General features: G+C 41.2%; 14 protein-coding genes across 34 annotated transcripts in view; 5 read left to right on the forward strand and 9 right to left on the reverse strand.

Annotated features, from left to right (window-relative positions):
• ppip5k1b (diphosphoinositol pentakisphosphate kinase 1b) overlaps positions 1–1,108 on the forward strand; it is a 25,717-nt gene extending 24,609 nt beyond the window's left edge. For 10 of the 15 annotated variants that reach the window (XM_077021493.1, XM_077021501.1, XM_077021497.1 and 7 more), the window contains one exon: positions 1–1,108. This exon is cut by the window's left edge and continues 29 nt beyond it. In XM_077021493.1, coding sequence (XP_076877608.1) covers positions 1–63 — 63 coding nt within the window. In that variant the 3' untranslated portion in view covers positions 64–1,108. The other 5 variants (XM_077021505.1, XM_077021502.1, XM_077021503.1 and 2 more) reach the window with 2 other exon arrangements.
• A 910-nt stretch (positions 1,109–2,018) lies between these two features.
• Positions 2,019–25,451, reverse strand: map1ab (microtubule-associated protein 1Ab). The gene is made up of 6 exons (XM_077021508.1): positions 25,334–25,451; positions 17,904–17,986; positions 17,560–17,697; positions 6,354–17,403; positions 6,031–6,260; positions 2,019–5,834 (listed from the first exon to the last, which is right to left on the reverse strand). The coding sequence occupies exons 4-6, from the start codon at positions 17,254–17,256 to the stop codon at positions 5,679–5,681; spliced, it is 11,289 nt and encodes a 3,762-aa protein (XP_076877623.1). The 5' UTR covers positions 17,257–17,403; positions 17,560–17,697; positions 17,904–17,986; positions 25,334–25,451; the 3' UTR covers positions 2,019–5,678.
• A 2,268-nt stretch (positions 25,452–27,719) lies between these two features.
• Positions 27,720–36,020, reverse strand: LOC143527602 (electromotor neuron-associated protein 1-like). The gene is made up of 3 exons (XM_077022910.1): positions 35,783–36,020; positions 32,946–33,047; positions 27,720–28,708 (listed from the first exon to the last, which is right to left on the reverse strand). The coding sequence occupies exons 1-3, from the start codon at positions 36,018–36,020 to the stop codon at positions 28,701–28,703; spliced, it is 348 nt and encodes a 115-aa protein (XP_076879025.1). The 3' UTR covers positions 27,720–28,700.
• A 2,492-nt stretch (positions 36,021–38,512) lies between these two features.
• On the reverse strand, positions 38,513–39,652 carry cart2 (cocaine- and amphetamine-regulated transcript 2). Its single transcript, XM_077022939.1, has 3 exons — positions 39,368–39,652; positions 39,097–39,180; positions 38,513–38,862 (listed from the first exon to the last, which is right to left on the reverse strand). The coding sequence occupies exons 1-3, from the start codon at positions 39,530–39,532 to the stop codon at positions 38,755–38,757; spliced, it is 357 nt and encodes a 118-aa protein (XP_076879054.1). The 5' UTR covers positions 39,533–39,652; the 3' UTR covers positions 38,513–38,754.
• Positions 39,653–46,094: 6,442 nt separating this feature from the next.
• On the reverse strand, positions 46,095–48,230 carry c11h15orf40 (chromosome 11 C15orf40 homolog). Its single transcript, XM_077021511.1, has 4 exons — positions 47,918–48,230; positions 47,656–47,773; positions 47,281–47,408; positions 46,095–47,109 (listed from the first exon to the last, which is right to left on the reverse strand). The coding sequence occupies exons 1-4, from the start codon at positions 48,062–48,064 to the stop codon at positions 47,011–47,013; spliced, it is 492 nt and encodes a 163-aa protein (XP_076877626.1). The 5' UTR covers positions 48,065–48,230; the 3' UTR covers positions 46,095–47,010.
• Positions 48,231–48,552: 322 nt separating this feature from the next.
• glsl (glutaminase like) lies at positions 48,553–58,574 on the forward strand. 3 transcript variants are annotated; one of them, XM_077021510.1, is made up of 21 exons: positions 48,555–48,787; positions 49,175–49,275; positions 50,654–50,721; positions 51,529–51,634; positions 53,098–53,230; positions 53,365–53,431; positions 53,525–53,637; positions 53,733–53,862; positions 54,025–54,092; positions 54,332–54,495; positions 54,732–54,790; positions 54,877–54,921; positions 55,066–55,124; positions 55,202–55,268; positions 55,388–55,438; positions 55,536–55,712; positions 56,129–56,260; positions 56,858–56,950; positions 57,040–57,101; positions 57,931–58,071; positions 58,240–58,574. In XM_077021510.1, exons 1-21 carry the CDS (start codon positions 48,741–48,743, stop codon positions 58,334–58,336), a joined length of 1,980 nt encoding a protein of 659 aa, XP_076877625.1. In that variant the 5' UTR covers positions 48,555–48,740; the 3' UTR covers positions 58,337–58,574. The 3 variants fall into 3 exon arrangements, 2 of the variants coding, with proteins under 2 accessions (XP_076877625.1, XP_076877624.1); XM_077021509.1 differs by having other exon boundaries at positions 48,556–48,787; positions 54,874–54,921; positions 58,240–58,567; XR_013133963.1 differs by lacking the exon at positions 58,240–58,574 and having other exon boundaries at positions 48,553–48,787; positions 54,874–54,921; positions 56,911–56,950; positions 57,931–58,006.
• A 371-nt stretch (positions 58,575–58,945) lies between these two features.
• On the forward strand, positions 58,946–63,652 carry sh3gl3b (SH3-domain GRB2-like 3b). Of its 2 annotated transcripts, none has more exons than XM_077021516.1 (11): positions 58,946–59,192; positions 60,687–60,760; positions 60,864–60,936; positions 61,050–61,193; positions 61,442–61,575; positions 61,772–61,930; positions 62,014–62,117; positions 62,207–62,322; positions 62,471–62,503; positions 62,620–62,694; positions 62,997–63,652. In XM_077021516.1, the coding sequence occupies exons 1-11, from the start codon at positions 59,138–59,140 to the stop codon at positions 63,194–63,196; spliced, it is 1,167 nt and encodes a 388-aa protein (XP_076877631.1). In that variant the 5' UTR covers positions 58,946–59,137; the 3' UTR covers positions 63,197–63,652. The 2 variants fall into 2 exon arrangements, with proteins under 2 accessions (XP_076877631.1, XP_076877632.1); XM_077021517.1 differs by having other exon boundaries at positions 59,148–59,192; positions 60,692–60,760.
• Positions 63,653–63,786: 134 nt separating this feature from the next.
• On the forward strand, positions 63,787–69,528 carry nedd1 (NEDD1 gamma-tubulin ring complex targeting factor). Of its 3 annotated transcripts, none has more exons than XM_077021514.1 (17): positions 63,787–63,960; positions 64,303–64,536; positions 64,699–64,793; positions 64,887–65,003; positions 65,157–65,297; positions 65,413–65,642; positions 65,754–65,955; positions 66,045–66,222; positions 66,316–66,435; positions 66,571–66,618; positions 66,791–66,895; positions 67,537–67,581; positions 67,743–67,921; positions 68,104–68,281; positions 68,358–68,454; positions 68,619–68,685; positions 68,776–69,528. In XM_077021514.1, the coding sequence occupies exons 2-17, from the start codon at positions 64,401–64,403 to the stop codon at positions 68,878–68,880; spliced, it is 2,043 nt and encodes a 680-aa protein (XP_076877629.1). In that variant the 5' UTR covers positions 63,787–63,960; positions 64,303–64,400; the 3' UTR covers positions 68,881–69,528. The 3 variants fall into 3 exon arrangements, with proteins under 3 accessions (XP_076877629.1, XP_076877627.1, XP_076877628.1); XM_077021512.1 differs by having other exon boundaries at positions 63,788–63,960; positions 64,394–64,536; XM_077021513.1 differs by lacking the exon at positions 63,787–63,960 and having other exon boundaries at positions 63,972–64,536.
• Positions 69,529–70,408: 880 nt separating this feature from the next.
• LOC143526827 (uncharacterized) lies at positions 70,409–73,909 on the reverse strand. The gene is made up of 11 exons (XM_077021515.1): positions 73,762–73,909; positions 73,338–73,559; positions 72,904–72,958; positions 72,359–72,815; positions 72,084–72,241; positions 71,662–71,748; positions 71,420–71,543; positions 71,200–71,297; positions 70,979–71,100; positions 70,767–70,866; positions 70,409–70,675 (listed from the first exon to the last, which is right to left on the reverse strand). Exons 2-11 carry the CDS (start codon positions 73,511–73,513, stop codon positions 70,625–70,627), a joined length of 1,428 nt encoding a protein of 475 aa, XP_076877630.1. The 5' UTR covers positions 73,514–73,559; positions 73,762–73,909; the 3' UTR covers positions 70,409–70,624.
• Positions 73,910–83,639: 9,730 nt separating this feature from the next.
• On the reverse strand, positions 83,640–86,622 carry sycp3 (synaptonemal complex protein 3). 2 transcript variants are annotated; one of them, XM_077021521.1, is made up of 9 exons: positions 86,497–86,622; positions 86,135–86,270; positions 85,608–85,686; positions 85,478–85,512; positions 85,228–85,345; positions 85,039–85,138; positions 84,868–84,966; positions 84,475–84,579; positions 83,641–83,898 (listed from the first exon to the last, which is right to left on the reverse strand). In XM_077021521.1, exons 2-9 carry the CDS (start codon positions 86,265–86,267, stop codon positions 83,839–83,841), a joined length of 729 nt encoding a protein of 242 aa, XP_076877636.1. In that variant the 5' UTR covers positions 86,268–86,270; positions 86,497–86,622; the 3' UTR covers positions 83,641–83,838. The 2 variants fall into 2 exon arrangements, with proteins under 2 accessions (XP_076877637.1, XP_076877636.1); XM_077021522.1 differs by lacking the exon at positions 86,497–86,622 and having other exon boundaries at positions 83,640–83,898.
• A 525-nt stretch (positions 86,623–87,147) lies between these two features.
• Positions 87,148–90,382, reverse strand: actr6 (actin related protein 6). The gene is made up of 11 exons (XM_077021520.1): positions 90,126–90,382; positions 89,926–90,043; positions 89,767–89,835; positions 89,512–89,635; positions 89,257–89,392; positions 89,100–89,156; positions 88,808–88,906; positions 88,595–88,673; positions 88,224–88,395; positions 87,980–88,118; positions 87,148–87,883 (listed from the first exon to the last, which is right to left on the reverse strand). The coding sequence occupies exons 1-11, from the start codon at positions 90,191–90,193 to the stop codon at positions 87,754–87,756; spliced, it is 1,191 nt and encodes a 396-aa protein (XP_076877635.1). The 5' UTR covers positions 90,194–90,382; the 3' UTR covers positions 87,148–87,753.
• Positions 90,383–90,554: 172 nt separating this feature from the next.
• gtse1 (G-2 and S-phase expressed 1) lies at positions 90,555–95,735 on the reverse strand. The gene is made up of 12 exons (XM_077021519.1): positions 95,583–95,735; positions 95,050–95,094; positions 94,788–94,845; positions 93,762–94,386; positions 93,497–93,658; positions 93,154–93,295; positions 92,434–92,832; positions 92,257–92,326; positions 91,923–92,156; positions 91,404–91,692; positions 91,044–91,160; positions 90,555–90,895 (listed from the first exon to the last, which is right to left on the reverse strand). The coding sequence occupies exons 2-12, from the start codon at positions 95,069–95,071 to the stop codon at positions 90,800–90,802; spliced, it is 2,214 nt and encodes a 737-aa protein (XP_076877634.1). The 5' UTR covers positions 95,072–95,094; positions 95,583–95,735; the 3' UTR covers positions 90,555–90,799.
• A 711-nt stretch (positions 95,736–96,446) lies between these two features.
• Positions 96,447–113,273, reverse strand: atp2b1b (ATPase plasma membrane Ca2+ transporting 1b). Its single transcript, XM_077021518.1, has 21 exons — positions 113,143–113,273; positions 108,598–109,003; positions 105,717–105,914; positions 105,010–105,269; positions 104,666–104,786; positions 104,036–104,239; positions 103,375–103,407; positions 102,263–102,397; positions 101,904–102,118; positions 101,467–101,709; positions 101,039–101,280; positions 100,589–100,826; positions 100,239–100,418; positions 99,940–100,027; positions 99,721–99,827; positions 99,374–99,565; positions 99,010–99,223; positions 98,539–98,750; positions 98,282–98,389; positions 97,974–98,162; positions 96,447–97,871 (listed from the first exon to the last, which is right to left on the reverse strand). Exons 2-21 carry the CDS (start codon positions 108,785–108,787, stop codon positions 97,518–97,520), a joined length of 3,723 nt encoding a protein of 1,240 aa, XP_076877633.1. The 5' UTR covers positions 108,788–109,003; positions 113,143–113,273; the 3' UTR covers positions 96,447–97,517.
• A 3,083-nt stretch (positions 113,274–116,356) lies between these two features.
• On the forward strand, positions 116,357–118,138 carry LOC143527631 (uncharacterized). The gene is made up of 4 exons (XM_077022940.1): positions 116,357–116,582; positions 116,733–116,826; positions 116,901–116,988; positions 117,104–118,138. The coding sequence occupies exons 1-4, from the start codon at positions 116,555–116,557 to the stop codon at positions 117,797–117,799; spliced, it is 906 nt and encodes a 301-aa protein (XP_076879055.1). The 5' UTR covers positions 116,357–116,554; the 3' UTR covers positions 117,800–118,138.
• The last annotated feature ends 5,627 nt before the right edge of the window (positions 118,139–123,765 follow it).

Here is a 123,765-nt window from a genome sequence, read left to right on the forward strand (position 1 = left end):
ACTTCAGGACCTTCATCCCCATCCTCGGCTGAGCCTCCAGCCCTCAGCATCAGCAGCGAGTAGAACTCACGCTGCACATGTACTCATCTCGTCCCCGCCGACCGCTGATCCAAGATCAGTTTCTTTCTCTCTCCGTCATGCGGTGCTATGGGTAGCAGAAGTTAAGCCCAGATCAGTAAGCAGCTACTTCCTGACGCCCACAGCTGCCAACCTGCTCACCTTTTGCACTTCCTGTGGTAATGTAAAGGCCCTTTGTCTTCAGAGAAAGAGCATTACTTGGGCTGTCAGGCAACAGACAAGAGACCCGTGAATCCATTCATTAGCTGAACTTCTATACCTCTGTGCTGAGAGGGACTGAGATCTTAATTACAGTCCACGCTAAGCAGTATAAAGATAAGGAGACTGGAATACACACTGGTAATTGTCCCTTCTCACAGCTGAACGCAGCTGTCGCCGCTTCTTGCAGCCGAGCAATTTCATTGGACGGTGATGTCACTCCAAGCCCAGCAGCGGCTAAAAGATGCAGGCAGACCAATCAGCACGTAGGTTTGTTTATCTGGAGGGAGCCGAGCGGTCCCGCCTCCCGCACTCACACAGCTGAGTCACGGTGCCAGTAAATACACAAAAAGCAGTTCTGCTGTAGCCACTGATCAAGCACAGACTTTTTAATCACCTCCGATATTTTCTGAGGTAAATTTTTTTTTTATGTTGCCCATTTTAAACTAGTATTACATAATGCAAATCATATAAATGAGAGGAAGGTTTGAGTCAAACGGGAATTATTTGTATGGCTTAAAAATAATAGTATTGGGGAGTTTACTTTTGGTAACAACTGTGCCTTAGCCCTGCCATGGATTCCAAATTTGTGTTTTGCTTTTTAAAATGAACTTTCCGTCCAGTTCAGATTTATTACCTGTACCACTTTTGTGTATGCCTAAGTGCTCTGGAAATGTCAGGAATGGCTGACTGAGAATGTTTAAATGTTTAAATCTGCTGTTCTTGTCAGAATGTTATGTCGTCGAATTGATTGAATTTATTTAATTTTGAGATCTATGCAGATTATATTATTACATTAATAAAATAATGTGTGTAAAGATGAGTGCCTTTTTATATAAAGTGATGATTCATAATAATCATATTCATCATACGTTTTGTTTGTTCCCGACGTTCCCATTCTTTTAGACTTAATCTTGCAATTTTGAAACCACATTTAGAGTCTTAACATTTAATTTAATTCAGGACACTCAAATCCACTAATGATGACTCATGCCTTGCCCTCCGCTGTGCTGCATTGCTATGGTGACGGGATTCTGAACGCCATTGACTTCTGCTGTGAAAACCTGGCTGAACTGGTGAGTGTGTAGTGGAGAAGGAACGGGCGGGAGGCTGAGACAGCGGGACAAAGGGAGAGTTTATTCTGAATCGGTCACATCCAGACATTAACAGGAAGCCAAATGCTGATGTAATTGCCACCACTTTGCTGGTTTTCATGCACTTTGGGGTAGGCGGGAGTTTCCCACAGCCGTTCCATATGTATGCACTGTGGGCCAATGAGGACAAACTGCAGTGATTCTTTATCCAAACGTAATCGATTTGTTCTGCCACATTTGTGTGGTGTGGACTTTGCTAATATCCGATGCTGTGCTTCTCTCTACATAGAAGGTAGTTTGTCGTGTAGGGTATGTTGTCATAGCTTGTTGGAGAGCAGTATGTGGTTGAAGCTGTGTGAGCTGTTGTCTTTGTATCATGGACACCTAACAGCAGGCTGACCTCCAGACGGGTATGTCCCCCCAAGTTGCTGTTGGCTGTATCTGGCAACCCTGCCAACCCTGTTTGCCTGCTCAGTTGGCATGGCAGAGTTAGAATGACGGTCTCAGTCAGTGTACTGATAGCAGCCATGACCTTTCCTGTGCTTAAGCTTAACCTTGAAAAGGCAGCATTGTATCTGGCTTGAATTTAAAGAGCCTGACTAATGTGAGATGAGAAAAAAAACGAGAGAGAGTCTCAGAATTTTGGCATGAGGTTGTTGTTTTTTTATTGATGATCACCAGGATGGTTCCTTTTTACAATAAATCAGCAGAAATCTATTTTTGCATTTCGATTTGAAAGAGATCATATGGAATACTGCACTAAAGAAGAACAGAACAGTGTCATACAGCGGCAAAAAACAGGAACTATCACAGCGTCTTCTCAACAACATCTTAGGGCAAACAGAAGCAAAGCCCAATAATATGCATATTTCAGTACTATTAAGACAGTTAGCTTGTTCAAATATACCTTTTTGAAATGGTATTTGTATTTAATTTCGGTTATTAAATGAGTACATTCAGGAGTATAACTAATAAAATCGCATGCAGAAATTGATGCATTGGCATGACGCGTGCCAGGGGGTCCATTCTGTTTTGAGAATGGTTTTAGAAGGATGAAACTGACCTTATCCTTGATGTCACTTTGTTGTGTTTGTTGAGAAGTAGAATTACTTCTAGAATGCAAATTCTTTGTGTTCAAGCAGAATCCAGCAAAGCAACTTACAATACATTCAATAAAACTAAATTAGTGCATCCATTACTTGCAGTTCTGTGTATGGAAATCACAGCTAATCAACAAGACCAGATGGTACTTGTCGCTAAGGCCAAATATTAAGATATATTTAATATCTGTGGGCATACAGTACAGGATCCTATCTTACCATAGGTCTATCAAAAATACATTGTCCTTGGTGTATATTGTTGGGAGCAGAGAGCAATCTCAGTCACTGACCCTCTCAGTCACTGACCCTCTCAGTCACTGACCCTCTCTCTGTGGGCAAAGAGGTAACTCTGTCACTTTGGCCACTCAGCTATGATCTCCTCCAGCCGACCTTGTGCGTCCACAGCTAAGAGGAATACGGTAAAACCTTGTCACTGAAAGCATCTCAGAAGGAATCCTTTCAGAAGACAACTAGCCCATTTACACAGGGGGGGGGGGGGAACCTCTAAAAAACCAAAAATTTTAAAAGTTTTAAAATGCTGAATCGCACATCTTTGAAATAACCAACTAAGAAAATCTGAAAACGTAAAGAGGCTCACTGTTATCTTTCATCTGGCTTGGGATAATATTTAAACGCTTCTCAAATTACGAGATGACACAGCGCATTTCCCACAGAAAGACGTCATTCATAGGTGAGCAGCAGCCGGGTTTACAAGATTATTACTAAAATATGGCTGGTATGTAACTGAGGGGGGAACACAGCAACCACACTCCAGAATTGATTATTCAAACACACTCGCCATCTTGCTTTCAGGCCATTTTGCATGCAACAAATAACAGTGTGATGGTACGAAATTCTACACTAGCGCACTGTGTGTGTGTGTGTGTGTGTGTGTGTGTGTGTGTGTCTGTGTGTGTGTTTTAGGCAAATACTAAACTTAACAGACAGAAATAGTACTTTTAACATCTAGCCATGTTGTACTATTATAGAAAGTAATCAAAAATGAACAATGCTGGTTTAGACAAGCAAAAAAATAAAAGAGAAAGTAAATAAATGAATTAAATCATGCTATTAACAGCTTAACATTAATATTTTTTAGCGCTTTAAAAATGTTTGTAGTGAGTCCACAACCTCTGAATCACTCAAGGAAGGTACTTCTATGGTGGTCATTATAAATTAATTGCATGACAGGCAAACAATAACATTAGGTTTATACATTTGGGATGCCATTCTAGATTCAATCAACTACATTACATTCAAACTTCAGTAAATGTTATAAATACCTCAGTTCAATCAACAGACAGTTCTAATTCTTTACAATAAATTAACCATTTCAGATTATTTCTGTAATATTTACATGCAGTTTACCTACCTATAGCCCCTTTCATTTTTGGCCCCTCTATAAAATCTGCTATTATTCTTGATGCAAAATATAGTTTTTAGATGTTTTGGATAATGCTTTAGATCAGAGAACCTTTAATTCTGCATTACTGTACTTTTGTGTGTCTATTAATAAGGCTGCCAAGGACATATAATTAATCATAATTAAAATCTAGATGCTATTTCAGCATACATCAATTCTATTAATCCTTCCCCCATGCTGTTTAAAGTGCTTCTGCATTGTTCTGTAAACCATTATTTTGCCTTTTCTAGATATCGAATGCAGAAGGCACATGAGGCCTCTTTGCTCTTTGCTCATCCAGAATATGGATGCTACACACTCATGGACAAACCTCAGAACTGCTACTGCTACATAAACCTCTGGTGATCAGTGCCTCACCCAAGACGGAGTTACTATCTGAAAACTGTTTTTAAACTACGTCACTTGAAACTTTCATGTAAAACTTTACAAAAGGTGTCAATTATTTTTGTGTGTATTCCTGTTCAAATTCTTTAGGCATGTACCCATGATGTCATTATGAAAATGACTGCACCATGCTACTGACCTCCAACCTTATCAGGAAAAAACACATTTGGCAATAAGGTTTCATTTTCTCAATCTGTCAAATTGGTCAGCATGTGGATGACTCACTAAATGATATGAAAATATTAGTCTGCATGTAAAGATGGGGGAATACAAACTCTTTTAACCCTCGAAGCAGAACCCTCAGTCACTATAGCTCTTAAGATATGCCTGAGCTACACAAGCACCATGCTTTAGTTAAACAAATTAAAATATCAGTCGCTGCAAAATAAATCCTTTTCATTGCTAGCTTTTTTGTTTTTAGTTAGGTTTTTTTATACAGATTGCTACACACAAGCTGCACTGTTCTTGAACGTTTTGCATCAGCCAATGGACGTACAGAAGGGCCTGTTGATGTCATCTACTGTGCCATATTCTTAAAGACACATACATATACAGTCTCCAGTAACAACAAACTCATGTTGAGATTATGTATTTGCAGACTCTATTCTTTGAAAAGACATATTTGCATAACATTTTCAGAAAACCTCAAGAGGTTTTGTTCACCATCATAATGATTTTAGATCAGGACCCTAAACATGTTTTGAACAAGCTTGTTTGCTTCTTGACTGGTTGCTTGCTCCTTTGTTGCTGGTATGTGTACTGCATGCGTCTTTTCAGAATAGGGTGATTCAGGTCTCCAGTGCTGGGTCTTACAAATACAGCCATAATACTGTACCATCAGCCACAACACAGATATTTTGAAGATTTACTTTAAAGACTTGTTGTCTCTCACAGGCTGATTTTACATTTCTGAAGAATAAATGTTCCTATATTCACTGTATGACTTAATAATTAAGACAAAATTGTGTAGTGATTTGGTAACATGCCAACATGAATAAAGTAGGGAAAGGATGAGGTATATTATTACAAATTGCAGAGGGCATTTTTGTGCTACAAATTCATTTTTTACACAAATACTTGTTTCTTAAAGATATCACTCTAGCAAATATGAGTGATTTAAATGTACAATGAACTTCAGCCTATGCCACCAATTCTCAAACAGTATCTAATAAGTCAACACTGAATTCTTTGCCTAAGTTTTATAGACAATCAAATAACACATGGGTGTAAATGAAGACACTAAACCAAATCTTATAAGTAAGGCCTTGATTGACAGCACTAGGATTTGTGGCAGGCTAAGATTCAAACTAAATAAATGGAAAGCAAGACTATGGCCGGTACTGAATACACCATCTTAAGGAATCATGACAAATGAACGTATTTATAAATTGAAAGACCTGCCTAAAATTCGATTTTGCAGGCAGGAAAAGACTCGTCCTGCATGACCACCGTGCTGCTGCTGGCCAGGACCATGATATTCAGGTCCTGCTGCTTCTCGTGGGTCTGCTGATACCAGTCGCGGGTCACCTCCGTGTCGTGGGTAGGGATTAGGGTCACCTTTAGAAGGACAATGTGGTCAGTGACACTTGGGAAATGTGTACAACTCTATATACATATTTCAGTAGCTTCATATCAACCTAATGTCTTCCTACAAGATGTCTAAGACTAAGTGTCTGCAATTTTTTTTATCTAATAGTGATGATACAAGTATGTTGATACAAGATACAACGTTGACTTTTTGTGCACAAAATACCTGAAGGTTGGTTCCCCACTGTGCTTTGCCTTCAAGCAGAGCATCCAGAACCCCACGGCTGGGCTCTCCGCTTCCTGGGTCGTTCCCACTCACAACGTAGTACGTAGCGCGCACCCGCTTGAAAAATTCTTGGTCAACGTTTTTCGCACTGCAGTGATTTGGAATGTAGGCAAGGTCGACGTAGAAAGGTGGTCCAGGGGAAAGGCCAGAGCTGGACTTTTGGTTGGAACCTAAACATTCATAAAAGATTTTTTATGAATTGGTCAATTTGATTTATGCATTTTGAAGCATTCAGTGCAGTTGCAACCATTTAAAAAACATACCTATATTGCTCTTTACACCATTGACAAGCCCTTTTCCTGGATGGTTCTCACCCTTAGAGCCCTGTGAATCAGACGTTCGAGACAAATGGAGTGTCTTTTCAGAATCAATTTTTTTAAGAGGAGGACCATGAGGTGAGGAGTCTTTGGATGCCTGCTTTACAGGAGTTATGGACCGTCTGCTCCTCAATTCACTTTTACGTGCCGGCGATGCAGACTTGGGCTTCCCCAGGTTCTTCTTTAATCCTTTGTTGGTTTTAAGGTCTTTCTTGAGAGGTCGCTCCGTGTGAGTTTGGGGATTAACAAGAGCTTCTGGGTCTACCATGCACACATCGGGGTGGGGTGGTTGAGGAACAGGGTCTTTCATTGGAACTGGTGAAGGATCATGGCTCCTTGGAGAGTGATGACCTCCTCCACATCCACCACTGGCAGACATTTTGTCCACTGGTAGATGCTCTGTATCTTCATCTGAGTCTAGGTTGCCTTCAGCTGTGATGGATGGACACTCCTCAGTCTCAGGAGGCACGTCTGAGTCAGACTGAGAAGGAAGTGACTCACTTAGAGAGGTGGGAGGGGTTTCTTCTCCTGCAAGTGATACTCCATGTCCAGTTGCCATGCCACTAGTATGGGAGTGGGAGCCCTCCTTGCTGTCTCCATGGTGACTGTGAGCATGGTGACGCTGCTGCTTGTGAGATCTCCTTTTAACAGAATGCTGTTCACGTTCATCATCAAAGTCATCTTCCTTAGAGCAGTCACTTCCCACGTCCTCCTCTCCTTCCTCACTGGATAAATGATGTGGGCTCGGGTTAATGAATGAAGGTGAGAGTTCCCCTTTGTGATGTTTGTATAATGGAGGTGACTGAGATGAGCTGGTCTCCATGCAAAGATCAGAGGGTCGGGATAAATCATCGTCTGACTTTTTGGAGGGCTTGGAGTACGAGGTCTCTTCGTCTGCAGAACGAGATGCAAGCGGTGTTTGATCTTTCTGTTCTTTTGCGTCACGTTCCAGCATTTCCACTTTATCACCAGGTCCCGAACTCAAACATGTGACAGTTTCCTTCCTCATTTCAGAAGAAGACGTGCTTGTTTTGATCGATTCATCTGATTTCTCTGTATCTTTTCCTGACAACCCTTCTTTTGGTGGATCCTTACTCTCCTGTGTTTTTTCTTTGGACTCTGTATTTTCTTTCACTTTTTCCATCTGTTCTTTCTCTATGGATTCCTTCTTTATGTCCATTTTCACTTCTACAATTTCTATACACTCCTTTCCTTCCAGGGATTTATCTTTAAAATCTTCAGTTTTTACCTCTAGTCCTGTCATTTTTGCAGTCTTATCTTTTGGAAACTCTTCATCCCCCTTTCCTTCTTTATCATGTTCTATGCTCTCCTTCCCTGGGATGACTGCCTGTTTTCCTTCCATTTTGCACGTTTCCCTCTCCTCTTTTTGCTGGTCTGATTGATCTTCTCTCACTTTTTTAACATCATGTATCTCATATTCCATCTTAAACTCATCCTTCTTCTCCTCCTTATCTGTTTCTACCTGTTTTGTATCTGCTTGGCCCATGGTGCTTGCTATGAGTGTTTCACAAACCTTACTTGAAACATCTTGAGAACTTGTGCAAACATCTGATGGTCCTTTTGATGACCCTACCTCACACTGTTGTTGTGAGCGTATCTGCAGATTACACTCATGGTGGACTCCTGTAGTTGAGGCTTTAACATCAGCAGGAGGTTCAGACAATGACCTTCTACTTTCTTTTTGATCATGTTCTGCAGGTCTGTCACATTCAATTCTACAGGGTAAAGTTCCTTCCTCTGTGCTGCTTGCATGTTCCTCTGACTCCATGTCAGATGATTCTTCTTGGTAGTATTTGTCCGCTGTGTCAGCTTTCTTTAATGGAGCAATATCAAACATTACTGCTGTAGCAGAAACTACGTCAGCCTGTGACTGTGGAGGTTTGGGGGATGCAGGTGTTTCTGAGAACTGTGGATCAGTCACAGACATGGCTGTTTGGTTGAAGGACTGATCTTTGTCTGATTTGATACTTGTTGTATCATCCTCTGACTTCTCCTCTGCTGATGATGCTTGTTCTTGAAGGAACGATTTGCTCTCCTCTAGAGGACTGAGCGGAGAAAACCTTGCAAGGCTGGACATTGATTCAGCAGTTGTTGTTACAGGTGTGAGCCTTTCAGAGACTTCCATGTATTCATCTCTTGACTGCACCCCAGAGCTTAAATCCATTGTTAAAGATTCCTCTTCTTTGAGAGAAGAGAACTCATATGATATACTATCTGCATCTGTTCTCAAATGTGAACTGAACATAGTAATAGGGCTCTCCAACCCCTCTCTAAAGTGTTGCCCTGTTGAATAAGAGGCCGATGTTGATGAAGAATACGTAGAAGATGAGGATAAAGAATGAGCTGTATCAGACATAGCTGTCTGGACACTCATGAATTCTACTTCCTCTGGCTTTTTATCAGAGATCTGCATATCAGCTTTATCTGTTGTCTTGCTTAGTTCAGAAGGTTGTAAACTGCTGTCTTTTTCCACACGCTGATCAGTTCCCTTGCTGACATCATCCTGGTGGAAGCCTTGTCCAGATGCAGGGCCTGCTGTAATTGTCGCACCCTTTTCAGAGACATCTCGACAAGGAGAGGAAGAGGTGCTTCCTGTGGCTTTAGTAATTGATTCAGCTGTCTCCTCTTCCAAATGTTCTCCTGCAGCTGCTGATGCACTCTCCCGCTCCTGCCTCTCCTCTGATTTGTATGACTGCTTCTCCTTTTCCTCTTGTTTTTTCTCACTTAATGCATCACTAGCATCATCGGAGGTTGCTTTACATTCTTTCTCTGACATTTCCCGGGCTCCTTTTTCCATATCCACATCAACTTCATCTTCTTCACCTTCCTCATCCTCGTCCTCATAATCATCCTCTTCTTCGGCCAGTAACTTCTGACTTTTAGTTGGGTAAGCCTCCGTTTGTCCACTTGCAAGCGGCGATTTGCTAGTATGACTGCTTGTGCTGCTTACGCTGTCGGATGCAAGAACATTGTCATCGACATGATGTACGTCAGCACAAGAAGCAGCAGAAACCTGATTATCTAGATTCTCGGGGGATGACTGACCAAGCGTTTTCTCTGGTGGGGAGTGACGGCCAGAGGAAAATGGGTCGTCTTTGCTGACAGATGAATCTATCTTTAGTGGAGTAACTGACACCGTGTCTATTTTATCATCACTTTTCATGGCTTGGCTCTCTGGTACGCTTGCAGTATGGGATGAGGTTGATGGCACCGACGTCGTCTGAAAGTCAACCTGATCTTGTGACGGAGAAAGCACGCCTTGTTTATCACTTTCCACAGCCACAAATGCCTCAGCTTTAACAGAACCGTCGCTGGCCTCTGACCGAGGTGTGCATGTTGTCTCTGTCTTTCCGTCTTTCTTAGTTTCTGATTTATCAAGCTGTGAGAAAGTGGAGGCAGAGGAACAAGGCTTTTTCACTGACGGCTCAGAGTCTTCCTCTTCCTCTTCTTTTTCCTCTCTGTGGAAAGAGCTGCCCTCTTTGCTACACTGCTTTTCCTTCTCTTTCTCTTCCCTCACCAATTTCTCTGACCTCTCTTGGAAGTCACTGGTGGACAAGGAACTTGATCCAGATGTAGGGGTGATTCTGTTGTCATATGTCTCCACATATGTGAAACTCTTGTCCATGTACGGGGTGTCTAATCTCTCCCTATCTAACAATTCTTCTTGGTAACTCATCTTGTTATCTTGCTCGGAGCAGGTGCTGGGCCCACTCAAATCGCCCGTCCTCATCTCTGAGAAAGAGGCATGGTAGTCAACCTTGCTGAATGATAATGGTTCTTCATCACTCTGTTCATCTGTGTTGCATGCAGCCCCGACTGAAGATGACTGGCTAGACCTTCTATTGTCATCGTCATCTGTCTCAACATTAGGATATTTGTCTTTGTCCTCTGTGTCTTTGTCCAGGTCCTTTGAAATGGGTTTTTCATAGGGTTCATATTTAGATGGCTCATAGCTCCCTTTTTCCGGTTGGCAGGTAATGCCGTCATCCTTTTTCTCCGTCTCTGGTTTTGCTTCTTTTTCAGCGGTGCTTTTGGCATGCTTTTCATCGGCACTGTCTGTTTTATGAAGATCTAAAGAAGACATTTCTAACCCAGGAGAGGCCATCTCTCGCTCCCTTTCCTTTTCTTTCTCTACTTCCTTCTCAGGCTTCACCGCGCCCGCTGAAGGGAGCTGCGTTTCCTGCTTCTTAGAGTCCTCAACACTTGCCAGACCGAAGGCGTGGGTCGACAGTTCTGACCCTGACAGTGCGGTGGAGGGCGATGTGGTCTTCAGCTCCTCGCTCTCCTCCAACTGTGAAGGTCCAGTTGGTTCATCTAAATGAGTCGACATTCCCTCTTTTACAGTGCCTGTTATGGATGGAGTTTGATCAGTGCAACTCTCTTTTGTTTCGTCTGAGGCCCATGGCTCTACTGACAGTGGTCTTGAACCTGCACCTCCCATGCAGACGGCATCTCCTTCATCCTCCTCTGTACTTTCTTCATGATCTGAGTATTTTGTTGGAAATTCAGAGCCCACCGCTGTTTTCCCACCATTCTCTGTTTCTTCAGATGTGGACAGTGAAGCCTCAAATTTAATTGCCTCAAGGCACTTCTCTTTATATTCTAAATTCAACTTGGCACTAATGTCCATTTTTTCTGATACTGATGGTAAAGTCTCATACACTGACAGCATATGTTTATGACTGTCTTCTTGCAGTTGTGATCTGGATACAAAGTCTGTATCTTCCAGATCTTCTGCTTCAGAGCTTGACAATGACATTTGCTTTGGAGATTCCTCTAGAGCTGATTTCTCAGGATCTTCATGCAGCTTTGCTGGGATTATTGCTTTTACAATATCCTCAAGTTCTTTCTTAGATTCTAAATCAAGTTTAGAATCCTCAGGTGAATCTGGTTCTTCAGGTAAATATTTAAAGGGACTCTCTTTTAAATTTGTCTCTTTGGATGCCGACTCAAGTTTTGAAGTGAATGTTTCATCAGCTACAGAGGATATACTTTCTTTTTGCCTCTCTTCAGGTTGGTCAGATTTAGAAATGATATCTATTCCTTCAGGCAATGATTCTGAAGACTGTGGTTTCCTCTCTTCTACAAATATTTGTTTAGTTTCTTCATCTTTGTCAGATGCAAGATCAGTCTTTTCTGAAACGGACTCGGATTTTTGAAAAAGAACCTCTTCTACTGGTTTCTCTTTAGATTCTTGATGCTCTTTATCTGCTGAATCAGTTTTCTCAGGTAAAGATTTGAAGACTTCAGGTTTGTCATCATCTATATCTTTATCCTTAGGTTCATGATCTACTTTTGGGTCAACATCTGTTTTTCTTGCCAGGCTGGATGTTTTACCAGCCGATTCTGGTAGTTGATACTTGATATCATCCATTATCTTATCTTTAGATTCCCCATCTGTTGTTGCTATAATCTCAGCAGTCTGGGGATGGCTTTGCTGTGCATGTTTGTCCTCAAAGGTTGTTTCTGTTATTTCTGAAGTTAACTGCTGTTTCTCTAATTTAATGTCTTCATTTTTTTTAGATTCTTGATCTGTTATGCAAATTGAATCCCTTTGTTCTAAAACTATGGATGTGTCAGATTTGCCCAGCATTTTAGCTTCATAATCTATATGTGAAGGTATGTATGACAGTTCTGAACCAAGATGCGCTATAGGTTGGACTTCTTCTTCATGCTTCTCTGCGGATTCTTTGTCGTGTTTCGACATTAAATCCGACTCCAGCTTGTAAGACACAGTTTCTTCTTTCTCCTTAGATACTTGTTTATCTTTCACAATTAAATCGGTGGCCTCTGACTCAGATTCTGGTTGGCTCTCTTTTATATGTTCATCTTTAGTTTCAAGGACAGATTTTAATGATGTATCCATTTGGAATTTGATTTCTTCTGGAACTGTATGTTTAAATTCTTGGTCAGATTTGTAGATTGATTCTGGGTCTTCTGAAGCGGATTTTGAGATTTCAGGGTGACTTGCTTTTTCAGTTAGCTTTTCTTTAGGTTCAGAATCAATTGGAGATGATATATGTGGTTTTTCTAAAGTTTGTGTAGTTGATAGAGTGTCACCTACAGTGTCCTTTAAACATTCTTCTTCACCTTTGGAGATTAAATGTGTCTCAGCTGACAGCATCAGAGTTTCTTCCTTTTGTTCTTCCCTAGACTCTTGAACCTGTTTGGCTATAACATCTGTTTTTAACTCACACTCCACTACATGCTCATCTTTTGATTCTAAGGTGGTCTGTTCAATTCTGTGTTCTACTTTATGTTCTACTGTTGCATCTTCACTTTGTTGATCTGTTCTGGCTACGAGATCTGTTTTTTCTGGCAATAATGCGATATGAGAATGGCTATCCTGCGCAGGTTCTTTAGAAATCAACTCTGTTTTTTCCAAAGATAAAACCTGAGATGATATTACTTTTGTTTCTTTTTCTTTAGCTTCTGGACCAGTTGTGTGGGATGCATGTGTGTCTTGTAATGCTGGCTGCAGAGTTACAGTTTTAGTAACTTCTAATTTCTTTTCGGTTACCTGATTCACTTTATCTACTATTTCTGATATTGTCGATGCATCAGGTTGTTCCTCCTTTGCTTGTTTTTTCGCAGATTCATCCACTGTGAGTGTTTGAGCTGTTACAGCTCCTAAAGGTAAATCTTTAATTTCTTTGCTGGCCACATCCTGCTCGGTGGTGTCCAACGTAAAGGACAAATCAACCTTTTCTGATTTAGTCTCCGATAAATGAGGCTTGGTTTCCTCAAAATGTTCTTCTTTAGATTCCTTATCCTCTTTAGGGACCACATCTGATTTTTCATGACTTATTTGAGACATCACAATTTGCGAATACTCTTTAGGGATTTCATATGTTTTCTCAAATCCTGAAATCACACCTTGCTGCTCTGATATTTCAGACTGCTTTTCTTTAGACTCTAAAAATGACACGGCTGCTTCCTTATCTGTCTCTACCATTGAGATCTTCTGATAAGCACCTTCTTGCTTCTCCTCTGCATCCTCTTTCTCATCTTCATAAAGTTCCTTTTCTTTCTCTCTTTTCTCCTGTTCTTCTACAGAGGTTGAGACATGATGGGATTCATCAACATGATCACGATCATCAAGGAACAGACCCTCCTTTTCCTCTGCCATTTTGGCTTTAGTATAAAAACTGAACCCTTCGTATTTGTCCTCATCCTCTTCAGTTATCTTCTCTGCTGGTAAATCTTTAAAATCATCTTTTTTTATTGATGGTTCCTCCTTTGTAGTCAGTACAGTTGTTACAGCAGCGGGCTCCTTTTTCTCTTGTGTTTGGGATAACTCCTCTTTCATTGAAGTCTCACCCTTCTCTTCTGCCTTCTGTGCTTCTTTTCCATCAGTTTTAACGACTGTGTCTGGTTCATGTTGTTCACCCTCATCAGTTTGTATTCTTGGTTTCTCACTCTCTTTTTCAAGTTTAAACTCCTTTTCTATGTCATGTTCCAGTTGTTCAGGGAATATCCTGTCTTTGTCTTCCACAGGTGATGCATGAAGTGGAGAATGCGTGGCACTAGGTGGTCCAGACTGTGTAGGAGATGCCATTTTAACAGTGCTGTCATCTGGGCTGAAGCATCGGTCATCTACCTCTGTAAAACCACTGGACTCTGAAACTAGTGGCTTTGAAGTCACAGGAGATGTAGTAGCTTTTTCAGTTACCTGAGAGGCTGCATCTTCTTTAAATGGTGACACTGCCATTTTTTCTGCCAGCTCAGGTGGGGACACTGATTTTTGATCCAGTGCAGACTCCAAAGATGAAGGCTTAGGACTTTTGGGCCTGCCAACATCTTTGGCTTCAATTTTATGAAAGTCAGTGTAACGTTCCTGTAACTTCTCAAGTGAAATGTCAACATTTGGTGTTTGATCTACATACTCATCCTCCTCCTCTTCGTCATAGTGAGGGGTGGTTTCAACTCCTTCTGTTTTTCCCTCTAAGGGAAGTGGTGGACATTCCTCTGAAGGAGGTGATTTGAAGCACTTGTCCTCTTCCAGGGAGGATGTTGGAGAGATGCTTCCTGCAGAGTGCAAGTAATCTTTTCCTTGAGTAGCTTCTGTTTGGGTTATAGGTTGTACACTATTTACTGTGTCCAGAAGAAGTGAGCTCTTTGGGGTGTCTTCAGACTGAGGTGCGGCTGACTGATCTTCAGTAACAGATGTAGGAAAAGAGGACAGTTTGTCATACTCTGTGATCGATGTAGCTGAAGAAACGTGTTCCTCCTCTGCCAATGGAGCTGCTATTATGCTAGTATACACTGAAATAGCAGGTTCTTGAATACCCATAAATGCTTTTGCTGCTCCATCACCCATTGCTTGCATTTCCTTCATGCCATGGATTGCATCAAAGGAACCTGTCTGATCTGGAACAGAGACATCGTATGTTCCAACTTCATACTGAAGATGAGGTATCCTGTCCTCAGATTCTTCATGAATCTCCTCATCTGAAATTGTCTGCTCAGTCTCAGAGTAACCGGGTATGGTCTCATCCTGAATATATGATAAGTTTTCTGCTGCAGCAACTCCTTGGACTGTGGAGGTAATGGCAGCTGTCACGCCACCCACATTGGACAGGTACGCATCCTCGTCCTCATTGGCCAGCTGGGTCTCCTTACCTGTTGTGCACGGCCATTCCTTTGTGACCTTGTCGTCTGCAACATCTTTGATTTCTTCATCTGCAATGGCATCTAAATCCTCTGCCTCCTCCAGCTCTGCTTTTTCAATGACACATTCTTCATCCATCTGCCCTTCTTCAACGTCGCTCTTTGCTATGCCTGTAATTTCCTTCTTGCCTTCATGCTTCTCCATTTCCTCGACTTCATGTTTTCTGTCCACTCCCTCCAGGTCTCTGCTGTCCTTTCCCACCCCTTCATCTTCCTCATCTCCTATACCCATGTCCTCCTCCTCCTCTACTGTTTTCTTTTCAACGGTAAGTACTTCCTCCTCCTCTTCCTCATCTTCATCCTCTATGGCAGTGCCTTCATCCTCAAATTTATCACCCTCCAGGGTCTGTTGCTGCTCTGCAACTTCCTCAGCTTTTCCCTTTGTTTCAACAGTAGTTACAGGCACATCTTCTTTTTCTGAAACTTGTGGTTTCTGGATATCAGGTGCAGTTTGAGACTCAATGGCCTCCTCTTCCTCATCAGCAGTGTCAGGCCTGGGGCCTAATTCTTCATCAGATGGTTTTGAAGATGGAATGGCACTTTCATCTTTCTCGGGTGGTTGTATCAGTTCAGTTGGTTTCTTTTCTTGCAACTCCACAAAATCCCTTGTCAAATCTTCTGGAGTTGAAGGGACAGATTTGACCTCTCCCGTTCCATTCTCTTGAATCTCAATCTTGGCTTTCTCGGTACTTGGTTCTGTAACAGTCTCTGAATGATCCACCTTTGCAGTCTTGCTCTTTATTGTTTTTGGTTTCCCTTGAGTTTTGGCTTTGTGAAGAGTCTTCCTGACCTCTGGCGTAAAGGGTTTTAGATCAGGCTTGGTAATTTTCCTTAGTTCTGGTTTTGAAACATCCTTGGCCTTTATTTTTTTCTCATCTTTTTTTACCAAGTCGTCTTTTTTTATTTCACGTTTTTCCTTCTTGAGATCTTTTTTTTCCCTGTCTTTTTTCTCATCCATTTTGGACACTCTTTCTTTAGTGTGTTTTTTCAGTGACTTCTCCTTTAGCAACTTTTTCTTTTCTGTTACCTCAGATTTTGGTTTCAGTGGTTTTGTGTGTTTTTTCTCCTCTTTCTTGTCAGACTTGTTATCCTTGACAGAATCACTCTTTGTCTCAAGAATGGATGTGTCCTCCTTTAAATCAGTTTCTTTCTTAATGGTCTTTGTAGGTGTGTGCATCTTGGGAGACTTAAGACTTTCTTTGCTGTCAGTCCTTTGCTTTAACTTTGTTTGTTTTACAGCAGATGTTGAGATTCCAGATGCCATATCCTTTTGTGTAGCTACAGGATATCTCAAAAAATCAAGGTGTTTAAGCTTTTCAAGCCCTTCAAGGATTTTGTTTTGTGGTGCATTGCCAGGGAATAGAACTCTGACAATCTTCTCTGTTGGGTTGGCAGGAAGCCACACCACAAGAGCTGTAATAGACGTTAAGTATGGCACAGATATTTCTCCCTCCTTTCCATTGGGGAGCACAATTCCAGTTTTAGCTTTGCTGTTACCAGCCCACTTCTGCATCAGAAACTGCATTTCCTTACTATCCTTCACGGGATTGAGGACAAACATGTCTAGCCTTCCTACACCCATTTTGTGAAAAAGTGTGATGGGTTCAATTGTATTACTAACCACTCTGAAAAGAGGTTCGGGCTTGACTCCAAGCTTATTAAGGTACTGCAGTGTCAGAGATGCCTCTTCAATACTACGTTTAACCTTTAAGTTTGACTCAGATGTGCGCAGCTTCTCCGGAACATTGAAGAACACAACTCCAAGCTCCGGTGAGATTAGGTTCTTCATCCAGTCACTGTAAGTAGTGGAGCCTTGTGACTGCTCTTCCTCCTGCTCCGCTATCTTCCTCTGAAGGAGCCCATTGATTCCAGGGAGGTTGTCAGCACCAATATGGGTGAGCAGGATGGAATCAATACGATCCAAGTGTCTGACAAGTTTCCAGAAACATGATCTTCTCTCAGAGCCACCATCAATCAAAATGTTGAAGCCATTGACTGCAAAAAGTGCAGAGTCCCCTCTCCCTCCGGGGAAGATGTAGCAGCAAGGTTTCGACAATTTGAGAAATCCTCCAGAAGTGGGTGGCTCTAGCAGGTCGAACGGGGACGGCACATCTACCGTCTCAGAAACGTACTCTGTGAACTCTGTGACGCCGTCCATTTTGGGGAGTATGGGCACAGGATTCAATTTATAGTCCAGAAACTTGCTTAAGTGCTGCCCCAGAGACGTCCACCCGGTCTCAAGTCGGCAGGACACAGTGAGTGTTGCCCTCTCCCTTGGGTCAACTTTTTCCTGCAGTTTAGTGACCTACATGTGGTGTAAGCAAGAAATACGCAAAATGAAAAACAGCAATCAAATTCATGTAAATATGAATATGAAAAAATATCTAATGTGAAATATTACATTAATCTACTTAATTTGTTGTGTAGTTAAATCTAAAAGTCAAAAAGGGTTCTAACTTACTCCAGGATCAGCAAAGACACGTAAAAAGGCTTGACAAGTAAATACTCCAGTTTGAAGAATCAGGTCACCTTGGTCCGAGTTCTGTCCACTCAGGACCAGTAGCTTGTGCACAGCTGGGTCAGACACGAGAGAATGGATCTAGGACAATGGCAAGAGACACAGAGGGTATTTAAAAGAGGCGTCACAGAATTGCTTTGCCTTTGTGTTTTAGCAGATCAAGTAAGTATATATCTGATAGTCCAATAACATATGTTTCAGCATATGTGTTCATAATTAAGTGAGAAAATAGTGAAACTCCAAAAAACTGTGCTTTCAATAGTGATTTTGTGGAATAAGAATCCTACCTCTGAAAGAACTGTATCCGCTGATGGATTGACTAAGACGACTGTCTCAAGTACATCACTTCTGTGGTGCAGAGTCCTTTGTCCTGGGAAAAAAAAACATTTTTTTTTGTAAAGAATTTACTGCTGAAGTTTTATTTATGTATTTATTGGTGTACAGAAATAAATTCTTATTTGATTGAAAGTTAATTCTGTAAAGCAACAGACTTTATTCCATCAAAAATACAAAACGACCTGCTCAATCTGTAGACAAATTAGTTCAAATACTACACACAGCATTGGTGATTTACAGAATTCCATCATCAAAGAGATACGGCTTACTGCTCTGTGCTATTCCTATCATTAAAAGATGACAGAAAACCCACATATTTTATAAAATACTCATAAAAATAAAAAAAATGTAGAAATATGCATTCCGTCACCAGAAACACTTCATTTCTCACTCAGACTCTGTGCAATTCAGATAAAGTTAACTGAAGACTGCACATAAAACATTCATCCAAATCTAATCAACAATGCATTAGTTCAGGACACATTTTAGCTGAATCATTGAATTTCAAGTGGGGCACTCATAAGCAAGTTACTGCAGTGCTCAGTGCAGCTTTATTGACTTTTAATCTTCGCACCCCTTAGGAACAGCACGGTGACTGGTCAGTCGCATTATTGTTACCAGCATCAACCTCATCTGTTGAAGTAAATGAGCAAACATCAGGCAGAATGAATACCATTGGGTAGTACTTCTCTTTTAATCTGCAATAAAGATATGTTAAAAAAATACAATTATTGTAATGCTTATAACTTAATGCTGCAGCATCCTTGAGCAAAGCGGAAAATAAGCAGGACTAAGAAATTCTCAAGACAATATCAGTTTCATCTGCTGTGAGATTCATTTAGATATATAATTCATTTAGATTACAATCATTCAGCTGGTAAGGATTAGTGGGTTTTATAACATCTGCAATGACTGCAAGTGAGTATTGATATAAAAATGATATTGGTTGGCGAGGAAACCCTACGTCACAACTACTAAAAAATATCCTTACTTTTACATCCTCTCAATGGACAGCATGAACAAGTTTGATCTTTGGCAGCACTAGAAAGTCCATTATCATAACAGGCTGTTATTATGGAATTAGTAAAGTAATTAGTAAAGTAATATGTGATGAACATAGAAATATAGTGAACACAGCAAGCCTAGAGCAAGGTTTCAAACTGGCCTTGGCCCAGAGAGGCCTTCATCTGCTGGATGGAAACTTATATTGGGGGCGTTTAAGTTTACATTTAGCATTTGCGATAAATGGTAAGGTATAATAACAGGTGTTTTTATAATATTCTATAATAATAACACAGTAAAACACCCTCAATAAATTTGTTTGAGTTGTAGTGTCAAACTTTCAGTGACGCAGCAGTTCTAAACAATAGGACATTGAGACTCCAAATGAGATTTTCTAAGTCAAAGTGTTGTCACCTGCCTCAGGAAATCAGACAAGAACATCAACTGTCTGCCAAGGTGACAGATGCCAAAATAACACTCCTGTTGCTACTTTGAAAACCTTACAAAGTTATCACCAAAAAGCTGTCAACCTGAACTCCTGCATGTCAAGGATTCCAGCTGGATTCTACTTTAAAGAACTTGAAGTGTTCAGTATTTCTTACATGCAGACAGTTAAAAAAAAAACATTTTGTGAGCAACTACAGGTATGTTAGTTACTAATCATTTGAATCGTCAAAGCTTAGATTCCTGAACAACTTCACCACTGTCTAAGTCAACATGTGCAATAAATCCTTTTCACAGCATCTCAAGACTTTTGTGTGACAGATCCCTATGCCATTATTTCACCGACAGAGAGGGAGGAAGTATAATATTGTGATGGCTGATGTAACTCCTTGTTTACACTTAAACAAAATTAATACAATCATCCCTCGATTCACCTCAAATACCTTCGTCTTATGTAGCCATCAGGAGGAAGAAACACACTCGAACTGTATTTTGATTCTGACTTCACACGCGTGAGTTTATACATTTTAATTGCAGCTTTCCTAAAGGAATGTGTTCCTCCGCGCTTACACAAAATAGCTGGTCATTTCTCAAGCATGTCTCGCAGTCTTGTTAGCAGTCCTACCAAGATTGACCTGTTTGCTATAAATATCTGCTCATGAACACCCAAAATGAGAGCGCCATGTTAAAATAAGCTCAAACAGAGAGCACTGACAGAACGCAGACCAAACCACTGCACTGCTCCAGATAGTTCGCTCCAGATATAATCACCCCAGAGGAAGAGGCCTATGGAAGCTGGGAACTAAAATCACTTCATCCGAGGTGAGGAAACTCTAGAGCACTTTTCCAGAGCAATGATGCTATTATATCATGTGAGCATTTTCTTTTGCCTGCATAACCTTGAGACCTTGCTGTGGTGTGTGTGTTTGTGTGTGTGTTTGTGTGTGTGTTTGTGTGTGTGTGTGTGTGTGTGTGTGTGTGTGTGTGTGTGTGTGTGTGTGTGTGTGTGTGTGTGTGTGTGTGTGTGTGTGTGTGTGTGTGTGTTTCAGCTGCTGACAAAGCCAAGCCTCCCGGTATATGTTTGATGACAGTGTCAGATTGAGGATGAGAGCTATCACTATAGCACTTTTGTCTTACACTTTAAAGCATACAATTAACGGGCAAAGACCTCTTGTTTTGGAACCCTGTGAGGTTAATCAGGGCACAGTACAATAACAGTGTTTGTAACTGACTCACTGTGATCTCATTTTGATGAATGTGATAATCCAGAGCAGTATGAAATGATGTGTCAATAATCAATTCACTGGATTATAATAAACATGTTATCATTAGCTATGCTTTGCTTCTTATACTGTCTGGTTTTGTGAAACTGTAAAACTTTTTTTCAGTCTAGACTTGACCTTCTGGGTCCCTTCTCCAGTACTGAATGTCCCAGTTTCTCCAAACCCCCTGACCTGTGACTTGGCAATGCTGAATGATTCTGCAGTGAAGACGGTTGGAGTTAATTGGAGTCTATGTTAATTACAGTTGTATCACTGAATCCGGAATCACTTCCTGGGTGGAGGCGTAGATACATCATTATGCCACTGAAGATCACACCTTCTACACATAACTGGCATATATAATAAACACTGTCATTCTCAGTTGAATGAAACAACACAAATACCCTATTTAGTGATTCACCAAACCTTTCATAATGAAGACATAACGACATGAGGCTTATAGCAACTGAGTCCAAGTTGAAAAGCTTATTATGAATATTAAAGACAGAAACAAAGCAGACCAGAATACAAACAGAGACAGGGAGGACAAATCAGGAAACAAATGACCAAAATGTTGACAAAACGAAGAAAGGGCAGAAGCACATGCTTGGTGCCCTACCACTGTTTCCTAGAGACTAAAACCCAAGGCTCAGTTTAAGCCAACTATGAGCTCAGAAACCCCACCCAACCTACTACTTCACATCTGTGGCCATGTCTCCCTTAGCTTCTCCAATATGACACATTTACTTTGGGTTAGGGTTAGCTGTTATCAGTTATATCATGCTATTTGCCATCTACACTGTAATATAACGAATCTATCCAAAAATGTTATAGTCTGAAACCAATTGTCCCCATTGTGGCACTATTCTTAAGGCGAGACAGAAGGGAGAGAGGAATGTATTTTGCTAGTGAACGTTGCACAAGTTGGTGAGGGCCTCTTCTACTCTAAATCAGTATTACAGTATTACCACTGAACCGAGACTGAAGTGCCAAAAGGATTTACAGAAGGCTTACGGTTGGATTTGAAACCTGGCATCATACGGATTGAGAAGCAATCTGGTTTACTTAGAAACAGTGGCTTACATGAAACAATAACTCTTTGAAAGCATCTTGAAAACCCAGTCGTGAATCACGGCATCTAGAAAGCTACTGTCCTGCATCAGCTGGAACTCTCTGTCTCAGTGCAACATGGAAATATGAACAATCAACTTCTTATTGGATTTAACAATAACTATTGTTCATTACATTAAATATCTAGCATATGTTCATCATTTCTATCTGAACACAATTTAATTACAGAAGGTCATGGATAAGCGACATGTAGAGAAGTAACATTTTAGAGTTGTTTAAGATGTTTAGGCATATTACAATGTTCATTTGTAATAGTTTCCTCTAGTTTCTTTGCAGTGCATAAGAGCTTTTAACGACAACCACGCAACATGAACGTATCTAGTCCTACACGGCCTGGTAGCACCCACATTTAGTCTAGCCTAACAATGCCTTTTTAAAGCCTTAGCAAGCCAAAACCAGGAACAAAACATTATCTTTCCTAATAGCATGCAGAAATTTTTTATGCTTTGTCTCTCATTCCAAAAACATTAATTGGTGCTTATTTCCAAATACATAAAAAGTTAATCTCTCTTTGGCACTACGATAAAATATATTCAGGTTATAGTATCCTCCACATTATTAACATCCCTTTGTTTAAAAAAAAAAAAAAAAAAAAGGTTGGATCCTATTAATGTACTAGTAATATTAGGTGAGTGACTGGGAGGCTTCACACTGTATGGTGCTGCAGTACTGGGGGCAGGAAAGGCACCAGCACAAACTGGTTTCAGCAATAGTGTCCGTTTGTGCAGTCTCCTGCATATCCACCAACACCGTCACCTAGCAGCAGTGGTGAAAGACAAAACCCTTTCACAGTTGAAATAGAGAAGAAAATGATGAAAACTGCATGAAAAAAAGGAGAATGCCATCAGATGGGAAGACAGAAGAGAGAGGGGAGAGACAAGAGGGGAGAGAGAAGAGAAAGGAGAGGGGAGAGACAAGAGGGGAGAGAGAAGAGAGAAGAGAGAGGGGAGAGACAAGAGGGGAGAGAGAAGAGAGAAGAGAGAGGGGAGAGACAAGAGGGGAGAGAGATGAGAGGGGAGAGAGAAGAGGGAGGAGAGGGGAGAGACAAGAGGGGAGAAGGAAGAGAGAGGAGAGGGGAGAGACAAGAGGGGAGAAGGAAGAGAGAGGAGAGATGAGAGGGGAGAGAGAAGAGAGAGGAGAGATGAGAGGGGAGAGAGAAGAGGGGAGAGGGGAGATTTTTACCTCACCGTGACTGAGTTCACAGCAGGGACTCATGACATCATGTCTCAATCATCACAGACTGGGTGCATCTCTGCACACGCGTGCTGCTCCATGAACCCTCTCCCCTCACGCAGTCTACTGCAGCACAGCTGAGCGCACCCAGCGTCCCAGTCCAGCGTCCCAGTCCAGCGTCCCAGTCCAGCGATCAGCACCGCGGCACACACCTTCAGTGCACTAGAAACGCTAGGCCGTTTGGCAGCAATTCATCTAAGCATCGTTGAAGCCATTACAACGCCTAAATATATTTGTCTGCGACCCATTGATTGCAGACACTGAAGGATGGCGTATGCCAAGGAAACACCTTGCATGTTCTATTCCAGCCCAGGAACTGGAAAATAATTCAAAATAAGTGTGCTTGCTTGTGTTTGCTGAGGATGGGAAAACTCGCTTTAACTCTCACTTTACGTCCTAGTAGCGCTTAGTGGTCCTGACCAGCACCTGCAGGCCGAGGCACCTTTCAACTCATTAATCCCTCACACCGTGGCTCTTTGTTGTGAGTAAACCCGAAAGGATTAGTCAAATGAGTCCAGTGTCACAGCTGCTCGTGTAATAAGCACCTAAGCATGAGGGTTTGTTAGGTTATCAGAAGTCCGAGCTAAGACACTGGGCTCTGTCCTTTGCTTCAGCGGGCAAGTGGACCAAATGAAAGGCACGAGTCAGTGGAGACTGGTTGGCTCTGGCTGTCCTTGTCCGCTGGAAACACTGAGCCAGACAGACGTGTCCTTCAGCCCTGTGTACGTTATCGCAAAGTCAAACGGGATGTGAAGCTCGTCGATTAGGCAAATGAGCAGGCAGACATGGTGCAGCGGAGGTGGCATGGCCGGATTTGAGTGCGGCAGGGGTTGGAGATCCGCCAGCAGGCAGGGTGACAGTGACAGAACCAAACCCAAACCCCGCAGCTAATGGGGCAAACTCACTGTGTGGAAATGATGCTACGATGGCCAAAGGCTGCATCTGAGCGGAAGATAAATCATTCCAGCATCGATTTCTTATAAACAGTGGATATGTTGAAGGTTTTTTTTTTATATGTTTAATCTGACATATGCAGTCTAACGTGCTCTAGTTCAGCCTCCTGTCTGTACTGCAGATGCTGCTGCATAACTAGTTTCCTCATCTTATGAACCTTATTACAACTCTAGTTGCAGGTCTGTGCCATCACTCAGACATTTTACCATCAGTGAGAACAGTGAATGACTAAACTGGTGCAGCACTGAGACTGCTAATAAATCCATCTTCCAGTACACGGGCTGCAAGCACGTACAGTATTTAGGTGGGAATGCATTCACTTGACACTTACATGACGTTATAAGGCCAAATGAGACACTTGCTGTTAAGAGACTTGACCAACTGCAACCTTAGGAAAGTGACCAAATGTGACAATTTGGTAATAAAAAAATAATAATATATATTATATTATCAGTGATGTAATGTGGCAGTACTTAAGCACAGCCACAGAGCGCCACCAGGTCTCAGAGACACTATTACTTCAGACTCTCAATTACTTCGGTCTATAGGAAAACAATGTCCACAACAATGTCATACTTTCCTTAATGTTGTGACAATGTCAGAGTCTGCGCTAAAGAAAATAAAAGGGTGCACCGTACCACTGACCAGCAAAATAAAATAATAGCACTGATTTTAGTCTATTTTTATTTTTCTACGAAAATGAGTATAACTCCTTAACGCGACATCAGTATGTACAAGAACCACAGCCGAATTTATGTTCTAATACAGTATTTTTCCATGTCTGCAGCGGGCCGACTGATAAATCATCTCATCGTCTACATAAGAAAGCTAAACTATTTAATCTCATCTAAACTCCTGTAGCATATTTTCCACAAACACAAAGAACGTATTAATGTGTATGCACAGCCTGCACACTAGCACTCACAATCAAACTACACGAAATACCTCAGATCACCAGAGCCTGTTTTCACGGTGCTGCAAAAGTGCGTCATTCGGAACATTTGAGTCGGTGTAGGCGAACCCTTTCTCCAGAACCTCAAATGACTTATAAACTCCTTCAGGTCTCAGACACACTCGCCCCTCAGTAGTTCGCGACACCTTCGACGAACATGTGAAAGCTGACCACGCAGTACGGGTGATATCAGCTGTCCGGCTCTACCGCCCTACATTAGTCCGGTTCGGATAAAGCGGAGGGTGATGTGTTCAGGTACGTCTGACACACCGAGTAACTCTTTACTTCATTCTCCCGTCTCTCCTCGTCAAATTGTCGAAAGACGCCGGTTAAAATGAGCCTCAACGCAAACAACACAACATCTTCAAGGCGCCTGTTATACGCCGCAGATGTATCTACGTACCGTTGCTGATGCCGGACACGTTAACGGGTCGTCTTGTGTAGCGACTGGCGGACGCCGAGCCGTAATGGTCGCTGTATGGGTCGGGCGAGCAAGGCGAGGGAGGGGCCGGAGTGTGGGGAGGGCTCTCTCCACAGACTCGGTTCCGGAGCTGGGCGTGCTGGGTGCAGCAGCGTAGGCTGCAGCCTGTCGCCAACGGTGCTACAGACGCAGCACTGATGAAGAGGAGCGGGAGGGGGTGGGAGAGGAGGAGGTGATGGAGAGGGGGAGGCGGGGGTGGGAGAGGAGGTGATGGCGAGGGACGCCAGGGGGAGGCGGATGGTGGTGTCAAGAGACTCACCCATGCACTAATGGTTAGTGATTCTTGCATCACGAAGGACCAATAGCTCGGATTAGTAAAAACATCAATGTACTTGAACAGTCCTACTTGTAAATCTGTAAAACATTTTCCAGTGTTCAAAAACTTGAATACAATGCGTGAAGAACTCAACAGCGACATATGGGAATGTGTGAATTATTTACAACTATAAAGAACCGCAGAATTGCTATTGGTTCAAATTGGTGTCAGAGTTCACAGAATAAGAATTCGGCCTATATCTGCAGTAATGGGAGCATTCATATCTACCGGCACATCAAAGGTTCACAAGACTATATATTTACCACACCTAAAGGGATATTTACCACAATTAAAAGGATATTAGAATGTTTTCCCATTTTTACTTCGTGTTAATGTTGATACTGCTGATCAGGCACCTGTAAAATATGTTGTGATTATGACACCCTGTTTTAACCCAGTGACTAAAGAACAGGAACAGACACTTTTTAAATTGGGATTCTGTTTACCTCTGTTGGATATCAGACCTGAGTGTATTTGTTCAGTGGTGGATTGCTCTGTGCTTGGGAGAAGGTGTGATGAGAGACCTACATTCAAGCAGATGTTTGGTGCAGAGGGTTTACAGTGCTGGGGCCGTTCCTCCAGACTAATCATTCTCCTGCCCTCTCCCACTCGACCAATCAGATGGTTTCTGACTCACTTTGATCTGATGCTGCTCAGCACCACTATAATGATGGAGGTGCTTGGCACAAATTATGTATTTACAGTCTTAAAAAAAATTATTGATAGCTACATTTATTTAGTAATGCATCACTTGTACCTCGAATATCTGTGGGAGCAGAAAACACACACTTTGGTTTATACAAAATGTACAGTATCTTGCATAAGAGAAACATTATTCTTGCCTCTTTTCCATAATGGTCAGTTTGGGGCAGAATCTGGACCACGGCTGTGCAGCTCATAGCTCCTCCTGTCTCAGCTGCACATGTGTCTCTTTCAGACCTTCTGTCTCTTGGTAGGTCTTCTAATTATTGTCCTCTTTAATCAGTGATTTATAGGCAGAATTGTGGTGGAGGTACATTCTGTTATTCTTAACATTTATTAATAATGTATTATTGCGTTATGTTCAAATATTCCTAGAACGGCACCCTGGTCGATACTTTTCTAGAACTCTGTCCCAGATTTGTTTTCATAGCTCCTTGGTGTTCTTGATGTGTGTATACCTATGTTTTCAAACTCTGATAATGCAGCACATGGTCTATATAATAATAATAATAATAATAATAATAATAATAATAATAATAATAATAATAATAATATCATTGGTTATTATATAGAAACCTAAAAAAACACTTAACTTTATTGAGCAGATCAGTTAAAGTACTGAAAAAAGTCTGAATTCTGAGAGAGATTGTTACTTGTTTCAGAGGACCTAAGTAATCAGGTATTCAGGTAAGTATTCAGAGGGCCTAAATATTCAGGTATTCAGGTTAGTATTCAGAGGGCCTAAGTATTCAAGTATTCAGGTAAGTATTCAGAGGGCCTAAGTATTCAGGTATTCAGGTAAGTATTCAGAGGGCCTAAGTATTCAGGTGCGGCAGCACAGGTGCAGGAGCTCGACTAACAGGTTGGTGCTGGGCCGTGTAGAGCTCCCTATGTTAGCAGGAAGAGGTGAAGGCATGAGCCAGAGTTTCACTGATTCTTGGAAATGCAATAAACAGATAAAAGATGGATAAAAGCTGTTTTGACCAGAGCCTTAATGTGGGGTTTGATGGAAAGTACAGAATCAGAAAGTATACCTAGGTAATTTGTGGACTACTGTTTTACAGTCACACCACCTAAACTGAGTGAGAAATCAGTAAAATCTGTCATCACAGACATTGGGCTAGTGAATAAAATTTAATCTTTATCAGTGTTTAGTTTCAGAGTGTTACTCATAAGTATCATACGTCCATTTTTATTTGAAAAATAAAGTGCAACATTAATTTCAAACATTTTTCCATAACTGATATCAATCTTTTTTCTCTCACATTGATTCCATCACTGACTCAGCAACCACTTGGTGACACTGACAGTCTCCGGCATCACCGATTCCCGGTTGCTCTTGCAACAAAAGAAAAGATTACACTTTATTGCAAGGAATGCCAGAGTTGGAGGAGAAATCAATGCATGAGGACCTTGACTGGTGATGCAGAGCTTGTGCTCAGAACCATTCTGCAGTGATATCAATATCCAAACCCTAAATTATTCAACACGCTCCATTATTTATGGCACACCTACCCTGCTGAGGAAGTCTGAACACCCCCTGAATGAACATCCTGGAAAAAACCCTCAGTTATGAGACCTGTTACATGATAACTGTCACAAATTTGTGACATACAACCTGCAGTTTTAAAAATCCAACATTGGCATTAAATTTGAATTCAAAAAGTCATGTCAGTAAAGAGACAATATATGTACAGTAGCTCTTCTTGGGTAGGCAGAACATTTGAATTTTCCATGTCAGTACTGACAAAATATAACTGTATTCCTTAAAGCCCAAATGACAGGAGGAAATATTTACAAAATCTTTGATTCAATAAAAATGAACAAACCACACAAAAGGAAATATTTTTTTTATCTCTTTAACTCTAAAATATTAAACTTTACTTTATCACATGTGAAAAGAAAATAAGAAATAGTTAGAGTTCTCTTGCAATTACTACAGGACTTCAAAGTCCACTGTAAACATCAACTTTCAGTATACATCAGTACCTATGCAAAAATCTGAATTGCCCATCCTAATACGCAAAAAGGCAGATGACACACTCCTCTGCATGGATAGGAGAATGTTACATTGAATTGGATTTCTCATATGATAAAGAATATTTGATTCATTGAGAGCATTATAGAGTCAAGATTAAAGACTCAGAACAAATAGCTTCTGTTCCCTTGACTGTAACATGTAGGCTACCTTTTCTGATCTCTTCAGATTATGTCATCCATTATGAACAGGTGCCATTCTTCTTGGTATCAATCCTGACCTAGGAGTGTTGGTCAGAATCCTATGGAACATCAATATGGTAATTATTTTGCCTCAGATGAACATTTAACAATTTCAAAATGGTCCAGTTATAACACGCTTTAAAAGTAAAAATCAGTACAACTTAAAGCCTCCCGTCCATAGTCCACATCAGCCTAGGAGGGCAAAAACAGGGGCATTTACTGTAAAGTCAGTCTGAGCAGAGCAGAATGACACAGCAGTGTTGCGCTCTTAGCAGTCCACGGTCTTTAGTGTCCTATTCACTACATAATTGGAACAGGACTCCGCTTATATATATATATATATATATATATATATATATATATATATAGAGAGAGAGAGAGAGAGAGAGAGAGAGTGTGTGAGAGAGAGAGAGAGAGAGAGAGTGTGTGTGTGTGTGTGTGTGAGAGAGAGAGAGAGAGAGAGAGAGAGAGTGTGTGTGTGAGAGAGAGAGAGAGAGAGAGAGAGAGAGAGAGAGAGAGAGAGAGAGAGAGAGAGACAAAGAAACATTTAGGGAGTAGACATTCATAGACCAAGGCAGAATGGTGATCATAGAATGGTCACCCTTGTTGTAAATGCATCAGCGTTTTTGCATTGTGCGTCTCTGTGGTTTGCTGTATTTGTGTCCATTAACAACATACTTTTGTGCAGCCCACACAGACATGAGGTGAGGCTGCAATATGGTGCCTGGAATTAAATGTTTCTGTGCTTATATAACACTTGACAAGCAGGCGTTAATAAACAGAGACCGTGCAGAGGCAACGCCTTAGGGCTTGTGAGAGGTCGCAGGTCAAGGCCAGGGCCTCCAGCTGCAAGGGCTAATGTGATAGCATTACACATGACAGCCCTGCTCCCTGGTGTAACTCAGCCCTGCTCCCTGGGGTAACTCAGCCCTGCTCCCTGGGGTAAGTCAGGACACTCGCATGCAGTGATGACTCACTGTAGCACCAGCAAACATCTTGTTCAGTTCCAACAACTTTGTTCAGAAGTCTAACATTTCTGCCCACATGTTACCCTTTAAGTGAGCTGAGCAGAAAACAAAGGCAGCAATGCTATAGTGAGCTATAGTGAGCTCATGAATCACTATGACTCAGCTATAGTGTGCTCATCAATCACTAAAACTTAGCAATAGTGAGCTCATTGATCACTATGACTCAGCTATAGTGAGCTCATCAATCACTATGACTCAGTTATAGTGAGCTCATCAATCACTATGACTCAGCTATAGTGAGCTCATCAATCACTATGACTCAGCTATAGTGAGCTCATCCAATCACTATGACTCAGCTATAGTGAGCTCATCAATCACTATGTCTCAGCTATAGTGAGCTCATCAATCACTATATCTCAGCTATAGTGAGCTCATTAATCACTATGCCACCTCATCCTCCTGTATTGCTCCTTTTCTCTCTGCACTCCTTTCCAGCTCCGAAGTAGTGACAGTTCACAGGAGCTCATGAAGTCAGATGTGCAGCTGATCTGGGTCAGCACCAGGGTTGGCCCGCATTTGTAGCCCTTTAATACTGCATTAGAGTTTTGTGTGTGTGTGTGTGTGTGTGTGTGTGTGTGTGTGTGTGTGTGTGTGTGTGTATTTGTGTGTGTGTGTGTCTGTGTGTGTGTTGTGTGTGCGCACACACACACACACACACACACACACTTCACTTGCCAATATAAAAACCGTGGGCAGTTCTCACATCTGTGGTCATTAAGGTAAAATGTTTCTGAAATGTTTGCAGAATTCTGTAGGCATAAAAAACAGGCCATACTTCAGAAAGGACAGACATCTCATATCTATCATTCAAAACCTATAAAATGGCCATGAGCTACAGAAATTATTTTATGTATTTATAATGTTAAGCACACAATTTTGAGGCAGCTAGATGTTGCAGATATATGTCCACCTATGCTACTGCCCTACAAGATTTACTTCTGATGTAGGGTTAAATTTGACCTGAGTACAAATCCGCCCTACACTAGTTATATCCACAAGAGGGCAGTACATCTCACTTTTTAAGCCTGCTGATTCATTGCCATGTCATTAGGTCCTTTATAGAATTACCTCTAATATAACAACTGCTTTCATGTTGTTGTTTTTTATTATTTTTAACCAAGTTGTCATTGCCTTTCATTTGTGAACTTAAATTTAAGTAATATATACTCACTCTTAGACTTTTTAAAGGATGTATTTTTCAGTGTTGATTTTTATGAGTAGTGGTGTGGTGGGATGTGATGTGGTGGGGTGTGATGTGATGTGGTGTGGTGTGGTGTGGTGTGGTGTGGTGTGGTGTGGTGTGGTGTGATGTGGTGTGGTGTGGTGTGGCGTGGTGTGGCGTGGTGTGATGTGGTGGGGTGTGGTGTGGTGTGGTGTGGTGTGATGTGGTGTGATGTGGTGGGGTGTGGTGTGGCGTGGCGTGGTGTGGTGTGGTGGGGTGTGGTGTGGTGTGTGGTGGGGTGAGGTGTGGTGTGGTGTGGCGTGGCGTGGCGTGACGTGGGGTGGCGTGGCGTGGCGTGGCGTGGCGTGGCATCGCGGGGTGTGGTGTGGTGTGGTGTGGTGTGGTGTAGTCAGAGGTATCATTGAAAGGTGTGTCCGTGTCCACTCAGACACCAACACACAAGCCAGTCGTCACAATCTGATAAATCAGCCAATTGTGTCCTTGAGCAGGGGATTCTGGGAATTGCTTTGCCCCTCCCACTTCAACAGTTCACCTAATGGTACTGCATCGGAAGCTTGCAGTCATGGAAACAGTGCAACACATCTAAGATAAAGGTGCTGCTTTAGAAATATCTAATTGAGCAGAAGCAGAAGTGGATGATTTCCAAAGCAAAACATTAATACTGCATTCAATTGCTCATTTACTAAACGGTTGTTATTGTATGGACAGAAATAAATTCAGCAGACACAGTGCAAATACTATATGCTGTGTGACAACAAATTGTGAAACTGTTTTTATTTGAACAAGAGTCTGGAAATTATCGATATTAACATCTCGCCCTGGTGGGCATATCGGATACCACTGCAGGTATTACGGACAAATAATAATAATTATAAAAAAAACCCTGAAATGCAGTCATTACATTATGTGCACTTCAGTAACTTAACACCACACAGAATCTCTCTTTATTACTGATCTCAGAGCAGGTCTTCCTAAGCAAACTAGAACATTACCCATTACAAAAAGATACTTAAAAACTGATATCAAAGTGGTGTAAAATGTGCACCATCAGAGGCACAACTCATAACTAGTTCATGTGATGATTCTGAACAAATCATGAAACATTCAAACCAATTAAACCCAATCCATAAACCATAAGAGTAATCCATAAGAGTCAGCATGTCTGAGTTAAATGGAATAATGTGAGTTAAATATACACTTTTCTGCAGATTGTTGCATGACTTTGTCACCAGAGAATTGAAAGCTGCTTGCCACTAGATGGGAATCTCATGAACCCCATAACCATGAGCTATCATGAACCCCATACCAATGTGGTGTAATGGCTCTCAATGCTGCAAAAACATGTAGAAGCCTCAGACAGCCTTGGCAAAATCCTGCACAGGAAGGAATGTGAATAGCACTACTTAGATACCAGTCCTGACTGGACTGAAGCAAACCTGAGCCTTTAAATCCTGCCTGGGAAACCTGTATTCAGCCACATTCTACACACTAAAATCCTATTCCAGCACATATACAAACACACACACACACACACCTACACACCTACACAAACACACTCACACAGATAAACACTAATATACAAATACCTACAGCTACACACACACACACACACACACACACACATCTACATACAGTCACCTACACAGACACACAAACACACCTACATACAGTCACCTACAAAACACACTAACACAGATAAACACTAATATACAAATAATGGCCATGAGCACCTACACACACACACACACACACACACACACTGCAGCAGTGGAGGCTGACCATGCAGTCGCCCCTCCCATCAGCACTGTGATGTCTCTAGCAGTGCAGTGAGCTGCCGTGTGTGGGAGGGGGCATGTACAATTCACTCACATTACACCCACTATATTACACCAGCAGATGATCCAACTGCATTGCTTTGTGTCCTGTGGTTGTAACATGTATCCTTGGAGCCCCGAGGTAAGCAATTATTTTTCTGACATCCATTTCTGATTTGCAAATAAGAAATCTGAATTTATTTATTCATGTTTTGCTTTTTGCTATGAAGCTTCATTCGATTCTTCATGTTTGCTTCAAAATGAGACTGACCTCTGACCTCTGCAGAGAACTGGGCGGAGTGTCGAGTTATGAAGAGCTGCAGCTCATGGTTCAGGTCACATGCTGCCGGGCTGGTGTCCCATGAGCGGATCCCTGCGATCAGAAAGCAGAGACCTTACTGCATGCATCCTGCACAGAGACACAAGCAGCTACACCACACACACCAGGCACACAGGAACATTCCACTTTACTTCAGCCACTTTACTTCAAAAAGTCAGATTTTGCTGACTTCACAATGTTTTAAATATTTCACTTTTGTGCTGCCTGATATAGCTAAACATTTGTAATATGATATGAAAGATTCACTTGTGACCATCCTTTAGACGATTGTGCCAACTTGGGCATTATGCATGCTGAGACCATCCTTGGAGCTACTGATACTCTGTGCCCACTCTAAACAGCTGGCATGACTTCTGTAGGATTTTTTCCTATGTTCTCTGACTATTTGTGGAATCTCATTAAGTGTTTCATAACAGTGAGCAAAAAAGCAGACGCTCACGTGATCACTCTGCGACAGATACGCTGAACGCAGCATTCTGGTAGGTATTCTTAACACAGCATTTTGGGAGGTATTCTGAACACGGTATAATGAGAGGATGAAATTAAATGCCCCTTTTCTTCATTATTTCGACTTTCCCTTAACACCATGCTTCAGAATGATTCATGGCTCTCATTTTCCTTAGATCTTGGTTCTTTAGGATTAAAAATAAACACACTGCAGTCTCTGTGCTCTGAAACGCTGTGTCACTTACCAGGTATATCAAATACAATTCTCTCCCCTCCCCCACACTCCCATAATCCCCCTCCCTCCACTGGCTATGTAAGAGATCCTTGGCTGCAGCCCACATGCACAAACACCCATGAGACTCTTGAATAATATTGATTCCCTTTCAGTTCTTAATCACATATTAAAAATATAGTCCTGGGGAAAGTACTTTGATTGTTTCTGGAATGCCAAAAGAGACTTTTGGGTTGAATGTTTTTGTGGCTGTTAAGTTTTAACACAGAGGCTTTGAAAACTTCATCTGAGGTGATATAAAAGGAGGAATGTTGTTACTGTAGCCATGTACACACTTGTTTTCTAATAAATATTTGATTGAAGCCCCCAGCACCTGCATTTCAGATCAGTACCTCAGATACTGAGAGAAGCCAGGTGAACATTGTGCTTCTACCATCCACACAAGTGCTTTACTTCCAGACTGCAAATGCTTTGTATTTTCTGTTCTGCTCTGTGTTTAAATTGGTCCTGAGGATCATTTTCCTGACACAAATGATACAACAGCGGACTGTGTGATACTTTCAAATTTGATCTTTGCAAGAGGGAAAGGATGCAAAACTGGAAAGCCATGAAACTTTAGTGTTTAAATGCCCTGTGGCTGCAACGCTGTCTGCAAACAAAGATTTAGTATGAAGGAAAGTGCAAACTGGATTTTACCTATGAAAAAAACTTTTGTACAAGATAAAATAATGGAAAAAATTAATCCATGATGGTGACAGAGCTACAAAGACTTTTGGTTTGATCATAAATTATATGTAAATCTTTATGAAGAACAATAATGTTTTGATTTATTAAGTAGTTGTTTGTGTTTTTAAATTAGTGTTTTAAGTTTATCCATAAACTTCATGTAGCTTCTGAATATTAAATAATTCTAATTAGATTGTCCCATGATCTGACATCACGAGACTGATACATAATCTATGCATTTTCCAATAAAATAATCATACACGCCCACAGGATAAATGAATCAAGTCTTTTTTGGAGTAGCGCCCTCTAAGGGTGCCAGTGAGGTAGTAAATACACATTCACATGAGAGACTAAGGGAGCTCTCATTAATATATTTATATTATCTTTGCCTGTACCTCTCCTTCTGAAAGTGTGTAGTATAACATGAGAACAGTATGCTTATGATCAAATTATTGGAATACAATTAAGTTTTTTTTAAACTGTAGTTTAAAGGTTCCAAGTTAAAACAATTCAAAACATATCTTATTATTTTATTAACAACACCAGTAGAACTAAATTGTAATCACATGGAAAGTTATGATAACTAAAAGTCGGTTTAATTATTTACACTGCCCTTGCATTACTTTGCTGAGACAGCTCGGTTCATACTGGCTAGTGAAGATAACTCATATTCGGCTGAATTAGAACGTCGTTTTATGTCGAGTATCTTCAACATGCAATGCCGAAACTTTTTCACATAAAGAATAATATCGTCAATTCAAATACTATTAAACTAATAACAATCTCCAGCTACCCAAAGCAGAAAACGCCATAATACCACTATCATGGCGCAGTGCTCAGTCCGGTCTCTCGACGTCGCCGCAGTATGCGCTATAAGCGATACCAAACAGCAGTGGTTTCTTCAGATCCAGTTTATTTTCAGATGAAGATGAAATACCATATGAATTTATTTAATGCTGCTAAATTTTATGCAGATCTACAATATTATGTACTTTGCACGAAGAGTAAAATATTGTATATATAACAGTTGTCACGCAGTTATGTTTCTCGCACAACTCAGACTAAGTGCTACATCAGCAAACACAAAATAAAACTTGATCGACACGAAATCCCCGCATCCATCATTTCTTCAACAATTTTCCCAAAGCTATGCGGTTATTTTAGCTGAACGGCAAGATGGATCTGACCTAAAGGAAATGTGTGCTGCTGTCTAAGTAGCATTGTGAGGCCAAAATATAAGCAAACCGAAAACCTACAAACTTATAATATCGTGTAGACTTCAAATGTCGTTTTCGGTATTTACAGGATGCAACAATATTCGTGTAGACGACGGTAATGATTACCAGTAGATAGCATCACTTACCACGCTCGATGTGCTGTTTGGCGATCTGAAGCTGGTGGTCTGTAGCTATCTCACCTATCACAATCAACATGTAAAAGTTTCCGCGGCTTGATGTTGGGCCACGGCGGTGGAGCTGTCCATGGTGCTGGAGCCGGTCCTCGCTGTCCTCGTCCTCCTCAACAGCCGAAAGCGCGCCTCGAAGACGAATCTCCATGGCAACAGCACCTGGAGCCGACGCTGGGCCCAAATCAATCTCCATGACAACTGCTTCTGCCAAAGGCTCAACGTGCAAAGTTAAGAGAGGGTGGGTCTAGTAGAGAGAAAGATCGCACACTCCGGGAGCAATTTACGCGTGCACGATTGGTCAAAAAGCCCGTGCATCTGAGTGATGTCACATCTGACCCCAAAACGTGGAGAATTAATGCAGTTGTGTAGAAAACGAACCAAAAACTCAAAGAGTGAAAACAAGTAGACAAATCGATTACGTTAAATGAAGCCTTTACTAAATGAGTTTGTTGAAAGGCTGATTTGTAAGATTAATCTTACACGTGTTCTAATTGCAAAATATTGGTAATGTATGTTCGTGGCACTGGACGAATCGCCAGAGCATATGAAGAAATGTAATCGACGAATTTCAGTGTCAAAACTCCACGTGCTTCAGAGCAAATGCTCATTTCATCTGGAATGAAATGAATAACAAAAACAGGAACACGTCTGTATCGGCCTCTTACTTGAGTAATAAACACATGTGCATCACACACCCGACGAGGGAAGAGGGGGTAGGATCTGCAGGGAAGAGGGGGTAGGATCTGCAGGGAAGAGGGGGTAGGATCTGCAGGGAAGAGGGGGTAGGATCTGCAGGGAAGAGGGGGTAGGATCTGCAGGGAAGAGGGGGTAGGATCTGCAGGGAAGAGGGGGTAGGATCTGCAGGGAAGAGGGGGTAGGATCTGCCTTGATAGTAAAACAATCCTCTATATAAAAGTAGAAAAATAAAGACGAAATCAGTGCAGCTAGTTGAAAGGTGAGCTAAAAAGGCGTGCACGTACGTCCCCCCGCTGCGTGGCGCGCTGCCGCAGTAACCTTGCTTAACCACGGACCCTCGTGCAGTGAGTCAGCAGGGCAAACGTTCTCCAAATTCATGAACACCTGCTGCCACCTCCTGGCTGCCTAGCTACACATTCGCTATTAGCCGGAGATGTTGACTGAATCCACGCTGAGCAAATGTTAGTGTGATTCATAATTTTATAGGCAATACGCAGATTGATGGCATGCGATTGTGGCAGAACCCCGCGCGCGGCTGGAGGACAGAGCCGTATGAGCGCTCGCGGTTCTGTCTTACTCTTTAATGGATGTCGGTATTTTTAGACGCTGTGAGGCTACAGTTTACTGACCAGCAGCCACGGTCAGGCAGTGAGATTAGTGTCTGTCTGTTCGTTTGCAATGTCATCTCTTATTCGCTAGGATGGTGATGGCTGTAAACATAATTGTACTTTCTTCTGTGTGCATTAAGATATTACGGACCTTGAATGAGATCACAATCTGGCCAGTGAAGTTAGCGAATGCTAGGCGCAGCTTTGCAGTACTTCTGGTAGTGGTTTTGGCATCAATAATGTTTAAAGGTGGCCTTTGTAACAAACACGGTGTTTTTGTATTCTCACTTCTACATCGTAACTCTAGGGGGCAATAAAACACCTCCCTTCACATAGACTATTAATTAACATCACATTGAAAAATAACGATCCAAAAGACACACTGAGCAGCTACTACATGTTCAGTCTAGGCACATGTAAACCATAATTAGTTATGATATAAACCAACCAATGTGTGTAATACAAAGTAATGATCTTTGCATATCAGAGGTGTCAGCATGAAGATATTGATGAAGAAATACCCTAGGAATTTTCACGAGACATGATATTTGTTTAAACAGTAATGCTAAACTCTTCTGTTATTTGAGAGGCTGAAGAGTCTATGACATCACGATATTGCGAGAAAAGTGAAACTATCGTCACTGAAGCGTTTTCTCCTGTTTAATATTAGCAACAAATAAATATTTCGATTGTTAGATCAACAAATGTGGAGAGCTGTGTGACAGCCTTAACTGAACCGAAATAACCCGAGTGTCCTAAGATTTTTACTCATAAGTCATTTGACGAAAAAACTGAAAATTCCTCTGAAGATTTAAAAGACTTCTGAAGTCATTTTAAACCAGTGCTTTTACTCAAAGTCTTTGGATATTTAATTGCTTGCTTTTTTTCTTTTACGAATAAATGTAACAACAACTAGAACATAAAAGTACATTTACTCAACCGGGTTTGAACTTAGAACCTGATGGCAAGTGAAAAACATTAAGTCGTAGTTCAGTGAGAAATCTTCAGCAATGAATTATGAGGTATTATTATGAGGTATTTGACAGATCTTTTGTTATTAAGCTTTCAGCCTACGTGTTCTTATTGTGCCTGCTGTTCAAAGACGGCAATAAAGAGAAAGGCTTTGATTAAATATATATGAACATTTCTTGTGTAGTTTTGGGCATTTGATATTTTTCAGAACATGTTTATCTAGTAAACACACACACACACACACACACACACACACACACACACACACACATATGCATGTTTATACTTTCTCGAAATATAACTTTTTGAGGACAGTAAGCAAGTGTAAATACACAGTCTCTTACAAATCTACTAACCCTTTTGATTTCTACTAACAATATATTAAAAGGACGGATACGCAAACTACTTACAAAAGAAGATATTGTGGACTTTAATACACAAAACAGTCAATGTTACATATTGACATAATTATATGCGTGCAGGATTTTAACAGAATAACAAAGTTCCACATTGCATTTAAGTGTTACTTCACTTAAAAAATATCTATATAAATAATTGCAATACTTTAATGGTACACATAAATACCCTCCTCTCCACGACCAGCAAAAACAAAAACACGAAACAAAAACAAAAAGAATCGGACGAAGTCCTTCACAAACACTTCAGCAGGAAAAAGTTACAAAACGCCCCACGCGGGCAGTCGCACATCTTGCCGATTCGTGATCCTTTTCGAATTGCGCACTGCTCTCCGACGTCGCACTGAAAGTTTGACATTGCACAGTACTGAAGTGAGTACAAAATCACGCGCCTCAAACTACAATTCAAATGCGTCAACATGCAATTACAAGTTATCAGGGAAAGCATTGCCAGAGTGTTAAAACTACGCGTCATTACTTGAGTGCGATAAAGCAACGGTCATAGATAATATTGTGTGCTATGCAGATTTGCGCAATACATCTTACAGTTACATAAATCCATTTAAGATCCAGTTACCATAGGAACTTGTCCAAATTTCTTCTCCCAAGTAGGGATTTTTTTTGTCTGCAGTTTTTCCAGAACTTCGTGAAGAGCCCCGAGCTGGTAGAATAGAATGTTGCAGAAAAATAAAATAAATCATTGCAGTCATTTGTTCATTGAAAGACTTGCCTGGATAGACTTATAGACTTTGTTGCCGATTCAGTCAGAATCGGTAAAAGATCTCTGTCAACCTGTAGTCAGTCTGTTTAAATATTGTGTCTGGCGTAGAGAACAACATATTACTCACAAGTTGTTTTTCACTGGTCAGGTTAGGGTCCTTTGGGTAGAAGTCTCGAATGGCTCTCGTATCCAAGTCCACCTCCATCTCCGAGTCATCCGCTCTCGCGCAAGTCATAAGGAAAAGCAGCAACGCGCATACTGCCGTTCTTGTCCACATGCTGGTGCTCTCCATGGTCCTGAACGAAGGGAGCTTTGGCACTCAGGTTCGTACCGCCGTTGTTGGTTTCTTGTCTGAGCGTCAGCTCAAATAACCATTCTCGTCCCCCGCCATCCTTTTATGTGTCCCACAGTATTTGCGTTTATCTGATCTGACATCGCTCCGCCTTGTGCATTGATTTCTTCTTCGTACGTAAGCGACACCACTCCTTGCGTAAAAGCGCCTGAGAGCTGACATCAAATGCGTTAATTTTGCTGTTTTGGAAACACTTGTTTGAAGATTATTTCAGTGCATCTAACTGGGGTCTCCATTATGACTTTTTATGAATATTTTGAAGAATAATGTAAAAGTAAAGAGAGTTAGAGGAGGTAATTAGAGTTGTTTATGTTTGCTTTGTGTCATTTGAATTTAAGAAACATGCATTTAAGAAACAACAGCCCCGGCATTCTTTCAATAATTTTTTAAACCACATATCTGAGTGTGAAACCTGCTTTTGAATAATTCTCTCTCACTCACTCTCTCTCTCTCTCTCTCTCTCTCTCTCTCTCTCTCTCTCTCTCTCTCCCCCCTCTCTCTCACACACACACGCACACACACACTCAATGTTTTCTTTTGGCTTTGATGGGTTCATAAATAAATTAAGTGACTCACTAAAGCTACAAGACTATTTTTTTGCTTTGTAGGAATTGTGACCTGTTATTTTGGATCTCAGCCAAATGTGTAAACAAATTTCTTTTCTCTATGAATGTGAAAGCCAAAGAAAAATTCCATTAAATGAGTCCTTGATATTTTTAGGTGATTATACACACTTAGAAACAGTTTGTGGATTCTTTAATCCCACATCACAAATGCAGATGCTTGCTGTGCCCACATTCATGACTCAGTCAGACAGCAGGGACATGATGGGGTTGCGGTCCTGGTGTTACCTTAATTAGGCTCGGAAGCTCTTCGTACTGTGCTCTCCGATGACTGATTTCTGAGTATTTGAATTGCTGCCTAAAAGACAAGACATGAATAATGTCTTATCAGTGCATTCATGTAGTACTTGCATTTATTAAGGATTTCCATCATCTAGAATGATAAGCATCAAAACTGATCGAGATTCATATTATACACATTTATTTTCATTTGGTGTGACAAAAAACATAAAAAAAACATTGTGGAGAGATAAATTTTCTTTTGAGCGTGACCACGTGATTACATATGTGCTCATTTGTTATCACATTGAGCAAAACCAATGCAGCCCCCCCCCCACTTTAAACATGTCTAGACAGGGTTAAGCCTTGTTAAAATTTGAACGAGGATTTATTCAATGTGAAAAATGACTTTCTAGATTTACGGCCCTTTATTTGTGGGTGAGAATAATAAGCTAATATCTTCACCCAGTGGTGACGTCACCTATGGAGGAAATTATTTTGAAGCTGGATTTGATCGGCTACTTGTGTGACAGCAGATCCAACCATTTCTGTCTAATAGCATTCACGCTCATGGCAATTCAGGGGAATTCTGTTTAGGTCTATTTACACTGGCAAACTCACTTCTAAGAAATTGATTTAAATTTAAAACTGAAATTCATTTTCTAATTCATTTTCATTTAAAACTGAGTGACATATAGTCCAATACATATGACTGAGAGCAAAACCTTTTTTCACATTCTGGTGTCTAGTCTGGTGTCTAGTAGCATGAATTGCTTATTGTCTCTTACCTGTCTGTTGAAAAAATGATATAACAAGTGACACAACAGGAAAACAACAGGATGTCATGCTATCTGATCCACTTGTTTTGGACTATAGTTCCAGCAAAGGACACTGTTACTGCTAAAAAGTTGGATGGTAGAGGTGAATAATAACTACCATCATGTGTGAACTCCTATTGCACATGTAAAATCTGTTGTATATCTTTGAAAGAAAGAACAAAGTACAGAGGCCTGCAATGTTTTTCTGACTACAAAACCTCATAGAATTCCCACAATGCATTGGGAACCACAGACATTCTTCTCACATTTGTTATAATATTCATTCAAATCCATGGAATATGGTCTAATGAGAGCTACAGACACAGTGACAGTCAATCACATGCTCAGCCATGCCAGGGAGGCGAAGTCAACCATAAACCACAGCTAGGTAAGCATCAAGTAGAGCCTGTCCCATACACCTAACTCCAAGGAAAAGAAGGCTTTCAAAGCCAAAGAACTGTTCATACCTCTTGCTATAAATAGCTCGTCAGTGAATGTTACGGGGTTTAAAGTCTTAAATCTCCCCCCTGTTGCCCTGCCACGTTCACTCCTGGTGAGAGGCATGACTTCTTCCTGTTTGCTTCCACAAGATCCGCTTATGTCTGCCCACATTTCGCAGCCTTTCAGAAATCACAGAGTAAACAGACACATGCGGGATCAGCCGGACCAGGACCGGGCAGCTTCTATAAATCATGCCAGTCTATTCCGAGTTTTCCTCCGAGTCCTGAAACAATGACAAACTACAACAGTGCCATTTTCTGTCAGCTTGACCCATCTGTATGCTGTTCCACGCTGTAACTGGTATGTACGCTGTTCAGCAGATTATAGGGCTGGAATCAATGACTCCATTGCTAGTTTTGCATATTAAGTCATTGTTTCCAAAAACAAAGGCAAAAAATTATATTAAGCTGTTATTTTTTCATGAAACTTCATGTTTTGGGGGGCGGTGTTTGCCAGGAAAATACATTATAATCTGTATTATAATTAATCTACATTATAATACACCTACATCACATTTCACCCAATTGATTGGCTCTCCAATTAGAGCAAATGTCTTCATTTAACTTCTTACACATGCTGTATAGTGCTGCAAGCTCATTTCTTTCTGTTACTGCCAGAGAAAAAAAATTAAGGTGTTGCAATTAAACCCTATGAGGAAGTAGAAGATAAATCTTTTCAATTTTACTATTGATCAGAGGGCAAGAGCACAAGGCTTGTCCTAATGAACAGCAGGATAGAGGACCAATCAGACTCTATGCAGATTTCCCAAGCTGATTTAATAGCATTCCAGTAATCTATGCAGAATCATTGAAGCAACCTCTAAGGTGGCAAAGCTTAGAGTGTCTTCATGCTCTGGATTATGAATATGTTTCAGACAGAAACAATGTAAGATAATTGAGGGTGACTCATAAAATTTTTAAATTGCTCACAAGTATGCCTTGTATGAAATTACACATGTAGTTACACCCCCGTAATTCCGTGTGATGACACTGCCCTGAACAAGCAGAGGGTTTAAATTACTTATACTGATCATGTGAGCTCTTAAACAAGCTTTTAACCATCAGTCCCTCTAAAGGGAGCTTTATTTATTGCCCAACACATTAACAGTAATTGACAGTCTACATGACCAAAATCTATTATTACTAACAGTGATGACGCACTTAACGACTCTAAGGGTTAAAGGTCAAGCAACACACAGGAACACCCAGAAGGTTCATAAGTCTCTTCCTCTGTGGAGTCAGCTGTCAGAACTGCCAGAACTCTGAGGTCTTGCGGGCTAGACTCATGTCTCTCTGGGCACAGGCTGTGCGTATTTACATGTGGGAGCGGAGCTGCTCATCTTGACACAGGCCTAAAGACAACGAGGCAGAAGCAGCCTTTGGTCCTTCTGGCCCCTCAAGATTTAAAATCTGTGTCGCTGACAGCCTTGTCTGACATCCACCCCATTTCTTATCCTGACAGGAAGCTCACCCTTAATGGCAAGAAGGGCTTCTAGAGAATGAGATTGTGTTGTCAGTGCAGGGCTTGAGCTGTCGACCTGTTTCAGTGTTTGTTTGCAGGCCAGTGCAGTGTTTGCTGGCCTCCTTCAAGTCTTTCGTCCTGCTGAAGTTTTCCTTCTTAAGCTGCTTTGCTTAATGCAAATCGCTGCTTCCCTGGCTGAGAAAAGCCTCAATTTGAGGATTGACATGATGAAGGGGGGGGAATAAAAAGCAAGAAGTCTTATAAGATCACAGCAAAAGAAATGCTTCAAAGGCCACGTTTTAATTATCTGAGCTTTCTGGACTGGTCACTGAAGACATGTGACAATAGTCTCGGTGGAGCAAACTCTGTGTCGTGGTACTGTCATACCTTTGAGCTGTCTGTCCAAACTGTTTCACACACTGCTTAATATTACCTGTGCGAGCAAAAGCATGTATGCAAGGGGCAGTTGGAAAGTGATAAAGTGTGTGTCAGCGTGACACACTGTGTGACTGTAATTGTCGAGAAGCATGAGAATGTCCATTTTTTTCCGTGTGAGTAAGCACTGCTGCTTTGAAGCTGAACTCCCCGTGGAGGGACACGGATCTTTCAGTGTGTGGGAGAGCACAGACCTCATTATTTCCCAAGCCGAACTCATCCCACACTCCCATCCCTTCCGTGAGCTCTTAAAGATTGGTTTCTCGTGCAACATTCTGCCTGCACGGTGTCACGCGTCTGCCCCGCAGGGGCAACGGTCCACACGTGCTCCGGAGGTCTCGTTCTGCTGATCTCCTCCGCGCGGGTATCCAGCTACGCTCCCGTCTCCCCGAATGAGGACTGCACCACACGGACGAAGTGAAAGGACGACCACATCCTGAACAACGGCACTACACTTCCACAGAGAACAGACGGTGACAGAGGTGGAGATCTAATGGGTGTTTAGCCCTGTTTAGACTCTTTGTTTGATCACGGTTGAGAACTCTACTTGTAACAGTGGTGTTACAAAAAGGAGAATCCTTTCTGAGATCCTCTGACTAATTTTATTTTAATTGAATAATAACATTAAGGGATGTTCTTTATGGTCCCACACGTCAGTGTAGTGAATGTACGTAATACACAGCTTTACTGATTATATTCAACAGTGCACCAGAGCAGTCAGATATGTTCTTTTCTATCCCAGAGGCACCATACCAACACTAAAAACCTAATTCCAGTCTGGCTAAATGATTAAATCTTACTAACTTACACTTAGCTGCTAAGCATGAACCTTCTCTCAACCTTTAATCGGATCTTAACACTAAGCCTACTGTATTTTTAATCTCCTGGCAGAATTTTATTTGCACCGAGGACTAAGCAAATAAAATAAATCCATAGGCCTTGTACTGTGTTTAACTCATCAGTTACTTTCTTAGCAAAAGGGTTTTTTTATTAATTAAATATTTTTTTTCTATTCTTCTGTTTGCTGGATGATATATATTTCCTGTGCCTGCAGTGTGCAACCTGCCAGTTTAGTGATTCAAAAAGCAGAGGTGCCAGGTGGGTGTGGACTGCCTGCCTCATAAAACACGAGTGCCAGGGGCAAACTGGAGGGCTAAAGATGATATAGACAATAAGGAGGCAGTATATTTCTGTAAGTGTAACAGAGCTGCAGCTCATGTGGTTTGTCAAACACAGAGACAGCAGTCCCATGTTTAGCAACAAATGAAATCCTCCTGTGAGAGGTGATTCAGTGTCTCCAGTGACTGTAACAGACAGCCTTCCAGTTCACGCCATATGCTTCCAAGTCATTGCGTACTGTGTAACAGCTGGGCACCTGTGTGAAATATCACCGTAGCACAGTGCCACCACCACCCACACATCTTCACTCCTGGCTCTAGACACTTTTCTCTCTAGTTATTGTGAGGGATTCACCATTCCTGCCACATACATCACTCTGTGTAGCACCTACTGGATATTTTTATAACACCACAAATCCCCCTCCAAAAAAGAAAAAAAAAGACTAGCCATGGTTCAACAGCTCTTGCACAACTTAAAAATGATAAAGGAAAACTAAAATCAAAATGGATCTTTTTGATTGATGTCCTTCATTGCTGTTTTTATAATATGGCTTGTGAGAGAAAAAATATATTAATCAACATGTACTGTTTTAACAGTACAGTCAATGAAGAGTGGATATAATCAGTTCCCACCCAAATAGGCATTGGGAAAAACTGAAGCTTTCCATATGGTCTTTAAAAAACCAAACTACAAAATTTGGATCAGATTTGAACGTCTAAGTCTATTATTAGCTACAACATTAAGCTTTTTAAAAATTACTATGTTATAACATAATTTAACCTAACAGAGTTATAACATTAATTAGAACACTACAGGCAAGCATGGCACTGATATTCAACCACACATTATTCTTACTAGTAATATTTTCTTTCTGTAAATTAAGCTGAAGCTCAGATCTCCAAGTTGTTGGACAAGCAAAACAAATCATGTGTTTAACTATTAACACAAGCCATGAGGACATGAGGACATGTGTCATCCCTGTTCATCTTCTGTGCAAAAAGAAAAAGATCTGTGAACTCAAGGAACTTGAGGAAGACCACACTGATGGACAGTAATGAAGACTGCATTTCACAGTTTGACTCAATGATTCAATTAAGACTGCATAACGCAGTGCAATTCAGGGCGTACACACTTGATCCTGGATGGATCTTTTGGCTGACCTTTCAGAAAATGACATTTTAAACCATTACTTGAGCATGAATTTCAATCATAGAGACATCCATCTGAATTTGTTACCAGGCAGAGCTTTGTAAGATTATCTGATTTTTAAGATTTCTATGTATGAGTTTCTTATTTCGTGCAGACACACAAAACTGATTATGAGGGTAAAATTCAAACACCTTTAACAGAATCTTCACAGAATGCATTTCCTTTAGTATTTCAGGTCACACTCATATAAATTTAATCAACACTGAATATAACGGTCCTGGAAAGAGATGAACTGTGGTGATTTTATATGACTACACATTTTCGTACTCCCCATCACTTTAACTGACACCTACACAAGAAAACGCACTGGGGTAAAAAGGCACTGAAGCACCATGAACGGATGTGAAGGTGGTGGTTTTACTGCACTATGAGTGCTAGCATTAGCTCATCAGCTTCTAGCTAATTCAGCATTTGGAGTTGTTCTCCATCACCTCACATAATTGTAAAATCAGGATGTTATTACAAAGATGCAAACCACTACACAATAATGTGAAATATCGACAAATAAAACAAGATATGAGCAGATATTCAGGAGTCACTGTACATCATTGCTACCCTAGAATGGCTTCCATTATGCATGTTTTACAGTACAAAACTCTTTCTGTGGAAAAGGAAGTTACTCTGAAATGGACCCCCTCCCTCAAATAAATTAATCAGGCTATCCAGTGTTGAGTGCATTTCGTATTGGAAGTGGTCTAATAGCAGTTCATTGGGATTTTCCTTAATTAAAACATAGCTCACCCACAGGGACACAGTTCTTATAGCAATAGCTCTAGGTGCGTTCAAAGAAATGCAGAGTCATTAAGATCTCTTCAAAGAGAGGAGAGCACAAAATAAATGAGCTAAGGAGAAAAATGAAAGTTTTGTGCACTCTTCATGAAACATTAAGCAGTCTTGATGAATCACACAAGGTAAGCACTAAACATAAGATGGCACAAATCAGGCCTGGTGTTTGTTTTGGGGTTGTTAATTGATTGAGACAACTGTGTCCATCCAGGACAACCAAAGGACAACCAAAGAGTTTTTTTCGTTTTCAGGAACCTTGAGAAGCCTCATTCTTCAGTCTTTCCAGGAGCTCCTCTTGACTAATAGAGGCGTTAACTTTAACTATCTTTTCTCTGGATTTACCACCCTGAAATATAATAACAAACACAAACACACACACACACATTATGTAGTCAATTACATAAAGATGGCGAAACAAAGTCAATACAAAATAATCACGGGGTTTTCGTATTATAAATGATAAATATCTTAATTAAAGTCTAGGCCCATTTGGACATTTTATCGCCGTAAGGTGTACCTTATCTAGGCTTATCTCACTCTTCCTCAACACCAGCACTTTGGATAAGTACCGCAGAAGTTCGGCGTTGGCCTCGCCGTCTGTGGGGGGGGCTGAGATGGCCACACCCACCGCCTCCGAGCTCACGTCTGACCGCAAACAGCCATGTCAGTACTTCAACATTGTTGCTTGAATTAGTATTGAATAAGATAAAGGCTCTTTGCAGCCAGCTCAGAAACGCAGGCTCCCATTGATGTGGAAGATCACAACATTAGCAAATATACACCACCATTTTAAGCATGGGATGAAAGCACACAGAACAGAGGAAACATAGTCTGTTTCACCAAAAGTGATACACGTTTTATCAAATGTCCATAAAACTATGGAATAACCAACCTGTGACAGCATTTTGCTTTGCTCCAGGCTTTGCGTGTATTGCGATTGCAAATTCACCGTCTTTGATTTTGGAAACTGGACCGGTCGGCGTTGCTTGTTGTTTCTGAACACTTTTAGTCTGAGCAGATATGAGGCATCAACATTAATCACTTAACACCAACGAATCTGAAATTATGGAAGAATTTACGCCAGTTACGTAACTCAAATTCTGCAGTGATAAACAACAAATAAATAAAATGACACTAGGAAGTTCAGATCCTACCGATTTGTCTTTTTTGTCTTTTTTGGGCATCTTCCCGTGAGATACTCTTCCGTGGAGAAACACAGCCGTGCTCAGTCGTTTATGAAACACCTCAGCGTGTGTAAATGGCGGTATTCTCATAAAACTACGTAGAGTCTGACAGTGCATTAAGTGCGGTGGTGTAGATTTAAAGTAAGCTACTTTAACACAAGTTAGCTGGTTAGCCGCTTTAGCTATCAAAACATGTCAGATAAAGAACTTTGCGCATGTCGTGAAATGTGCGCTGTGGTGCGTCAACTCTGCGTCCAAAACACGCAGGAAGGTTGATTTAGAGAAAGAATGACGAATTCAGATTAAAGTCATTCTCCAATCTCCAGATTCTTCTACTTCAGGCATGGCAGTAAATTCTTTGGATGCGATCTAAATTATTGGGCATATCTGTTTAATGTCATGCAAATAGTGACTAAAATGGCAGTAGTATTAGTAGGCTAGTTTTAAGTTTCTAATCTGATCAAAAGTTGTTATACTTCATCTGCTACAACTATTACATTTCTTACTGCTGTTCTCTAAAACATTTATACATAATCCACCACTGTCTACAAGTTTACAACGGTAAAGTCTTCTAGTCCCTCCTAGTCATTTAAATGCAGGCAGTCATGTCCCTCCTCCCGGTGGTTGGAACTGAGATGGTGTTTCTGGCTGTCTAGACGCAGTTCGAAACTCACCTCTACAAGGTTTACACCCAGTGATAGCAAACGCGTAGACCATCACTAGTCTAGCAGCTTGAGACATCTCACACAGGACTGTGGGTGGAGTGTAACAGTAATTTGAAGTCAAGACCATAATGGAAAATAATTCAAACCAAGAAGCAGATGAAAATCCTTATGTCTGGTAAGATTATTTTCTTTCTATTTTGAGGTGTTACTTGAGGTGTTACTTAGGGAAAATATTATTTTTTCACATAGTCTTGAAATATAATTAAAAAAATTAGAGAACAGTAATAGTTCAGAAGCACATTGAAGTTATGCTGACAATTTTGTCACAACATAAGACACTCAAGACGCCTCATGACTAGACTTGTACCAGCACAGATTATAAAAGTCTGTAGTTGTGACTGTTACTGCAGCTTCTGAGTATCAGTGCATGTGACTGATCTTTCCACCTGTGCGTTTGCCTTCATTAACACCAACGGAAACAACACACTCCTGTCTGCATCTCTGGTTCTCTTGCTTATCTGTTGCTTGGAGAGGGAAAAAAAGTCTGACATTTTTTTATCAGTTTCCAGAGAACGCCCTCTCTGCGTCGCAAATGGAGGAAACGTTACGGGGGTTTGGACGGCAACAAACTGCTGGATCCAAACGAAGGCGATGACATGAGAGGTACCGGCCTACAATCAGCACTGCTCTAGCCTGTCATTTGGAAACGGCCCACGTGACTTTACAGCCCATCATTTTCACTGACAGTGGTCTCTAACTTTGGGTGTAACAGTTAGTAATTGTCCTTTCATGCTAGCCTAGAGGCAGCTTTTCTGACCCAAATCCCATTTTAAAATATGGCAGAGTGAAACCACAAAACAGATCTGAAGTCAGCTTCAAAAAGGAGCCCTAACAATATGGGGCGGTCAGAGAGTGGCGCACTCCTGCAGACAGCCTGTTAAGTGGGCCTGTGGTTTGAGTTTTGGGTTGGACAACTTTTGGGAGAAACCGGGTGTGTCTGCAAGAGAAACCGACTCAAGATGAGGCACTGTGATGTTTTCTATGTTTTCTGTGTGGTTTGTTTTCTGAATTAATGACTTATAAAGAAATAAGCCACACTGAATTATACTGATATTCCCATCAATATTTTATTTTAGGAATGATAAATTGTGACTTTTTGTCTCTTAATCTTAAGTTACAGGAATGTACTTTCATTGCTTAAAATGTCTCAGTGATAAAAATGTCATAATTTACTTACTTTGAATACTTAACCATGAGTAATAAAAATAAGGAAAGTAGTCTCGTTTTTCTTCAGACGTCTGCTTCAGTGGCTCCTGCTTTGCTCTGTGGTCCATAGGCTCTTTTAATAACCAACTGGAGTATTTAAACAGGTTTCATGGATTCAAACTGCTGGTATATAGTTACTGTTAGAAGTGTTTTTGCTACAGATAGCCAGGCCCAAGCCCAGACTTAAACGGTTGGCCATGTTTGCACAACTTTGCCTGGAATGCACCAATATAACTAGATATAGAATCTACTTTCTCTGAAAAAAAATGTTTTTTATGACCTTCCTCTCCAAAGTGGCATGTAGAGGTTGCACACAAGTTTATTTCAGTTTCCCAGTATGTATTGAAACCCAATCTGGCAGTTGGTATGTCTAATGCCCTTTAGAACACACTCTATGTACTCTATGAGTTATGCATATAGGCACTTTGGATTTACACATTAAACAATCTATGACATAAAACCCCAATACAAAAAAACTGTCCTGAGATTGAAAATAGAAATTACAATTATAACTCACACCAACTCCAGCATGTTTGCTGTTATGCTTTTGCGTGGAATTCAGAGGTCATGAGAGGGTGCGACCCCTCTGCTAAAATACCTCTGGCCATCTCACCCTACAATGTCCTTACCCCACATCCTCTCATCATTTCGGGCCACCGCAAGTGAACGAATATAAAAATACTTTGATTGCTATTTCAGTATCAGTCCAAGGAGGTCTGCTTCTCCCATCTCACCTCCTTTCTCCTCCTCCTCTGCACTCCCTCCTCCTTTTTAGATAATGGTGTGATGACAGAGGGGATCCCAGGGCGGAATGCAGGCCCGGAGAGAAGTGCAGAAGTTGAGGTGCACGCTCTGTCTTGCTCATTCACCCACCGCCACATTCTCACACACGTTGTCCACAGGTGGCCTCACGCAGGGAGGGAGGAGAACATCTCCTGATTCAAACAGATATGAAAGGACGAGACCCGTAACCAAAGGCGATGGAATGAACTTCCCCGGCTGTCCGCACAGCTGAGACACTGGATAACAACTATTTGAAAGTTGCTATTCTTTACCGCTCTATATAATGAGATTCTAAATACACATCATGCTTCCTCACAGTGAGTCAAACTCAAGGAGGCCACTGTAATATTTTGGTGATATCAGGAAGAACATTACATTATACACAGCATGGCCTTGGTTGCCGGTTATGCTAGAAAAACCTACCCACACAAGGTAATAAGGCGAGGCTAAGCCAACGTGTCCTTTAATAAAACCACCCCTCCAGGCACTCTTGTTGTTGCTGTTGTCAGCCGATTCAACACATTCGTCATCTGCCGTGTTACCTTGTAAAGGTATCAATTAGTTTTTCCCTCCAAGAGCAGCACCTGCATTTACTCAGACATCAAAGAGCGTTCTGCACTGTGCCTTAAGGCTGTAGACGGTGCATCTCATATATCATGTGGATTCAAGTTCCTGTAAGCCCTTTAAATAAGCTAATTCAGATGTTTCCTCAACACCCAGAAGGAAAGCACTCTGATTAAAACCAGACAGTGGTTGATTTATCGCACAAACAAACAAGTTATAAACAATATAACCATTATACATTTTAAACAATTTAAACATTTTATTTGCATGCATTGTGCATTTATATATGTGTGTATTTTTCAGAAGAGTAGTCTTTCAGGGAACATTTCAGGGAACATTCCTCATGTTGTGCCAAGAAGCGTTCGGCTATCTCCAAGGTCTGTGAACTTAACATCTCCAGGCTCAACAGGTACAACCACAGAGAATGTGTGTTTTAGTCTTCTCTATCTCTCTCATCACAACATGCTACCAAAACATTGTTATATCCTTTATATAACAGCAACAATAATCATTACTATTATTGTTATTTTCATTATCATTATTGTTATTACTTGGTTATGAAGAATAGCCTTTCCCCATAATTACTGAAATAGTCCCACGGCTTTAAAGACGGACTTCACCGTATTTCCCATTGGACACATTCTAAGTATTTATTGAATGGTTTCTGGGAGACTCTGGCAATTTTTACATCTGTTATGTAAATACTTCCTTAAAGATAATTTAAATAAAGTAATTACTGCAATTAAGCAATTAATACACGCATAGTTAACACTCCACATAATACACACATAGTAAACACTCCACAAAATACACACATAGTAATTCTGCTTTTACAGTTCATTGAATGATTGTATTTGCCTACTGTGTTTTCATAACAACTGAACAAGTTAAGCAAACAACATTCTCAGGAATGTTTCTTTAAGAATGTAAATATCACTTTGAGCATGTCATTGGGCTAGTTTGAGTAAAACTCATGGTGTTCTGTTGCTTGTAGCCATAACTGGCACAAAAACTCTTTTTTTCATGGTTTTTTTCATTTACAACCAATGACCAACCTCACACTGCTGAGTGCTGAATGAGCTGGCGAAGACCGGTACAACATACCGAGAGTTTCTACGCTGCTTCCAGCAGATCTAACAACAGCGCAGAAGAAAATAGAATCACAACGGGAATATGTTGTACCAGAAATATGTTAATATTACCTTACTGTCTTAAAAAATATTTTGATGAATATCAATTGGCATATATGCAGGCATAAATATGATTAGAATTTATCTTGCCAATCATTGGTGGTGAAAAAGCAAAATTTTGAAACTGCATATTTTGATACAAAAAGGCATGTAGAAACATGCACAACGTAGGTATCACGTGCTATACCTTCATTTTTGTCCCGACACCGAGGCGGTAGAATGGACTTCCCCTGAACTTTGAATTGCCAGTGTGTATGAAAGGTGCTATATAAATAAACTTGCCTTGCCTTGACTGTCCGTACAGCTGAGACACTGGATGTGTTCTGATGAAGACTCGCACTAATCTCTTCACGGAGTCACTGAGTTCTTAAACGTGATAGTATAGAATTCACGTGATGGTAGAATTGATGTGATGATATAGGATTGACGTGATGATATAGGGTTGATGTGATAGTGTAGGATCGATGTGATAGTATAGGAAGACACTATAATGCTCACATGAGTTTGTTTTAAAAGATATTACAAAGTATATAAATTTAAATACGGAAAACCTCCCCTTTAAGAGCTGCTTTGGAGGATGAGGATTTGACCTAGTGTAATGTGAGTTTAATCTCTATCAGGAGAACTTATCCAAAACGTTTTGTTGTCAGTAAAAACTGCAGTGTCACACTCTTCCTCCCAGGCGTACCAGCATTCTGCAGCAATGGTGTAAAGGCCTTGTCCCTGCCAGCTGACCCAGAGCAGGCCCTCTCCCCCCAGCCCTGGCCCATGATCAGCAGGACGGAGACCCTCAACAGCCAGTCACACAAGAAAGTGTGAGTCTCACACTTCTCATTCTAGCGACATTTAAAGAAACACGCGGTGTGGCCCAAATGTGCTTAAGGTCATTTGTGCTGCGTTTGTGCTGATACGTGCTGATGACCCGTGCTTCACTGCCACCGTTCTCCAGGGCTGCTGACGTGTTGTTTGACAGCTTTGCATCTGGAGGGCGAGTCAGCACAGATCGCATGTTTGAGGTAGCGGCGAATGGCAGTATACCTGGACAATCTCTTCATAACTGTTCTGCTGAAGGCATGTTAGATGCTGTGGGTGTTCCTCCTCCCCCTCAGACGCTGTGGAGCTGTGGCATTTTACGCACCGACCCGCGGATTAAAGGCTGCTACGCGTTGATGAGGAAGCTCCAGGATGCTGACGGGGCCGTGAGCAGAAGCACCTTCCACAGGTACTGATGAGCCCTTCACCTTCGTAAATAAGAACTTCAAGCCTGAAATAAACCAGTCAGGCAGGTTCTGATCGGCTCCGGATGTTCTGCCGCAGGTGTGTGACGGGTTTCGTGTCCTTCATCCTGAAGGCCTTGCAAGGCAGATTTGTCCTTCCCGATTTCTCCACATTCACCGAGGAGACCCAGAAGTTGTTTACTAAATGCAAGCAGCTGTCTTCTGTGAAGGTGTGTGACTTCATTTCAGCTTTTCTTCTTTGGGCCTGTTCAAAGTCTCATTTTTTTAGAAATGTCAATGACTTTTAATCTTAATATGTCAATATCTGAATGACTTTAGTGTACTTGAATAATGAGTTGGTGAGTCATATGCACGGCTGCGTTTTCCACCAGGAGAAAGAAGAGGGGAATGAGAATGCTGGAACGTGGGGGGTTTCCATCTGCACGGTGGATGGGCAGAGGTACAGAAGCACGATTGCCTATTTTGAAACACATAAGAACTCCACATCACCAAGAACTCCACAACAGCCCTTCAAGAGGCTTGGGGTCTTGGGTTCTTGGGTCTTGGGTTCTTGGGTTCTTGCCCATGTGCTGCATTCTCAGCACTCTCTGTGCCATCGCGTTGTCAAGATGTTTTTGCCTGATGGATGAGCTTTAGATTCTGCTTACGTCAGATGTGCCTGTTTGGTTTTGGCTGCAGACTTTCTCTCGGTGACTGGGCAGAGCCTTGTGTTCTGGGAGAGGTGTGCTGGGCTCTTGTTTACGGGCTTGCGGTGGATCAGCTTGGAGTCGACTATGTACACAGATATGTAGGGGTGGATGAATATGCCAAGTATGAATCCCCGTTTACTTTAAACAAACAAGGTAAGAACAAGAGGCCATATGTTACAGCCCACACTGTCATCTGTACCAAGCAGTAAATAACACACAGGTATACACTGATAAACCTTTTTAGGCCAGGTTAAATAAAACTGGTACTGTTTCCTATCTGTAATAGTAAGTGTAATCCTGAGCTAAATCCCTATTGAGGGTGTATTTTATGTAAAGATCCTCAAACAATGTAGACTGTGTTGGTGTGGTTGGGTTATTCTGGGTTGCAGGTGTCCCTCACAGCCCCCTGACTGAAACGGGGGCTATTGTCAGTGCATCACTGCTGCAGGTGGGTGCAAGTTTGACCTTTGACCACCACAACACATTCACCAAAGAGAATCAATATATGTGATGATTGTTTCTGCCTTGTAGCAGTTAACAGTGAGGCCAGTAACGGAGGAAGAGGAGAAGTATGAGTCAGTAAGCATCTGCACTAAAATATAACCTTCAACTTGTAGATGGTTTTCCTATCTTTGATTAAAATTAAGCTTCAGCTAATCTACTTCATAATCTAATCTAATGTAATCTAATTAATAATTTAACTTCTCTGTCTTGAATCCTCAGGTCTTGAATATTGTAAGACGACTGTGTAACAAGGAACACGCAAATTTAAACTGTACAAGGTATGTTACTTTCACAGCCTTCTATAACATATATCAGATCGATCCGCTGGACTTCCGTGTTGTTCTCATCTCTTCAGTTACCAACGTTTGAGAAAGGACATCATTCGTCTGCACGCCCTTTCGTTTTATCTTCAGGAGAAGAAGGTCTGTGCATTTTCTTTCCTGATATTAAATTAAATTAACACCACTGTAAAAACATATTGGTACAGTGAGATATCGAACCACATGTCTTTTCTAAACTTTAACACTTTGATTCCTTCTAGTGCTTCCCAGAAGGCGTCGACATAAATGCCACATTGGATCTCCTGTTGCAGGTATTTAGTTCCACTATTTAGTCGATATTTAGTTTAGTTCAGCTGCAGTGTGTTCTAAGTCTAAGTCTGCATCTCTCACAGAGCACCTTGTGTTTAGTGTTTGTCTACAGAGGTCACCTGTGCGTCTGGAGCCGTAATGGCTGCCACTTTCGCTAACGGCGGCCTCTGCCCTATGTCAGGGGACCAGGTCCTGTCCCCGTCTGCGGTTCGGAGCGCACTGTCGCTAATGCAGGTGGCAGGGCTGAACGATTACTCCAGAGTCTTCCATTTTAAGGTCAGCATGTTGGACTGAATATCAATCCTGTTTATTCGTGCAATAAATGACGAGCATCAGGTGTCATGCTGTTCTCCTTACGTTAGATACAGAAAAATGAAAATATATAAGAGCAATTGCTGCATATTTCTCCATGTTAAACAATTGTCTAATCTTATTGCACCATCTACTGGTAAGAAAGTAACTTATGATTCACATATTTAGTTCAATTCTATTACATTATTTTTACAGTACAAAAAATAACCTCTCTAGTCTCCATTGAGGAATGTGATAGAAACAGCAGGATATCTGCTAAGTATGACACAGTGGTAGCAAAACCTTTTCTGGTTTTACTTATGCAGCCTTCAAACCAAACTGAATCATAATATGCTGAGGTAAGTGGAAGCATAATGGCTTTCACACTCTCTGCTCCACAGACCTCAGTTCCTGCTAAATCCAGCAGCTCCGGTGTGGTGCTGGCTGTCATCCCTGGGGTCCTGGGCCTGACCTGCTGGTCTCCTGAGCTGGACGCACACGGAAATTCCTGGAGGGGGGTGCATTTCTGTGAGGTGAGCTGCAAAGCTGGCTATGTTCACAGCAGACCAGTTTTACAGATGGAAATAAACTGAGCACGACATTAGCAGAATTGTACCTAATAGCGTACCTTATATTTTGAAGTCTGCCCTAAATAATTGCTCTTGGCACTGCTATTGTACATTGACGTTAACTGGCTGACTGTGCTGTAGCGTGATGCACCTTGTGTTTGTTGTGTCAACCTTTATTGGCCTGTTTTATTAGTGATCTGATTAATGTTAACTGGATGCTTTTAAGATATTTTTATACTATAAATGCACTTGTAAGTACTGTTTATGCAAATTCTTATGAGTACAGCGTAATGTGATACATTTATGCATTCATTTATACCTACACATCATATCCACACATAATTTGTCCTTTTTGTAAAAGCAAGTCTTGTCATGAATGGGACCGTTGGAAACACAGCACAACGGTGCAGAGAAAAAGCATTGCCATCAGCCATTTAACTCAGAACTGATCAAGAAGGGTGTGATATCAAACAGACATGGTTAAAGAATGGCGCTCCTAATGAACTGGCAACTGTGTCTTGTGTGTGTCACGCGTCTGCAGTAATTCTCTGATGTGTTCAGGCGCTGGTGTCAGGTTTTCAGCTCCACAGCTTTGACATCCGGACTCCTTTCAGACAGGCGCTGTCCTACAGACAGTGGAAAGTGGAGTCTGAGGTGAACTGAAGCACGTCGAGGCCGTTCCTGTGGCATTACCCGCTGTGTTTGATAATAGGTGCAAACACCCACGCTTTCTTTGCCCCCAGGGTTACCAGATCATGAACGTGCTTTTAGCTGCTTACCGTGGCGACGTGCACTCCTTACGAAGGTAGGCACATGATGCACTGATGATGTCATTAAAGGTAGGGGGGGGGGGGTTCTCTTTTCAAAAGCATTAAAATGCATTTAACCCTCTACTGCACACATTATTATATCAACTGTTTTTTATCACTTAAAATGAACTTAGATTTACATTTTTTTAGTTTTTTTAGAAATATTTTTTAAAGGAGTACGTTTGGTATGTTGCCATATAGCAACACCATGCATGTACAAGCTGAAAACAGTACATAAGTGGCAAACAGACATTATTTATCATCAAAGCTTCAAGAGCAGGATTTAAAAACTACCTCGCTTGGTTTGGTTCTTGTCTGATTTGTATAAATGCCATAAAAACAGACTCGCAAAAATCATTTTAAGCAGTGGAAGTATCACCATCCATTTGACCAAGAACCTGTAATTAATAGAAGCCCAAGGTGTATAGTTAGCCCTCCTGTTGCCAGGCACGATTTGTGTTCTCCTGACCACAGGATTGCTGTTGGACGGACCATCCTCAGCCCAGCAGGGGTACTGAGAGAACTTCCCCAGCCCCGTTGCGTGGTGCTCACAGCCATGCCCCTTCTGACTCCACCCAGAAAGGGAAGGCTTTAGTAAACACCCCTGTGTTGGATGAGCAAGGCTAACGACGTGGGTGGCGAGGGCAGGTCTCACTGGTTTGTGTTGGCCCGGTGTTGGTCCAGTGATTTGAGGGCCGTGCCGCCGGCACTGTGCAAATGACGCAGATAGAGCAAGCGTGGCCGCACACGCTCCACTCCCCCTCGTTTCACACCCATTCTGAGGACCTCCCTCTGCTGTCTGTAAATAATGCGTCACCGTGGCAGGTACTTCCTGTCAGGAGCAGATGTGAATGCGGTGGATTATGATGGAAGGACTGCCCTTCACGTGGCGGCCTCAGAGGGGCGTCTGGAGGTCGTTGGCTTCCTGGTGGAGAACGCAGGAGCTGACTGTATGCTCAAGGACAGGTGAAGTTGAAAGAAAAAAATGGCCTGGATGATGTGTTGCGTGACCAGGTTTAGTTGTATATGAAACTGTATATATACAATATGCAATATTTAGATTGTATATTTCAACCTTTATTCCTGAATGATAATGTCAGATCTGTGATGCAGTGATGTGCTAACATTTGACAGGTGGGGAAACACAGCATTGCAAGAGGCTCTGAGATGTAATCAAGGTCCTGCCGCACACCTTCTGAAGAAGTTCACAAATTATGAGGAGAGTTTGTGATTGAGAAGGAAACAAAATTGTAGCCTGCAAACATCAGTCAAGTAACGGTCCTGACAGAGTGCTGATGAATACTGATCAAATTGTTACAAAGTGTGCTAGCCGATACTTCATAACGAGTAGTTCAGCAATGGATATGTTTAATTGTTCAATAAAATAAATAAAAATATTTTACGGATCTCATTTAATAGTCTTGGACTGAAGTAATCGATCTTTACTATCTATCTATCTATCTATCTATCTATCTATCTATCTATCTATCTATCTATCTATGCATTTTGTTAGGGATGATGATACTTCATAATGAGTAGTTCAGCATACTTTATAACGAGTAATTGTTCAATAATATAAATAAAAATATTTGACTGATCTCGTTTAATAGTCTTGGACTGAAGTAATCGAACTTTATATATTTTTATTTATTTATTTATTTATTTATTATTACTTTATTTTTTACGCTGCCCATTCCTTTCACGGAACTGATTTGCACTTTGTAAGTAGTTCGGGACGATAGCGTCAGCTAAATGTAGAGCAGCGCGCCCTCTAGTGGCTATGAGAAGTGCACACCACGTGGCCGATGTCGGACTTTTACAGCGGCGGTCCAGCGTTTGCTCTCCACCAATCAAATTTCGGCACTGCTCACAACACAAAAAGACACGGTCCAATGCGGCGGTTCTGAAGGGTGGGGAGTGCTGTGTACACATGGACCCTGGATGGAGACTGCAGGAGATCGTGTACACAGCACTACTTTATAGTTTGTATGTTTGCGTTTCTTGTTTGTATGAGTTCATTTGAATGTGACTAATGCGTGAAGATGTCCGTGGCGGGACTGAAGAAACAGTTGCACAAAGCAAGACAGGTAACGCAAACGATACGTTTATTTTTATGCGCAAAAAACTGTGCCATAACTTATAAAGTATCACATCGTCAGTGTTGTTTAATACTTAATTTAGTTTGGTGACTTTTTTGTACGCGTTACTATTGTTAATTCATGTGCTATATCTGGACACTGTCACATCACGCTTTCTATTTCTAGCCTACATCATTCATACGGTCCAATCTGCCTCACAGATTTAATCCGTTTACAACAAAACACAAACCGCATATGATCAGCACATGTTTCAAAAAGTGGCACCATATAATGACCGTGACACCGGCGACTGAGCTGCGGGTCCCACCTTGTGTAAACGAGCCAATATTCACTTATTCACCTTGAACTGATTTACAGCAGTAAAACAAGTACTATAAGGGCAAAGGAGATAAGTGAACGTAAATTGTAAATTAACGATGGAAAATTGTCCTGAACTAGTATTATATAAATATACTGAACCGTTCCAACGTGTATTCTGCTAATGTTAATGTAGAAAGGGTTTCCACATTAACGTTAGCAGTATACATGTCGGGATACTAACTAGTGATGTACTATTGGAGAGGAATCTTTCAGTTAAAAGGGCTTCGTTAAACCAGTGAGTTTGCAAAGTATGAAGAAAGCTGTATGGAAAGTTACTAATTATGTATTTTATCAGATAATGTTGGACAAAAATGAACGAGGTTCTTAGACTCCAATTAATAAAAAAATGTAGTGCCTGTGATGGAGATGGAGACTGTGATGTCACTCGGGAAGGTCTCAGGAAGATCTCTGTCTGCTGCTCCAGAGAGTTGGCACTTTGGTCCGTCATCAGGGTCTTGTGTTTGCCCGCCTTCATCATAAATGGTGTCAGAGATGGGTACCATGAGACCATCAGGAGTGTGTCCATAGTTAATGACCCCCACCCTTTGCTGGTACCACGCCCAGTGTGAGTCCCTGGGCTTGGGTGTGACCCTGCACGAAGGGTGAGTGCATGAGTGTGTCACGCGCAGGGGTGCACGTGCAGTGTGTCACGCACAGAGGTGCACTCCCCAGGGTGAAGGTGTGTATTGAGTATCAAGAGACTGTGACTCCCTGAAGGAGACACTTGTGTGATGGAGTCGCTCAGGAAGTGTGTGATCCTGCTGGTGTGTCAGAACTGAGCTCTCTGCTGTGGGGGCTTTGCGTCTGGCACCAGGTCCACTAATGTTAAAATGCAGGATGTGCAGAATGTGATTATTCGATTCACATTACCTGATAGAGACCAGAGCAGCGGTAACAGATATGAAAATAGAAATATGCATGATAGACCAGTCTATTAATACTCACTTCTGAGACAAACATGAAGGCTTTAGGTAGCACAGTGACCGGGGGTGGGGGGGTTGGGGGTAATCACTGACTACTGACCTACAGAGAAAAGTTGACAAATGGTTCTTTTGTGTGTTCTATGTATTCCACAGAGCAGTTTGCTTAATGGTACCTTGCATGTGTCTTTTTCAATGTAAGTCCAGTTGTTCAATGAAAAGGTCAATGGAGTTGAAGGAACAAAGTTGGATGAAGATTTTCTCAAAATGGAAAAGGTACGAACTGTTAAATGAAAGGTAGCGTTCAATGTGACTGGTTTAAACCTGTGAACCTACCAAAGATTCAAACTAATACATCTTTTTGCTGACCTTGTTGTAGAAGACACAGATCACTCACAAATTGATTCTGGACCTTGTTACAAAAACCACAGAGTACCTTCAGCCCAACCCAGGTATGGCTATAAGAGGTTTCATGGTTATCTCATCACTTTACTACTCTTTAAGCAATTGGATAATAATAAATTCATTCAAATGTTATTTTCTGCCATCTCCCCTGGACGCTCAGCATACAGAGCAAAAGTGAGCATGCTCAGCACGGTGTCGAGGATCCGTGGGCAGGTGAAGATGACAGGATACCCGCAGACAGAGGGCATGCTGGGAGACTGTATGTTGCACTATGGATCAGAGCTAGGGATGGAGTCAGCATTTGGTATGTTTGTAAGATAGAATAAAACTCCCTAATGGTCATTCTAGAAAGTTTTTTAATTACTTAGAGCAACAGTACATAATAGGTTTGAGTTGTGTTCACATTACAAACTTACTACGTATTCTAGTCACTAGGTTTTACAACATATCACAAATACTATGTGAAGCTTTCTAATCAATGAACAAAATAGTTTGGAGAAAAAAAGCATTTCCTCTGTTGGGCTGTATTCTAGCTCATACTTTTGCTGCTAGGCTGTGCACTAGTGGACATGGGACACGCCTTAAGGGATATGGCCAAAATTAGAGACTGTCTGGATGTGCGTGTGAAACAGAGCTTCATCGATCCTCTTCAGATTCTGCAGAACAAAGAGCTGAAGGAAATCGCAGTGAGTCCTGCAATATTTATGCAAAGAAACCAAAACAAATCAATAAAGGGGCATGAGTTCCTTCCTACTAATACTGTACCACCTCTGACTCTCAAGCACAAACGGGCCTTGCCTATGCTGCTCCTGCAGGTACATCATCAGAGGATAGTGTATTTCTACTCATGACTGAATGATCTCTTTATTTCCTGTTTTGCAGTATCATCTGAGAAAACTTGAAGGCCGTCGTTTAGATTTTGATTACAAGAAGAGGCGTAAAGGGAAGATCCCAGACGATGAGATAAAACAGGCACTGGAGAAGTTTGAGGAGTCCAAAGAGCTTGCAGAGAGAAGCATGTTCAATCTCATAGAAAATGATGTAAGACATCTGAAATGTATGCACTCAGAAACATTTCCGTCTGTGTGACGCCACTTAAACTCGATATGTCATGTATACTTTAGAAGGATCAGGTACAACAGCTGTTAGGACTCACCGAAGCAGCACTGGACTACCATCGACAGACGTGCCATGTTCTGGACAATCTCCACAGCAATCTGCAGAACAGGTCAGAAGGACGGCCCAAACGCTCCAAACGCTTGTTTCATTTCAGCAGTGATTTTTGAGTTATGAATGTGACATCCTCCCTGGGCTCAGGCTGATGGAGGCCAGCAACAGACCCAGGACGGAGTTTAAGTCAAAATCTGTTGCAAGTTCATTGTGCTATACAGACATTTATGGATTTTCGACGTGCTCATCGCCGCAGTCTTCAGGTGTGGTGTTTTTTTTTTGTTATCAGAGTTCTAGAATGTTCTAAAAATCATCTGTTTTCACTGATTTTTTCCTCTGTCAAAAAACTACTGTTCCTCTAAACTACTGTTCCTCTAAATGCTGAGATTTTAACTTTGTTTAATGTGGCAGATACTGAAATAACTGAAGCATTTAGTGAAAAACGTAAGTATGATTTAATACAAATAAACTATAGACAGACTTAAACCCATCACTCTGCATGTTTGAAGTTCTCAGAACCTTGACTAAGTCTGTGTGTACTGTTTGTCCATTCCTGCTAGATGTCACTCCTGTGGTCCACAGTACCAACCAGACTACCGTCACACCCCAAGCTTCAAACCTTTCAACTCACAAAAGTAAATAATTGCAATTTGCTCTTTGTTTGAAAACAAAACAGAGCAAAAGATTTCTTCTGCAATTGACTAGCTATAATTTATATAAAGGTTTTATTTAGGTTTTTTAAATGTTTATATTTTCATTTAAAAAAAGAAAATTTAATTGCTAGCCTTTTGTACTTTTTTAATGGACTTGGCAGCAGTATTGTCAGATTAGATATCTCTCACATGTTACTAAATTTGTGATGTGTGATAACGGTGTACAACTAGATATTGTTCTTAAGGTCTATGAGGATTCATGGAAAACTATTTTATTTTTGCAGACTCTCCACTGGACCAACCTTGTTGTCGAGCACTTTACTGCTTTAAGGCTGAAAATCAAGGAGAGTTAGGCTTCAAGATGGGTGACATCATTTTTCTCACCAGTAAGATCGATGCAAACTGGTATGAAGGCATTCTGAGAGGGGAGTCTGGCCTTTTCCCCATCAGTTACGTTGATGTTATTGTACCGCTGCCACAGTAACGGTACCGCTGCACTATGAAATCATCACATCACTGGTGTTTGAAAATACATAGCTCTGACCACTGGATAACACATTTATTTAAAGCAGTTAAGCTTTATTTAAAGCTTCATGTCTCACAGTGGTTATCTCGGGGTTTATTCCACTATGCAAAGCTTTTGCATTTTGCTTTGGTCTTATGCTGTAAATTGGGGTAATCAAAGTAGACCTGTGAAATATTTAGTATGCCAATAAATGTTGACAGGCTGAGGCTGATGGTAAATATTAGCGTTTAAATGTATTATTTAAAATTTCTTATAGGTGAAACCAAAGGCAATGTATTATTTAAAAAATAAAAAAATAACTATTTCCATTTATCGCATATCAAACCAAGTAATTGGACAAGTACACAAAATAAAATGTAGCCTAATGTTATAGACTTTTGGAGATATGATGATGCTTCTGTTTTATTAAAGCCATACTGGAAATAACTTTACTCGATAACAGGCTTATTATTTGCTCTTCGATTCTCAAAATAAAGTGAATATATATCACTGGCCCAAATCCGAATAATAAAGGTTACACTGCACGCTAATTACTGTTTTAGGTTTGACCCTCGCCGTATGCCGTAGTGGCGGTTTCACCCACACCGAGTCCACATACTTTCAAACTACGATATGCCAAAAGTGCTTCAAAAAGTGATAAAACTACATAACCGAGGACGCCCTGTTAACTAAACATATATTTCTCCGCCTCACCAATATTTGCTCTATCTCTAAAAGATAAGGTAAGTTGCCAAAATCTGGCTAAGACGATTAGGCTTGCACGATGGCAAGTTTTGTTTGTTAGCTTAGCATAGCATAGCTAGCATAACATGGTGGTTTAGTGGAGTATAAAGTTTCTATGGCAACATCACGTGAGCGCTTCACGCGCGCATATCACAGGTGTGTATGTGCAGCTATGATCACGATATGTGTGTAAGAGTATTACTGTAGTATTAGTGTGTGTGTAGCAGGTCAGCGCGTCCGGGTCAGTTAGCTCCGTGTGTGTCCCTGTCCTGGACTAGCTGTTGGACTTGTGTAGCTGTAGGTTTGGGTTCAGAACAGAAACTCAACGCTGTTCTTGTCAGTTCAACACGAGGTCCGAGGGAGTGTGAGTGTCTTGGCTGCGTGTCTAAGTTGGGTCACCAGGTCATTCCTGCGTGTCTATGTGCTGATAAGCGCCGCGATGGACGAGGTCACCCGGCTGGTGTCGGCAGGTGACTGCCTGAAGATCTGGGACTCCAGCACCATGACCGCAGTGGAGCAGTTCAACCCGCACAGTGTGGTCCAGCCCCTGACACACGTGTGCTGGAGCACCAGCAGTATCCTTCACAGCGGCCCGTTCAACCCCGAACAACCGCCCACTGAATGCATGGAAGGCTTTTCTTTAAAGATGCTGATCAAATGTATCATCTCATTCACCAAATGAACCTGATTCACTGTGTCTGTAGTACTACTTTATGGTGTGCCTTGACAACAGTCAGATCAGTACATTGTCAGTGCCAGCAGTACAGGAGACAAGCTGGTGGTGACGAGCCTGAAGTCCTCGCCGATCCCAGTGATGGAGCTTGCAGAAGGGGTTCGTTGACAAACTATACTGGAGTAATAAGAACTGGCTTACAATTACGATGTTACATTCTTATCTGTGCAATATGTGGGGTTTGGTTTTTAGAAGAAGCAAACGCGGGTTGCGCTGAATTCAACATCTCAGTTCCTGGTAAGCGGAGGACTGGATTGCACAGTCAACATCTGGGACCTGAAGACAAAGAGATTACATCGTAGCCTAAAGGTGCCTCAATGTTTTGTGAATTCTGTACTGAATGCATGATTCACTTTCTGAATTGAAAGCTAATCTGTGTGGCTGCAGAATTGACGGCACCTCTCAAAATCATCAGTACATCACTCCTCCTTGCTCATCTCCATATGTTCTGTCTCTCATCAGGACCATAAAGAAGAAGTGACATGCGTATCTTTCAATGGTGGTGATAGCTATATAGCATCTGGTTCCACCAGTGGAGATATCATCCTCCATAACATCACCACAAATATGTCCAGCAAACCCTTCGGCCATGGGCCAAATGAGGCAAGTCCCCCGTTACCACAACGAACGGGGAACATTTGAGATCCCCATCGGGTCATTTGAATACAAACATAAATTACGTGGATACAAAAAGTAAACAGGTGTTTCATCTTCGTAGCCTGTGCGTGATCTGAGGTATTCGCTGATCAAGCGCTCTCTGTTGGGGAGCGTGGCGGACAGCGGTGCCGTGGTGCTGTGGGACGCCAACACGCAGAAGGAGCAGCATATGTTTGAGGGCGCGCACAAAGCTCCCGCCTCGGGACTGGCCTTCTCTCCGGCCAACGACCTGCTCTTCATCACCGTGGGTCTGGATAAGAAGATCGTCTGTTACGACACCTCCAGCAAAATGTAAGAGACGGGTTCGACGTGATGCGTGCCGTAGCTCGGACCTTTTGCGAATCCTTTTAAAAGCGTGAATGTGCCGTATATTGAGTGCCGTGTTTTGTGCCGATTCTGCAGTATTTTCCGGAGCAAGCAGGTCGAGTCTCCCCTCACGGCGGTGGACTTTACTCCGGATGGGGCGGGGCTGGTGGTGGGCTCCACCCAGGGCAGGATCTACCTGTACGACCTGCGTAATCTGAGTGCCCCCATTAAAACCACCACAGCTCACAAAACCTCCGTCACCTGCATCCGCTTTCAGCACTCCAACACCAGGCTGAAGGTACGGCATTGTGCAGCATCTCGTGCAGCATCTCGCCGGCCCCTAAACCACATGACCGCACGCCCACATGATTAACACTTCTCTCTCAGACCAGTAAAACGGTGTCCAGCAAGACGTCCTCACTGCACTCCAGCAAGAGGACTTCTGTGAAGCTGGTAGCGAATCCGCCGAGCGGTCCGCCGACCCACAGCCCCGCAGCAACCCCTGTCCCACCCGCCCCCGAACACCAGCCGCCGGAGCGAGCAGACGGCCAGGCTCAGAACCCAGGTGAGGTTCTGTTTGTCCGGAGCGTACCCTCTAACGCTGATTCAGGACCAGGTGGAAGGAGTAACTCTCCTGCTGTGTTGCGGGGGTGTGTAGGAGGAGGTGGAGCGGCTGAAGGCTCCTTCAGGGAGGCTGAGGGTCAACACGGCCTGGAAAAGTTCAGCACCGTGGGCCGAAACAGCCTGAATCTGGACATCTTCTCTCCCGTCACTGATGGTACACGCTGCCTCTCATCACCCGCTGTGCTTTCGGAATGGGGTCTAAAAGGTTTTGCTAAATGTAATGTTTTTCTTTTTTTTTTTTCTTCTCCCTGGTCCCCCATCTTTCTATATATGATTCATCTGTATCCAGCTTTCAAAACGCATGTTTTCAGTGCTGATACTCCAACTTCAAGAAACGGTAAATCTCAAATATACCATACATATAGAATAGAGCATTAGATTTGTGATGTTTTAATGTTTGGTCTCTTTCAGGTACACTCTTTCAATACTGGTCATGAAGGCCCAGTAGTGAATGCATTTCATTACTTCGGTTTGAGGGGAAACTAGCATTGATATTTTGTGTCCACTAGGTGGCAGTGCTGATGTGTTCTTCAGGGAAGCTGAAGGTCATCACAGTTCAGATAAATACAAAGTAGCGCGGAACAGCCTGGATATTTTCTCTCCTGTCCGAGAAGGTGAGAATTCTCCGGCTTATCTTCATTTACTTATCATTCAGAATATAAACTAACCATCCACTTTAGTGAAATATAAATTATACTTTGTTATTAGGGGTATACGTGCACTTTATTAAAACAGCTGTAATAATGTATGACTAATTACTGGCACATATATATCTAAACCATCTACTGTCGCCCATCCTGTACCCCACAGTCTTCAGTTTCTAAGCACAGCACCATTTCTTCTGTTAGTCCTTTGTCAGGGCTGTCCAAAGTGTGCCTGCGTTCAGTTTCATTGGCCCGCATTTTAAATTTCACCAGAAGATGGCAGTAGACTTTTTTTTAAGCTATTTTATATTTCACCTGAAGATGGCAGTATGGAACAGCAGTCCCAGACTCCCACTCCCCGGAATGCAAAGCTGAATGGTTGGCCCCTCACACGTTCACCTTGCCAAATCTGGCCCTCACTCTACAAGTTTGGACATCTCTGCTTTAAGTGGACCATTCTCGTACAGCAGCGGCCCTGCTGTGGTAGTGGGCCTTTTGTTGAGCGTGCACCAGGAACGGCACTGTGCACTGTTGCACATGTTGACGTCGTGCTGGGTTAAGAGTGGTCAGCCCACGATGGAGTTACTGACATCTTATAAATTTCTACCCAGATTACAAAGGTCAAAGACTCAGTGATGCCTCAAGTGGGAAAAAAGGTGAGATTTCATTTCCCACCTCAGTCATTTTAAAACTTCAACCAGCAGTCTGTGATTAATGGCTTTTTTATGTTTTTTTTTTTTTCAGTGCAGTTTTATTGTTGTTATACTGTATAAAGTACATTTATTAAGTATTTCCTCACTTGTCTGTCTGTATGCAGGGCTAGATTTAGACTTCCTACCTCAGTACCACGGCTCGGGCCAGCGTAAGAACCCCCTGGGCACCCCGGCCGGCCGCTGTTATAGTCCTCTGTCTGCTGTCCACACTCCACCTGCCATCAAAGAGGAGGAGCCAGTAACCACGTCACCTGCACATTCAGACAGGCAGTGCAGCACAGTGGTCAGTCACATTGTTTTAGCCAGACTGTTAAAATTAATACAATACCAACATTAAACAAATAATGGCATTGCAGACTGTAGCTGTTAGGGTTTGTGGCAGTGAGAATATGCTCTGTGGCTATAGTCTATTTTTACTGGTTGTCAGTTGATTCTATAATTGAGGTTTATGAACATTGTGGGCAGGCGGAGAAAAGCAGCGGTCCCAGACAGGACGTCATGACCACGCCCCCTGCTTCTCAGAGTACACGCGTCCAATCAGTGCCTCCCTTCAACACCCCTGAGCCCAGTCAGCGCCGAGAAGTGCCAACCCTGCACACTTATGATTCGCCAACGGACGGGGGCCGGCCCACAGCGGCAGCAGGTATATGAGCAGGATGCTGGAGACACGTAATCACATTTGAGCAGCGTTTATTTGAAACATGATGTTATTTCCCCAGCTGGTGCATCTGCTGCTGGAAGCAGTGAAGCGCCACTCACGTCTGTCCAGATGAATTTTGTACGCAATATGATCCATGAAGCTCTAGAGGACTTCAGGTAAGAGATTTTAAGTTTATACATGCAGCCAGCGCACACATGAATGCCAATACTAAGGCTTATTTCATTTTATGCATACTGCTTGCCGTTGAAGTCTACTTTTCCTTGCCTTTTAATCACCGCCAGTCCCCTTGGCCAAGTTATTTTCTGTGATTCTCTTCCAGGGACACGTGCCATAGAGACATAATCAATCTCCAAGTGGAAATGGTGAGGCAGTTCTACATTCAGCTGGTAGGTCTCACCTGCGCCCACATGCCTGTCGTTATCTTACCTTTCCCTCTTCATAATTCGCCCTTTAATGTGACGGCCGTGCCCTTCCAGAACGAGATCCACGGGCTCATTGAGAGGTATTCCGTCAACGACTCGCTTGTGGAGGAGATTGAGAAGCTGAAGGAAGAAAACAAGCGACTCAAAGCCAACTACTGAGAAGCTCCTGGGTCCCCTCGTCACACGGGGAGGGGCTGCCCGGGGTAAGGGCTCGTGTTGAAGTCTGCGTGGAGGGCACTACCCTGTCGGCCTGGGTGGAGGAAGGACAGAGAGCTCTGTGCTCGGCTGCTGATGCCTGGAGTATGCTCATGAGTCCTCAGGCCAGAGACATGCATCCTGTTTTGTAGTTGTCACACCAGTGCACACTTATAAGGTTACGGTGGGATTTTTCTACTATTTCTGTGCCTTCATAAAGAGAGAATATACTTTATCATCTCGCTCCATGCTGTTTTTTGCATATCTTTTTAATAGGAAAATTATACTAAAATATGATATACAGGGCTTACACGTGAATGTGGTGATGGAATTTGACATCCACTTGGTGAGTGAGCTCCAGGTTGTGCATTTGTAATTCATAGTTTTGTAATCCTATGGCCAATCCAGTGAATTGTACACTGGTTATTTCGCTTGCCAGTGGTTAGAATACAGACGTAATTAAGACATGGATACGATATATTACAAACGAGTGCATTTTTAAGTGACATCATGACAGTACCTGCAAAAACATAACTAACTCAAATATGGTTGTGTACTTTGTAATGGGTTATTAAGCAGTTTTTCCTGAATAAATTATTACATTGTACCCCCCCCCCCCACTTTTGTGATTGATTTACATTTATATAATTCTGCAATGCTTGTATTTATTGTCATTACACATTTGCAGTACTGAATTACTAATATACAGTGTTTTATTTTATTTCTGAACAAATGAATTTATCTTTGGAAGTGTGTAACTAATTTTGTAATGTTTTAGCTATGCAGGTTTTCAATTTCACCTGTAGCCAAAAGTGGTGTTGAGTTTTCAACGGGCAGCATGACTGTTTTGTTTTGGTTAACTGCAATTTGCATTACGGTTTTGCTGTGGATTCTACATGGAAATTTCACAGCAGCGTTCGTATGGGCCGAGGAGAACACAGCACGGGACCTGCTAGGCACCCGCGGCACTGTAAGCCTGGTGTGTTTGAAATAGATCACAAATGGAAAGCCAGAACAGTAGAAATAGATGACATCTTTGGTGATAGATACCATTTCTTCTGGGTTAGCCAAGAAGGCTGCAGCTGTATCCACTAGACAACACTGCGTTATGGACTGCCAGACTATTTCCCCATGTACCACTGTTCTCTCCTTTGGCCAATTGTAAAGTATCTTGCTGGTGGTTACTGTGATGCTCCAGAGGCAAACGATGCATTAACCTCCAGCTAAAGGTGTTGGCGGACTTTACATTACAGCACCTCACAGCCAGCCATTTGAGATGGCACTACAATACTTATGAATAACAGGATGTTTATGATGCTACATCGCCCAGAAACTTCAAATCATTATAAACTCAAGTCAGAACAATACATTATTAAAACATGTTAGTATTGTAGATTTACAATATTTAATACCTGCAAGTCTCATTATACATCTTTATCTTTTTGGCTATAAAACAAACTAAATATCACATCCTGAGATGCAACTTCTAAGCTGCTCTATAAAAACAGTGTTTATTAGACAAATTAAAAATAGCCGTTCAATTCAACAGCAAACCCAGACCAGCCCAAAAATGAACACATTAAGATATGTAAAAATGTCAGTCTTTCTATGTCCATTTCATAAATATGGAAGCCTTTTTAGAAGGGTTCTTTCAGATGCACAGGTATCAAATGAGTCATGGGACAGCCCATGTGAGGTAGAGAACGGGTCAAGTGCACTCCGACACATCTGCCCTACAGATGGGACAGGTGGCATTCTCCTGAGAAGCAAGCAGTGAAAAGACACGAGTTACACGATAGCAGGACGAGGGGTGGAGAAGAGAGGAGCTTGAGTGGAGAAAACTGACTCACTTTTAACCAACGGTCAATGCACTTTACATGGTAGTCGTGGAGACATGGAAGTATTCGTAACTTCTCCCTTTCTTTGTAGCTACAGAAACAGATTTGACAGCTATTCGAGAGAGAGAAATTAAACAAGATAATTATTATTATTAATATTACAAATAAATAAAAATGAAAGCAGCATTACAAAAAGGAAACAAAAGTCTGCTCCAAAGACTAACTCCGTCTTTCCCGCACTGTGTGCAGGGTCATACGCTTTCGTAGGGAGTCTCTCGATCTCTCCTTTGCTAAGAGCGTTCTTAGACACAACAGCTCCCTGGTTCTCCTCAAACGCTAGAAGCGCCTAAAACCAAAGCCACAGAAAATAATATCAATTAAAAGAAAACGCATCACAGGGGCCACAACACATTTAACAACAGAGCTTTGCAATACGAGCATGTACCTCATAGTTATTCCCCTGGCTGTCGTCAAACAGTCCCGAAGGCAAATGCTGAGCTTGTCTGCGGCGAGAGCGGCCGGCCTGCGCTCGCGTCTGCCTGCCTGGTCGGTCACACCACAGCATCAGCACACAAACACCTTCTGGAATCCACTACTCTCACCTCAAATGCTCAATTGCTACGTGCAGATGTTCAATAAGCCACGTCTGTGAAATCGTAACTCACTGGATTGGCCCTGAAACATGGCCTGCTGCAGCTCTGCATACTCTGTGGCAGTGTGGGAGAATGATGGGGAGTTCATCACGGATGAAAAGGGTGAGATCCAGCTCAAACCCACATAGGAGTCCAACTAAAGGGAAGATGCAAACAAGATAAAGACCATTACTTTTAGCGGTCAGCGACACTGACCACACTATATGCTTCAGCCCAGTGAAGATGCAAAGGGTCGTGCACTTGTAGCTCCTAACCAGGTGGTTGTGAGGTTGTCTGCTGGCCGAGCTGGCCTCCCATCTCCTCTGCTCCTGCTGAAGCTGCTCCTCTCTGTCAAACTGCTCCTGCACAACAACACATGGGCGTAATGAGAAAACGTGAACAAGAGAAGCACTCGGGTTCAAACTACACGATGCGCCACGTTAGACGCCTGAAATATCTTCAACAATCAATAACCATCAAAGATTTATCCATTTTAGCCCATTAAATGTTTGATAATTATCACTTTAATTAAATACATAGTGTAAATGTGTTATTTTTGGACTTCAGGACTCACCAGCCTGTTCCGGAGCTTCAAGGCTTTCCTCTCACTTCACCCAAAATCTCACTCTACTTCTGATCATGCAACATAACTCGACGACTCCTTCATGGCTGCAATAATCAGGACAGCAGCTCCTACCTGAAGACTTCTGGCAAACGCCTCATCTTCAGCCATCTGAACAGAGCGAACCATGGCATCAACCACCATGGAATCATCTTCATCCTCATCTATGATGATGATCTCCTCCTGTATTTGACATGCAGGAGGACTTACAGATCCATTTCTTCTTTCTGTCTCTGCACATGGCACAGGGGGAATCTGTTATTACAACCGGTCTCTCTCAACCAAGGAATAGCAGCCATGGGGATGATAATCACTCTAGAAATATCGTTTGTCCATTTGTGTAAACACACCTGCATCTCGCACGCATCTCTTTTCCTCCGCTCCACATCCAGAAGACCTCCCACAAGCTCTAGTGGACATTCTTTTACATTTCTGTTCTTTTCTGCCGACACCAAGTGTTTTTTGCGATGAGCCGCAACCACGGAGTGACGTGTCGCTTCGAGCAGCGGCGCCTACCAGCACGGTGAGCGGAGGAGCTCCAGCAGAGCTGGAGGCCACAGAAAGAGAACAGGAGGTGGAAGGCGGTGGGCGTGGAGACTCAAACCACGTTAAGTCAGAAGGTAGGAGAGATGAGGCAGGCACAAAGCCTGCTGCTGCTGCTACAGTCACACCCTGAGGAGCGTCAGGGCAAGCGTCCCGTAGCCTCCGTCGCTTTAGTGTCCTTCCAGAGCTCGGGGTTGTGTGAAGGTATCCTGGAATGTTGTCCCCCGTTTCAGATTTCCTGGTGTCTGGAGTACAATGTGCGCTCTAAGAATAAAAGCGAAATTGTAAGAAATTATTTTGCTTGATAATATGTCGACAAAAATTTAGGACTTGAGAAGAAAGCGGCTCTTACCACTTTGTGGTCATCAACTATCTTAGAAGTCCGTTTTCTTCTAAATGCAAAGGGGCTGCAAAGCAGAAACAGATTTCTAACAGACATAGAATTATGAACACGCTAAATGATAGCTAGTAATTTTTCTTGGCAATTTTCCTGACCCAAGACAATTAGACAGAAGACTCTTTGACTTGGGTTGAGACCCAAAACCATTCAACACCTTGGATTTACATGTAGTACAGAATTAAGATGGAATTAAACTAATAACAACAATTAGCGTCCTTAGTACTCGTATTATAAGAGCCATTGGAGGCAGAGAGCTCAATCCTTTGAGAAATATCACTACACTCATTAGAACATTTTGCAGTACATGAAAATACAGGCAGCCCTGTAAAAGTCTGTGCTACATGAACTAAACATGTGTTTTTAAACAAACGTCCCCTCAGTAATACCTTGGAGTTTCAGGGATGATTACAGGAGAAGCTTCATCAGAGGCTCCTCCATCATCACAGGAGATCTCGCTGTGGTTCAGCAGGCACGCGTCGTTCAGACACGCTGCCGGGTCTTCCTCGTCGGAACCTCGGAAAGGACTGCTGCCGGACCCCGGGTCTCCGAGCGCGCTGTCCATAGCTGCTCACCTGGTTATCTACCTCACCTTCACGGTGTCTGCAGATCTGAAGAAAAGGGGGAATAACAAATAAACATCTGGGCGGACCTTCATCACTGCAGCCTCATGACCCGCAGTGATGAACGACACACAACGTTAGCTACCAAACACAACAACCTCGCCTGTTAACTTACTACTCTGGGTTAACTAACGTTACCCCCTGTGCATCTAGTGGACAACTAATTGTATGTATCGGGTTTTTTGCTTACCGTCAATACACATGTCCTAATTAGTCTTTTTTTCTTAACTCGGTGGCTAATTGTGTCGGCTAACTAAGAGCTCGAAGGCGCCATACAAGCGTTTTCGTAGTTCTTCCGCTGACGTCATTTCCGGGGTGTACGGCCGCGAGGACGAGAAGGGTTGTAGAAATTAAGCTCAGTAAGTAAAGTAAAAGAAGGACGCGATCACACAGTCTCATTGAAAATGTAGGAGTTAATGAATAAAGTGCACCAACGCAAAACCCGTAACATAATCCAAATAAAATTTGAAGACTAGTATTGTTTTGATATAATCAAATGACGATGGAGTGTTGGGAGTTATCGGACAGTTGATCAAATCAGAGTTAATCCAACTCAATGACTCCCGCAAAGATGTAATTAAACTCTGCCCACGAATTTCTCTTGGCGAAAGATGTAGGCTACACGGTGAGCATACGATAGCTAGCTAGCTCTCCATAATTATGACGATTAAAAGCAATGCCTGATTATATCAAACAATACTGGTCTTCAAACTTTGGATTTGGATTATGTTACGGGTTTTGCGTTGGTGCACTTTTATTCATTAACTCCTACATTTTCAATGAGACTGTGTGATCGCGTCCTTCTTTTACTTGCGCTCCATTGCTGGTCACATCTGAGCTTAATTTCTACAATGGTTTTAATCAGCCCCGGTTCTGGACTGCTTTGCTTGGGGGGGCAGTAAAACATAATGAGGGGGCATGTTGATAGTCATGTTTATGAAGCCAGAAATATATTCAAGGCTTGATTTGTGCATGAATGATGACTATTGATACTGGCTTAAAGTGATGTATTAGGTAAAGAAATAAAAATGCATATTTTCGAACTTAAAACTTAAAACACAATGATTAAAAAATACATGTTGATTATGTAAATGGAGAACAAAGATTATCTAATTGTATTTCATTTCAATACTGCCATTACTAATAGAACAACTCTATTTCTTGAAAGGCTGACAAATGTACCTATACACAGACTGAGAATATTCAAACATGGAAATAGGAATGAGTGAGAATATTTATATTACTGGGAAATTAAAATATAAAGAAAACAAAAGAATACAAATTCTGTTATAAAAGGGAGTATTCGTCACATTTCTATTTTGAAAAAGAAAAAAATATGAAAGTACATATAAGAAATCTATCTACTGCACTTTAATGGTAAAAAATCTGGTAAAGTATTGAAGTTTTTATTGATGTTATGAAACGTACTGGTACAATGCGGTATTTATGCACAGTATAACAATACTGGCTGTGATGGCGAGGAATCGTTTAAACCAGGGATGTCAAAGTCAAAAACACAGAGGGCCAAAAAAACAAATTTGCTACAAGCCGAGGGCCGGACTGGTTCAATGTTTATTAAAACATATTGAAATGATTGCACATAGCCTATTGAACCAAGACCTAACACAGTGTATATTATTTAATGTTTAAATAAATAAAGCACTATTTTCTTATGGATCTGTCAGTAATTTCAAGTGAAAGCATTTTTCAACAGGCAAACAGATAAAAGCAAACTTCCTTCAAAGAAAAATCACATGAAGACACACAGAAGACACACAGGTTTACCTTTTACCTCCGTGAACATGTACTCTGCCTCCCACCTGGCTTGAAACCCGTTCTCAGTGTCCACCTTACGTTTAGTCATTTTTGAGAAGGGGGATAGCTGAACGTTGATGTCTGCTCTGACTGCTGATTTAGGTTTATACTTTCGCGAGTGACCATAGTGCGCGACTCCGAATTTTAATGTTGCTTTGTGTTGCAGGTTTGAAAAGTGCTGCAATTTAGGCTAAAGTACTTGAAAATGTTTTAAATTGTAACTACTTCGTTTCACAACAAATATCTGTCTGACTGAACAGTTCTCTTGTATTACGTTAACAATTACGAGCCTCTTGTAATTCCAGGACGAAACATGAGAGAACGTGAAGACGTTAAGATTGGGGAAAATAAACAACCATTAAATAATGTGAATAAAAAGCGAATTATTTCGAATCATTTCGAGTATATGTATAAATATTTAACATATTTAAGTTTAACGTGCTGGAAAATATTGAAATGGACCTTTAAAGTGACGTACAAGTGCTTGAATTCCACCTTATAAAGGTGTATGAACCCTGCAAACATGACTTTGTTCATTGCGCTGGCGGAGCCACTGCGATTACGTCATTTTCGCCGCGCGGACCCTCGCGACGCTTCGCGCTGCAGTGACTTCGTGGGCTACCGTTGCATTGTGGGGAATGTAGTGTTTGCGTACAAAACACCATCGGGCGGCTGTGGCCTGCGGGCCGGTTCTAATAGTAATTCAATATCATCCAGGGGGCCATAGATAATCAATTCGCGGGCCGGATCTGGCTCGCGGGCCTTGACTTTGACATATGTGGTTTAAACCATAGACATATATACATAGACGCCTCATGGAACGCTGAGTCGTACGTAAATGCGTCCGCCATATTGGTGAGGGCAGAAGAGCGATCGGAGAAGCAGCGAAAGATGCCTCGCTCATGCTCTGCGTATAACTGCACCAACCGCTTTTCAACTGAAACAAGATCAATTGGCATAACCTTTCACAGGTAAGAATGTAAATGTATTAATGCTTCTATTTGTCCATTACGGAGTCATTTTACGTACAGATTTTCCTGATTTTGTGTTCAATACTGTTCATCACGGACGTAATACTGTGATTTCCCGCGGTGAAACCAGTCTCAGAACAAACAAAGAAAGTATATTTTTACTAAATTCGACCGAAGTAGGTACTCTGATTATTGTGATTTGTTTAGCAAACGTTTGTCATACTATGTAGGTTTCCAAAAGATAGAGATCTCAGAAAGAGATGGGAAACAGCTGTCAGACGAGAAGGGTTTTCTGCCAGCTTGTCCTCCATGCTCTGCAGTGAGCATTTCAGGCCAGAGGATTTTGACAGGACAGGTCAGGCAGTCAGGATCAGAATCACTTGGAGCTCCTCTTTAATTCAATCAGAGCATCGGGTACAGAGCTGAGATTCTTCTTTCCTCTGAAGATGAGCTTTGTCTTTTTGTCTGCATGTTGTCAGGTTAACTGCATATGTAAGTGTTTGTGTGCATGTTTTCAGGGGGCTGGAATAACAACCCCTCAGCCAACCAGTTCCAGGCCATCTTCAGGCATCTGATGGTGCGGTGCGGTGCGGTGTGTCTCCAAGTTCATCAGGAAATGTGGTAGCACAGGATGAGACCGTGTCCCAGCCAGCTCTTGAGATGTCCTCTTCTCCAGCAGTAGCAGACCCCCTTTGTCAACATCTCTGCTTTAGTGTGTGACCATACATATCTACCAACCCGCTTTGGTGCACTGGTTGATAATGCACTGGTGTACATCTCAGGGTTTGTTGTCAGGCAAATTCTTACAAAGCTGTCCTGTGATGTGTGCCGTGGTAGTTTGGTTACTGATGCTACACCTGCATCATTTGATCAGAGCTATCACCTGCTCACATTAAAAAACAAAGGAGGACTGATGATTCCTTCTGAGGGCACAGTGAGGGTGGTCAGATCAGCTGAGCGCTTCATTCGTCAGACGAGGTCAGAACAAGTGGTCAAAGTGGCCTTGATCTGTCAGTTGGTTCGTGCAGAGATTGGGTCTGAGGATGTGTTTTTTCTGGGGGGGCACATTCAAGAAACACAATTTGGAATTGACAACCACCATTTCATGTTGATGTCTCAAGTTGTGTCTGTCTTCCACAAACTGAGACTGCACCATATTGCCAAGCTGAACACTCTTAAGTTGCAGAGTGGTAACACACGGAAAAAGCTGTGCAAGACTGTTCTTTTCCAAGGGTATTAGTTTCAAACAATAGAGATCCCAGTATATACAGAGATAGATATAGACCGATATATAGATATATATATAGATATATAGATATTAATGTGTACATATATATAGATATAGATATTAATGTGTACATATAGATATAGACATTAATGTGTACATATATAGATAGATAGATATTAATGTGTACATATATATAGATAGATATAGATATTAATGTGTACACACATATATATATAGATATTAATGTGTACATATATAAATAAATATTTTATTTATTATTTCATATATTGATGATGTGTGTGTACATATGTTCATAAATGTTAATTACTGTAAATATAAAAACGGAATCAATTGTATCATAGGTTGACATTTTTTTATTCAGAAATTACAATTAAAATATAATGAAAAGTCATAAATATTGTCTTTGGTGATTGTTTAATTTCCAAATATATTAACGTTTATATGTGAGTGGGTCGATGACGAACATTAGCTAAAAATACTTTGTAGAAGAGCACTTTCTGAAGTTCGCTCCATTCACTTGCATTAGCCTTACTGGCACATATGCCCTCACCAATATGGCGGACGCTGTTACGTATCGCAGCAGCGGGCTGCCCCGCTCGATGAGGCGTCTATGTATATATGTCTATGGTTTAAACCATGAGCCGCGACGGCTTGCACGGGGGAAAGAGCAGCCTCGCGCGGTGTCGTGCACCTCTCGAATTTTGCAACTTCGCGCGCGCCGCGCCACAGCGCAATGAACAATGTCATGTTTGCCGGGTTCATACACCTATACAAGGTGGAATTAAAGCACTTGTACCTCACTTTAAAGGTCCAGTTCAATATTTCTCAGCACGATAAACTTAATTAAGTTAAATATTTATACATATACTCAAAATAATTCGCTTTTTAAATCACACTTTCAAAACGCCCAATCTTAACGTCTTCACGTTCTCTCATGTTTCGTCCTGGAATTACAAGAGGCTCGTATTTGTTAACCTAAGACAAGAGAACTGTTCATTCAGACAGATATTTGTTGTGAAACGAAGTAGTTACAATTTCAACATTTTCAAGTACTTTAGCCTAAATTCCAGCACTTTTCAAATCTGAAAAAGCAACATTAAAATTCGTCAGGTAAATGTTCATTCCCCTGTTTTTTATTACCACATATCGTTTCGGACAACACTGCGCGGCAAGTATTTAAACGTTTCCGCCGTTCGCGCAGGTTTAGGAGAACCAAGTTAGCCTAACCGCTAACGGCTAATAAAATAATTTAAGCAACACCTATGTAAGAGGTGAGTAACATTAAAGCAACGAAAAACCACAGTTAAGCAAATATTACCATGTGGAAGTCAGTTTAAACTCAGAAGTAGTGATGGGACATCTGAAGCTACGCTTCGAAGCGTGTACCGAGTAAAAAGGGGCGTGTCCGATGAAGCCCCGCTTCGGAGCTTGTGTTAGATTGAGCAAAATCACGTGATCAGCAACAAACGAGGCCTCGCATTACATCGGCCACGTCATTGCTTCATTTTGCGTATCGTTTTTCAAAATAAAAGCGCTACGAACCCTGTTGCTTCGTGTTGTAGAAGGTGGTTAAATTTAAAATCTGGAACGTTCTAAATTCTTTTTGTTTGATCAGGATGTACATCAGATTCACACATCAAAAACAGATTAAAACCATTGGAAGAGGCAAACCTTATTTGTAATGTTAAAAACATTTTACATTTGGCAGACGCCCTTATCCAGAACGACTTACATTTTATCTCATTTTTATATAAGTGAACAATTGAGGGTTAAGGGGCGCCTCAGTCATGGCCTCAGGTCTGGGAATCGAACCCACGACCCTCTGGTTACAAGACCAGTTCCCTAACCACTTCCCTTCCCTAACCACCAGGCCATGACTACCAAACCAGATCTAGAACCCCCAAGAAGCAATTATTTTAAACACATTTTGTTTTTTTTTTAAATCAGTTTCTAACTCAAAATATTCAGTCTGCCTCAACAACCACTCAATTCCCAATATAGTAAAGTACAACATATCTTCATTGTCAAATACGTTCATGACATACAAGAAAACCCAACACAACCACTAATGGTCAGGGATTAGATTGGCTACAAATCATTTTAATAATTAAAACATGACAATTAAGTATGATTTAATTGATTCTCCTGTTACTAAACATGAGTTTGATTGAAACTTTGTGACAATATTGCATTTACAAATTGTTGAAAGTATGATCCAACTGAATGACGAGGCTGTTACAGTTTCACCAGCAGATGTCACTAGTGAGTGATGAATGAAGCCTCGAGTAATGAACCTTTTTGCAAAGCAAAGGGTTGGAAAGCTTCATTGCTTCAAGAGGCTTCATTTGCCCATCACTACTCAGAAGAGTGTTTACCAGTATACCTGTCTTTCACTCACACTAACAGAACATATACTGCCGAACTGAACCGTTTGGGGCGGTCTGCCGATTTTTATATGACTCAAAGAGCCAATCAGGAATAAGCAAGGAAATATCTTCACGCTGTAAAGCAAAATGCATTTTTGTGATTGGTTCAGAGGTAATAAAAAAAAGCCGTTGCTTGCATTGTGCTTGGGGGGGCAAAGACACAATTTGGGGGGGCAATAGGCCCTTTTCACACTTCCGCATTTTTTCTTCTGGAAACTCTCGTTGCAGGGTAAAGTTACTTCCGTTACACATTAAACAATGGCAGAGTCCAATAACAAGAGCTTTTGCAGTGCACCAGGCTGCTCGATCTCGAAGCAAAAACAGTCGTATCTCAGTTTCTACGGTTTTCCGGCTGACGACGAGCAGAAAAGAAAATGGGTTTGTGCAATTAGGAGGGATGAAGGGGAAAACTTTGTGATACGGAGCATCTTTGTGTGTAGCCAGCATTTCACTGCTGCAGACGGCTAAAGCTCGCGGCTAAAAGTTGGTGCTGTTCCCTGTTACTGTCCCCGGTACTGTTACTGTTCCCAGTACTGTTACTGTTCCCAGCCGGTTTCAGTGGAACAGTTGCTGTCCGCGTTTGAAAGATCAAGCTCTCGACTGGGAGTACACGTACGTCCGCTAGCATCTAGCTGTTACCCGCTAGCATCTAGCCCCGGTTCGCTAGCATCTAGCCCCGGTTCGCTAGCTTCTAGCTCCGGTTCGCTAGCTTCTAGCTCCGGTTCGCTAGCTTCTAGCTCCGGTTCGATAGCATCTAGCCCCGGTCCGATAGCATCTAGCCCCGGTCCGATAGCATCTAGCCCCGGTCCGATAGCATCTAGCCCCGGTCCGATAGCATCTAGCCCCGGTCCGCTAGCTTTTAGGCCCGGTTCGCTAGCTTTTAGCCGTCATCCGATAGCTTCTAGCCCCGGTTCGCTAGCTTCTAGCCGTGATCCGATAGCTTCTAGTCGTGATCCGATAGCTTCTAGCCGTGATCCGATAGCTTCTAGCCCCGATCCGATAGCTTCTAGCCGTGATCCGATAGCTTCTAGCCGTGATCCGATAGCTTCTAGCCCCGATCCGATAGCTTCTAGCCCCGATCCGATAGCTTCTAGCCCCGATCCGATAGCTTCTAGCCCCGGTTCGATAGCTTCTAGCCGTGATCCGATAGCTTCTAGTCGTGATCCGATAGCTTCTAGCCGTGATCCGATAGCTTCTAGCCGTGATCCGATAGCTTCTAGCCCCGGTTCGCTAGCTTCTAGCCGTGATCCGATAGCTTCTAGCCGTGATCCGATAGCATCTAGCTAGAAAAGAGCAAGCTCTCGGCTGGCAGTACACCACGAACATCTACTACTCGAGAGTTTGCTCTTTCAAATGCGGACAGCAACTGTTCCACTGAAACGGCTCTGAAACTAGTTGTGATCCGCTAGCATCCAGCTCTGCTCGGTAGCATCCAGCTCTGACCATCACTTTGCTGTCGACTATATTGGACACTGAATAAACAATAACACGTAATAACTTGGTGTGTGTCATGAACTTTATTGATACTGATGTAAACCAAACAATCAATAGCTGACGTCCCTTGGCTTGCTAAAGCTGGGCGTACACTGTACGATATTTTAAATCATGTACTCAGCTCCAGCTCAAACTACGACTAAATCGCAGGGAGAGTCGGCTCGTGGAGCTGCTTCAACAGTGATACTCTCACGAGGAGCGATTTGAATTTCAAACATGTTTGATATTCTTGCGACGCTGCGATTTCTGATCGGGAGTTGGTCGTGAGGTGTGAATCGCTCCTCGTTTACCTGTGTAAACTATACGATGCACGACACGCGATTGAGCCGAAACTCAGCCCGATCGCAAAAATAGTCGCACGAGTGAAAAATCGGCTGAAAATGGGCCAAAAATCGCACAGCTTAACCTAGCTAGATATTGTTAACTAAAGCTGTCAGTATAATATGTAATATTATAATATATAACATAATAATATAGACTGTTTTACCACTCCGTAGGATGACTAATGGAACCAGCTATACCTTAAATAATAGTTAGTTACCTAGCTAGTGCTAGCTGGTGTTAGCTTACCCTGGTATAAGTGAATAAATTATTCTACAAACAATTTGTAGCCTCTATTTAACTTGGAACCGTTCGTTGTTGAATGTTCTCCAACGATACTGGAAACGTATTTAAAATTCAGTCTCGGCAGCGACGACAGGGATGAAGTAAACACACGCTCCATGCTGAGGTGAATTGACAACAACTATCTTCTGCGAGTACCGGAACTTGTTTTACCCGGCGGTGACGTATTTCCGTTTTGTTGTGAAAAGGGCCTATGCCCCCCTCTGCCCCCCCCTAGCGCCGGCTCTTTAATATTCAAAGGCTCTACAGCAGGGGTCGGCAACCTATGGCACGCGGGCTACCGTTGGCACGCCGAGGCATAATCAGTGGCACGCGAAACGCTGGACCAGCATCAGCAAAAAAATTAATAATACAAAATAGAGCACGATCCTCCAATCGAAATCGCTCCTCAACGCTCTGCTCGACGGAGGCGCTTATACTTGGCGATCGATCGCGATATAATACTTAATTTGTGTCCATTTACACCTCCCCTCTGCTAACAATTTACACTGCCACATATATATATATATATATATATAATGATGTACAAATGATGCAATACGTGCAATAAAGGAAAAAAAAACATTAAAGTGCCGTTGCAGAATAACAAGTTAGAAGTATTTTAAACTTTTATTTAAAAATGTCTAAAGTCATAGCTCTTCTAATGTTTTTATTCATCTACTTTTGTGCAAGAATGGCATATACTTCTGTTTAAAGAGCTTCTCCGTGCAGTTTCCGCCTTCTTTTGGCAGATCTGTTAAGATGATTGGCTGCAGTAAAAAATGATTGACAGCTAACTCTGGCTGATAATTGGCTTAATAAAAATTGATTGACAACAAAAGTCTAGTATCTGATTGGCTGCATTCGAAAATGATTGACACATGCTCCGCCCTTTATCGGAGGTGTGGCGTGTGAGCGTGTGAAGACGGTCAAATGCGTGTGTCACACGCTCAATGCGTGAGACTTGAGAGCCCTGATTACATATATGGCGAGGACACCTGCACGTTCACGACTGTATGACGTCTAGGCTCGCTGTGCATGAACTCGAACTGTTTTAACAAAATCATCGGATAAAAAATATTTTGGACATTTTACCCGTTCATCAACCACTTTATTAGTAACTGGACACTATTTTACTGGACACTATTTTACCTGATGTAAAACAATCTGTCTGCCTCCTCTTATCCCATTTATCAATGGTCAGTTTCTCACTACTTGACTGTCTTTAGATGAACAAAAATAAATTTCATCAGAACAGGGTGGCATGGTAGCTGGTGTGTTACCATTTTTTTTGACCCATCAACCGCTCTGCATTGGGTTTCAATACTTTCATTAGTTGGACTATGTGCACTAGGGCAGGGTAACACTATGTAGGGCAGTGAGTATCCTGGACGCAGTAACGGAGTACTAGTATTAAATATATCCTGCCTCAGGACATTATTCCAAGGCCTAACCTGCTATAAAGAAGTTATGACCTCATGACAAAACAATTAAAATATTTAAATATAACATTCTTTATTGGATGATGACATGGACTATATACAGGATTTCATTTAAATAGTTTAAGAAGAGCATAGTAAATTAAATAGGAACAATATGAAGCCATTAATTTCTTTAAGACTAACATTTATAAACAAAGACAGTATGAGCATTAAAGGTACGAACAGGTCATTGGACTGTCCAGTGTCACCTTCACTGTCCAGTGCTGCCTACACTTCAAAGAGTACGGACTGAAGGGACTTCCGTACAGTGGCCATCTCCTGTTGTTGCTAAGAAAAATTTGCAGAAGGACATTACCACTGTGATAAATTGCACTGTGATAAAAAGTAACAAAAGTCAACAATCCCCAATTCACACTAGACACGTCAGAGACATGTAATGGTTTCTGACAGAGTTACATTCTGTTAGCAAAACTATCATTTTCATTTTTCATTTTGAATTATTTTCCCTGGCAAATCCACAATGTTTTTTTTAAGTACTGATCACTTAATAGTGATGAATTAGTTGTAAAGAAGATTAGTAGATCAAACCGGTTTAATAATTATTATGATGACACTAATGTTGCTCTGACAACATTGTTGTATACTATAATTCTAAATTCAGCATGCAACATGTAGAATGCTGTGGTGTGAGATTTTAATTGACCTCTAAAGTTATGCAGTTACATGTAATAAGAAAAAACACAGTTGGAGCATAAACACACAGCAGGACAGGTGGATTGGTAACAATGTTGGTAATCATTGGTAACAATGTTATCCATCCTGTGAAACAGACTAAAATATGCATTTGGTAGATTAGCCATAAGACCTAAGAAAAATAACATGAAATTGTGTGAATGCCCCTACTGTGTCCATCATGATCTTCTTTTGCAGAAGGGCCATTTCCTTCTTCAGCTCCATTTGTGCTCCCTGCAGAAACGCCTCATGGCTCCTCTCCATTTCTTCCATCTTCTGTAGAACAGATATAGGAGGACATACTCCAATAAACACAAAAACATGTAGCCTATACATTATAAATATTAATAGGAATATTGAAGTGTAGTTTCCAAATGCATCATTATAATTCTTCTCAAAAAACACAAATTTAGGATGCATCAACATTATTTTTCATGTTTTGCATTTTCCATATATAAACAACCAGAAATCTTTACAGGTATACTGGAAAAAAACTAAATAGTTAACTCTTCTGACCAGCTGTAGTGAAATGCATGCAAAACATGTTATCTTACAGCCTCTAACCTTGATAAACTGCTCATACAGCTCCTTAATGGATTTCAGTTTTTGGCTTTGCACAACTCGAGCTTGTTGGAAGAGCTTTAGCTGCTGCCTAAACAAGTCCTGCAGAGGTAAGAATGAGTTAAAGCACTGTAAATCAGCGTAAGCCTTCACTACACATTTAGCAGCACTAACATTCAATTTCTCCTCTTGCTCCTCAGATTTATGAACATCAGTCTCCCATTGCTGCAGTGTTGAGAACATCTGCTGGGAGTACTCCTGTGTGAGCTTCTGCCTGTGATGGGAAAGTATTCAAATATTCTTTATTTTCAAATGTATGCAAGTGTAATGTAGCATAAGATGCTTTAGACTGTGCACATTTACCTCTGGTTATGCTGGGTTTTCCACAAATGCTCTATTTTCTGGTTGCTACCTTTCAGAGAGCTTTTGGTGAAAGCCTCTAAACGTTTTCTCTTGGCTTGCATTGCTTTGCTGATGTCAGCTATGCATTTAAATATGCATTATTACAATAAAATGTCAAGTTTAACAAATCCACTGAAAGACAGTTGCTTAAAATAGCAGAAAGTTAGATCATTATCTTGAGCTTGCCTGTTTATAAGTGGAATTCCCTTACCTCCAAATCTTTCCAACATTGTCTGAACTTCATTGCTGTAAAAAAAGAAAAAAAAACATGTTATCTGTTTATCAACCAGTTTTCATCCAAAGAATTAACCATATTGCCACAGAACAAATGTTTAACTCACCCCACACCTACACTTAGGCCACCTTCCTCAAATGAACTAGCAGATCTTTTCTTTCCCAATTTATCAACAGCAGAAGTTTCTAAGAAAGCATTCAGACAAGAATTATCTGAATTTTCTAAATTATCTTTAGAATGATAGATACGATCGCGTCTATAGCTGTGGTTTTATATAGTTAATATACAGTATCACCGTATACATGTTTTACAATAAGGTTCCTTAGTTATTAACACTAACAAAGTAATTAACACCATTTCTGAATCATCTTGCTGCAAAGGCAGTGTTTTTGTAGGCCAGTATTAACCTTGATAAGCAATACTGGACACTCACTTCCTTTGCAATTATTTGGTGTCGATTCTTTTTACTATTTTGTTACTTATTAATGATTAAGTAATTTGGTTTATTGATATCATTAATAATAGCAGCTTGATACTGAACATTTATCTCTGTAATCTGATATTATAGAACAGCTAAATTGTGCATTAAGCATTTTATTCTGTGTACTTCATAAAATATGATAGACTGGAAACCTCCTCTAGTTTCTTCATCCGAACCGCTAAAGCCTTTCTTTTCATCCTCTATAATAAAATCAAATGCATGCAAGTCTGTGGGATCTTCTGTCCGTTTGGTTTTCTTGCTCTGTTTTCTTCCTGTTGTCGCCATTTCCTAAAAAGAATAAAATGAAAAGTGGCGAGATAGGTGGCTAGCTAAGCTAAGCTAGCTTTTAGAATTACTGCTAGGTTAGTTAGCGTTAGCCGGCTACCCACTAAACGTCAGCTTCCCACTTTACAGGGGTATTGTGCTGGTATTGACGGGTCAATTAGGTCACTCTGTATTTTTGTGGGGGAAAAATCTAGATAACAGGACAACTAAATTGTAAGTTTTCACTCACAAATATCTCCAACCGTTAGCTAGTTCAGCTGTGGAAGCGAATCGTTCGCGCCATAAACGAGCACGCGAGAGGGTATAGGCAACAACTGCACGCGCCCTTTGTAGCGTCTCGTTTGTGCGTTATGACTCTTTGACAATAACCTTGTTCACAAGTGCAGGTGTCAAACAGCTCGTTATCTGCACACAATGACCTTGGCTTGGACATACAAGCTACAACGGCAGCGTGCGTCCTTCTGGGAGTAAATAATGTATGTAGTGTTGGGAAAATATTCTTTACTTAGCAGTAAGCTTGATATTAAAACCAGATATGAATGCGCCATAAGGTGCATTAAGTTACAAAAGTATATTCGTAAGTTTGGGGGCATTACAAGAGTTAAGCAGCATATCAGCAAGGTTGCCAACTCTCACACAGAGTGAGACACACGCATTTGACCGTTTTCACACGTTGACACACATCCGATTTCTCACGCCGAAAAAAATCTAATTTACCTCTGATCGCTCTGGCGCCAACCACTCGCGATATAATACTTAATTTGTGTCTATTTTACACCCCGCCCGGTAACAATTTCCGTTCGCCACCCGCACCCCTACTCCTCGTCAACAATTTACACTCGCCACCTCCTCCAGGTTCAAATCTCACTCCAAGCGATCTTGAAAAGTTGGCAACCCTGTATCAGTAATATCAGTGCACTCAGTTACAGAGAACAGGTTGGTCCAAAAGAAGAAACATACATGTATGAAAATCTATATAGAATAGAAACATACATGCTTTAGAACATTTGGGGAAATAACTAGGGAGCGAAATGGTTTTCAACTCCATCTATGGAATGGAAGATTACTGAAAGAGCAGACAGATATGAGGAGAATCAGTATATAAGATTGGAGTGTCTCTGCCTCTTAGGGTGGGGAGCATGTACATGCATTGTATGTGTGGGATCTCCTGAGACATCTCAGTACAAATAAAATCTTTTTTGTTTGCAGTTGACTGGTCTGTTTCTAATTTTATCCTTCTGCATCACCAAATATGCTGCGCTGAGGTACTAAAGAGAAGTAGAAGCGCAACAATAACTAATTATGTTAATCGTGATGAATCATTCTTTATTTATGCACTGTACAAAAAAAAAAAAAAAAAACTTATTAAAAAACAAAACAACAAAAATGTACAACATTCAAGAGTCTCACTTGCAGGAGACTGGAAATACTAGCGATATCATGGCAGATGACAACGATATTATGCAGTTATAAATAATAGGCAACATTAAACATCAAACTTCTCCTCACAAATAAAATGTCCATTTTCTTCATAATCGTCCCGTGTGACTACCATTTCTTCAAAGTCTGGGTTTTCTGCTAGGAGCTTTCCTCCTTCCCAAGGGTAGCTGATGGGACTGAAATGTGAACACAACATTTAAGTAAGAGAGTAAAGCACTTTTAATGAATAATCATTTTCAGTCATTTTTTTTGTGTCCATTTTGCGAACTCACTTTTGTGGATGTACTACAGAAACCTGGAATTCCGTAGGGGCAAGGGCACGGACATCTTTGTACACACGATCCCTGAACCCTGGGAACAAGGTGTTGCCTCCAGTCAGGATGATGTTCTTGAAGAAGTGGGGCTGCATTTCTGCATGAGGATCAAAAACAACATTGCTGAGTCGTTAAGTTATAAGCGTGATGTGACTGTGTGATGCCATGTGGCTTTCATGATTGGTGCTGCACCCTCTCCTACCTTCAGGCATTTTACTGATGGAGTTCACTATTGCTTCCGGTATGCCCATTTCCTGGATGCCAATATCCGCTGGGTGGAAAAGCATCTCTGGAACAGCAAACCTCTCATTGGTGAGTCGCAGAATCTGCTCGCTAGTCTTATACTTCCCTGTGAAATTCATCTCTTCTTGAGGCTATAGGATCCAAAAACATGGGAAATTAATATCAGTTTTCACAATTAAGCTTGAAGTGAAAATATAGGACATAAGAGGACAAGCTAACAAAAAACACAAGAGTATAGGACAAGTTAACATTTTATTAATAGACAGTGGACACACCATGCAAAGATCTAAAGTCTAGTATGAAAAATTTACATTTAACCAGCTTTCCCACCTTACAGAAGCCCTTTTTGATGGAGCTAAAGTCTGGGAGCACATAGTCTCTCATAACAAGGTTTTCTTCACCTTTCAACCTGTACAAAAAAGCAAGTGACAAACAGAATGTCGGCTGATTTTGAATGATTAAAAATATTTTTTAGAATGATTCTGAATTAATTACTTTCCAGAAATGTGTGGTAGGTAATAATGTGCTAAAGGCACAGCTTACTGAGCAATCCCCATATCTTTGTAGAAGTCCTGTGACACATAGCACACATCCTCCTTGACTTGGTTTATCACGTATGTCTCATCCATCACATGTAGCTGCCTTCAAGTCAAACATAAAACATTAGGCCCAATTAAATTCATTCTGTGCTCCTATATTTGCAGTAATAGGACAAACTTTCAGATCTAGTAATTTGACTTATTCTGTTATACACCCATACTGATTAATCTGCAAGGCATCAGTGTTCATGGTCATCATTCTAACACATTGTAATTCATCTTTACTTTAATCTTACCTGTATGAAATTATCTCTTTTAAGTGGTTCGTGAGAAGTTTTCCGCCTACATTTATCCTGCAGAACCGAAAGCAAAGTACAGTATGAATGACAAAGCCCCAACAGGCCATCTTGGGAAATGTTCAGATGTAATTAAGTGTGGCAGTGAACACCTGACCTGCATATACCATCTTTCATCTTTCTGCCTCTACAGTAAGGGACGATGTGTGTGAAGGAGAAGCCGCTGTCCACTACAATGCAGCACAACTCTGAATTGTTCTCCTGGAAGTATCTGTGTGCACTCAAAGATCCAGCTGAAATACAGTACATTTTGTAGGGAACCATTTGATGTACAGAACGACAGTACTCGTTTACAATACTCAGATTATGTTCTTAAACTTTGATAAAGCACAAAGAACATAAAAGAACTCACAATTGATTCTCAGAGCCGCCTGAAACTGGTACTCCTCAAAGAGAATTTCATTCATAGATTCTTGGATTGACATGAAGTTGAAGTATGGTTCGGTTATTACTATGTTGGTATCAGCAAAGTCCACCTGTAACCATTTGTAATTAAAACGTTCTACGTGAGAGTCATTTCATGACCGAAGGCAACGATCTTCATAACACTGATGTACTGCTCGTAGCTTATGCAGCAGTGTTGTATTCCAGTATAATCTGTCTGTACCTTGAACATTTCCTTTCCAAACAGATGATCCCATACTTTGCGTTGCACATCCCAATTAACAAGATAACCCTGAAATACAAAATAACATTAGACACCATTGAATATGTTTTGCAAAAGCAAACTTTTAGACACGCCTACGCTGTGCATCTATCTAACTACCTTTTGAAAGGGAAGAATATAGAACAATCCAGATGGGTCTTTGATTTCATCTAGTTGATTGGCAGTGAAAGTTTTTAGTCTCAGTGTCTTCGAGCGGAACTGGCAATTCGGAATAACACTGGAAAAAGACGAAAAGGTCATTAAGTGTAGAGATCGCATTAATCTGTATTAGCCAACTAATATAGACAGAGAATCATTACCTGACTTTTTCATGGCTATACCCAATCTTGGCAGTGTAAGCGCCATTGTCCAGAACGAGAGTTGTCATTTCCAACAATTATACATCAAATCACAACGTCGGTCAGTACGAGTAGCCGTTACAAACGATGTAAACCGTGTTACTACTGAACAGAACCATTCAGTAAATGACACACTCAGTATTTTACAATTGTTACTAATCGTGCTTCTTCAATTCATGCGCCACATCCAACTCTTCTTCTCCCGGTCAAATCTAACTTTAATACATTGTGTGCTTACTGCCACCTACAGTACTATATGTGTATATACTCACACACTGCTATATAACTTATACTACATATCTATATACCTATGTTAAAGTTTTAAATGAAAGAGACAGTCTAGAAAGTCATGCTATAAAAACGCTCGTCAAAATGCAGTTAAACTGCTACTACATTTAGAATATAAATTTTATTTGTACCTTTTGGGAAAACAAACATACAATCAAAACGTAAATTATTCTAAACAGTAATTTTCATTCATACTAAAATAAATCACTTAACATGTGATCAACCGTAGTAATAAAATCTACATTATTATTTGGGCCTTAACAGGCACATATACATCCGTACATTTAAATTAACTGGCAGTTTTCCTTTCCCGGTTTTATTTTCCAGTTTCACCGTACACATGTCCTTTAAAAGGACAAGTTGATAAGCAGAGGTTCATTCGCAGTGTTATTCTTGTGCTCTTCTGGACTCCACTTTATAAGGGGGGAGCTCAGATCAATCAGCTGGAATAAAATAAAGTGTTTGTTACAAAATAAATCAGAAAATCATGAGAAATCAAGGCTAATGTGTTAACACTGGGAAATACTTGAAAAATATTTAAAGGGAAAATAAAAAATAAAAATCACACTAAATAAATAACTCATCCCTCACCTGGCCACCAAAACCCTTATTTGGGATGGTTTTGATCAGGTCTGGGGTGTTTGAGAGGTCAATAAGAACCTTCTCCTCCGGTTTCAAAACAGGAGGAGGTGCATCAACCAGCATCACCTTGGATCAAATAAAGAGAAGACGTGATTGCACACGCCAAGTTCCACACAAACACTGGCAATGCAGAACTAAACAAGTCATAATAATAAACTCTTATTACAGCATAAGGCATTATTCAAGATACATGGCTAGAACAGTTAATGGAGACTACAGAGCCTATTTTGCTCATCATTATAGTGCCTTATAATGGATCTTTCTTTAGATAAAAAAAGCCTTATACGAGACTAGTACTTTGTTTATTACCTCATTGATTTCCTGTCTCTCCAGCTTCTTCAGTAGATTGTTGTGTAGGGTATCCGCAGACGTCAAGTGTTTTGGGAGATTAGGTTTGGGCTGGTGAGGAGTCAGACCTGGGAATATCTTGGAAGGACTCTGCACTGCTGCTGGCTCACAAGCAGTGGGTCTATCGGCGTCCTCCTCCAGATTAAACACCAGGGAGCAAGGCTGAAGCACAGCCTGATCACAGGACTCCTCCTCGGGTTTTGTCGGCTCAACTGCTCCCTGGGGCACAATCTGCTTCAGCTGTCCTGGGCTAAACAGTCACAACCTTTTATTAAATAACTATAAGCAATTTGACCAATGTTAAATTACTATATCTATATCTGAGCATAATTACATTTCTAGACTATGAAAGTACAGCAGGGAGGACGACAGCAAGCCTCCAATCTTTAAGCATAATGTCTCATGAATTTATTTTATTTTTTTACTGGTATTTTGGTATTTATCATTTGCATAGAATTTAAAAACCCAATCCTGCAGTACCTAGCATCACCCATCCCCACGCTAGAGGCTGGTGACCGCGGCTCTGGGGTACGGCTTGAACCACCAAGGCGAGGCACGCTTTTGGGTGTGAGCATGGGAATACCAGACACCCGGCGGGATACAGGGGTGGGCAGAGCAGAAGGCCGCCTCAGTTTAGACTGCACAGGCTTCTCAGCTGCAGCGGAAGGGGTCTGCAGCCCCGGCGGTACAGGCACTGCAAGGCTCTGAGGAACACTGAACACATGAAGATAAAACATTAAAAATAAAAGCCACCGTTTGAATGCTGAAAATTTTGTAGAACAATATATGTTTGAAATGAGTATTGCTACATTACCTCTCCAAACTGCAAGTGGACATCAGCCTTTTTGGTTTCATAATTCGAGGGACATCAGGAGATGAGGTAACTATAAATCCATATGGACATGCACATTAGAAATTTGCTGATCACCGTTAATTCGGAGCTACTCCAAATTTAAATTCTGAAGTCTGCTACTGCACTACTGTGCCTCACCTTCAGATCTACGCACTCCTTTCAGTGAATTTGTGGGAGTAGGTGCCAGAAAGGCTTTCAGGTTGGAGTTCATCTTAACAGTGTTTCCAGTCTTAGCAGCAAGTATAGATATGCCAGGCATAGATGCAGCCCTCTCCATGGTCTTCTTGGCTGGCATTTGGTGCTGAATGGAAGACGCAGGGTCTGGTCTCTTAATGGGAGTGGCCTTGATAGGCCTGTGCAGAGGGTCTTTGCTTTTCCCACCCTGAACGGAGAGTGATGTTCGCCTCCCAAAAGACGACTCCAGAGGTTTGGGGATGGTGCCTGATTTGTGTCTGGAATTGGGCAGCTTATTGCCACTGCTGGGAACACGACCACTGATGCTACTCATGCTAGTGTTCAGGGAAGAACTGAGTTTGCCTGCATGATAAGTGATCATAGAATATTAAACCATGGATTGCACCAAATATCTACCAAACAGGCTGTTTTATATTGTTTTACTATTTTTCATTAAATGCATCTTGAAACAGCTTAATTTACATTGACACTAATGGCTCAACTAATTCCACAGTACTATATTAAATGTATATATGGCAGCATTTTGAAGACAACAGTAATGTACAACCTCAACAAAACGGAGTATAGTTATTACATCTCAACTTCTCTCCTAGAAGCTACAAGTGTACAGATCTCAAACTGAATAACAGGACAGGAAGTAAAGGTATTGAGTTTAATACTGACTTTTTCCTGTTGGAGAGACAGACAGGCTGGAATTGAAACTCGACACAGAAGAGGAGGAAGATGAGGTGTTTCTGCTTCGGTCCATCACCCTCCCATTGGGAACCAGAGGAGCTTTACGCACAGTAGGGCCTCTTAGTTCAGACTGATTGACAAAAACCCAGGAGCAACACCAGTTTACATAATCTCAAAACCAGTTACCAGCTTTTATCTACTCATACGTGGTTTATTATTTAAATCTACCTATTACCTTATGGAGATATTAGTCAAATGACATAGATGATATTTTAAAATGTCCATTCCCATTCAAGGCATTCTTAAATAAAGGAATGTCGTGTACATGTACCTTATTAGAGCCTGGGAGAGTCCTCTTTCCTGGTAAACTTGTGTTGAAGGAAGAATCACTCACATCAGAGGTTACACTAGTTGCATCAGAGAGGAGGTCTTCCATAGAGCCTGCTTTGCTTGTGTTTCTAGTGCCAGGGCTTCGTGTCAGGCCAAAACCAGCCTGAAACATTAACATTTATATAAACTAAACGTCTAATGATGCATAATCTTAAACTTCAAAGCCAAAATTTTTTTTTGCAGTTTGTGACTGCAAGTTGCCTTACTTTATTGGGTGGAGGGAGTCTATTTTTGCTTGGAGGTGCAGGTTGAGTGCAGGATAGTCGTGAGTTACCCATGGCTGAAGGTTTGCTGGATACCAGCCCCCTACTTGGCAGTAGGCTCTTACTTCGAGGAGCCAATTTAGTGACTGCATTCCTTAGAGGGCTGGAGGTGCTGATACCTGGTTTTCCAGCAGAGACACCACACATCTTCTGCAGTCTTTTCTGGATGGCTGGTGGCAGCTGTTTCATGGGGCTGTCCTGAACGCAGAAGGTTTCCCTCTTGATGGGGCTAGGAGCATCAGCGGGCTTGCTGAAGATACCCAGCTTGGCTGAGGAGTCCAATTCAAAGTTTTCTGTGTTTCCAGGCACAATGGAAACAGCTGGCATATTTTTTGTTTCAGGCTCCATAATGGTCCTCTCTATGTGGCTGGCTAAAACATTAGCCTCTCTACAGATCTCCTCAAAGTTCTCCTCAATTAGGGGCCTCCAGCTGGGCTCTTCACCCACAGAAGTCTCGCTGTTTACATTGTCTTTCATTGTGGTTTCTACTCCATGGGAAATACACCGCTCTTTATGACCAACAGGACCCATAAAGACCTCATCTTCAATGTCGTGATCCCCTTTAGAACTGGACGGACAAATTATTTACAGACAGCACATTGAAATGTAAACCAACACGTTTGGGGTTTGATTTCCCACCCTCACATAAGGGCATAAAAAACCCCCAACTGCCAAATAAAAATGAAGGTCTAAACTGCTTTATTACTTGCCCTAAATTTTTCCAAAGCCTGTACCTGTAAGGTTATGTGAACTATAATGCAGTTCTAAATGGAACAATCTATGCAGAGTTGGGATGTTCAAGTGAAATTTGCTATTCGATATTAAGGTATCTTATTTGACAAAAGCTATGGACATTACTCTCCACCCCAGCCATTAGGTCTTACAATTACAACATAGTTGTCTAAATGGTAGTAACAGTTATATTGCATGTGTGTAATGAAACCAGCAACTGGCAAAATGTAAACAAACCTTGCCGGTGACAGTGAAATATCAAAATCAAACTTCTCTTCAGTCAGTGAGCAAAAATCTAGGAAGGAACAATACAGAAGTAAAACGTGATTATCTACGACACGGGATCAAAATAAACTCGTGTCCATGTATTTAAAACGCACTGTACAATAAACAAGACAGCGAGCTATCTAACCACAGAGTTTACTACATGTGGCTTTTAGTTACACTTATAGCTGGTTTAGTTAGCTGTTTGCTAATGCAGCCATGTTAACACAGTTACCGTCGCTGGCTAGTGAAGTCATGGTCTCCAGGAAAGTCCAAAGTCCTGCAAATAAACAACATTAATGAGCTACTTGGCCAGTGTCATTCGCACAGTCTTCGTTGTGAATGTTGTTGGGTTTCATTTAGTGTACTGAAGAGCTCTTTTAAGATACAGGAGATACTACAACAATGTAAGCTTGTGTTTAGAGCCGCTACTCCACCTCACCTCACACACACCACCTCACACACACACCACCTCACACACACCTCACACACACACCACCTCACACACCTCACACACACACACACACCACCTCACACACACACACACACACCACCTCACACACACACACACACACACACACACCACCTCACACACACACACACACACCACCACACACACACACACCACCTCAGCTGTGGCTGCTTGGCTTTTGTCGTTAGCACCTTTGCTACGATTAGCTAACCTAGCAAGCTAAGTGACCAAGCGTGAAGGAAAGACACTCCACATGTTCATAACGACTACGACCGTTTTCATTCACATTTGCTTACCTTCTATTTATATGTTTTCAGTTACAAACGGACGGACGAGTTTTCGCTTCGCTTTATTTCGCCAGTTTTCTCCAGTGTCTCACACACCGCGTCACACTCATTTCAAATTTCGCGTGCGGCCGGATTTCAAAGATCACGTGGTGTAAGATGTGAAGCGGCATTGGTTGACAAAATGTCACGGGCAGCAATCATATGAGGGGATGTACCTAGGTTTAAAGTACTTAGAGTAAAAAAACGGGAATTTATCTATTTAGAAGGCAATAAACTCCATGAAAGGTCATGCTTGATGGACGAAAATGGTCAACATTATATTAAGCACGTTTAAATTCGAGTACTTTGATATATTGATTATAGTCAGATGAATAAAACGTAAAGAAAAATTACGTGAAAGTAAATACAGTAGTATGTTAGAACCAAATCAGTTGCTATAAAATCCACTACTTCACTGGACACGTTTCAGTGGTTCAAATGTACACAAGTATACTTTCTGAAGATCAACCTACTTTAGTATGCTAGTATGCAAAGTGTAAAGAAAGCAAGACGTCTGAAGAATCATCAAAGCAATGCAAAAACTACCTCAGCAATTGCAGAAAGTAAAGCCACAGGCAGACACATCTTTCTAGATCCCAAAAAAGGACACGTCCAGGGCATCTGGCCATCCAGTGAAAGGATTTGAAGAATGTGTAATTGCTTCTAATAAAATAGGTGCTATGTTTATAAGACTAACTACATATACAGTATGCATGAAAATCATTAACTATTGGTGCCAGCTGCAGTGTTTAGGTAATTTAGTATAGGTGTCAGTAAATGTACAATAGTTATATATTAAATGCTAATATTTTTTTATTGTCAAAAACCATAGATATTACTCATACTTTCAAATAAGTTTGACCACAATCACAAATAACACTGCTACACATATTACAATAGCAAAAATAATCCATAAACAGATGGATAAACATTTATTCCCAAAATAGGAATGAAACTACAGTGAAACAAAAAGCATTGTTTCTTATGAGTTTTCTAATATAATATACTTTTGATATGCAGCACAACCCACCATTGCCTATGGCCTACTCTGTAAACTACCGGTAAATGTTTTCATATCAATAATCACATATTTTCAAGTTTATTTTTGCTGAGAAAATGCATCCCACATCAACAAAGATTTAATTTCAACCTGTTAGACACATTCCAGTTGCTGTTCAATGTTTCTGGAGAAATAACGGGCAGCATTTTTGAGACAGTACATTACACATCATGCACACTGCACTCAAGCAGACAGCCCTGCCTTGACGCTCTCTTCTCTAGACACTTTTGCTTGATGTTTTGATGTGGACAAACATTTAGTGAAAATTAATGCAACCAATTGTTTCAGAAATAAAGAGTTAAGAGTGTCTGGTTACATTATTATTTCCACAAATACCCCATTTCCCTCTGCATATTTTACACACTGTAAACACATGAGCCCACCTACCGGATCACCATCATTCTATGAATTTGTATACAGCTAAAAATAAATCTCGCATACAGAGGAGTAGCAGCTATATAGGTGTCAATTTGCATTTTGTTCCCAATTTTATGCAAAATGAGACCTTTTCAATGTAAACAAAATATTTCTACTACAAAGCAACCAAACCATTGCATTTCACTGCTTCAACAAGTACAGTAAAAACTGGCAATTGCATTGAGACTGAGAAACTAGATTTCCCCGTCAACATTTTATTTTTTGTTATTTGTTTAATCATTTGTGTAAGCAATGTACAAATATTGATTTATTTTTTTCCCTTGTAGGACAGCTTGTTGGTGCACAGACCATGGAAAAACCTCTCCTATTGCCAGAATATCCTATAACTTGCTAAATATGCTCGCATGCAACAGCATTGGCTTGGTCTTTGATTGCATGGCTCTAGTGTGGGATTAGAATGGATGGAGTCAGAGAGATGTCTCCAGGCTGTGTAGTGGGCTACCAGGTGCCCGAGAAATGGCAGTGTTCACATCCTCATGATGCTGAAAGATTCTGCTGTCTATAGCATTATTGTTCCTGTTATATTGAGACAGAACAGGAGGAGGAGACAGAACAGGAGGAGGAGAGGGGGGCTCAGCACTGCGTTTTGTGGGCATATCCTCCTCCAGATCGGTGTCGTCAATCAGGGGGATGGCAGGCTCAGAGTCGTCGATGCGAAACTCCGGGTGGGTCATAAAGTTGTGGATGGAGCTACGAGACTCTGGGGTCTCCAGGCCTTCGTAGGGAGACAAAGCTTCCCGAAAGGCATTCACTACTCGAATCTGTCAGAGGAGGTTAGGAGAGAGACAAAAAAAATGTCTATACTGCACTGATGTAAATGCGAATAATGAAAGCTCTTTAATGGTGGCGCACATGGCGTCTACCTGAGTCTGGATTCTGTGGAGGCCCCTGCACCAGAGGATCCGCCCTCTCCTAAGCTCCATTTCAGCATGGTCAATCTCATCTAGGTCCTTCATCTCTTCCAACTCTTCCTCAGGGATCTCCTCCTTCTGTGTGCCATGGCCAGCAGTCTTCAGGAACTTTAGACGCCTCGTAGGGATGGCAGTGATCAGCTGTGAATGTGTCAAAGTATAAATAAGGACTTTGATATTATTTAATATATATTTTTAAAAGCTTTTCTTCTCCTTTTCTTTTTTAAGAGAAACCTGAAACCAAGACACAGTGACCTCACCTGACCCCAGAGGAGACATCCAAAGCCAAGGAAGACACACCACAGCCACTGCTCAATACTGAGGCCTACACAGCTAAAGGGCTTCCCACCAAACTGCACAATTATGATCTGCAAAAGAAAGCAATTCAATTCAATTAAGTTGTAATGAAGTATGATAGCCCATTACATTTTCAAGCTTGTTTTTTAAGCTCTTTGTTCCCTGCACAAGTTGCAAGTTGAAGATGAACATTGCTGAAATACTGTTGGCTTCACTTTACCTGAACAACAAATGTTCCAAACACAATGACGCAGAAGACCATGTTGTTGAAGATGCCATCAAAGACGTTTCTCTCGCCATGGATCTTGCGTGCATTGATCTCGTTGAAAAGCTGCATCATGACGAAGGTGTTGAAGACGATGGTGTAATGTTCCGAAGGTGGAGCATGCAGCGGAGCATTCCTGCCACTGTCGATGTCAAAGATCTCCTCCCCTGTCAGGGAGATAAACCACGAGAAGAATGTATGTGTACAGCATCTACTCCGGTCTGGTCTTATTCCAGTCCAACAGAAAAGTGAACAGTGGCCATTTGCTATTGGCCTGCATTTTATGCGCCATCCATAACCTATAAAGACCTATTAAGACATTACAGCTTTTGCACAAGTTTGCTACACAGCTCAACCAGTAACTGTAGTCCTCCACTCTTTCTGGTAGTAAATAATTTGGTACAAATACAGAGGTATAGGGCTCACCAGCAAACAGCAGAGTGAAGATGACGACAAGCTGGTAGACTGCATGGCCCAGAATGTTCTTCATCATGGTCCTGGAGACGAGGGGCTTGTTGCGACCGTACGGCTTCCTCAGCAGCAGGGTCTCGGTGGGCGGCTCGGTGGCCAGGGCCAGTGAGGCGAACGTATCCATGATCAAATTCACCCACAGCATCTGCACTGCTTTCAGCGGGGAATCCTTTGGGGAGGAAGTTTCGTAAAGGGAGTGAATCAGATTAGAAGTAGGAAAAAAAAATGTCTGTATACAAGCAGCATCTCGAAGACGCTGCCCAAATCAGGCCTATTAGTTGTCTTGTGTGTGATTAACTTGTAGATTAAATACACTAACTTGTGTGATACAAGCTCCCGTGAATGCCACAATAACTGCCACCACATTGACAGTGAGCTGAAACTGCAGGAACTTTGAGATGCTGTCATAGACGTTTCGCCCCCACATTACAGCCTTCACAATGCTGGTGAAGTTGTCATCCGTCAGGATAATGTCGGAGGCCTCTTTAGCCACATCGGTTCCAGCAATACCCTAAAGGCGTCATCACATGGACATGTCAGATTAAATTGACGTGTTTCGGTAGTATTTCACGGGTTTTTCAGAGTGTACTGACAGTTTTCTATTTTAGAGTTTTATCAAAATGGAGGACAAAAGAAATGTACTGTGATTATTTTTGATGGGCATACCATTGCAAAACCAACGTCGGCTTTCTTTAAGGCAGGGCCATCATTTGTTCCGTCACCTGTTACTGCAACCACTTGTCTTTGTTCTAGAGCAGTGCTGTCGATTATTCCTGAGCAAGAAATTCCAAACTCATTGTTTAACTTTTACTTTAGCCAACCCCCCTCAACCACACATGTACAGACACACACATGCACAGACACACACACGCACTAAAATCTTACCTTTTACTAATGTATGCTTATCCGTTGGTGAGGATCTTGCCAGCACTCGCAATTTGGGCCAGATTTTGTCTATGCGTTCTTGTTCAATCTGAAAGGAATCAAAACAGCACACTGACGCGAGACATGATATTTATCTTCCTCCTGTATGATAACATTTCAGTATTGGATTACAATCAAATATTTGACTGAATAATCTTTGATTAGCCATTATTCATGACAACATAACCATACGTTTCCATATAATGCAGCTCCAACACATCCTGATATAAACACATCCTGGTGAATTGTTGGCAACTTGCCTCCCCTAGTTCATTGCGTATCCGCCTGTTGAACTCTTTGCCCTCGAGGCACAGGAAGTCATCTCCAGGGTGGAGTATGCCACACTTGGTGGCAATAGCACGCGCAGTGTTTATGTTGTCTCCAGTAACCATGCGCACAGTGATGCCAGCTCGCTGGCATTTTTTTATAGCGTCAGGCACCTGAGAGAGTAATAGGTTATACCCCGAAATCACCACACCGATGTACGCTAATGACAGCGCAGGAAGAGCAGAATGTTAAATCAGCCAATCAGCTTCCACTATCCTCCATCACACACACACACACAAGTCCAGGACACAAAAGTGCACCCAGGAAGTTAAATCAGCCTCACCTCCGGCCGCACAGGGTCTTCGATGCCCACCATGCAAATGCAGGTGAGGCCTGTGAAGATGTCTGCCTCATTGGCCCAGTCGGGTTCTCCCTCGGAGGAAGGGAAGTCCCTGTACGCCAGGCAGATGGTCCTCAGGCCCTCAGAGGCCATGGGCTCAATCACATTGCTTACTACATCATCTCGATCTCTGGGCTTGAAAACCTTGGCATCACCGCTAGCCGTCAAGATTTTGCAACACCTGCAAACACGTAGAACACGCGTTAGCCAAAGCATTTATACAAAAGAACGTACTGATGTCAATTCAGAAAGTATCGGTTATAATCACACATGCAATGCTTTCAATATAATTTAATCTTTAAAAAAAAAAAAACAAACAAACATTACAACTTTAAAATATACAGTAAAGCATGACTTTCACCTTCACCTATACTAGATTCAATGCAAACTTACTTCTTCAGGAGAATTTCAGAGGCTCCTTTACTGAACATCCTGTAGCCTCCGTCAGAACACTTAAGCACCGTGCTCATGGACTTCCTTATGGAGTTGAAGGTGTATACTTTAAAGAGTTTCTCTTCAGGGTATTCATTACGGATGACCTGGTAGTCTTTGTTCAAGTCAAGAACAAACCCCAGCAAGGCACATTCAGTTTTGTTCCCAACCTGACGGGGTAGTCCACCTTCCTTCTCAGGGGGCTAGATACACACGCCACACACACCACAGACGCATTTCAGAGAAAATAGAAAAAAGATACCCTGCTAGTTTAGGTTCAATATTCTCTCTTCAAGATCACTGATCAGCAGTAACATAGGCACATTACTTACGGGACATACACAGAGTCACACACATGCGTATAAACTACACTGTACGTTGGTTCTCACCAGAATTTTGGTGGTGTATGCCGAGTTAACGCTGATGCCCAAGACAAGCAGGTCCATGGTCTTGCTTGCAATGAGAGAAGGCTCTGGGACACTGGGGTAGTATTGGTCTCCCACATACACCTGCACCACAGTCATTCTGTTCATGGTCAAGGTGCCCGTTTTATCCGAGCAGATGGCAGTGGCATTCCCCATCGTCTCACACGCATCCAGGTGTCTCACCAGGTTGTTGTCTTTCATCATTTTCTAAAAGACAAAAATTTGGACACACTGACTAAATAAAGACAGAGCATCTTTTGATCAGTACTGCTTTCAATTCTACATTGCTTTTCAATTATATATGAAATGGCATGTATTGAGCCAAGTTATCATGTGGTTAAATGCATCCATTAAATTACATTTATGAAACCATTTGCATTATGCACATGCAAAACTCTTACTTTGACAGAGAAGGCTAACGAGATGGTGACAGCAAGGGGGAGGCCCTCAGGCACGGCCACAACCAGAACTGTGACTCCTATGATGAAAAACTTGACAAAAAACTGGATGTAGACAGGAGTGCACTCTTTGATCCATGGAATCCCCTGGACCCAAAAGGTGTCCACCATAAAGAGCACCACCAAGATAATAACTGTGAAGACGGACATAAAGAGACCTGGAGAGCACACACACACACACACACACACAGACACAGACTTCAAAAACAGATACATGTCAATAAAACAAACTGAAAATTAAAAAAGTTAGGGGCCCAGTGTTAGGGGCCAGTCACAATAGCAAATTATTCCCTCATTCTAACCTGCTTTTCCAATTTGCACAGCTAGTTTGGTGAGTTTCCCTTGAAGTACGGATTTCTCCTTCTTGGGCAGGCTGGTGGTCTTCTCCTTGACCTCAATCTCATTGCTGAGAGGCTGAGTCTCCACACTAGCACCATCTTTACATGGACAATCAATACCCACACACAGCAGTATATTCTTACTAATGGTGTCACACACATTTAATCAAATACAACACAAGAGAATATCTTATTCCATTCAGCATTATTAACTTGGTCCCAGCCACGTGAGCATATTTGGCCAATAAAGCTTCTGATTCTGATACTGTGTACAAGTGATTGTGCGAGTGAAGAATTTTTGCCTGAAATATCTTATTGCCCGAAAGCTTCATGGACCACATAGCAATTTTGACTCTTTCTACATTAAATTCCACTTTAAACAATATCATACTCATGCACATACATGTTAATTTAGAGCTGTGAATCATCAGAAGCATTTTTAGTAAACTACACAAATGAGCTCTTGCACAAAAAGCAGTGAACTAGGGTCACTCATACAAGACTATTTTTCACCATATGTGGAGTCAGATGCAATATTAGGAGTCTTTCTCTGGTGTGCTCGTTAATCCTGGGCCAGGGATTACCCTGGATGAGTTCTGTGCTAAGCCAATTCACACACTACCATTTGAAACTGAACATCCTACAACAACCAAAAATGAATACACCCTACCTTCAATCAAAATAAACTAAAATCCCAAATTCAATAGTTCCAAACTCCATGGAAGGAAACCTTTGAGGTTCAATGTGTGGGGGTGTGCACGTGTGCCAATGTAATGTGCAACAAAGGAAGAGTTCTCACATCAGAGGGCTCTATATCCCCTTGGCAGCAATCAGTATAAGCCAAAAGTACTGGTTTCTTAAGTCACTGGGCCATACCACATGGCAGTGGATGTTCTCAGACCTTAAGAAGACCCTCAAGAAACCATAGAACACCACACATTACAGTACAACTCAGCCCACTGAACTAACACCCACAAGTGGCAGCTTTGAGTTCAAGCAAGGAAGGTCTCTGGATTCCATCACAAAGCAAAACCTTCCCAATATGATGAAAACTGGATGCATTTTAAAGTCCTTACCCATATTTTTGGCAGATACATCGTGGTTTTTGTCTGTTGGAAGAAAGGATGATATATTCACACATCATACTAATGCAGGACAAAAATGTGTTTAAGTAATGCCTGAAGGATGTAATGTTATAGCTTTGTATTGCTACATCAGTGGATAGGAAACCAAATATCCATAGTAGCTCTGAAACCAACCATTCATTCTGTCTTTCTGAAAACTTCATCTCATTCAGTGTAGTGAAAGGCAGGAGCCTATTCCAAAAACACAGGGTGCAATGTAGGTCCACCAAAGGCCACACCCACTAATCAACTAAATTAATACACAAGTATGAGAATGAATTCAGTTTATAGCCTGCTTTACACACATGCCATCTTTATGTCTTAAACTGTGGATGCAATCTCACTGTATCTGCAGTGCACACAGTGAGTAGTACAGACAGTCATCCAGTGAGGCACATTATGCAAAAACAGCATTACCAAAACAGATGGAAACCTGAGCCCATTACAGTTAACAGCGTTTACATTTAACACATGAATGTTTCGAGTGCCCAGATTTGTGCACTTTCTGCTGACGTCACGAACCCTAAACATGCAACAGTGTGTTCCAACCCAGACACGTCTGCCCTTATAGTAGTGCAGAACAGACAAGGGCAACTTTCACCCGCAGCCTTACTTTGGTTGTCTTTTTTCTCCTTATTTTTCTTGTCGGCCTTTTTCTTCTTCTCCTCCTTCTCCCTCTTCTTCCTCTCCTTGCCCTCTTGTTCAGTTTCACAGTCATCGTCTCCCACACCAAGAAGGGTGAAGATGATCCCGGTCTGAGAGTGCACACCCACAGCGGTCACCAGCATTCTCCCAGAGCCCTCCATCACATGGGTCCCTGCAGCAGTAAGACATGTGATAATACACAAGTGCACCAAAAAGCAGCTGAAACATGGCAGGAAACAAAGAAGCGGATACAATATTGCGAGATATTTTATTTAATGCAGGGAAGCATCTGATGTGGGTAAGTAAAATCATTTTAAGTTGTTTTCAAGTTCATTGTAAAATTGTTTGAAGGGCATTACATTACCTACATCAGTTATTTACTATAAAACAACTGGGCTTGCAGTTTGTAGGAGGGTTTGTCTCTGGGCTTTAGACAGGGCAATCTCTTAGTGTAGCGCAACTTCCTCTGAATTAATCAAAGTTTTAGTGAATCAAATTCAATCTACTGAACTGTTGTGCAGGAATGAGAGCACTTAATGTTTGGTTAAAGTAAAACATCACTAATGTATCTGGCACAGAAAAACTGAGGACTCAAAACCTGCGAGCAGCATGGGGTCTTTGTCCCGTGTCTTTCGGACGTGGTCGGACTCTCCTGTGAGAGAGCTCTCGTCAATTTTCAGGTCATTTCCTTGGATCAGCACTCCATCAGCAGGGAGGAGGTCACCTGAAGACACAGCACCATTCAGACCTTCAAGCCTCTAACGCAGCCAAGAGCCGCATTACTTCACAAGCCAAAACAAATGTTTTTAAATCAGCTAGAACAGGTAGAAAAGACCCAAAATGCAGACAACGTTTTGTTCGGCTGCTTCTATTGCCAACGCTTCAGCAATGTGAAGCAGGTGTGACGTAAAATGTCAGAGCTGCAGGGCGAAGGAGAGGCAGGTCACCATATTTCACTTGCGCGACGTCTCCGACCACCATATCCACCACGGGGATGTGAAGGACCTGGCCCCCTCGCACCACGGCGAACTTCTGCTCCAGCTCGATACGGCTCTGCAAGCTACGAAACTGCTTCTCCTTGCTCCAGTCATTAAAGGCAGTGACGAAGACCACACAGACGACAGACAGGAGGATGGCGGCACCCTCGATCCAGCTGGCCTCAGACTCGTCGTCCATCGCCATGCTGGCCGTCCTTCCGCAGCCTGAAGCAGACACCACAGTCAGTCAACAGAGCAGCAGCGGGACACGCACAAGAATGCACACTGCCACAGGGAGATAAGGGCCCAACACACTAGCAAGGTGCTCTCCTGTGACGAACGATTAGTACTTTTTATTTTTATTTTTTGCTAAACTACAACCTGAACCTGGTTTTATTAACCAGCACTTTCTTACTTTGGGAACACACAAAAATATCCACAATTGCCTTAAATCATTTAGCTTAGAAATTTGTATTTGAATACCTACAAATACAAAATTAGAAAAGAACAAGCAACGTGCTCAAACAAGCAGTTCTGAGTTACTTGAAAACTCAAAGCATTCAAATAAGCCAAACGTCCTAAAGCTCAGGCTTCTCTGCCATATCAGCCATTTTGAGAGAAATGCTGCAATATGCAGGATACTGATACACTTCAAATACCTGAAGCACTCACGTTCTCTTTCTGCATCTGGAGGTCTATAAAAGGAAAGGCCTAAGGAAATTATGGCTGCGACTTCCAAAATAATCAAAGTGACATCTTGCAGAGCTTCCCACACTAATTGAAGGAATGTTTTGGGCTTTTTAGGAGGTATGAAATTCTTCCCAAATTCTTCTTTTCTTTGTGCAATGTCATCAGCATGCCCACTTAACCCTGAAGGAGAGAGAAACACACACACAAATATCAAAAAGAATATTTATCAGGATAAATATGTCTCCTTGTTCTTGTGCTGTAATAAATTTAAGTCTCACTTTGATTGTGTATTGGTCTCGGTCAGAGTATGATACCTGTTTAGATAATTGCCTAGATACTCTCTGAACAGTCCACTATTACAGCCCAAATGATTTCACTCCTGTAAGCATCACTGACCAGACCTTGACACATTGTATTATTCATCTTATTTTACATAATGCAAGTGCAAACATTCTAATTTTGATTCACAAGAAGCTAAAAACTATACCCAAGAAAACCACCCAGTCAGATTTCCACAATCACAACCCTGGCCCCTGAGAATCACAATATGTGCACGGTTGTGCTGAACACAAGTCCAGAACAAGAGAACAGGACTAATCAGCAAAGCCGTGTGTAAGAACTTTACACCAGATTAGCCAAGAACCCGGGGGTCCATTTCAATATTGAAAAGCTCTCTGATTCTTCACAGAATGATGACTTACTGTGAAAGAGATTTGTAGGATTATTAACTAAATATAAGAATGAGGTCAACCCAAGTATACAGCTTTCTGCTCCTGTGGGTGCATCCCCAAATAGCAATCCTTTATCCAGCAAAACAACACTTCCATTTTAACTATTTGGTTAAATTCTGAATTATTGGAACCATCCCCACAATCACATAATCTCTTGGACATCTATTATATAGGGGATATTTTATTTAAACATTATGGCATAAAATCTAGCTCATAATGCATTACAACACATTATATATTTATTTGTGTGATTATAAACTGAAAAGACATTCAAACTTTAATGTTGATGATCGGCAAAATTATAAGGCAAAGTGTTTGGTGGTTTATTTGCCGTTGTTAGTCAAATTGCCACATCTTGGCCGGGAAGCAGCAGGCAGCCCCTCCCTCATCCGGATAAGAGAATCACCAATTAGGCTTTAGAACACAGTTCAAGCCTATAAACGACTTTTCCAGTCCCTATTTGCATTTGACTGCAATCCCTAGCATATCCTTGTCATGATTCTACAACCTTGGTTACCTGACAGAGAACTATGAGCAGAACCAGAACAGACTAACAATTACAAGCTACATTATGTGCAATAGGACAAAGTGTACTATGTTGCAGTTATACTGCTGCATATTGTCATTTCAGTATGCTTTATATTCAAACTCTGGTGAACTCATGATGCAACATGGTTTAAAACTGTATCTCAACTCAACCCAATTGTGGAATTTACTCAGGTAAATAAATTATGCTGATCGTTTCCAGTAATCCTTAAATATGGTGAATTCAACTACTTTGTTGTACGTTAACTCACAAATATTGTTTCATCATGGTTTACAAGAGCAGAGGATATCTGGTATTTGTTCAGTCACACTGCACAAGTGATCCCTGATTCTTCAAACTGTTTAAACCTTGACCAGATCACTCGGTGAACATGTTCACCAACCCTAGCAGCCATCCCAGCTCTCTTCACCTTCACGCACAGTACAAACAAGAGCAATGCAGCGCAGGACGTGTGTGCAGCATTCAGCAGCCCAGGTGTGTGTGGGAATGGAGCCGTGAAGAGTTCTGCTCTCTGGTTCGAGGTGAGGGGGATTACATGTAATAAATCAGTGTGCTCCCACACGTCACCAGCATGCTATGCTGCACAGCAGGACAAAATGTGCCAGCCCATAGGCCAAGCCCAGTCTCAGGTAAGGCCCCACACATTTAGCTCACTTTGATGAAAGTCATTTATCTTGTATGAAGAATGAAACCCAGAGAAATATCAGTGAACATGGAAAAACCATTTTGGCTATTTTGTATTTTACAGAAAGGTCTGTCTGGAATATCCGTGGGAAATGTAAGATCATTGTTGTTCTAAGCTAATTAGTAGGAATTGTTTTTATAATCCAGCACATTTATCTAAATAGTTTATTTAAAATATATATATTTTGTATTCAATATCAACCATGGCCAATCCAACTAGATACAGAGAAGGCCACAGTCAAGTCTAATCTAGAAATGTTTGAAGGCAGCTTGAGAATGTCAAAACTATTACACATTTTGGTGAAATGTCAGTTTTACGTGGAAAACATGTAGACCGACAAATGTACTTTGGTAAATGTTTTGTGCTATAAAAATGGTGTTATTCATCTATATTTATTGTCCACTTGCCTCACGAAGACAATAATAATGACCAATCAGTGTGCCTCAATGTGCTACTACTAAATCAACTTTTTTGCTTTTTCACCCAACACTGCCAACAAAGTGAGTGACATCCGATGTGCCCTCAAACACCGGTGACTTCACTTGTGCTGGGGTAGCAGCTCAGCATATGTCAAATATCAAAATAGATCTGAGAAGGAAAGCACAGGCAGCTGATGTGGACAGGGTTCTCTCCAGGCCACTGCTGAACTTCAGCCCATCTGAAATCTGATGCAGGGAATAAGAATTTACATCGACTTCCGCATTTTATCTTAATTATAGATGTATAAGGAAAAATAAAAATAAAAATCACAACTCAAAAACTTAAATCACAGGAAGCCAGAACAATGAGCTACAAAGTACTTTGGTGTTGTTGTATTATTAGCCACAGCAAGCATCAGATTCACCTCAGATAAGAGGGCAGTAAGCTTAATCTCTGGATGGTAAAATGATCTATATTTACCCTCTGTGGGTGAAGACTTCAGTCTGGAGCAGAGTCCCTCAATATCTCCATAACACTCCTGGATTCTCTGTAATCCTTCCGGTCCTCTGGCATCCATGAGCAGTTGAAGCTCTTTGACAGTGCAGCCAAAATCTGCATCATGGTTGGTGCTGGCCTTGTACTTGGACCCACGGAAGGAATTCTGGGACATATCTCCTCTGATATCTCCGCGAAATAGCAAAGAAGAGGCTCCCCACAGAGAAATCCAAACCTTCAGTTCCAAAATCCAGAATTTATAGATTTCAAGAGGGTAAATGGATGCATGTAAATAGATATATCCACTTCATGCATCTGTGTGTATTTTTTCATCTTGATTTGACTGAGGTCACTGAAGATCCAGGTTGGGTGAGTGCACTCCAAGCTGCATCTGAAAGGGAGACATAGGAATCATGGCATTTTTATTAACAGTAAATAAACATTTCATATGTTGAATAGGGGACATTACCCTGCAGGTTTTTAGCACTCTTAGCACACTGATCATTCACATTCTAATACAATAGAAGCAAGTTACATTGATTGCCCATAACTGTGGACTACAGTTGTCAGGCATGCCAAAGCCCGCACCATGATCAATCAATGGGAAAGTCACATTGACCAGTGTCAACTATTTTTGGAGTAGTTAACAAGCACGCAAAGTTAGTCAATGTATTCCACCAGCCTTCCATCTGAAAAATCTGCCCAAAACATTTGAAAGGCCAATATTTCAGCTAAAATATTAGACTCCACTTCTAAAAGTGATTCTATATTTAGCCAGTATATAGGCTACAAAACTGATACAGATTCAAATGTAATAATACACAGGAAAAGACATTAAATGTCTTTTGCCAACCATTAGCATTTCACACAAGAGCCAGCCGACTCATTCATTATAGATTATTATTCTACCTCTGAAAAAAAAACTACTTATTAGCAAGAATATTTAAAAACACTTAACTAAAAATAGCCCAGGAAAAACAATGAAACTGGCAAGCGTCTGTACTGTAAGAATTGCTGCCAAATAAGCATTTAGACAAATATACAACATGCATAACTTAAAGATGAGAAGTTCTAGAGTCAATGCAAAATGTAATTTCTTCCAGTAAAACAAGTGAGATCTAGAGACAATTATACCATACTAGTGTACAGAAACAATCAAGTTTACTACAGCACTCATTACAGGATTTGCACATTTGACTTTTTTTAATAACAGCAAAAACTACACAACCCATGCAAATGTGCTTTCTAATTAAGCTGAACCAAAGACCTATACAAAAAAAAACAGCCAACCTAGTCACTCAAAACAGCTCCCAATACCTCTAAAGACACTCATTTAGCACCAAAAGCTCCCGACATTGATTCACAAAGACCAGACTTACAGCCAAGGAATGAATGTTCTGTCTCTTCAGTGAGAAGAATTTGCCCTTCAGCGCAGAGGTCTTGAGCGGGGCAGTCTTCACCAGTGGAAAAGGCTGGATGATTATCACAGGAAAGCCTCCTGCTTAATCTAATTAGGCAATCTGTGGTTGTACTCATGAAGAACCAGTCGACAGAGTAGACAAGCCACAGCGGAGAGGACACATCCCTTCTTTCTCTCTCTGCATGTGCGCACCCACACATGCACACACACACCCCATTTTTTGTTTATGGGTGAGATATTACACTGTGCAATAGCTCAGAATGTAATAGTTTCTGAACACAAGCTTCTGCTCTTTTTGCATCAATGTGTTTTGCTTGAGGGTTTTCTGAGAAGGAATTTTTAAATCATCATCATTTTCTCTGACTGCAGATACAAGCCCAGTCCAACTGTAAGAAATAGCCTATTCTACAGATTTTGGAATTATCAAAATAGGCAATTCTCAAAACTTGATTAAATACAAATTGTAAAAAAATATAAAATGATAATTAAAAGGGCAAACATGAATGATAATTCATATTGTTATATTCAGTATCACAGACTTAAACAATGAAAACTTAAGTCTTTCTGTATGCAATCTGGAGGATAACAGAGCTGGCAATCATCTAAAGTTTGTTTCCAGAATAGCAGATAAATAAACTTACTAGTCATAAAACTGCTAACATACCCACGTGTGTTAGAGTATGTACAACACCCTAAAGACGTTCCCTTCCAATCACTGTCACTCATTTTCCAACAAAGCTCATTTAACCTTTCATTTGGTAACTGCCCCAAGCTGTATGTGCTTTCAGAAAGGCAACTCATTACTTAGTGTCATTCTTGTATGCGTGAACACACCATCAATACATCAAAAGAGGAAACATTCTAGCGTAGAGACATCTCTAGAATGACAGCAGTGGAAAATCAAAACAAGAGCATCTCCTGCTGCTGAACTAATTACTTCCTCCAGAGGTCAAAGGTCACACTGCGTAACCAAGCAGACTCGTTAACAATTAAATGACAAAAACCACTTTTCTAACAGGAATAATAAAAAGAACAAAATGTGATGCTGTAAAGATGAATTGTGCGTCTTTTTAACATAACCATTATGGCCTGTTACACACGCCCTCCCCCAACACAGATATCAACAGTATAGCCCATTTTAAACACCATTTGATTTCACTGACCAAAAAAAGATCACGTGTACCAGACAAAGCATTGGAGCCATGCAAACTGAGCATGAGGACCCCAAACACAATGTTGCCACAGTTCAGAAAGTTCATACGATTTCTAGTATGGAAAAATATCTTTCCCACTAAGGTGGCTCATTACTAAGTGGTTTGTTCTGCCAGAGGGAAATTTAATCTGGATTACGTGTGTCCAGATATACATGTCCAAGTACCTCTTTTAACCATCTAGAACAAAACTGAGATCCATTATTTTATCTCGGATTTAGAAAAGGTTGACGTAGATAATGCTGAAATATCCAGATCGGTATTTGGAAATCTTTGTATTAGAAGTCAGCCGCCACCTGCTGGACAGATAAGTTATGTTTTAAAAAAGGAATACATAATAAACCATTTCAAAAGAAAAATTTCCATCCTCGTAAACTGTTGCAAAGTGAGGTCCCAAAGTGAAATCTGGATTCACGTCCTTACACTCCTTCTGTTATTAATTCGTTCAATTAAGTTTAAACTGCTCTATGGTCTTTAACTGGTCAGTAGCTGTGACCTGAACAAGAATGAACTTGCATTCTTCTGCCTAGGGGTAGAAAAGAAAATGCACCGGAGTAATGACGACATTCACCAATTAATAGGCACGACTTCACAATAACATACACCAATCGTGTTTTTTTTTTTGGGGGGGGGGGGGGGTTCTCTAAATTGGTATTTATTCAATTTCTGTAAGAAATTTGCTGTTCATCTACTCCAAAACAACCTTGCTATATCTAGATCTACATTTAACTCCGTGATTGAGGGTGATTCGGGGGTTGGGTCGGATTAGAAATACTTGGTACTGGAAACTGGTACTGGTAAATTCAAATAATCGGGATAGAAAATGCTAGAATCTATTCAATCCGATTGGTTTGATACTGCCGAATTTCTTAAAAAAACATTTGCACTGGCGTAATCTACCAGATGTAAACACAACAGAGACAGAGCGTTTCTGGATTAGGTCTATATTAAAACCAAAAAAGTGGTTTCGGATGTTTAAACATTTAGAGGAAATTACATATTTGACGAGAGGTATCACATCTGGGGCAATGTTTATGAATCTAAAATATTTAAAGCTCCGGTTAGTACATCCCAGTCAAACACAAGGCGGTGGCCAACAATACCACCAGCACACACGAAGCCAATTAACTCTTACTGTATAATTTGATAACATGCATAAATCCCCCACAATTGAACTAAAAAGTTGACACTAATAAGGGTCCAATTAGTTCCTTCCTTAATAAAGCTATGGAGATTATGAATGAGGCTAGTTCTTGTTTTAGCCTTATTTGACACATCTTCGGTTAACTACAACCTTGAATGGCCAACCAATTGGCTACAGGGGATTTTTTTTTATTTCAGAATTTTATGTGCAAGACTGTAGTTTTAGATCCTGTACCATCTTTGCATCCGAACGCTAAAACTCTCCAAAACTCTTTATTAGTAGAAAAAAACTATTTTGTTCATTTTATAATTCATTTATTTTAGAAATACATGGCAAGAGACAAACGACTTGCATTCTACCCTAAATCCCAAGAGGAAACTAGGTGCGCCGTTGACAAGGAGGCGGCCTGGTGTGCTCCAATCATATAGCTAGTTTTAGCACATAATTGGCAAGAACAGCTTGTATCCATCATCACGCCACCTGCTACAGGAGATGCAGCCCATTAGCTTTTTGTTTTTGCGTGTTTGACGAGTATCTTACTTTAAAAGGGCATCAGGGGTGACGATGAAAAACATGAAAAGGTGTATATTTTACACATCGTATGTTACAGTTTCATTTGGGAGGAACGTTTACATGTGAAACATCAAATCTGTGTCCGATTAGATATAAGAACAGTTGATATGTTGCAGTTAAATTGATTAAATAATGATCGGTGTGGTTAAAGCTAAACTAGAAACAACGACATTGAAACTTACTTTCCGCTGTGAAGTGTCTGTTACATCCCCTCGACGTTACTTGCAGAACTGTGTTCACAACTCATTCTGTAAAATAAGCCCCGCCCACAACACAGCTCCATGAGTATTTACGTCATGATGCACAGCTTGTGATTTGCATCCCTATTGGCTCCTGTTCATTCCAGGTACAGGTATCCATCTGCAGTACTACAAGAAGAAATGCTTAATCTAAACGTAAACCTGATTTGCTCTATAATATTATTATTCCCGAAGACAACGGCATTTCTCATTTTCTGATCCGTGAGACCATATTTCAAGTCTCCAAAGTCATGTAGCCTACTACCAAAAACTAGTAGATAAATTTTCCTATTACTCTCAAATGTAGTCTGAGATATGTTATCACTCGTAGCGCAAAAGCAAAAAAAAAAAAAGCAAAAAAAAAAAAATATATATATATATATATATTTTTTTTTTTGCTTTTTTGTTTTGCTTATATATATATATATATATATATATATATATATATATATATATATATATATATATATATATATATATAATAAAGGTAAGTAGGTAATAGATAGCTGTATATATATATAGAAAGAGAGAGAGAGAAAAGGTGTGTGTGCGTGTGCATGTGTGCGTGTGTGTGTGTGAAGTCAAAAAGAGAGAGATTCAAAATTCAAAATTGTTGTACACAGAGTTTCCAGAAAAACAGGACATTTTGGACAGTGCAAGCAAAGCAAATCTCTCTCTCTCTCTCTCTCTCTCTCTCTCTCTCTCTCTCTCTCTCCCCCCATCTCTCTCTCTGTCTGTTTCTCCCTCTCAATGTACTTCACTACAGTTTTTATATATCTCTACATCCTTTACTGCTATACGTATGGTCTATATATATATATATATATATATATATATATATATATATATAATCAGAGATCTCAGATGTTGTTCTATCTGCCTGTTTGGGGATCAAAGACCCAAGTATTCTGATTAACACAGGAAACACTGTTGCCTTTACCTTCTGCATCATTTCGAGCTTTTCCCTCAGCATTTCAGTTTTTTTTGTGTACCTTGTGCTTGATGTTGCCATCACATGGGATTGCCACATCTATCAATGCTTTCGTGCTGTTTGTTTATTAACAAGATGTCTAGTTGGCATATTATCCCAGAGGATGTTAGCTTGGTTGTTCTCTACCACTTTCAGGGAAGTGTCCCACTTTGACCATACTCCACACAGATGTGTGTATCATGCCAGCCACTTGGCTATGGTGTTCCATGTGTGCCCTGCAGTAGCATCTTGCACCTCACTGTCATGTGCTGGATCTCAGGGGCCATTTTTCCACAGCCTGCAACTACGATCCTCCCTCGTGTGGTAGATTTCAGCCTCTATTCATCTTGTATTGGCTCCTGTGCAGCCATGAAAAGTGTTTCTGTGCGGTAGGATTTCTCTACATATATATATATATATATATATATATATATATATATATATATATATATATATTGAGAGAGAGAGAGAAAGATATTCAAAATTCAAAATTGTACACAGAGTTTCCAGAGAAACAGGACATTTTGGACAGAGGATTTCATAAACTGTGCAAGCAAAGCAGATCTCACTCACTCTATCTTTCTCTGTGTCTGTCCTGTGTACTTCACTACAATTTATACATCTGCCTTTTCTCTCCCAAACACTGACATTTGTGATGCCAAACTCCACCGCTCTGTCTCAGGAACCGTTGAGCATGACCTCGCTCTGACAGGATTAGCTATAAATAGTGCGGCCTATCTGCTCGGCTGCAGCGGGGCTCGTTCTGATCCCTGATCAGTGGGCGGGTGCTAAAGAGACTGCACCTCCACTTGCAGGGTCACACAGGTTCTCACAGACCATACCAGGTTTTCAGTTGTTTTCCCTGTCCAGCCACTCCCAGAACCTGCTGTTTGTACAAATGGTCTTTTACTAAATATGTGGAGGTTCAAGTCTGTGATCTGAGTAGTTATGGTATGGGTAAACACACAGAGAAATGAACGGTGCAACCGATGTCTCATATCCCCTCTTTCAGACATGGAAAATGGTGTGAGACAGAGAAAGACCATTTCTTTTCACACATACACATACACTGGCACAAAATAACCTCAAAATAACCTCAATAATCTTCTCTTTAATGGCTTACAACAGCTGAAGATGCTTAATAATTGAAGGGGAAAAGAGCATACGTGCTTACAAGGAGATATGCGTACAGTTTAGCCCCCTGGACCTAACATGATGAAGAAATACTAATAAAAAGATTGATGAAATCAGTAGCAAAATCTGATCTTTCTTCATAAATAATAGCCTGTTTCTCTGAACCATTTGTCTCATTATAATAGTTTTAACATGGCTATCTGTTACATGCAATGCAGAACCTGTCAACCCTTATGCTAACTTTAGACTCAGTAGCCTACATCAGTTAATGAGATGCGTATAAGTTCCTTGGGTTGATCTCTTGACCATTTCTTAATGAGCAAAAGTAAAAGTTCAACTCTATTATTTATAGCATGTTACACACATGATAAGGTCAAGTGGTTAAAATAGAATTCGAAACACGTTAGTCCTAATTATAGAATTATTACTGAGACCCTAAAGCCTGACCTTAAACTAAAATTCTGCCTTCAACACGGTAGCATTTGCCCACAGGAAATGAGCTTGACGCCTGTTCCATGCCCAATTAACACAAAGCCTTACGACACTTCCCATTTTCTGAGGAATAGGGATGATGATGATGATGATGATGATGATAATGATGATGATGATAGGTTTTAAACTAGGTCCAGTCTGAGAAGACAGATGAATTGCTTAATATGTGATCAGAGCACAGACGCATAGACACACACACACACACACACACACACACACACAAACACAGGTGTGAATCGCAGAATGAAAGGAAACAAGCATAAAATGTGGGAGGGAGGTCACATATACACAAAGAGTGATCTTTGCATGCACTTCAGATAGACAATGTGCTTTTTGCTTGTTTGTTTTAAGTAAATGTATGTTTTTTTATATAGGATATGCTTTTTACTTCCTTTGCGTGGAGCTCAGCGCGAGATAATTAACACACCGTGTCTGGTCGAGAGAATCACCATTCGGAATGTAATGACCAAATATAATCTAAAATTTAAAACATTTTCTTTTTCACAGAACTTTAACTTTAACATGTGTCAGAGAATATTTGAACTATTTTTCTTTCTGGAAAAAAATCCAGTAATTTTGGTTGTTCGGCTTGGACCTGTTGGTGCTAGGGCACTTGCTAGGATGACTTTGTTGAAGGCGGATTTAGGGAGACGCCATTTTCGCTCTACGGAAATAACACTTCTCGGAAGCACACTATTTTCAAGCGCCCTAGCTTAGATGCCCTTTTATTTAGAAATAAATAACGGATAAGGATAAATCATGAACAACGCTGCACTTACATATAAACGTAAGTGGCCAATAAATTATGTATCCACTACGGTTTGTTCATTTTTCTACCTTTCTGCGGTGGTGACACAATCAGTTTAAGTAATCTGGCTAGCTGGCTGGCTAGCTAACTAAATGGGGTTAACCAGCCTCTTTCTTTGTTGCTATGTAGTGACCGAGGTGGACATAAAAAATCTGATACGCGTGCGAACAGCGAACGCGGCGCTTTTCACCAGGAGAAGAAATGCAGCCAAAACAGCGTGGAGGTAACTTAAGCTGCTGGCGATGAGCAATAACGACAGCGATTCAGTACATATGACTGATCTTTGCTTTATTTCAGCGCAATTCTCAACGAGCTTGGGCTTGAAGACAAGGTAACAGTTGAACAGATCGCGAAGAAATGGGAAAACCTAAAGATGAAGTACAAGGTTTGTCTACCGTACTTTCTGATTTGTAACGTGTCACTTTAGAAAATGTACTCATTGCTTTGTAAGAAGATACACTTAAGTTAACAATAGATTTTGACTTTTTTTTTAAATAAAGGAAATAAAATTTCCTCCACCTGGCATGGAGGTAGGATCAAGGTCCTCTCAGTGGAAATGGTTTGACCTCCTCGATGAAGCATTACGAGAGGAGTTTCCTGACAGCAACTATCACCCGATGATGTCATCATTGAGCGATGAAGAATGTGGACCACAGGCCAGCAAGAGGATATGTCAGGTGAAAGTAGGAGGGGACATTTTAGAATTGATGGTGGACGATGAAGGCATATCTCGGGTAATGGACCCGGGGTCAGCTGCACTGAAACAAGCAAGCCTCCATGGAGATGAGACCTCCACAATGCTGTCGGATCTGGACCTTGAGGGTGCCAAATTTGCCCAAGAACGCCAGCTTCTGGAGAAAGAGCATACGGAGCTGGATCGAGAGAGACTCGTATTCGAGAGGGAGAAGGATCTGGCAGAGAGGGAAATTATGGCACTCCAGAGAGACAGGGCGCAGCTAGAGAGGGACAGGGCTTCTGTGGACCGAGACAGAGCATCTCTTGATCAGGACAGAGCCCAGTTAGAAAAAGACCGGGCTGCATTAGAGAGGAACAAGGCGGCACTTCTAAGAGACAGAGACAATCTGAATGCCATGATCCATGGAAAAAACACCTCTGGACATAATGTTGACACTCCACATGAGAAAAACAGGGAGAAATTAATCCTCTTAATTGAAAGATTGATAGATAAGTTTTGAAGACATTTTCATCATCAGTGACCAGACTGGAATTTTTTAAACCAAAGTTTAAATTTCACATTCAAATGTATTTCACAGCAGGCGTTTATCAACCTTTTGAGCTGTAACCATGCAGGAAAAGCTGTAAAAGTCAAGTTAGTCTCTGCTGCAGATGGTAAAAAAGAAATAAACGGCTTCTGAGGCCATGTGTTATGAGGAACTATACTTAAGTATGAATATTACTTAACTGACAAAAGTGTTTGTGTTATGTTTTGCCTGTTTATAGATTAGCATGGTAAAACTTTCAGACATTTGCTTATGTTTCTGACTCTGAATTAAACTACATATATGTGTACTGAATTTAGAAAGTGCGGATGACTTCATTTTTGCGTTATTTCAAGAACATTGGTAGCTATGTTGTGACGACCTTAACCGTTAGCCTAGTATTTGATTCATGTGCAGAAAGTCTGTTTTAAAGAAATCTCCTTTAGATATTACATAAGTACTCATCAGCCATGTTCCTTGTGCGTGCATACCATTAACAGTCTATAAAGATCAAGATAAGTATGTAAAACGAGGGGTAACAGCTAAGTTTGCTTCCTGCCGAACAAAGGATGTTGTGCAGAAAATAAAATTTTTTTTAGGCCTACACAATGCCGGGAACAAAAAGAGCTAAAGGAGAACATGATGCATCATCTGAGATATGCAAACTGAAAATTTTATGCTGTCACCTGCTCCAGCTCGATAGGTGGTGCTAAAGCTGTTGCCCAGTTACCCCCTCCAACTAAGTGATGTCGGGGCAAAATTTATATTTGGTCTCTCTGTAATCATATTCATCAGTATTCATATATGTATTGACCACTCTTAGTAATAAGTGGAAAGTAAATCACTTTATTAAGGTATGTTGACTATATGTTAGTCCAAGTACACGTTGATCATGGTATGCTTTACATGCTTGTAGGCTCTCTCTCTACTCTTTCTAGTAGTAAATTGCGTGTGTGTGAGCAGACACTCCTGAAGGTCTCAGGCCTGTAGAAAGGCTTGTGTCTGGTGTCAGAATGATATATCTGTCGGACTGTAGGATCAAGGAGGCCTTGGCCCGAGGACCCTGGCAGGGGAGGGGTCGTGGGGTGTGAGCCCGCGTGACGATGGACGATGAGTACAACGCATGTTATGTCTGTGGGGAAAGCGGACATTGGGCATGAGAATGCCCGCAGAAGAAGACCAAGCACGAGAAACAGAGAAACCAGTGGGAGGAGGATGATGACTGAGGGGAGGAGGGGTCGGCTGGTGACGGTCCGGAAGGGTCAGGTAGGACACAATTTTTCCTATGCTTGGCAATGAAGAAATGCTTCACAAACCTCTGTTACTGCTGTTGAAAGAAAAAACAAAGGTTTAAGTAACTGAGCAGGCTACTGCATTTCTACTAGTTAAATATGGTTGATAATGTGAAGACAGTTATGCTGTTTATCCAGCCAATGTTGCTGATATTGATCGGTGAGGAATACTGTAATAATAGGGGGAACTGAAATAACCTTTTTGTGTGTACACCCTGGCACAGGCCATTCTGTTATTAAAGTATTTTGAGTGTAGTGAGTCACACATGTGAGTGGCAGGTATCTCCAGTTGGTTGGTGCATTAGTGGTTCTCCGTACCCCTCACCTGTTCATTATAGGAGATGGGGACTAAATTTAGGGTTTCCTTGTTGGTATTAAATGCATGCCTAAAAAGTCTTCAGATTAAAATCAGACCGGACGATCTGAAAGTTAAATTATCTGATTCGGTACAAGATATGCAGCTGTCATGAGACCCGCTCTTTCATGCATATGGGCTGCCGCTGAGCACCTGTCCCACAGGAGATATTAAGGCAGAACTGATTATTCTTGTGCAGTGTCTTACTAACCCAATGTGTACCGATGACTTCATGGACCCGTGCATGCTACACCACATAGCACACATATATGAGGGAGGGCCAGATATGACATACAAGCTAAATGGTTTAGAGCAGGGGTTCTCAACTGGTCTCAGTCCAGGACCCACATTTTCTCATTGTCATTAAGTCGCAACCCAGTTTTATACAGTACAAATGTTATTTAAAAGGGTAAACAATTGGTGGTTACCATGGCAACAAGATTGGTTCGCATGCTGGGCTCCAGACAGAAAAATTACTCAAGGAGCCAGTAGGTCCTAAAAGGGAAAAATCAGGTGCCAATAACCTTTTCTAGGCACCATAATAATATACAAACTAATAAGCATTGCAGCAATCACATCAGACCAGCTGTTATTTAGGATCTCTGCTATCCAACATGACTGATGTCTTTCTCTTCCTTGTAACTGTGGTTAAGTTGGCTTCATGTTCGCATATTCGGAATTAGACATGTTATTTTAAATGTAAAGTAAAGTAAAATTCATTTATATAGCACTTTTCACAGGCACAAGCCACAAAGTGCTTTAAATGTACTACTGTCACCATCTACAAATTACCTTAACATGGACGAAAGTAGCGGTCGTAAAGGCCCCAGAGCACTGCACACTCTGTTTTTCTGCAACAATTTCAATGGTTTTTAAATGATCCTTCATAATATAAAAACAAGTTGTATATATGTTTAGTGTACATTTTGTCAAATTTAAATAGCTTTTAAAATGTCCATCATAAGAGCATAAAACAAATTATAGTACATTAAACAAGTTATATTACATTAAGTGCATCCTAATCAACAACCTTGTTTTGTGGACAAATTATGTATTCCATATTTCATATTATGATGGAATATTTGACAAAAACTGACCACCACAAATTGGTGCAAGGTATAAATACCCATCTTTTAGTTGTAGGTTGTTATGGCATGTGCCTCTGTCTTTTTTCAAGATAAAAGACAAGTACAAAATTAGAAGAGTAGCCTATACATTTTTTTTTTTTTTACAAGTTGTCTGCAGCCCACTTTTGGGTTGGGACCCACCAGTTGAGAATGACTGGTTTAGAGAACTTAAGCAGGCCAAAATGCTAATACTAACATGTGTGGTTGAAATTGGCTAGAGCAGAGTGTGTTTCAAATGGTGAACAGTACTGCGCATGTCTTGTTGGCGGGTTGAGAAGGCGGGTCGAACTCCTGAGGTGCTGTGGTCAAAAGGCAAATGTGAGATGAGCTTCATCAAAGGATGTGAACCTGTGAGAATTGTTTTTGTTTACATGCCTCGTAAACCTAAGTACCCGCTGAAGCCCAATGAAACATGTAGGGGCATGGTGGACTGAAATTATGGAGATGGATTAAAAAATATCAAGTTAACTCATTGATGTTATTAAGAGCACCATCGGTGCCTGATCACTGATTTTTTCTCAAGGTTTAATCTGAGAGTAAATGATTTTTGGTTGTTGATGTGATTAATGAATTGTGAGCAAAAGTGAATTGTGAGCAAAAGTGAGCATTACAGCAAACTCCAACATTGGGATCACATTGGGATCGCATTGGGATCACATTGGGATCACATAATCCAGATCCGTCATTCATGCAAACAGCAGATGAGAAGCAAGGTTGTATGACTTCTGTATTGTTACAACCACATGGGGTTGTACTGCATACTGTGCCTCCTTGTCTCGCCCCACCGTCTGCTGAGGAAGCAGTGAACGCATCACGTGATGTAGATCACACGTGACAGCGGCAGCTGGTTGAGATATCACACTTTTTATTAAGAATGCCGAATATTACAGTTAAAAGACGTACAGTTCTTAACAACACGACATAATCAAATCAGGACCATTGCCAGGGCATTATTCAACACAGGCACCTGAACTGGTAGGAGCATGCAAAATGGCACAAGGCAAGATGATCACACATCACAAATTAATTGCTGAACTTCTCAATGCTCCTCCTCCCAAAACAAATAACAGTGTGTAAATGTGAAGTGCAAACTAACAACAAGTATTTGATTTCTCTAGGAAATGATCGTGCAGACGTGGCAGCTAACAAAACATCATGTGTATTCAGTGTACTGACAAGGATTCTCCCACAGCAGACCAGAAAGGGTTCTCTGCATGAAATATTGACACATATCAATAAGGGGAAATGATCGGATTATCGGTATGAATGTGCATGAAGTGTATCATGTATGTATGGTGGATAACATGTATGACGGTTCACAAATCACCACAACCAAAAATATTTTTTCAAGAACTTCCAACAGGCAGCAGGAGAGGAACCACTGCTCACAAGTCATGATAACGGTACAAGTTCCCAAAACAACAGTAGATGCTCTGAAGGACACAGATGATGATGATGATGAAGACGCTAGATATGTACAAGTAGGCTTTACCATGATCACACATACTCCCACTGGTATTCACAGAGCAGTCTTACATTGCCAGGTAATGTTACCTGCGCATCAGCTATACTTCAAAACAAACTTTGGCCTTGTTGCATCTGTCAAGCTCTCTCTCGGAGATGGAGAACATACTGACGTTGGAGAATGTTACAGGTACGCATGAACCTCCTCCAGGCATACAAAATCTGTTTGCTCAGAAACAGGACACTCCTCAAGGATGTAGCTGCAGGAACACAGAACGTCTATCACAACTTAGGGAAATTAGACATACCACAGTGTCGAGGTGACGCGTGCCTATGCTCACACAATCCAAAGGGCACAACTGTAGGAGTTTCACAGTGCTTAACTATTATGATTCTAGGCAATGTCACAACCAAATGCTTAGTCATACACAACAATAGGACAATTGTTTTTCCAGGTTATGTGTCTCTAGAGACTTTGGCAAGTTACATGTGGGCATGCAGACGGCATGCATACCACCATCTTCCAAAGAAATGGTAAGGATGAAGTTATTCGGCAGACTGGAGGAGAAAGGAGGCCTTGGCAGTGGAGGGGTGATGGGGTGATACCTCACCTCGTGTGGGCCACCAATGAGACCTGACATACATAATTCATGTCATGGAAGATGCTGCCGAACAGCTTTGTTGTCATGTTTCTGTCATTCTAATTCTGTGTTTGAAATAGCTTATTACATACTCTATACTACATAGTACATACATACTCTATACTACATACCGGTCCCCTTAGTAGTATGCAGTGTAGTATCCAGAACATGACGAACCAAACTACACCACCCACTTGTTGAAGATTTGCTGCCAACATTGTTTTATTGTATTGTATAACATTGGATCCAGTACACCACAAACATTACTCATGGTTATTACATGGTTGCATACAGGAATATTTGACTGGAGTAGTATGTCATCCTCCAGGTATCTTTCACATACAAATAACCACCATGAATGACAAAACTACCCATCTCTCCTTTGCAAACAACAGCTTACATAACAAAGACAAGTAAACAGAATATGACATGGAGAAATACAAGCTTAAAAGAAAGAATTAGGTAGGGCAGAGATAAGACAAGGATACATTTCAGAGTGACTTTTCAGAGCTTCTGAAATGATTCATAACCAATGCCAAGTTAGCCATGTTGTTACTTGACAACTTTTAAAAATATATATTATTGTTTTTTTTTTTATGCTAAGAAGATAAAGATTACAGTAACACTCCATAGCGCATTTGTCACTTTACCGTGATGTTGCAGTTGTCATAATATTAAATCGTTTCTGATGCGAATACCATTGGTTTGCATGGTTTTATTTGAAAGTTGCTGAAAATATCTTTGTGAAGTGACCAGGCTGTCTAATTAGTTTGACATTTGTCCTGATATTTAAGTGTGCCTGTGCTTTCTCATAAGTAGTCTACTGTCTGTTATCAAACAACATCTAAGTACCGAAATAAATGTGTGCTAGGTCTTACCAAATAGATATAGCTGTAGATTACATTTTCATGTCTAAACTAGTTCTGCTTGTTCGTTGGTTCACAATAGCAGTCTGCTGTGCAACTAAGTATTTCTCAGTTGGATTATATGGCAAATAGATTTAAATAAAGCAAGGGAAGTTTACCTGGAAGCCATTGTGAAAAATGCTAAAAGTAAAAAAAAA

This window comes from Brachyhypopomus gauderio, chromosome 11, assembly GCF_052324685.1.
Source record: "Brachyhypopomus gauderio isolate BG-103 chromosome 11, BGAUD_0.2, whole genome shotgun sequence".
In the NCBI taxonomy this organism is placed as follows: domain Eukaryota; kingdom Metazoa; phylum Chordata; class Actinopteri; order Gymnotiformes; family Hypopomidae; genus Brachyhypopomus; species Brachyhypopomus gauderio.

What these genes read in the sequence shown, in the direction of transcription:
- map1ab (XM_077021508.1), bottom strand. Translation starts at nt 17,256, where the DNA reads ATGGACGGCGTCACAGAGTTCACAGAGTACGTTTCTGAGACGGTAGAT. An exon ending in TGGTGTAAAGAGCAATATAG is followed by an intron (nt 6,261 to 6,353) that starts GTATGTTTTTTA and finishes ATGAATGTTTAG; the next exon opens with GTTCCAACCAAAAGTCCAGC. An exon ending in AGTGGGGAACCAACCTTCAG is followed by an intron (nt 5,835 to 6,030) that starts GTATTTTGTGCA and finishes GTCCTTCTAAAG; the next exon opens with GTGACCCTAATCCCTACCCA.
- LOC143527602 (XM_077022910.1), bottom strand. Translation starts at nt 36,020, where the DNA reads ATGGAGATTGATTTGGGCCCAGCGTCGGCTCCAGGTGCTGTTGCCATG. An exon ending in CAAACAGCACATCGAGCGTG is followed by an intron (nt 33,048 to 35,782) that starts GTAAGTGATGCT and finishes TTCTGATCGCAG; the next exon opens with GGATCCGCTCATGGGACACC.
- cart2 (XM_077022939.1), bottom strand. Translation starts at nt 39,532, where the DNA reads ATGGAGAGCACCAGCATGTGGACAAGAACGGCAGTATGCGCGTTGCTG. An exon ending in TGACCAGTGAAAAACAACTT is followed by an intron (nt 39,181 to 39,367) that starts GTGAGTAATATG and finishes CTATTCTACCAG; the next exon opens with CTCGGGGCTCTTCACGAAGT. An exon ending in AATTTGGACAAGTTCCTATG is followed by an intron (nt 38,863 to 39,096) that starts GTAACTGGATCT and finishes TCAAACTTTCAG; the next exon opens with TGCGACGTCGGAGAGCAGTG.
- c11h15orf40 (XM_077021511.1), bottom strand. Translation starts at nt 48,064, where the DNA reads ATGCACTGTCAGACTCTACGTAGTTTTATGAGAATACCGCCATTTACA. An exon ending in AAGACAAAAAAGACAAATCG is followed by an intron (nt 47,774 to 47,917) that starts GTAGGATCTGAA and finishes ATATCTGCTCAG; the next exon opens with ACTAAAAGTGTTCAGAAACA. An exon ending in GTGAGATAAGCCTAGATAAG is followed by an intron (nt 47,110 to 47,280) that starts GTACACCTTACG and finishes ATTATATTTCAG; the next exon opens with GGTGGTAAATCCAGAGAAAA.
- glsl (XM_077021509.1), top strand. Translation starts at nt 48,741, where the DNA reads ATGGAAAATAATTCAAACCAAGAAGCAGATGAAAATCCTTATGTCTG. An exon ending in AACATCTCCAGGCTCAACAG is followed by an intron (nt 51,635 to 53,097) that starts GTACAACCACAG and finishes TCTTCCTCCCAG; the next exon opens with GCGTACCAGCATTCTGCAGC. An exon ending in AGCCAGTCACACAAGAAAGT is followed by an intron (nt 53,231 to 53,364) that starts GTGAGTCTCACA and finishes ACCGTTCTCCAG; the next exon opens with GGCTGCTGACGTGTTGTTTG.
- sh3gl3b (XM_077021516.1), top strand. Translation starts at nt 59,138, where the DNA reads ATGCGTGAAGATGTCCGTGGCGGGACTGAAGAAACAGTTGCACAAAGC. An exon ending in AAGAGCTGAAGGAAATCGCA is followed by an intron (nt 61,576 to 61,771) that starts GTGAGTCCTGCA and finishes CCTGTTTTGCAG; the next exon opens with TATCATCTGAGAAAACTTGA. An exon ending in TGAAGCATTTAGTGAAAAAC is followed by an intron (nt 62,504 to 62,619) that starts GTAAGTATGATT and finishes CATTCCTGCTAG; the next exon opens with ATGTCACTCCTGTGGTCCAC.
- nedd1 (XM_077021514.1), top strand. Translation starts at nt 64,401, where the DNA reads ATGGACGAGGTCACCCGGCTGGTGTCGGCAGGTGACTGCCTGAAGATC. An exon ending in GATTACATCGTAGCCTAAAG is followed by an intron (nt 65,004 to 65,156) that starts GTGCCTCAATGT and finishes GTCTCTCATCAG; the next exon opens with GACCATAAAGAAGAAGTGAC. An exon ending in GGCAGTTCTACATTCAGCTG is followed by an intron (nt 68,686 to 68,775) that starts GTAGGTCTCACC and finishes GTGCCCTTCCAG; the next exon opens with AACGAGATCCACGGGCTCAT.
- LOC143526827 (XM_077021515.1), bottom strand. Translation starts at nt 73,513, where the DNA reads ATGGACAGCGCGCTCGGAGACCCGGGGTCCGGCAGCAGTCCTTTCCGA. An exon ending in ATCATCCCTGAAACTCCAAG is followed by an intron (nt 72,959 to 73,337) that starts GTATTACTGAGG and finishes TCTGCTTTGCAG; the next exon opens with CCCCTTTGCATTTAGAAGAA. An exon ending in GAGATGCGTGCGAGATGCAG is followed by an intron (nt 72,242 to 72,358) that starts GTGTGTTTACAC and finishes TGCCATGTGCAG; the next exon opens with AGACAGAAAGAAGAAATGGA.
- sycp3 (XM_077021522.1), bottom strand. Translation starts at nt 86,267, where the DNA reads ATGGCGACAACAGGAAGAAAACAGAGCAAGAAAACCAAACGGACAGAA. An exon ending in AGCAAGAGGAGAAATTGAAT is followed by an intron (nt 84,967 to 85,038) that starts GTTAGTGCTGCT and finishes TTACCTCTGCAG; the next exon opens with GACTTGTTTAGGCAGCAGCT. An exon ending in TGTATGAGCAGTTTATCAAG is followed by an intron (nt 84,580 to 84,867) that starts GTTAGAGGCTGT and finishes TCTGTTCTACAG; the next exon opens with AAGATGGAAGAAATGGAGAG.
- actr6 (XM_077021520.1), bottom strand. Translation starts at nt 90,193, where the DNA reads ATGACAACTCTCGTTCTGGACAATGGCGCTTACACTGCCAAGATTGGG. An exon ending in AAAGAGATAATTTCATACAG is followed by an intron (nt 88,907 to 89,099) that starts GTAAGATTAAAG and finishes TTTGACTTGAAG; the next exon opens with GCAGCTACATGTGATGGATG. An exon ending in CATCAGTAAAATGCCTGAAG is followed by an intron (nt 88,119 to 88,223) that starts GTAGGAGAGGGT and finishes ATCCTCATGCAG; the next exon opens with AAATGCAGCCCCACTTCTTC.
- gtse1 (XM_077021519.1), bottom strand. Translation starts at nt 95,071, where the DNA reads ATGACTTCACTAGCCAGCGACG. An exon ending in ATTTCACTGTCACCGGCAAG is followed by an intron (nt 94,387 to 94,787) that starts GTTTGTTTACAT and finishes TTGTCCGTCCAG; the next exon opens with TTCTAAAGGGGATCACGACA. An exon ending in TGTCTCTCCAACAGGAAAAA is followed by an intron (nt 92,833 to 93,153) that starts GTCAGTATTAAA and finishes CTTATCATGCAG; the next exon opens with GCAAACTCAGTTCTTCCCTG.
- atp2b1b (XM_077021518.1), bottom strand. Translation starts at nt 108,787, where the DNA reads ATGTCCCAGAATTCCTTCCGTGGGTCCAAGTACAAGGCCAGCACCAAC. An exon ending in AGACCCCATGCTGCTCGCAG is followed by an intron (nt 104,240 to 104,665) that starts GTTTTGAGTCCT and finishes TTACTGCTGCAG; the next exon opens with GGACCCATGTGATGGAGGGC. An exon ending in CCGACGTTGGTTTTGCAATG is followed by an intron (nt 99,566 to 99,720) that starts GTATGCCCATCA and finishes TGACGCCTTTAG; the next exon opens with GGTATTGCTGGAACCGATGT.
- LOC143527631 (XM_077022940.1), top strand. Translation starts at nt 116,555, where the DNA reads ATGAACAACGCTGCACTTACATATAAAC. An exon ending in GCAGCCAAAACAGCGTGGAG is followed by an intron (nt 116,827 to 116,900) that starts GTAACTTAAGCT and finishes GCTTTATTTCAG; the next exon opens with CGCAATTCTCAACGAGCTTG. An exon ending in ACCTAAAGATGAAGTACAAG is followed by an intron (nt 116,989 to 117,103) that starts GTTTGTCTACCG and finishes TTTTAAATAAAG; the next exon opens with GAAATAAAATTTCCTCCACC.